Consider the following 144,179-nt stretch of genomic DNA (forward strand, 5'->3'; position numbering starts at 1 on the left):
GAAAGGAAACAACAAAAGCGCATACTTTGTGATATCTCCTCTTGTAGCAAACACAGACAGCTCAAAATTTCACAGAATGTGTTGAAGACCAAGACCCACAAATGTGATGTGAATTGTTTTTTCTCACATGTTGCATTTAAGAGAAAACAGCAAATGCTCGTTTTAGGAAAAAATGCATTCAAACCATTGGAAACAACAAAAGCGCATAATTTGTGATATCTCCTCTTAAGCAAACAAAGACAGCTCAAAATTTCACAGAATGTGTTGAAGACCAAGCCCCACAAATGTGATGTGAAAAAGGTTTTTCTCCCATGTTGCGTTTAAGAGAAAACAGCAAATGCTCGTTTTAGGAAAAAATGCATTCAAACCATTGGAAACAACAAATGTGCATACTTTGTGGTATCTCCTCTTGTAGCAAACACAGACAGCTCAAAATTTCACAGAATGTGTTGAAGGCCAATACCACAAATGTGATGTGAAATGGTTTTTCTCCCATGTTGCATTCAAGAGAAAACAGCAAATGCTCATTTTAGGCCAAAATGCATTCAAACCATTGGAAACAACAAATGTGCATACTTTGTGATATCTCCTCTTGTAGCAAACACAGACAACTCAAAATTTCACAGAATGTGTTGAAGACCAAGACCCACAAATGTGATGTGAAATATGTTTTCTCCCATGTTGCATTTAAGAGAAAACAGCAAATGCTCGTTTTAGGCCAAAATGCATTGAAACGAAAGGAAACAACAAAAGCGCATACTTTGTGATATCTCCTCTTGTAGCAAACACAGACAGGTCAAATTTCACAGAATGTTTTGAAGACCAAGACCCACAAATGTGATGTGAAATGGTTTTTCTCCCATGTTGCATTTAAGAGAAAACAGCAAATGCTCGTTTTAGGCCAAAATGCATTGAAACCAATGGAAACAACAAAAGCACATAATTTGTGATATCTCCTCTTAAGCAAACAAAGACAGCTCAAAATTTCACAGAATGTGTTGAAGACCAAGCCCCACAAATGTGATGTGAAAAAGGTTTTTCTCCCATGTTGCATTTAAGAGAAAACAGCAAATGCTCGTTTTAGGAAAAAATGCATTCAAACCATTGGAAACAACAAATGTGCATACTTTGTGATATCTCCTCTTGTAGCAAACACAGACAGCTCAAAATTTCACAGAATGTGTTGAAGGCCATTACCACAAATGTGATGTGAAATGGTTTTTCTCCCATGTTGCATTCAAGAGAAAACAGCAAATGCTCATTTTAGGCCAAAATGCATTCAAACCATTGGAAACAACAAATGTGCATACTTTGTGATATCTCCTCTTGTAGAAAACACAGACAGCTCAAAATTTCACAGAATGTGTTGAAGGCCATTACCACAAATGTGATGTGAAATGGTTTTTCTCCCATGTTTCATTTAAGAGAAAACAGCAAAAGCTTGTTTTAGGAAAAAGTGCATTCAAACCAATGGAAACAACAAAAGCGCATTATTTGTGATATCTCCTCTTGTAGCCAGCAGAGACAGCTCAAATTTCACAGAATGTGTTGAAGACCAAGACCCACAAATGTGATGTGAAATGGTTTTTCTCCCATGTTTCATTTAAGAGAAAACAGCAAAAGCTCGTTTTAGGAAAAAATGCATTCAAACCAATGGAAACAACAAAAGCGCATACTTTGTGATATCTCCTCTTAAGCAAACAAAGACAGTTCAAAATTTCACAGAATGTGTTGAAGACCAAGACCCACAAATGTGATGTGAAATGGTTTTTCTCCCATGTTGCATTTAAGAGAAAACAGCAAATGCTCGTTTTAGGCCAAAATGCATTGAAATCAATGGAAACAACAAAAATGCATACTTTGTGATATCTCCTCTTAAGCAAAGACAGCTCAAAATTTCACAGAATGTGTTGAAGACCAAGACCCACAAATGTGATGTGAAATGGTTTTTCTCCCATGTTTCATTTAAGAGAAAACAGCAAAAGCTTGTTTTAGGAAAAAGTGCATTCAAACCAATGGAAACAACAAAAGCGCATTATTTGTGATATCTCCTCTTGTAGCAAACACAGCCAGCTCAAAATTTCACAGAATGTGTTGAAGACCAAGACCCACAAATCTGTTGTGAAATGGTTTTTCTCCCATGTTGCATTTAAGAGAAAACAGCAAATGCTCATTTTAGGCCAAAATGCATTGAAACCACTGGAAACAACAAAAGTGCATACTTTGGGATATCTCCTCTTAAGCAAAGACAGCTAAAAATTTCACAGAATGTGTTGAAGACCAAGACCCACAAATGTGATGTGAAATGGTTTTTCTCCCATGTTGCATTTAAGAGAAAACAGCAAATGCTCGTTATAGGCCAATGTGCATTGAAACCAATGGGAAAACAACAAAAGTGCATACTTTGTGATATCTCCTCTTCTAGCAAACACAGAGAGCTAAAAATTTCACACATTTTGTTGAAGGCCAATACCCAGAAATGTGATGTGAAATGGTTTTTCTCCCATGTTGCATTTAAGAGAAAACAGCAAATGCTCGTTTTAGGCCAAAATGCATTGAAACCAATGGAAACAACAAAAGCGCATACTTTGTGATATCTATTCTTGTAGCAAACACAGACAGCTCATAATTTCACAGAATGTGTTGAAGACAAAGACCCACAAATGTGATGTGAAATGGTTTTTCTCCCATGTTGCATTTAAGAGAAAACAGCAAATGCTCGTTTTAGGCCAAAATGCATTGAAACCAATGGAAACAACAAAAGCACATTCTTTGTGATATCTCCTCTTGTAGCAAACACAGACAGCTCAAAATTTCACACAATGTGTTGAAGGCCAAGACCCACAAATGTGATGTGAAATGGTTTGTCTCCCATGTTGCATTTAAGAGAAAACAGCAAATGCCTGTTTTAGGCCAAAATAAATTGAAACCACTGGAAACAAAAAAAGCGCATACTTTGTGATATCTTCTCTTGTAGCAAACACAGACAACTAAAAATTTCACAGAATGTGTTGAAGACCAAGACCCACAAATTTGATGTGAAATGGGTTTTCTCCCATGTTGCATTTAAGAGAAAACAGCAAATGCTTGTTTTAGGCCAAAATGCATTGAAAAGAAAGGAAACAACAAAAGCGCATGCTTTGTGATATCTCCTCTTGTAGCAAACACCGACAGCTCAAAATTTCACAGAATGTTTTGCAGACCAAGACCCACAAATGTGATGTGAAATGGTTTTTCTCCCATGCTGCATTTAAGAGAAAACAGCAAATGCTCGTTTTAGACCAAAATGCATTGAAACCAATGGAAACAGCAAAAGTTCATACTTTGTGATATCTCTTCTTGTAGCAAACACAGACAGCTCAAAATTTCACAGAATGTGTTGAAGACCAAGACCCACAAATGTGATGTGAAATGGTTTTTCTCCCATGTTGCATTTAAGAGAAATCAGCAAATGCTCGTTTTAGGCCAAAATGCATTGAAACGAAAGGAATCAACAAAAGCGCATACTTTGTGATATCTCCTCTTAAGCAAACAAAGACAGCTCAAAATTTCACAGAATGTGTTGAAGACCAAGACCCACAAATGTGATGTGAATTGGTTTTTCTCACATGTTGCGTTTAAGAGAAAACAGCAAATGCTCGTTTTAGGAAAAAATGCATTCAAACCATTGGAAACAACAAATGAACATACTTTGTGATATCTCCTCTTGTAGCAAACACAGCCAGCTCAAAATTTCACAGAATGTGTTGAAGACCAAGACCCACAAATGTGATGTGAAATGGTTTGTCTCCCATGTTGCCTTTAAGAGAAAACAGCAAATGCCTGTTTTAGGCCAAAATGCATTGAAACCAATGGAAACAACAAAAGTGCATTCTTTGTGATATCTCCTCTTGTAGCAAACAGAGACAGCTCAAATTTCACAGAATGTGTTGAAGACCAAGACCCACAAATGTGATGTGAAATGGTTTTTCTCCCATGTTTCGTTTAAGAGAAAACAGCAAAAGCTCGTTTTAGGAAAAAATGCATTCAAACCAATGGAAACAACAAAAGCGCATACTTTGTGATATCTCCTCTTGTAGCAAACACAGACAGCTCAAAATTTCACAGAATGTGTTGAAGACCAAGACCCACAAATGTGATGTGAAATGGTTTTTCTCCCATGTTGCATTTAAGAGAAAACTGCAAATGCTCGTTTTAGGCCAATGTGCATTGAAACCAATGGGAAAACAACAAAAGCGCATACTTTGTGATATCTCCTCTTCTAGCAAACACAGATAGCTAAAAATTTCACACATTGTGCTGAAGGCCAAGACCCAGAAATGTGATGTGAAATGGTTTTTCTCCCATGTTGCATTTAAGAGAAAACAGCAAATGCTCGTTTTAGGCCAAAATGCATTGAAACCAATGGAAACAACAAAAGCGCATACTTTGTGATATCTCCTCTTGTAGCAAACACAGACAGCTCAAAATTTCACAGAATGTGTTGAAGACCAAAACCCACAAATGTGATGTGAAATGGTTTTTCACCCATGTTGCATTTAAGAGAAAACAGCAAATGCTCGTTTTAGGCCAAAATGCATTGAAACCAATGGAAACAACAAAAGCGCATACTTTGTAATATCTCCTCTTGTAGCAAACACAGATAGCTCAATATTTCACAGAATGTGTTGAATACCAAGACCCACTAATGTGATGTGAATTGGTTTTTCTCCCATGTTGCATTTAAGAGAAATCAGCAAATGCTTGTTTTAGGCCTAAATGCATTGAAATCAAAGGAAACAACAAAAGAGCATACTTTGTGATATCTCTTCTTGTAGCAAACACAGACAGCTCAAAATTTCACAGAATGTGTTGAAGACAAAGACCCACAAATGTGATGTGAAATGGTTTTTCTCCCATGTTGCATTCAAGAGAAAACAGCAAATGCTCGTTTTAGGCCAAAATGCATTGAAACCAATGGAAACAACAAAAGCGCATACTTTGTGTTTGATACAAGAAGAGATATCACAGACAGCTCAAAATTTCACAGAATGTGTTGAAGACAAAGACCCTCAAATGTGATGTGAAATGGTTTTTCTCCCATGTTGCATTTATGAGAAAACAGCAAATGCTCGTTTTAGGCCAAAATGCATTGAAACCAATTGAAACAACAAAAGCGCATAATTTGTGATATCTCCTCTTAAGCAAACAAAGACAGCTCAAAATTTCACAGAATGTGTTGAAGACCAAGCCCCACAAATGTGATGTGAAAAAGGTTTTTCTCCCATGTTGCGTTTAAGAGAAAACAGCAAATGCTCGTTTTAGGAAAAAATGCATTCAAACCATTGGAAACAACAAATGTGGATACTTTGTGATATCTCCTCTTGTAGCAAACACAGACAGTTCAAAATTTCACAGAATGTGTTGAAGGCCATTACCACAAATGTGATGTGAAATGGTTTTTCTCCCATGTTGCATTCAAGAGAAAACAGCAAATGCTCATTTTAGGCCAAAATGCATTCAAACCATTGGAAACAACAAATGTGCATACTTTGTGATATCTCCTCTTGTAGCAAACACAGACAACTCAAAATTTCACAGAATGTGTTGAAGACCAAGACCCACAAATGTGAAGTGAAATATGTTTTCTCCCATGTTGCATTTAAGAGAAAACAGCAAATGCTCGTTTTAGGCCAAAATGCATTGAAACGAAAGGAAACAACAAAAGCGCATACTTTGTGATATCTCCTCTTGTAGCAAACACAGACAGGTCAAATTTCACAGAATGTGTTGAAGACCAAGACCCACAAATGTGATGTGAAATAGTTTTTCTCCCATGTTGCATTTAAGAGAAAACAGCAAATGCTCGTTTTAGGCCAAAATGCATTGAAACCAATGGAAACAACAAAAGCGCATAATTTGTGATATCTCCTCTTAAGCAAACAAAGACAGCTCAAAATTTCACAGAATGTGTTGAAGACCAAGACCCACAAATGTGATGTGAAATGGTTTTTCTCCCATGTTGCGTTTAAGAGAAAACAGCAAATGCTCGTTTTAGGAAAAAATGCATTGAAACGAAAGGAAACAAGAAAAGCGCATTCTTTGTGATATCTCCTCTTGTAGCAAACACAGACAGCTCAAAATTTCACAGAATGTGTTGAAGGCCATTACCACAAATGTGATGTGAAATGGTTTTTCTCCCATGTTGCATTCAAGAGAAAACAGCAAATGCTCATTTTAGGCCAAAATGCATTCAAACCATTGGAAACAACATAAGCGCATACTTTGTGATATCTCCTCTTAAGCAAACAAAGACAGCTCAAAATTTCACAGAATGTGTTGAAGACCAAGACCCACAAATGTGATGTGAAATGGTTTTTCTCCCATGTTGCGTTTAAGAGAAAACAGCAAATGCTCGTTTTAGGGCAATATGCATTGAAACGAAAGGAAACAAGAAAAGCGCATTCTTTGCGATATCTCCTCTTGTAGCAAACACAGACAGCTCAAAATTTCACAGAATGGGTTGAAGACCAAGACCCACAAATATGATGTGAAATGGTTTTTCTCCCATGTTGCCTTTAAGAGAAAACAGCAAATGCCCGTTTTAGGCCAATGTGCATTGAAACCAATGGGAAAACAACAAAAGCGCATACTTTGTGATATCTCCTCTTAAGCAAACAAAGACAGCTCAAAATTTCACAGAATGTGTTGAAGACCAAGACCCACAAATGTGATGTGAAATGGTTTTTCTCCCATGTTGCATTTAAGAGAAAACAGCAAATGCTTGTTTTAGGCCAAAATGCATTGAAACCAATGGAAACAACAAAAATGCATACTTTGTGATATCTCCTCTTAAGCAAAGACAGCTCAAAATTTCACAGAATATGTTGAAGACCAAGACCCACAAATATGATGTGAAATGCTATTTCTCCCATGTTGCCTTTAAGAGAAAACAGCAAATGCCCGTTTTAGGCCAATGTGCATTGAAACCAATGGGAAAACAACAAAAGCGCATACTTTGTGATATCTCCTCTTCTAGCAAACACAGATAGCTAAAAATTTCACACATTGTGTTGAAGGCCAAGACCCAGAAATGTGATGTGAAATGGTTTTTCTCCCATGTTGCATTTAAGAGAAAACAGCAAATGCCTGTTTTAGGCCAAAATAAATTGAGACCACTGGAAACAAAAAAAGCACATACTTTGTGATATCTTCTCTTGTAGCAAACACAGACAACTAAAAATTTCACACAATGTGTTGAAGACCAAGACCCACAAATTTGATGTGAAATGGGTTTTCTCCCATGTTGCATTTAAGAGAAAACAGCAAATGCTTGTTTTAGGCCAAAATGCATTGAAAAAAAAGGAAACAACAAAAGCGCATGCTTTGTGATATCTCCTCTTGTAGCAAACACCGACAGCTCAAAATTTCACAGAATGTTTTGCAGACCAAGACCCACAAATGTGAAGTGAAATGGTTTTACTCCCATGCTGCATTTAAGAGAAAACAGCAAATGCTCGTTTTAGGCCAAAATGCATTGAAACCAATGGAAACAACAAAAGTGCATACTTTGTGATATCTCTTCTTGTAGCAAACACAGACAGCTCAAAATTTCACAGAATGTGTTGAAGGCCAATACCACAAATGTGATGTGAAATGGTTTTTCTCCCATGTTGCATTCAAGAGAAAACAGCAAATGCTCTTTTTATGCCAAAATGCATTGAAACCAATGGAAACAACAAAAGCGCATAATTTGTGATATCTCCTCTTAAGCAAACAAAGACAGCTCAAAATTTCACTGGATGTGTTGAAGACCAAGCCCCACAAATGTGATGTGAAAAAGGTTTTTCTCCCATGTTGCATTTAAGAGAAAACAGCAAATGCTCGTTTTAGGAAAAAATGCATTCAAACCATTGGAAACAACAAATGTGCATACTTTGTGATATCTCCTCTTGTAGCAAACACAGACAGCTCAAAATTTCACAGAATGTGTTGAAGGCCATTACCACAAATGTGATGTGAAATGGTTTTTCTCCCATGTTGCATTCAAGAGAAAACAGCAAATGCTCATTTTAGGCCAAAATGCATTCAAACCATTGGAAACAACAAATGTGAATACTTTGTGATATCTCCTCTTGTAGCAAACACACACAGCTCAAAATTTCACAGAATGTGTTGAAGACCAAGACCCACAAATATGATGTGAAATGGTTTTTCTCCCATGTTGCCTTTAAGAGAAAACTGCAAATGCCTGTTTTAGGCCAAAATGCATTGAAACCAATGGAAACAACAAAAGTGCATTCTTTGTGATATCTCCTCTTGTAGCCAACAGAGACAGCTCAAATTTCACAGAATGTGTTGAAGACCAAGACCCACAAATGTGATGTGAAATGGTTTTTCTCCCATGTTTCGTTTAAGAGAAAACAGCAAAAGCTCGTTTTAGGAAAAAATGCATTCAAACCAATGGAAACAACATAAACGCATACTTTGTGATATCTCCTCTTAAGCAAACAAAGACAGCTCAAAATTTCACAGAATGTGTTGAAGACCAAGACCCACAAATGTGATGTGAAATGGTTTTTCTCCCATGTTGCGTTTAGGAGAAAACAGCAAATGCTCGTTTTAGGGCAATATGCATTGAAACGAAAGGAAACAAGAAAAGCGCATTCTTTGCGATATCTCCTCTTGTAGCAAACACAGACAGCTCAAAATTTCACAGAATGTGTTGAAGACCAAGACCCACAAATATGATGTGAAATGGTTTTTCTCCCATGTTGCCTTTAAGAGAAAACAGCAAATGCCCGTTTTAGGCCAATGTGCATTGAAACCAATGGGAAAACAACAAAAGCGCATACTTTGTGATATCTCCTCTTAAGCAAACAAAGACAGCTCAAAATTTCACAGAATGTGTTGAAGACCAAGACCCACAAATGTGATGTGAAATGGTTTTTCTCCCATGTTGCATTTAAGAGAAAACAGCAAATGCTCGTTTTAGGCCAAAATGCATTGAAACCAATGGAAACAACAAAAATGCATACTTTGTGATATCTCCTCTTAAGCAAAGACAGCTCAAAATTTCACAGAATATGTTGAAGACCAAGACCCACAAATATGATGTGAAATGGTATTTCTCCCATGTTGCCTTTAAGAGAAAACAGCAAATGCCCGTTTTAGGCCAATGTGCATTGAAACCAATGGGAAAACAACAAAAGCGCATACTTTGTGATATCTCCTCTTCTAGCAAACACAGATAGCTAAAAATTTCACACATTGTGTTGAAGGCCAAGACCCAGAAATGTGATGTGAAATGGTTTTTCTCCCATGTTGCATTTAAGAGAAAACAGCAAATGCCTGTTTTAGGCCAAAATAAATTGAGACCACTGGAAACAAAAAAAGCACATACTTTGTGATATCTTCTCTTGTAGCAAACACAGACAACTAAAAATTTCACACAATGTGTTGAAGACCAAGACCCACAAATTTGATGTGAAATGGGTTTTCTCCCATGTTGCATTTAAGAGAAAACAGCAAATGCTTGTTTTAGGCCAAAATGCATTGAAAAAAAAGGAAACAACAAAAGCGCATGCTTTGTGATATCTCCTCTTGTAGCAAACACCGACAGCTCAAAATTTCACAGAATGTTTTACAGACCAAGACCCACAAATGTGATGTGAAATGGTTTTTCTCCCATGCTGCATTTAAGAGAAAACAGCAAATGCTCGTTTTAGACCAAAATGCATTGAAACCAATGGAAACAACAAAAGTGCATACTTTGTGATATCTCTTCTTGTAGCAAACACAGACAGCTCAAAATTTCACAGAATGTGTTGAAGACCAAGACCCACAAATGTGATGTGAATTGGTTTTTCTCACATGTTGCGTTTAAGAGAAAACAGCAAATGCTCGTTTTAGGAAAAAATGCATTCAAACCATTGGAAACAACAAATGTGCATACTTTGTGATATCTCCTCTTGTAGCAAACACAGACAGCTCAAAATTTCACAGAATGTGTTGAAGACCAAGACCCACAAATGTGATGTGAAATGGTTTGTCTCCCATGTTGCCTTTAAGAGAAAACAGCAAATGCCTGTTTTAGGCCAAAATGCATTGAAACCAATGGAAACAACAAAAGTGCATTCTTTGTGATATCTCCTCTTGTAGCAAACAGAGACAGCTCAAATTTCACAGAATGTGTTGAAGACCAAGACCCACAAATGTGATGTGAAATGGTTTTTCTCCCATGTTGCATTTAAGAGAAAACTGCAAATGCTCGTTTTAGGCCAATGTGCATTGAAACCAATGGGAAAACAACAAAAGCGCATACTTTGTGATATCTCCTCTTCTAGCAAACACAGATAGCTAAAAATTTCACACATTGTGTTGAAGGCCAAGACCCACAAATGTGACATGAAATGGGTTTTCTCCCATGTTGCATTCAAGAGAAAACAGCAAATGCTTGTTTTAGGCCAAAATGCATTGAAACGAAAGGAAACAACAAAAGAGCATACTTTGTAATATCTCCTCTTGTAGCAAACACAGATAGCTCAAAATTTCACAGAATGTGTTGAATACCAAGACCCACTAATGTGATGTGAATTGGTTTTTCTCCCATGTTGCATTTAAGAGAAATCAGCAAATGCTTGTTTTAGGCCTAAATGCATTGAAATCAAAGGAAACAACAAAAGAGCATACTTTGTGATATCTCTTCTTGTAGCAAACACAGACAGCTCAAAATTTCACAGAATGTGTTGAAGACAAAGACCCACAAATGTGATGTGAAATGGTTTTTCTCCCATGTTGCATTTAAGAGAAAACAGCAAATGCTCGTTTTAGGCCAAAATGCATTGAAACCAATGGAAACAACAAAAGCGCATAATTTGTGATATCTCCTCTTAAGCAAACAAAGACAGCTCAAAATTTCACAGAATGTGTTGAAGACCAAGCCCCACAAATGTGATGTGAAAAAGGTTTTTCTCCCATGTTGCGTTTAAGAGAAAACAGCAAATGCTCGTTTTAGGAAAAAATGCATTCAAACCATTGGAAACAACAATTGTGCATACTTTGTGGTATCTCCTCTTGTAGCAAACACAGACAGCTCAAAATTTCACAGAATGTGTTGAAGACCAAGACCCACAAATGTGATGTGAATTGGTTTTTCTCACATGTTGCGTTTAAGAGAAAACAGCAAATGCTCGTTTTAGGAAAAAATGCATTCAAACCATTGGAAACAACAAATGTGCATACTTTGTGATATCTCCTCTTGTAGCAAACACAGACAGCTCAAAATTTCACAGAATGTGTTGAAGACCAAGACCCACAAATGTGATGTGAAATGGTTTGTCTCCCATGTTGCCTTTAAGAGAAAACAGCAAATGCCTGTTTTAGGCCAAAATGCATTGAAACCAATGGAAACAACAAAAGTGCATTCTTTGTGATATCTCCTCTTGTAGCAAACAGAGACAGCTCAAATTTCACAGAATGTGTTGAAGACCAAGACCCACAAATGTGATGTGAAATGGTTTTTCTCCCATGTTGCATTTAAGAGAAAACTGCAAATGCTCGTTTTAGGCCAATGTGCATTGAAACCAATGGGAAAACAACAAAAGCGCATACTTTGTGATATCTCCTCTTCTAGCAAACACAGATAGCTAAAAATTTCACACATTGTGTTGAAGGCCAAGACCCACAAATGTGACATGAAATGGGTTTTCTCCCATGTTGCATTCAAGAGAAAACAGCAAATGCTTGTTTTAGGCCAAAATGCATTGAAACGAAAGGAAACAACAAAAGAGCATACTTTGTAATATCTCCTCTTGTAGCAAACACAGATAGCTCAAAATTTCACAGAATGTGTTGAATACCAAGACCCACTAATGTGATGTGAATTGGTTTTTCTCCCATGTTGCATTTAAGAGAAATCAGCAAATGCTTGTTTTAGGCCTAAATGCATTGAAATCAAAGGAAACAACAAAAGAGCATACTTTGTGATATCTCTTCTTGTAGCAAACACAGACAGCTCAAAATTTCACAGAATGTGTTGAAGACAAAGACCCACAAATGTGATGTGAAATGGTTTTTCTCCCATGTTGCATTTAAGAGAAAACAGCAAATGCTCGTTTTAGGCCAAAATGCATTGAAACCAATGGAAACAACAAAAGCGCATAATTTGTGATATCTCCTCTTAAGCAAACAAAGACAGCTCAAAATTTCACAGAATGTGTTGAAGACCAAGCCCCACAAATGTGATGTGAAAAAGGTTTTTCTCCCATGTTGCGTTTAAGAGAAAACAGCAAATGCTCGTTTTAGGAAAAAATGCATTCAAACCATTGGAAACAACAATTGTGCATACTTTGTGGTATCTCCTCTTGTAGCAAACACAGACAGCTCAAAATTTCACAGAATGTGTTGAAGACCAAGACCCACAAATGTGATGTGAAATGGTTTGTCTCCCATGTTGCCTTTAAGAGAAAACAGCAAATGCCTGTTTTAGGCCAAAATGCATTGAAACCAATGGAAACAACAAAAGTGCATTCTTTGTGATATCTCCTCTTGTAGCAAACAGAGACAGCTCAAATTTCACAGAATGTGTTGAAGACCAAGACCCACAAATGTGATGTGAAATGGTTTTTCTCCCATGTTGCATTTAAGAGAAAACTGCAAATGCTCGTTTTAGGCCAATGTGCATTGAAACCAATGGGAAAACAACAAAAGCGCATACTTTGTGATATCTCCTCTTCTAGCAAACACAGATAGCTAAAAATTTCACACATTGTGTTGAAGGCCAAGACCCAGAAATGTGATGTGAATTGGTTTTTCTCCCATGTTGCATTTAAGAGAAAACAGCAAATGCTCGTTTTAGGCCAAAATGCATTGAAACCAATGGAAACAACAAAAGCGCATAATTTGTGATATCTCCTCTTAAGCAAACAAAGACAGCTCAAAATTTCACTGGATGTGTTGAAGACAAAGCCCCACAAATGTGATGTGAAAAAGGTTTTTCTCCCATGTTGCGTTTAAGAGAAAACAGCAAATGCTCGTTTTAGGAAAAAATGCATTCAAACCATTTGAAACAACAAATGTGCATACTTTGTGATATCTCCTCTTGTAGCAAACACAGACAACTCAAAATTTCACAGAATGTGTTGAAGACCAAGACCCACAAATGTGATGTGAAATATGTTTTCTCCCATGTTGCATTTAAGAGAAAACAGCAAATGCTTGTTTTAGGCCAAAATGCATTGAAACGAAAGGAAACAACAAAAGCGCATACATTGTGATATCTCCTCTTGTAGCAAACACAGACAGCTCAAATTTCACAGAATGTGTTGAAGACCAAGACCCACAAATGTGATGTGAAATGGTTTTTCTCCCATGTTGCATTTAAGAGAAAACAGCAAATGCTCGTTTTAGGCCAATATGCATTGAAACGAAAGGAAACAAGAAAAGCGCATTCTTTGTGATATCTCCTCTTGTAGCAAACACAGACAGCTCAAAATTTCACAGAATGTGTTGAAGACCAAGACCCACAAATATGATGTGAAATGGTTTTTCTCCCATGTTGCCTTTAAGAGAAAACAGCAAATGCCCATTTTAGGCCAATGTGCATTGAAACCAATGGGAAAACAACAAAAGCGCATACTTTGTGATATCTCCTCTTAAGCAAACAAAGACAGCTCAAAATTTCACAGAATGTGTTGAAGACCAAGACCCACAAATATGATGTGAAATGGTTTTTCTCCCATGTTGCCTTTAAGAGAAAACAGCAAATGCTCGTTTTAGGCCAAAATGCATTGAAACTAATGGAAACAACAAAAGCACATTCTTTGTGATATCTCCTCTTGTAGCAAACACAGACAGCTCAAAATTTCACAGAATGTGTTGAAGACCAAGACCCACAAATGTGATGTGAAATGGTTTTTCTCCCATGTTGCGTTTAAGAGAAAACAGCAAATGCTTGTTTTAGGCCAATATGCATTGAAACGAAAGGAAACAAGAAAAGCGCATTCTTTGCGATATCTCCTCTTGTAGCAAACACAGACAGCTCAAATTTCACAGAATGTCTTGAAGACCAAGACCCACAAATGTGATGTGAAATGGTTTTTCTCCCATGTTGCATTTAAGAGAAAACAGCAAATGCTCGTTTTAGGCCAAAATGCATTGAAACCAATGGAAACAACAAAAGCGCATAATTTGTGATATCTCCTCTTGTAGCAAACACAGACAGCTCAAATTTCACAGAATGTGTTGAAGACCAAGACCCACAAATATGATGTGAAATGGTTTTTCTCCCATGTTGCCTTTAAGAGAAAACACCTAATGCCTGTTTTAGGCCAAAATGCATTGAAACCAATGGAAACAACAAAAGTGCATTCTTTGTGATATCTCCTCTTGTAGCCAACAGAGACAGCTCAAATTTCACAGAATGTGTTGAAGACCAAGACCCACAAATGTGATGTGAAATGGTTTTTCTCCCATGTTGCATTTAAGAGAAAACAGCAAATGCTCGTTTTAGGCCAAAATGCATTGAAACCAATGGAAACAACAAAAGCACATTCTTTGTGATATCTCCTCTTGTAGCAAACACAGACAGCTCAAAATTTCACAGAATGTGTTGAAGACCAAGACCCACAAATGTGATGTGAAATGGTTTTTCTCCCATGTTGCGTTTAAGAGAAAACAGCAAATGCTCGTTTTAGGCCAAAATGCATTGAAACCAATGGAAACAACAAAAGCGCATAATTTGTGATATCTCCTCTTAAGCAAACAAAGACAGCTCAAAATTTCACTGGATGTGTTGAAGACCAAGCCCCACAAATGTGATGTGAAAAAGGTTTTTCTCCCATGTTGCATTTAAGAGAAAACAGCAAATGCTCGTTTTAGGAAAAAATGCATTCAAACCATTGGAAACAACAAATGTGCATACTTTGTGATATCTCCTCTTGTAGCAAACACAGACAGCTCAAAATTTCACAGAATGTGTTGAAGGCCAATACCACAAATGTGATGTGAAATGGTTTTTCTCCCATGTTGCATTCAAGAGAAAACAGCAAATGCTCATATTAGGCCAAAATGCATTCAAACCATTGGAAACAACAAATGTGCATACTTTGTAATATCTCCTCTTGTAGCAAACACAGACAACTCAAAATTTCACAGAATGTGTTGAAGACCAAGACCCACAAATGTGATGTGAAATGTGTTTTCTCCCATGTTGCATTTAAGAGAAAACAGCAAATACTCGTTTTAGGCCAAAATGCATTGAAACGAAAGGAAACAACAAAAGCACATACTTTCTGATATCTCCTCTTGTAGCAAACACAGACAGCTCAAATTTCACAGAATGTGTTGAAGACCAAGACCCACAAATGTGATGTGAAATGGTTTTTCTCCCATGTTTAGTTTATGAGAAAACAGCAAATGCTCGTTTTAGGCCAAAATGCATTGAAACCAAAGGAAACAACAAAAGCACATACTTTGTGATATCTCCTCTTGTAGCAAACACAGACAGCTCAAATTTCACAGAATGTGTTGAAGACCAAGACCCACAAATATGATGTGAAATGGTTTTTCTCCCATGTTGCCTTTAAGAGAAAACACCAAATGCCTGTTTTAGGCCAAAATGCATTGAAACCAATGGAAACAACAAAAGTGCATTCTTTGTGATATCTCCTCTTGTAGCCAACAGAGACAGCTCAAATTTCACAGAATGTGTTGAAGACCAAGACCCACAAATGTGATGTGAAATGGTTTTTCTCCCATGTTTCGTTTAAGAGAAAACAGCAAAAGCTTGTTTTAGGAAAAAATGCATTCAAACCAATGGAAACAACAAAAGCGCATACTTTGTGATATCTCCTCTTAAGCAAACAAAGACAGCTCAAAATTTCACAGAATGTGTTGAAGACCAAGACCCACAAATGTGATGTGAAATGGTTTTTCTCCAATGTTGCATTTAAGAGAAAACAGCAAATGCTCGTTTTAGGCCAATATGCATTGAAACGAAAGGAAACAAGAAAAGCGCATTCTTTGTGATATCTCCTCTTGTAGCAAACACAGACAGCTCAAAATTTCACAGAATGTGTTGAAGACCAAGACCCACAAATATGATGTGAAATGGTTTTTCTCCCATGTTGCCTTTAAGAGAAAACAGCAAATGCCCGTTTTAGGCCAATGTGCATTGAAACCAATGGGAAAACAACAAAAGCGCATACTTTGTGATATCTCCTCTTAAGCAAACAAAGACAGCTCAAAATTTCACAGAATGTGTTGAAGACCAAGACCCACAAATGTGATGTGAAATGGTTTTTCTCCCATGTTGCGTTTAAGAGAAAACAGCAAAAGCTTGTTTTAGGAAAAAGTGCATTCAAACCAATGGAAACAACAAAAGCGGATTATTTGTGATATCTCCTCTTGTAGCAAACACAGACAGCTCAAAATTTCACAGATTGTGTTGAAGACCAAGACCCACAAATCTGTTGTGAAATGGTTTTTCTCCCATGTTGCATTTAAGAGAAAACAGCAAATGCTCGTTTTAGGCCAAAATGCATTGAAACCAATGGAAACAACAAAAGTGCATACATTGGGATATCTCCTCTTAAGCAAAGACAGCTAAAAATTTCACAGAATGTGTTGAAGACCAAAACCCACAAATGTGATGTGAAATGGTTTTTCTCCCATGTTGCATTTAAGAGAAAACAGCAAATGCTCGTTTTAGGCCAAAATGCATTGAAAACAATGGAAACAACAAAAGCGCATACTTTGTGATATCTCTTCTTGTAGCAAACACAGACAGCTCAAAATTTCACAGAATGTGTTGAAGACAAAGACCCACAAATGTGATGTGAAATGGTTTTTCTCCCATGTTGCATTTAAGAGAAAACACCAAATGCCTGTTTTAGGCCAAAATGCATTGAAACCAATGGAAACAACAAAAGTGCATTCTTTGTGATATCTCCTCTTGTAGCCAACAGAGACAGCTCAAATTTCACAGAATGTGTTGAAGACCAAGACCCACAAATGTGATGTGAAATGGTTTTTCTCCCATGTTTCGTTTAAGAGAAAACAGCAAAAGCTTGTTTTAGGAAAAAATGCATTCAAACCAATGGAAACAACAAAAGCGCATACTTTGTGATATCTCCTCTTAAGCAAACAAAGACAGCTCAAAATTTCACAGAATGTGTTGAAGACCAAGACCCACAAATGTGATGTGAAATGGTTTTTCTCCAATGTTGCATTTAAGAGAAAACAGCAAATGCTCGTTTTAGGCCAATATGCATTGAAACGAAAGGAAACAAGAAAAGCGCATTCTTTGTGATATCTCCTCTTGTAGCAAACACAGACAGCTCAAAATTTCACAGAATGTGTTGAAGACCAAGACCCACAAATATGATGTGAAATGGTTTTTCTCCCATGTTGCCTTTAAGAGAAAACAGCAAATGCCCGTTTTAGGCCAATGTGCATTGAAACCAATGGGAAAACAACAAAAGCGCATACTTTGTGATATCTCCTCTTAAGCAAACAAAGACAGCTCAAAATTTCACAGAATGTGTTGAAGACCAAGACCCACAAATGTGATGTGAAATGGTTTTTCTCCCATGTTGCGTTTAAGAGAAAACAGCAAAAGCTTGTTTTAGGAAAAAGTGCATTCAAACCAATGGAAACAACAAAAGCGGATTATTTGTGATATCTCCTCTTGTAGCAAACACAGACAGCTCAAAATTTCACAGATTGTGTTGAAGACCAAGACCCACAAATCTGTTGTGAAATGGTTTTTCTCCCATGTTGCATTTAAGAGAAAACAGCAAATGCTCGTTTTAGGCCAAAATGCATTGAAACCAATGGAAACAACAAAAGTGCATACATTGGGATATCTCCTCTTAAGCAAAGACAGCTAAAAATTTCACAGAATGTGTTGAAGACCAAAACCCACAAATGTGATGTGAAATGGTTTTTCTCCCATGTTGCATTTAAGAGAAAACAGCAAATGCTCGTTTTAGGCCAAAATGCATTGAAAACAATGGAAACAACAAAAGCGCATACTTTGTGATATCTCTTCTTGTAGCAAACACAGACAGCTCAAAATTTCACAGAATGTGTTGAAGACAAAGACCCACAAATGTGATGTGAAATGGTTTTTCTCCCATGTTGCATTTAAGAGAAAACAGCAAATGCTCGTTTTAGGCCAAAATGCATTGAAACCAATGGAAACAACAAAAGCACATTCTTTGTGATATCTCCTCTTGTAGCAAACACAGACAGCTCAAAATTTCACACAATGTGTTGAAGGCCAAGACCCACAAATGTGATGTGAAATGGTTTGTCTCCCATGTTGCATTTAAGAGAAAACAGCAAATGCCTGTTTTAGGCCAAAATAAATTGAAACCACTGGAAACAAAAAAAGCGCATACTTTGTGATATCTTCTCTTGTAGCAAACACAGACAACTAAAAATTTCACAGAACGTGTTGAAGACCAAGACCCACAAATTTGATGTGAAATGGGTTTTCTCCCATGTTGCATTTAAGAGAAAACAGCAAATGCTTGTTTTAGGCCAAAATGCATTGAAAAGAAAGGAAACAACAAAAGCGCATGCTTTGTGATATCTCCTCTTGTAGCAAACACCGACAGCTCAAAATTTCACAAAATGTTTTGCAGACCAAGACCACAAATGTGTTGTGAAATGGTTTTTCTCCCATGCTGCATTTAAGAGAAAACAGCAAATGCTCGTTTTAGACCAAAATGCATTGAAACCAATGGAAACAACAAAAGTGCATACTTTGTGATATCTCTTCTTGTAGCAAACACAGACAGCTCAAAATTTCACAGAATGTGTTGAAGACCAAGACCCACAAATGTGATGTGAAATGGTTTTTCTCCCATGTTGCATTTAAGAGAAATCAGCAAATGCTCGTTTTAGGCCAAAATGCATTGAAACGAAAGGAATCAACAAAAGCGCATACTTTGTGATATCTCCTCTTAAGCAAACAAAGACAGCTCAAAATTTCACAGAATGTGTTGAAGACCAAGACCCACAAATGTGATGTGAATTGGTTTTTCTCACATGTTGCGTTTAAGAGAAAACAGCAAATGCTTGTTTTAGGAAAAAATGCATTCAAACCATTGGAAACAACAAATGTGCATACTTTGTGATATCTCCTCTTGTAGCAAACACAGACAGCTCAAAATTTCACAGAATGTGTTGAAGACCAAGACCCACAAATGTGATGTGAAATGGTTTGTCTCCCATGTTGCCTTTAAGAGAAAACAGCAAATGCCTGTTTTAGGCCAAAATGCATTGAAACCAATGGAAACAACAAAAGTGCATTCTTTGTGATATCTCCTCTTGTAGCAAACAGAGACAGCTCAAATTTCACAGAATGTGTTGAAGACCAAGACCCACAAATGTGATGTGAAATGGTTTTTCTCCCATGTTTCATTTAAGAGAAAACAGCAAAAGCTCGTTTTAGGAAAAAATGCATTCAAACCAATGGAAACAACAAACCGCATACTTTGTGATATCTCCTCTTAAGCAAACAAAGACAGCTCAAAATTTCACAGAATGTGTTGAAGACCAAGACCCACAAATGTGATGTGAAATGGTTTTTATCCCATGTTGCATTTAAGAGAAAACTGCAAATGCTCGTTTTAGGCCAATGTGCATTGAAACCAATGGGAAAACAACAAAAGCGCATACTTTGTGATATCTCCTCTTCTAGCAAACACAGATAGCTAAAAATTTCACACATTGTGTTGAAGGCCAAGACCCAGAAATGTGATGTGAAATGGTTTTTCTCCCATGTTGCATTTAAGAGAAAACAGCAAATGCTCGTTTTAGGCCAAAATGCATTGAAACCAATGGAAACAACAAAAGCGCATACTTTGTGATATCTCCTCTTAAGCAAACACAGACAGCTCAAAATTTCACAGAATGTGTTGAAGACCAAGACCCACAAATGTGATGTGAAATGGCTTTTCTCCCATGTTGCGTTTAATGGTGCATACACACGATCAGATTTTTTCTTCAGATATGGACGATAACGATTTAGAAATCGTTCAGTCGTTCATATCTGATGGAAAATCGTTCATATCTGACATGCCTGAACGATGGACGATCAACGATGCGCGTTCCCGTTTGTCAGATAACGATATCTGACATCTGATGGGTTTGCAGTCAGACTTGGACGATTCCATTCATTTTAATGCAGTCAAAAATCGTTCAATCGTTCAAATCGTTCAAATCGTTCAAAACTTTGGTCAAATCGTCCAAATCGTTCAAATCGTTTAATCGTTCAGTCGTTCATCTGACAAATCTGACAAGTCTGACAAATCTGACCGTGTGTACGCTCCATTAGAGAAAACAGCAAATGCTCGTTTTAGGCCAATATGCATTGAAACCAATGGGAAAACAACAAAAGCGCATACTTTGTGATATCTCCTCTTGTAGCAAACACAGACAACTCAAAATTTCATAGAATGTGTTGAAGCTCAAGACCCACAAATGTGACATGAAATGGGTTTTCTCCCATGTTGCATTTAAGAGAAAACAGCAAATGCTTGTTTTAGGCCAAAATGCATTGAAACGAAAGGAAACAACAAAAGCGCATACTTTGTAATATCTCCTCTTGTAGCAAACACAGATAGCTCAAAATTTCACAGAATGTGTTGAATACCAAGACCCACTAATGTGATGTGAATTGGTTTTTCTCCCATGTTGCATTTAAGAGAAATCAGCAAATGCTTGTTTTAGGCCTAAATGCATTGAAATCAAAGGAAACAACAAAAGAGCATACTTTGTGATATCTCTTCTTGTAGCAAACACAGACAGCTCAAAATTTCACAGAATGTGTTGAAGACAAAGACCCACAAATGTGATGTGAAATGGTTTTTCTCCCATGTTGCATTTAAGAGAAAACAGCAAATGCTTGTTTTAGGCCAAAATGCATTGAAACCAATGGAAACAACAAAAGCGCATACTTTGTGATATCTCTTCTTGTATCAAACACAGACAGCTCAAAATTTCACAGAATGTGTTGAAGACAAAGACCCTCAAATGTGATGTGAAATGGTTTTTCTCCCATGTTGCATTTAAGAGAAAACAGCAAATGCTCGTTTTAGGCCAAAATGCATTGAAACCAATGGAAACAACAAAAGCGCATAATTTGTGATATCTCCTCTTAAGCAAACAAAGACAGCTCAAAATTTCACAGAATGTGTTGAAGACCAAGCCCCACAAATGTGATGTGAAAAAGGTTTTTCTCCCATGTTGCGTTTAAGAGAAAACAGCAAATGCTCGTTTTAGGAAAAAATGCATTCAAACCATTGGAAACAACAAATGTGCATACTTTGTGGTATCTCCTCTTGTAGCAAACACAGACAGCTCAAAATTTCACAGAATGTGTTGAAGGCCAATACCACAAATGTGATGTGAAATGGTTTTTCTCCCATGTTGCATTCAAGAGAAAACAGCAAATGCTCGTTTTAGGCCAAAATGCATTGAAACGAAAGGAAACAACAAAAGCGCATACTTTGTGATATCTCCTCTTGTAGCAAACACAGACAGGTCAAATTTCACAGAATGTGTTGAAGACCAAGACCCACAAATGTGATGTGAAATGGTTTTTCTCCCATGTTGCATTTAAGAGAAAACAGCAAATGCTCGTTTTAGGCCAAAATGCATTGAAACCAATGGAAACAACAAAAGCGCATAATTTGTGATATCTCCTCTTAAGCAAACAAAGACAGCTCAAAATTTCACAGAATGTGTTGAAGACCAAGACCCACAAATGTGATGTGAAATGGTTTTTCTCCCATGTTGCGTTTAAGAGAAAACAGCAAAAGCTTGTTTTAGGAAAAAGTGCATTCAAACCAATGGAAACAACAAAAGCGGATTATTTGTGATATCTCCTCTTGTAGCAAACACAGACAGCTCAAAATTTCACAGATTGTGTTGAAGACCAAGACCCACAAATCTGTTGTGAAATGGTTTTTCTCCCATGTTGCATTTAAGAGAAAACAGCAAATGCTCGTTTTAGGCCAAAATGCATTGAAACCAATGGAAACAACAAAAGTGCATACATTGGGATATCTCCTCTTAAGCAAAGACAGCTAAAAATTTCACAGAATGTGTTGAAGACCAAAACCCACAAATGTGATGTGAAATGGTTTTTCTCCCATGTTGCATTTAAGAGAAAACAGCAAAAGCTTGTTTTAGGAAAAAGTGCATTCAAACCAATGGAAACAACAAAAGCGGATTATTTGTGATATCTCCTCTTGTAGCAAACACAGACAGCTCAAAATTTCACAGATTGTGTTGAAGACCAAGACCCACAAATCTGTTGTGAAATGGTTTTTCTCCCATGTTGCATTTAAGAGAAAACAGCAAATGCTCGTTTTAGGCCAAAATGCATTGAAACCAATGGAAACAACAAAAGTGCATACATTGGGATATCTCCTCTTAAGCAAAGACAGCTAAAAATTTCACAGAATGTGTTGAAGACCAAAACCCACAAATGTGATGTGAAATGGTTTTTCTCCCATGTTGCATTTAAGAGAAAACAGCAAATGCTCGTTTTAGGCCAAAATGCATTGAAACCAATGGAAACAACAAAAGCGCATACTTTGTGATATCTCTTCTTGTAGCAAACACAGACAGCTCAAAATTTCACAGAATGTGTTGAAGACAAAGACCCACAAATGTGATGTGAAATGGTTTTTCTCCCATGTTGCATTTAAGAGAAAACAGCAAATGCTCGTTTTAGGCCAAAATGCATTGAAACCAATGGAAACAACAAAAGCACATTCTTTGTGATATCTCCTCTTGTAGCAAACACAGACAGCTCAAAATTTCACACAATGTGTTGAAGGCCAAGACCCACAAATGTGATGTGAAATGGTTTGTCTCCCATGTTGCATTTAAGAGAAAACAGCAAATGCCTGTTTTAGGCCAAAATAAATTGAAACCACTGGAAACAAAAAAAGCGCATACTTTGTGATATCTTCTCTTGTAGCAAACACAGACAACTAAAAATTTCACAGAACGTGTTGAAGACCAAGACCCACAAATTTGATGTGAAATGGGTTTTCTCCCATGTTGCATTTAAGAGAAAACAGCAAATGCTTGTTTTAGGCCAAAATGCATTGAAAAGAAAGGAAACAACAAAAGCGCATGCTTTGTGATATCTCCTCTTGTAGCAAACACCGACAGCTCAAAATTTCACAAAATGTTTTGCAGACCAAGACCACAAATGTGTTGTGAAATGGTTTTTCTCCCATGCTGCATTTAAGAGAAAACAGCAAATGCTCGTTTTAGACCAAAATGCATTGAAACCAATGGAAACAACAAAAGTGCATACTTTGTGATATCTCTTCTTGTAGCAAACACAGACAGCTCAAAATTTCACAGAATGTGTTGAAGACCAAGACCCACAAATGTGATGTGAAATGGTTTTTCTCCCATGTTGCATTTAAGAGAAATCAGCAAATGCTCGTTTTGGGCCAAAATGCATTGAAACGAAAGGAATCAACAAAAGCGCATACTTTGTGATATCTCCTCTTAAGCAAACAAAGACAGCTCAAAATTTCACAGAATGTGTTGAAGACCAAGACCCACAAATGTGATGTGAATTGGTTTTTCTCACATGTTGCGTTTAAGAGAAAACAGCAAATGCTTGTTTTAGGAAAAAATGCATTCAAACCATTGGAAACAACAAATGTGCATACTTTGTGATATCTCCTCTTGTAGCAAACACAGACAGCTCAAAATTTCACAGAATGTGTTGAAGACCAAGACCCACAAATGTGATGTGAAATGGTTTGTCTCCCATGTTGCCTTTAAGAGAAAACAGCAAATGCCTGTTTTAGGCCAAAATGCATTGAAACCAATGGAAACAACAAAAGTGCATTCTTTGTGATATCTCCTCTTGTAGCAAACAGAGACAGCTCAAATTTCACAGAATGTGTTGAAGACCAAGACCCACAAATGTGATGTGAAATGGTTTTTCTCCCATGTTTCATTTAAGAGAAAACAGCAAAAGCTCGTTTTAGGAAAAAATGCATTCAAACCAATGGAAACAACAAAACCGCATACTTTGTGATATCTCCTCTTAAGCAAACAAAGACAGCTCAAAATTTCACAGAATGTGTTGAAGACCAAGACCCACAAATGTGATGTGAAATGGTTTTTATCCCATGTTGCATTTAAGAGAAAACTGCAAATGCTCGTTTTAGGCCAATGTGCATTGAAACCAATGGGAAAACAACAAAAGCGCATACTTTGTGATATCTCCTCTTCTAGCAAACACAGATAGCTAAAAATTTCACACATTGTGTTGAAGGCCAAGACCCAGAAATGTGATGTGAAATGGTTTTTCTCCCATGTTGCATTTAAGAGAAAACAGCAAATGCTCATTTTAGGCCAAAATGCATTGAAACCAATGGAAACAACAAAAGCGCATACTTTGTGATATCTCCTCTTAAGCAAACACAGACAGCTCAAAATTTCACAGAATGTGTTGAAGACCAAGACCCACAAATGTGATGTGAAATGGCTTTTCTCCCATGTTGCGTTTAAGAGAAAACAGCAAATGCTCGTTTTAGGCCAATATGCATTGAAACCAATGGGAAAACAACAAAAGCGCATACTTTGTGATATCTCCTCTTGTAGCAAACACAGACAACTCAAAATTTCATAGAATGTGTTGAAGCTCAAGACCCACAAATTTGACATGAAATGGGTTTTCTCCCATGTTGCATTTAAGAGAAAACAGCAAATGCTTGTTTTAGGCCAAAATGCATTGAAACGAAAGGAAACAACAAAAGCGCATACTTTGTAATATCTCCTCTTGTAGCAAACACAGATAGCTCAAAATTTCACAGAATGTGTTGAATACCAAGACCCACTAATGTGATGTGAATTGGTTTTTCTCCCATGTTGCATTTAAGAGAAATCAGCAAATGCTTGTTTTAGGCCTAAATGCATTGAAATCAAAGGAAACAACAAAAGAGCATACTTTGTGATATCTCTTCTTGTAGCAAACACAGACAGCTCAAAATTTCACAGAATGTGTTGAAGACAAAGACCCACAAATGTGATGTGAAATGGTTTTTCTCCCATGTTGCATTTAAGAGAAAACAGCAAATGCTTGTTTTAGGCCAAAATGCATTGAAACCAATGGAAACAACAAAAGCGCATACTTTGTGATATCTCTTCTTGTATCAAACACAGACAGCTGAAAATTTCACAGAATGTGTTGAAGACAAAGACCCTCAAATGTGATGTGAAATGGTTTTTCTCCCAAGTTGCATTTAAGAGAAAACAGCAAATGCTCGTTTTAGGCCAAAATGCATTGAAACCAATGGAAACAACAAAAGCGCATTATTTGTGATATCTCCTCTTAAGCAAACAAAGACAGCTCAAAATTTCACAGAATGTGTTGAAGACCAAGCCCCACAAATGTGATGTGAAAAAGGTTTTTCTCCCATGTTGCGTTTAAGAGAAAACAGCAAATGCTCGTTTTAGGAAAAAATGCATTCAAACCATTGGAAACAACAAATGTGCATACTTTGTGGTATCTCCTCTTGTAGCAAACACAGACAGCTCAAAATTTCACAGAATGTGTTGAAGGCCAATACCACAAATGTGATGTGAAATGGTTTTTCTCCCATGTTGCATTCAAGAGAAAACAGCAAATGCTTGTTTTAGGCCAAAATGCATTGAAACGAAAGGAAACAACAAAAGCGCATACTTTGTGATATCTCCTCTTGTAGCAAACACAGACAGGTCAAATTTCACAGAATGTGTTGAAGACCAAGACCCACAAATGTGATGTGAAATGGTTTTTCTCCCATGTTGCATTTAAGAGAAAACAGCAAATGCTCGTTTTAGGCCAAAATGCATTGAAACCAATGGAAACAACAAAAGCGCATAATTTGTGATATCTCCTCTTAAGCAAACAAAGACAGCTCAAAATTTCACAGAATGTGTTGAAGACCAAGACCCACAAATGTGATGTGAAATGGTTTTTCTCCCATGTTGCGTTTAAGAGAAAACAGCAAAAGCTTGTTTTAGGAAAAAGTGCATTCAAACCAATGGAAACAACAAAAGCGGATTATTTGTGATATCTCCTCTTGTAGCAAACACAGACAGCTCAAAATTTCACAGATTGTGTTGAAGACCAAGACCCACAAATCTGTTGTGAAATGGTTTTTCTCCCATGTTGCATTTAAGAGAAAACAGCAAATGCTCGTTTTAGGCCAAAATGCATTGAAACCAATGGAAACAACAAAAGTGCATACATTGGGATATCTCCTCTTAAGCAAAGACAGCTAAAAATTTCACAGAATGTGTTGAAGACCAAAACCCACAAATGTGATGTGAAATGGTTTTTCTCCCATGTTGCGTTTAAGAGAAAACAGCAAAAGCTTGTTTTAGGAAAAAGTGCATTCAAACCAATGGAAACAACAAAAGCGGATTATTTGTGATATCTCCTCTTGTAGCAAACACAGACAGCTCAAAATTTCACAGATTGTGTTGAAGACCAAGACCCACAAATCTGTTGTGAAATGGTTTTTCTCCCATGTTGCATTTAAGAGAAAACAGCAAATGCTCGTTTTAGGCCAAAATGCATTGAAACCAATGGAAACAACAAAAGTGCATACATTGGGATATCTCCTCTTAAGCAAAGACAGCTAAAAATTTCACAGAATGTGTTGAAGACCAAAACCCACAAATGTGATGTGAAATGGTTTTTCTCCCATGTTGCATTTAAGAGAAAACAGCAAATGCTCGTTTTAGGCCAAAATGCATTGAAACCAATGGAAACAACAAAAGCGCATACTTTGTGATATCTCTTCTTGTAGCAAACACAGACAGCTCAAAATTTCACAGAATGTGTTGAAGACAAAGACCCACAAATGTGATGTGAAATGGTTTTTCTCCCATGTTGCATTTAAGAGAAAACAGCAAATGCTCGTTTTAGGCCAAAATGCATTGAAACCAATGGAAACAACAAAAGCACATTCTTTGTGATATCTCCTCTTGTAGCAAACACAGACAGCTCAAAATTTCACACAATGTGTTGAAGGCCAAGACCCACAAATGTGATGTGAAATGGTTTGTCTCCCATGTTGCATTTAAGAGAAAACAGCAAATGCCTGTTTTAGGCCAAAATAAATTGAAACCACTGGAAACAAAAAAAGCGCATACTTTGTGATATCTTCTCTTGTAGCAAACACAGACAACTAAAAATTTCACAGAACGTGTTGAAGACCAAGACCCACAAATTTGATGTGAAATGGGTTTTCTCCCATGTTGCATTTAAGAGAAAACAGCAAATGCTTGTTTTAGGCCAAAATGCATTGAAAAGAAAGGAAACAACAAAAGCGCATGCTTTGTGATATCTCCTCTTGTAGCAAACACCGACAGCTCAAAATTTCACAAAATGTTTTGCAGACCAAGACCACAAATGTGTTGTGAAATGGTTTTTCTCCCATGCTGCATTTAAGAGAAAACAGCAAATGCTCGTTTTAGACCAAAATGCATTGAAACCAATGGAAACAACAAAAGTGCATACTTTGTGATATCTCTTCTTGTAGCAAACACAGACAGCTCAAAATTTCACAGAATGTGTTGAAGACCAAGACCCACAAATGTGATGTGAAATGGTTTTTCTCCCATGTTGCATTTAAGAGAAATCAGCAAATGCTCGTTTTGGGCCAAAATGCATTGAAACGAAAGGAATCAACAAAAGCGCATACTTTGTGATATCTCCTCTTAAGCAAACAAAGACAGCTCAAAATTTCACAGAATGTGTTGAAGACCAAGACCCACAAATGTGATGTGAATTGGTTTTTCTCACATGTTGCGTTTAAGAGAAAACAGCAAATGCTTGTTTTAGGAAAAAATGCATTCAAACCATTGGAAACAACAAATGTGCATACTTTGTGATATCTCCTCTTGTAGCAAACACAGACAGCTCAAAATTTCACAGAATGTGTTGAAGACCAAGACCCACAAATGTGATGTGAAATGGTTTGTCTCCCATGTTGCCTTTAAGAGAAAACAGCAAATGCCTGTTTTAGGCCAAAATGCATTGAAACCAATGGAAACAACAAAAGTGCATTCTTTGTGATATCTCCTCTTGTAGCAAACAGAGACAGCTCAAATTTCACAGAATGTGTTGAAGACCAAGACCCACAAATGTGATGTGAAATGGTTTTTCTCCCATGTTTCATTTAAGAGAAAACAGCAAAAGCTCGTTTTAGGAAAAAATGCATTCAAACCAATGGAAACAACAAAACCGCATACTTTGTGATATCTCCTCTTAAGCAAACAAAGACAGCTCAAAATTTCACAGAATGTGTTGAAGACCAAGACCCACAAATGTGATGTGAAATGGTTTTTATCCCATGTTGCATTTAAGAGAAAACTGCAAATGCTCGTTTTAGGCCAATGTGCATTGAAACCAATGGGAAAACAACAAAAGCGCATACTTTGTGATATCTCCTCTTCTAGCAAACACAGATAGCTAAAAATTTCACACATTGTGTTGAAGGCCAAGACCCAGAAATGTGATGTGAAATGGTTTTTCTCCCATGTTGCATTTAAGAGAAAACAGCAAATGCTCATTTTAGGCCAAAATGCATTGAAACCAATGGAAACAACAAAAGCGCATACTTTGTGATATCTCCTCTTAAGCAAACACAGACAGCTCAAAATTTCACAGAATGTGTTGAAGACCAAGACCCACAAATGTGATGTGAAATGGCTTTTCTCCCATGTTGCGTTTAAGAGAAAACAGCAAATGCTCGTTTTAGGCCAATATGCATTGAAACCAATGGGAAAACAACAAAAGCGCATACTTTGTGATATCTCCTCTTGTAGCAAACACAGACAACTCAAAATTTCATAGAATGTGTTGAAGCTCAAGACCCACAAATTTGACATGAAATGGGTTTTCTCCCATGTTGCATTTAAGAGAAAACAGCAAATGCTTGTTTTAGGCCAAAATGCATTGAAACGAAAGGAAACAACAAAAGCGCATACTTTGTAATATCTCCTCTTGTAGCAAACACAGATAGCTCAAAATTTCACAGAATGTGTTGAATACCAAGACCCACTAATGTGATGTGAATTGGTTTTTCTCCCATGTTGCATTTAAGAGAAATCAGCAAATGCTTGTTTTAGGCCTAAATGCATTGAAATCAAAGGAAACAACAAAAGAGCATACTTTGTGATATCTCTTCTTGTAGCAAACACAGACAGCTCAAAATTTCACAGAATGTGTTGAAGACAAAGACCCACAAATGTGATGTGAAATGGTTTTTCTCCCATGTTGCATTTAAGAGAAAACAGCAAATGCTTGTTTTAGGCCAAAATGCATTGAAACCAATGGAAACAACAAAAGCGCATACTTTGTGATATCTCTTCTTGTATCAAACACAGACAGCTCAAAATTTCACAGAATGTGTTGAAGACAAAGACCCTCAAATGTGATGTGAAATGGTTTTTCTCCCATGTTGCATTTAAGAGAAAACAGCAAATGCTCGTTTTAGGCCAAAATGCATTGAAACCAATGGAAACAACAAAAGCGCATAATTTGTGATATCTCCTCTTAAGCAAACAAAGACAGCTCAAAATTTCACAGAATGTGTTGAAGACCAAGCCCCACAAATGTGATGTGAAAAAGGTTTTTCTCCCATGTTGCGTTTAAGAGAAAACAGCAAATGCTCGTTTTAGGAAAAAATGCATTCAAACCATTGGAAACAACAAATGTGCATACTTTGTGGTATCTCCTCTTGTAGCAAACACAGACAGCTCAAAATTTCACAGAATGTGTTGAAGACCAAGACCCACAAATGTGATGTGAAATGGTTTTTCTCCCATGTTGCATTTAAGAGAAAACAGCAAATGCTCGTTTTAGGCCAAAATGCATTGAAACCAATGGAAACAACAAAAGCGCATAATTTGTGATATCTCCTCTTAAGCAAACAAAGACAGCTCAATATTTCACTGGATGTGTTGAAGATCAAGCCCCACAAATGTGATGTGAAAAAGGTTTTTCTCCCATGTTGCATTTAAGAGAAAACAGCAAATGCTCGTTTTAGGGAAAAATGCATTCAAACCATTGGAAACAACAAATGTGCATACTTTGTGATATCTCCTCTTGTAGCAAACACAGACAGCTCAAAATTTCACAGAATGTGTTGAAGGCCATTACCACAAATGTGATGTGAAATGGTTTTTCTCCCATGTTGCATTCAAGAGAAAACAGCAAATGCTCATTTTAGGCCAAAATGCATTCAAACCATTGGAAACAACAAATGTGCATACTTTGTGATATCTCCTCTTGTAGCAAACACAGACAGCTCAAAATTTCACAGAATGTGTTGAAGACCAAGACCCACAAATGTGATGTGAAATGGTTTTTCTCCCATGTTGCATTTAAGAGAAAACAGCAAATGCTCGTTTTAGGCCAAAATGCATTGAAACCAATGGAAACAACAAAAGCGCATAATTTGTGATATCTCCTCTTAAGCAAACAAAGACAGCTCAATATTTCACTGGATGTGTTGAAGATCAAGCCCCACAAATGTGATGTGAAAAAGGTTTTTCTCCCATGTTGCATTTAAGAGAAAACAGCAAATGCTCGTTTTAGGGAAAAATGCATTCAAACCATTGGAAACAACAAATGTGCATACTTTGTGATATCTCCTCTTGTAGCAAACACAGACAGCTCAAAATTTCACAGAATGTGTTGAAGGCCATTACCACAAATGTGATGTGAAATGGTTTTTCTCCCATGTTGCATTCAAGAGAAAACAGCAAATGCTCATTTTAGGCCAAAATGCATTCAAACCATTGGAAACAACAAATGTGCATACTTTGTGATATCTCCTCTTGTAGCAAACACAGACAGCTCAAAATTTCACAGAATGTGTTGAAGACCAAGTCCCACAAATATGATGTGAAATGGTTTTTCTCCCATGTTGCCTTTAAGAGAAAACAGCAAATGCTCGTTTTAGGCCAAAATGCATTGAAACCACTGGAAACAACAAAAGTGCATACATTGGGATATCTCCTCTTAAGCAAAGACAGCTAAAAATTTCACAGAATGTGTTGAAGACCAAGACCCACAAATGTGATGTGAAATGGTTTTTCTCCCATGTTGCATTTAAGAGAAAACAGCAAATGCTCGTTATAGGCCAATGTGCATTGAAACCAATGGGAAAACAACAAAAGTGCATACTTTGTGATATCTCCTCTTAAGCAAACAAAGACAGCTCAAAATTTCACAGAATGTGTTGAAGACCAAGACCCACAAATGTGATGTGAAATGGTTTTTATCCCATGTTGCATTTAAGAGAAAACTGCAAATGCTCGTTTTAGGCCAATGTGCATTGAAACCAATGGGAAAACAACAAAAGCGCATACTTTGTGATATCTCCTCTTCTAGCAAACACAGATAGCTAAAAATTTCACACATTGTGTTGAAGGCCAAGACCCAGAAATGTGATGTGAAATGGTTTTTCTCCCATGTTGCATTTAAGAGAAAACAGCAAATGCTCATTTTAGGCCAAAATGCATTGAAACCAATGGAAACAACAAAAGCGCATACTTTGTGATATCTCCTCTTAAGCAAACACAGACAGCTCAAAATTTCACAGAATGTGTTGAAGACCAAGACCCACAAATGTGATGTGAAATGGCTTTTCTCCCATGTTGCGTTTAAGAGAAAACAGCAAATGCTCGTTTTAGGCCAATATGCATTGAAACCAATGGGAAAACAACAAAAGCGCATACTTTGTGATATCTCCTCTTGTAGCAAACACAGACAACTCAAAATTTCATAGAATGTGTTGAAGCTCAAGACCCACAAATTTGACATGAAATGGGTTTTCTCCCATGTTGCATTTAAGAGAAAACAGCAAATGCTTGTTTTAGGCCAAAATGCATTGAAACGAAAGGAAACAACAAAAGCGCATACTTTGTAATATCTCCTCTTGTAGCAAACACAGATAGCTCAAAATTTCACAGAATGTGTTGAATACCAAGACCCACTAATGTGATGTGAATTGGTTTTTCTCCCATGTTGCATTTAAGAGAAATCAGCAAATGCTTGTTTTAGGCCTAAATGCATTGAAATCAAAGGAAACAACAAAAGAGCATACTTTGTGATATCTCTTCTTGTAGCAAACACAGACAGCTCAAAATTTCACAGAATGTGTTGAAGACAAAGACCCACAAATGTGATGTGAAATGGTTTTTCTCCCATGTTGCATTTAAGAGAAAACAGCAAATGCTTGTTTTAGGCCAAAATGCATTGAAACCAATGGAAACAACAAAAGCGCATACTTTGTGATATCTCTTCTTGTATCAAACACAGACAGCTCAAAATTTCACAGAATGTGTTGAAGACAAAGACCCTCAAATGTGATGTGAAATGGTTTTTCTCCCATGTTGCATTTAAGAGAAAACAGCAAATGCTCGTTTTAGGCCAAAATGCATTGAAACCAATGGAAACAACAAAAGCGCATAATTTGTGATATCTCCTCTTAAGCAAACAAAGACAGCTCAAAATTTCACAGAATGTGTTGAAGACCAAGCCCCACAAATGTGATGTGAAAAAGGTTTTTCTCCCATGTTGCGTTTAAGAGAAAACAGCAAATGCTCGTTTTAGGAAAAAATGCATTCAAACCATTGGAAACAACAAATGTGCATACTTTGTGGTATCTCCTCTTGTAGCAAACACAGACAGCTCAAAATTTCACAGAATGTGTTGAAGACCAAGACCCACAAATGTGATGTGAAATGGTTTTTCTCCCATGTTGCATTTAAGAGAAAACAGCAAATGCTCGTTTTAGGCCAAAATGCATTGAAACCAATGGAAACAACAAAAGCGCATAATTTGTGATATCTCCTCTTAAGCAAACAAAGACAGCTCAATATTTCACTGGATGTGTTGAAGATCAAGCCCCACAAATGTGATGTGAAAAAGGTTTTTCTCCCATGTTGCATTTAAGAGAAAACAGCAAATGCTCGTTTTAGGGAAAAATGCATTCAAACCATTGGAAACAACAAATGTGCATACTTTGTGATATCTCCTCTTGTAGCAAACACAGACAGCTCAAAATTTCACAGAATGTGTTGAAGGCCATTACCACAAATGTGATGTGAAATGGTTTTTCTCCCATGTTGCATTCAAGAGAAAACAGCAAATGCTCATTTTAGGCCAAAATGCATTCAAACCATTGGAAACAACAAATGTGCATACTTTGTGATATCTCCTCTTGTAGCAAACACAGACAGCTCAAAATTTCACAGAATGTGTTGAAGACCAAGACCCACAAATGTGATGTGAAATGGTTTTTCTCCCATGTTGCATTTAAGAGAAAACAGCAAATGCTCGTTTTAGGCCAAAATGCATTGAAACCAATGGAAACAACAAAAGCGCATAATTTGTGATATCTCCTCTTAAGCAAACAAAGACAGCTCAATATTTCACTGGATGTGTTGAAGATCAAGCCCCACAAATGTGATGTGAAAAAGGTTTTTCTCCCATGTTGCATTTAAGAGAAAACAGCAAATGCTCGTTTTAGGGAAAAATGCATTCAAACCATTGGAAACAACAAATGTGCATACTTTGTGATATCTCCTCTTGTAGCAAACACAGACAGCTCAAAATTTCACAGAATGTGTTGAAGGCCATTACCACAAATGTGATGTGAAATGGTTTTTCTCCCATGTTGCATTCAAGAGAAAACAGCAAATGCTCATTTTAGGCCAAAATGCATTCAAACCATTGGAAACAACAAATGTGCATACTTTGTGATATCTCCTCTTGTAGCAAACACAGACAGCTCAAAATTTCACAGAATGTGTTGAAGACCAAGTCCCACAAATATGATGTGAAATGGTTTTTCTCCCATGTTGCCTTTAAGAGAAAACAGCAAATGCTCGTTTTAGGCCAAAATGCATTGAAACCACTGGAAACAACAAAAGTGCATACATTGGGATATCTCCTCTTAAGCAAAGACAGCTAAAAATTTCACAGAATGTGTTGAAGACCAAGACCCACAAATGTGATGTGAAATGGTTTTTCTCCCATGTTGCATTTAAGAGAAAACAGCAAATGCTCGTTATAGGCCAATGTGCATTGAAACCAATGGGAAAACAACAAAAGTGCATACTTTGTGATATCTCCTCTTCTAGCAAACACAGATAGCTAAAAATTTCACACATTGTGTTGAAGGCCAATACCCAGAAATGTGATGTGAAATGGTTTTTCTCCCATGTTGCATTTAAGAGAAAACAGCAAATGCTCGTTTTAGGCCAAAATGCATTGAAACCAATGGAAACAACAAAAGCACATTCTTTGTGATATCTCCTCTTGTAGCAAACACAGACAACTCAAAATTTCACACAATGTGTTGAAGGCCAAGACCCACAAATGTGATGTGAAATGGTTTGTCTCCCATGTTGCATTTAAGAGAAAACAGCAAATGCCTGTTTTAGGCCAAAATAAATTGAAACCACTGGAAACAAAAAAAGTGCATACTTTGTGATATCTTCTCTTGTAGCAAACACAAACAACTAAAAATTTCACAGAATGTGTTGAAGACCAAGACCCACAAATTTGATGTGAAATGGGTTTTCTCCCATGTTGCATTTAAGAGAAAACAGCAAATGCTTGTTTTAGGCCAAAATGCAATGAAAAAAAAGGAAACAACAAAAGCGCATGCTTTGTGATATCTCCTCTTGTAGCAAACACCGACAGCTCAAAATTTCACAGAATGTTTTGCAGACCAAGACCACAAATGTGATGTGAAATGGTTTTTCTCCCATGCTGCATTTAAGAGAAAACAGCAAATGCTCGTTTTAGACCAAAATGCATTGAAACCAATGGAAAACCAAAAGTGCATACTTTGTGATATCTCTTCTTGTAGCAAACACAGACAGCTCAAAATTTCACAGAATGTGTTGAAGACCAAGACCCACAAATGTGATGTGAAATGGTTTGTCTCCCATGTTGCCTTTAAGAGAAAACAGCAAATGCCTGTTTTAGGCCAAAATGCATTGAAACCAATGGAAACAACAAAAGTGCATTCTTTGTGATATCTCCTCTTGTAGCAAACAGAGACAGCTCAAATTTCACAGAATGTGTTGAAGACCAAGACCCACAAATGTGATGTGAAATGGTTTTTCTCCCATGTTTCGTTTAAGAGAAAACAGCAAAAGCTCGTTTTAGGAAAAAATGCATTCAAACCAATGGAAACAACAAAAGCGCATACTTTGTGATATCTCCTCTTAAGCAAACAAAGACAGCTCAAAATTTCACAGAATGTGTTGAAGACCAAGACCCACAAATGTGATGTGAAATGGTTTTTATCCCATGTTGCATTTAAGAGAAAACTGCAAATGCTCGTTTTAGGCCAATGTGCATTGAAACCAATGGGAAAACAACAAAAGCGCATACTTTGTGATATCTCCTCTTCTAGCAAACACAGATAGCTAAAAATTTCACACATTGTGTTGAAGGCCAAGACCCAGAAATGTGATGTGAAATGGTTTTTCTCCCATGTTGCATTTAAGAGAAAACAGCAAATGCTCGTTTTAGGCCAAAATGCATTGAAACCAATGGAAACAACAAAAGCGCATACTTTGTGATATCTCTTCTTGTAGCAAACACAGACAGCTCAAAATTTCACAGAATGTGTTGAAGACCAAGACCCACAAATGTGATGTGAAATGGTTTTTCTCCCATGTTGCATTTAAGAGAAATCAGCAAATGCTCGTTTTAGGCCAAAATGCATTGAAACGAAAGGAATCAACAAAAGCGCATACTTTGTGATATCTCCTCTTAAGCAAACAAAGACAGCTCAAAATTTCACAGAATGTGTTGAAGACCAAGACCCACAAATGTGATGTGAATTGGTTTTTCTCACATGTTGCGTTTAAGAGAAAACAGCAAATGCTCATTTTAGGAAAAAATGCATTCAAACCATTGGAAACAACAAATGTGCATACTTTGTGATATCTCCTCTTGTAGCAAACACAGACAGCTCAAAATATCACAGAATGTGTTGAAGACCAAGACCCACAAATGTGATGTGAAATGGTTTGTCTCCCATGTTGCCTTTAAGAGAAAACAGCAAATGCCTGTTTTAGGCCAAAATGCATTGAAACCAATGGAAACAACAAAAGTGCATTCTTTGTGATATCTCCTCTTGTAGCAAACAGAGACAGCTCAAATTTCACAGAATGTGTTGAAGGCCAAGACACAGAAATGTGATGTGAAATGGTTTTTCTCCCATGTTGCATTTAAGAGAAAACAGCAAATGCTCGTTTTAGGCCAAAATGCATTGAAACCAATGGAAACAACAAAAGCGCATACTTTGTGATATCTCCTCTTGTAGCAAACACAGACAGCTCAAAATTTCACAGAATGTGTTGAAGACCAAAACCCACAAATGTGATGTGAAATGGTTTTTCTCCCATGTTGCATTTAAGAGAAATCAGCAAATGCTCGTTTTAGGCCAAAATGCATTGAAACGAAAGGAATCAACAAAAGCGCATACTTTGTGATATCTCCTCTTAAGCAAACAAAGACAGCTCAAAATTTCACACAATGTGTTGAAGGCCAAGACCCACAAATGTGATGTGAATTGGTTTTTCTCACATGTTGAGTTTAAGAGAAAACAGCAAATGCTCGTTTTAGGAAAAAATGCATTCAAACCATTGGAAACAACAAATGTGCATACTTTGTGATATCTCCTCTTGTAGCAAACACAGACAGCTCAAAATTTCAAAGAATGTGTTGAAGACCAAGACCCACAAATGTGATGTGAAATGGTTTGTCTCCCATGTTGCCTTTAAGAGAAAACAGCAAATGCCTGTTTTAGGCCAAAATGCATTGAAACCAATGGAAACAACAAAAGTGCATTCTTTGTGATATCTCCTCTTGTAGCAAACAGAGACAGCTCAAATTTCACAGAATGTGTTGAAGACCAAGACCCACAAATGTGATGTGAAATGGTTTTTCTCCCATGTTTCGTTTAAGAGAAAACAGCAAAAGCTCGTTTTAGGAAAAAATGCAATCAAACCAATGGAAACAACAAAAGTGCATTCTTTGTGATATCTCCTCTTGTAGCAAACAGAGACAGCTCAAAATTTCACAGAATGTGTTGAAGACCAAGACCCACAAATGTGATGTGAAATGGTTTTTATCCCATGTTGCATTTAAGAGAAAACTGCAAATGCTCGTTTTAGGCCAATGTGCATTGAAACCAATGGGAAAACAACAAAAGCGCATACTTTGTGATATCTCCTCTTCTAGCAAACACAGATAGCTAAAAATTTCACACATTGTGTTGAAGGCCAAGACCCAGAAATGTGATGTGAAATGGTTTTTCTCCCATGTTGCATTTAAGAGAAAACAGCAAATGCTCGTTTTAGGCCAAAATGCATTGAAACCAATGGAAACAACAAAAGCGCATACTTTGTGATATCTCCTCTTGTAGCAAACACAGACAGCTCAAAATTTCACAGAATGTGTTGAAGACCAAAACCCACAAATGTGATGTTAAATGGTTTTTCTCCCATGTTGCATTTAAGAGAAAACAGCAAATGCTCGTTTTAGGCCAAAATGCATTGAAACCAATGGAAACAACAAAAGCGCATACTTTGTGATATCTCTTCTTGTAGCAAACACAGACAGCTCAAAATTTCACACAATGTGTTGAAGGCCAAGACCCACAAATGTGATGTGAAATGGTTTGTCTCCCATGTTGCATTTAAGAGAAAACAGCAAATGCCTGTTTTAGGCCAAAATAAATTGAAACCACTGGAAACAAAAAAAGTGCATACTTTGTGATATCTTCTCTTGTAGCAAACACAGACAACTAAAAATTTCACAGAATGTGTTGAAGACCAAGACCCACAAATTTGATGGGAAATGGGTTTTCTCCCATGTTGCATTTAAGAGAAAACAGCAAATGCTTGTTTTAGGCCAAAATGCAATGAAAAAAAAGGAAACAACAAAAGCGCATGCTTTGTGATATCTCCTCTTGTAGCAAACACCGACAGCTCAAAATTTCACAGAATGTTTTGCAGACCAAGACTACAAATGTGATGTGAAATGGTTTTTTTCCCATGCTGCATTTAAGAGAAAACAGCAAATGCTCGTTTTAGACCAAAATGCATTGAAACCAATGGAAACAACAGAAGTGCATACTTTGTGATATCTCTTCTTGTAGCAAACACAGACAGCTCAAAATTTCACAGAATGTGTTGAAGACCAAGACCCACAAATGTGATGTGAAATGGTTTTTCTCCCATGTTGCATTTAAGAGAAATCAGCAAATGCTCGTTTTAGGCCAAAATGCATTGAAACGAAAGGAATCAACAAAAGTGCATACTTTGTGATATCTCCTCTTAAGCAAACAAAGACAGCTCAAAATTTCACAGAATGTGTTGAAGACCAAGACCCACAAATGTGATGTGAATTGGTTTTTCTCACATGTTGCGTTTAAGAGAAAACAGCAAATGCTCGTTTTAGGAAAAAATGCATTCAAACCATTGGAAACAACAAATGTGCATACTTTGTGATATCTCCTCTTGTAGCAAACACAGACAGCTCAAAATTTCACAGAATGTGTTGAAGACCAAGACCCACAAATGTGATGTGAAATGGTTTGTCTCCCATGTTGCCTTTAAGAGAAAACAGCAAATGCCTGTTTTAGGCCAAAATGCATTGAAACCAATGGAAACAACAAAAGTGCATTCTTTGTGATATCTCCTCTTGTAGCAAACAGAGACAGCTCAAATTTCACAGAATGTGTTGAAGACCAAGACCCACAAATGTGATGTGAAATGGTTTTTCTCCCATGTTTCGTTTAAGAGAAAACAGCAAAAGCTCGTTTTAGGAAAAAATGCATTCAAACCATTGGAAACAACAAATGTGCATACTTTGTGATATCTCCTCTTGTAGCAAACACAGACAGCTCAAAATTTCACAGAATGTGTTGAAGACCAAGACCCACAAATGTGATGTGAAATGGTTTTTATCCCATGTTGCATTTAAGAGAAATCAGCAAATGCTCGTTTTAGGCCAAAATGCATTGAAACAAAAGGAATCAACAAAAGTGCATACTTTGTGATATCTCCTCTTAAGCAAACAAAGACAGCTCAAAATTTCACAGAATGTGTTGAAGACCAAGACCCACAAATGTGATGTGAATTGGTTTTTCTCACATGTTGCGTTTAAGAGAAAACAGCAAATGCTCGTTTTAGGAAAAAATGCATTCAAACCATTGGAAACAACAAATGTGCATGCTTTGTGATATCTCTTGTAGCAAACACCGACAGCTCAAAATTTCACAGAATGTTTTGCAAACCAAGACCACAAATGTGATGTGAAATGGTTTTTCTCCCATGTTGCATTTAAGAGAAAACAGCAAATGCTCGTTTTAGGCCAAAATGCATTCAAACCAATGGAAACAACAAAAATGCATACTTTGTGATATCTCCTCTTAAGCAAAGACAGCTCAAAATTTCACAGAATATGTTGAAGACCAAGACCCACAAATATGATGTGAAATGGGTTTTCTCCCATGTTGCCTTTAAGAGAAAACAGCAAATGCCCATTTTAGGCCAATGTAAATTGAAACCAATGGGAAAACAACAAAAGCGCATACTTTGTGATATCTCCTCTTCTAGCAAACACAGATAGCTAAAAATTTCACACATTGTGTTGAAGGCCAAGACCCAGAAATGTGATGTGAAATGGTTTTTCTCCCATGTTGCATTTAAGAGAAAACAGCAAATGCCTGTTTTAGGCCAAAATAAATTGAAACCACTGGAAACAAAAAAAGCGCATACTTTGTGATATCTTCTCTTGTAGCAAACACAGACAACTAAAAATTTCACAGAATGTGTTGAAGACCAAGACCCACAAATTTGATGTGAAATGGGTTTTCTCCCATGTTGCATTTAAGAGAAAACAGCAAATGCTCGTTTTAGGCCAAAATGCATTGAAACCAATGGAAACAACAAAAGCGCATACTTTGTGATATCTCCTCTTAAGCAAACACAGACAGCTCAAAATTTCACAGAATGTGTTGAAGACCAAGACCCACAAATGTGATGTGAAATGGTTTTTCTCCCATGTTGAGTTTAAGAGAAAACAGCAAATGCTCGTTTTAGGCCAATATGCATTGAAACCAATGGGAAAACAACAAAAGCGCATGCTTTGTGATATCTCCTCTTGTAGCAAACACCGACAGCTCAAAATTTCACAGAATGTTTTGCAGACCAAGACCACAAATGTGATGTGAAATGGTTTTTCTCCCATGCTGCATTTAAGAGAAAACAGCAAATGCTCGTTTTAGACCAAAATGCATTGAAACCAATGGAAAACCAAAAGTGCATACTTTGTGATATCTCTTCTTGTAGCAAACACAGACAGCTCAAAATTTCACAGAATGTGTTGAAGACCAAGACCCACAAATGTGATGTGAAATGGTTTGTCTCCCATGTTGCCTTTAAGAGAAAACAGCAAATGCCTGTTTTAGGCCAAAATGCATTGAAACCAATGGAAACAACAAAAGTGCATTCTTTGTGATATCTCCTATTGTAGCAAACAGAGACAGCTCAAATTTCACAGAATGTGTTGAAGACCAAGACCCACAAATGTGATGTGAAATGGTTTTTCTCCCATGTTTCGTTTAAGAGAAAACAGCAAAAGCTCGTTTTAGGAAAAAATGCATTCAAACCAATGGAAACAACAAAAGCGCATACTTTGTCATATCTCCTCTTAAGCAAACAAAGACAGCTCAAAATTTCACAGAATGTGTTGAAGACCAAGACCCACAAATGTGATGTGAAATGGTTTTTATCCCATGTTGCATTTAAGAGAAAACTGCAAATGCTCGTTTTAGGCCAATGTGCATTGAAACCAATGGGAAAACAACAAAAGCGCATACTTTGTGATATCTCCTCTTCTAGCAAACACAGATAGCTAAAAATTTCACACATTGTGTTGAAGGCCAAGACCCAGAAATGTGATGTGAAATGGTTTTTCTCCCATGTTGCATTTAAGAGAAAACAGCAAATGCTCGTTTTAGGCCAAAATGCATTGAAACCAATGGAAACAACAAAAGCGCATACTTTGTGATATCTCTTCTTGTAGCAAACACAGACAGCTCAAAATTTCACAGAATGTGTTGAAGACCAAGACCCACAAATGTGATGTGAAATGGTTTTTCTCCCATGTTGCATTTAAGAGAAATCAGCAAATGCTCGTTTTAGGCCAAAATGCATTGAAACGAAAGGAATCAACAAAAGCGCATACTTTGTGATATCTCCTCTTAAGCAAACAAAGACAGCTCAAAATTTCACAGAATGTGTTGAAGACCAAGACCCACAAATGTGATGTGAATTGGTTTTTCTCACATGTTGCGTTTAAGAGAAAACAGCAAATGCTCATTTTAGGAAAAAATGCATTCAAACCATTGGAAACAACAAATGTGCATACTTTGTGATATCTCCTCTTGTAGCAAACACAGACAGCTCAAAATATCACAGAATGTGTTGAAGACCAAGACCCACAAATGTGATGTGAAATGGTTTGTCTCCCATGTTGCCTTTAAGAGAAAACAGCAAATGCCTGTTTTAGGCCAAAATGCATTGAAACCAATGGAAACAACAAAAGTGCATTCTTTGTGATATCTCCTCTTGTAGCAAACAGAGACAGCTCAAATTTCACAGAATGTGTTGAAGGCCAAGACACAGAAATGTGATGTGAAATGGTTTTTCTCCCATGTTGCATTTAAGAGAAAACAGCAAATGCTCGTTTTAGGCCAAAATGCATTGAAACCAATGGAAACAACAAAAGCGCATACTTTGTGATATCTCCTCTTGTAGCAAACACAGACAGCTCAAAATTTCACAGAATGTGTTGAAGACCAAAACCCACAAATGTGATGTGAAATGGTTTTTCTCCCATGTTGCATTTAAGAGAAATCAGCAAATGCTCGTTTTAGGCCAAAATGCATTGAAACGAAAGGAATCAACAAAAGCGCATACTTTGTGATATCTCCTCTTAAGCAAACAAAGACAGCTCAAAATTTCACACAATGTGTTGAAGGCCAAGACCCACAAATGTGATGTGAATTGGTTTTTCTCACATGTTGCGTTTAAGAGAAAACAGCAAATGCTCGTTTTAGGAAAAAATGCATTCAAACCATTGGAAACAACAAATGTGCATACTTTGTGATATCTCCTCTTGTAGCAAACACAGACAGCTCAAAATTTCAAAGAATGTGTTGAAGACCAAGACCCACAAATGTGATGTGAAATGGTTTGTCTCCCATGTTGCCTTTAAGAGAAAACAGCAAATGCCTGTTTTAGGCCAAAATGCATTGAAACCAATGGAAACAACAAAAGTGCATTCTTTGTGATATCTCCTCTTGTAGCAAACAGAGACAGCTCAAAATTTCACAGAATGTGTTGAAGACCAAGACCCACAAATGTGATGTGAAATGGTTTTTATCCCATGTTGCATTTAAGAGAAAACTGCAAATGCTCGTTTTAGGCCAATGTGCATTGAAACCAATGGGAAAACAACAAAAGCGCATACTTTGTGATATCTCCTCTTCTAGCAAACACAGATAGCTAAAAATTTCACACATTGTGTTGAAGGCCAAGACCCAGAAATGTGATGTGAAATGGTTTTTCTCCCATGTTGCATTTAAGAGAAAACAGCAAATGCTCGTTTTAGGCCAAAATGCATTGAAACCAATGGAAACAACAAAAGCGCATACTTTGTGATATCTCCTCTTGTAGCAAACACAGACAGCTCAAAATTTCACAGAATGTGTTGAAGACCAAAACCCACAAATGTGATGTTAAATGGTTTTTCTCCCATGTTGCATTTAAGAGAAAACAGCAAATGCTCGTTTTAGGCCAAAATGCATTGAAACCAATGGAAACAACAAAAGCGCATACTTTGTGATATCTCTTCTTGTAGCAAACACAGACAGCTCAAAATTTCACACAATGTGTTGAAGGCCAAGACCCACAAATGTGATGTGAAATGGTTTGTCTCCCATGTTGCATTTAAGAGAAAACAGCAAATGCCTGTTTTAGGCCAAAATAAATTGAAACCACTGGAAACAAAAAAAGTGCATACTTTGTGATATCTTCTCTTGTAGCAAACACAGACAACTAAAAATTTCACAGAATGTGTTGAAGACCAAGACCCACAAATTTGATGGGAAATGGGTTTTCTCCCATGTTGCATTTAAGAGAAAACAGCAAATGCTTGTTTTAGGCCAAAATGCAATGAAAAAAAAGGAAACAACAAAAGCGCATGCTTTGTGATATCTCCTCTTGTAGCAAACACCGACAGCTCAAAATTTCACAGAATGTTTTGCAGACCAAGACTACAAATGTGATGTGAAATGGTTTTTTTCCCATGCTGCATTTAAGAGAAAACAGCAAATGCTCGTTTTAGACCAAAATGCATTGAAACCAATGGAAACAACAGAAGTGCATACTTTGTGATATCTCTTCTTGTAGCAAACACAGACAGCTCAAAATTTCACAGAATGTGTTGAAGACCAAGACCCACAAATGTGATGTGAAATGGTTTTTCTCCCATGTTGCATTTAAGAGAAATCAGCAAATGCTCGTTTTAGGCCAAAATGCATTGAAACGAAAGGAATCAACAAAAGTGCATACTTTGTGATATCTCCTCTTAAGCAAACAAAGACAGCTCAAAATTTCACAGAATGTGTTGAAGACCAAGACCCACAAATGTGATGTGAATTGGTTTTTCTCACATGTTGCGTTTAAGAGAAAACAGCAAATGCTCGTTTTAGGAAAAAATGCATTCAAACCATTGGAAACAACAAATGTGCATACTTTGTGATATCTCCTCTTGTAGCAAACACAGACAGCTCAAAATTTCACAGAATGTGTTGAAGACCAAGACCCACAAATGTGATGTGAAATGGTTTGTCTCCCATGTTGCCTTTAAGAGAAAACAGCAAATGCCTGTTTTAGGCCAAAATGCATTGAAACCAATGGAAACAACAAAAGTGCATTCTTTGTGATATCTCCTCTTGTAGCAAACAGAGACAGCTCAAATTTCACAGAATGTGTTGAAGACCAAGACCCACAAATGTGATGTGAAATGGTTTTTCTCCCATGTTTCGTTTAAGAGAAAACAGCAAAAGCTCGTTTTAGGAAAAAATGCATTCAAACCAATGGAAACAACAAAAGCGCATACTTTGTGATATCTCCTCTTAAGCAAACAAAGACAGCTCAAAATTTCACAGAATGTGTTGAAGACCAAGACCCACAAATGTGATGTGAAATGGTTTTTATCCCATGTTGCATTTAAGAGAAAACTGCAAATGCTCGTTTTAGGCCAATGTGCATTGAAACCAATGGGAAAACAACAAAAGCGCATACTTTGTGATATCTCCTCTTCAAGCAAACACAGATAGCTAAAAATTTCACACATTGTGTTGAAGGCCAAGACCCAGAAATGTGATGTGAAATGGTTTTTCTCCCATGTTGCATTTAAGAGAAAACAGCAAATGCTTGTTTTAGGCCAAAATGCATTGAAACCAATGGAAACAACAAAAGCGCATACTTTGTGATATCTCCTCTTGTAGCAAACACAGACAGCTCAAAATTTCACAGAATGTGTTGAAGACCAAGACCCACAAATGTGATGTGAAATGCTTTTTCTCCCATGTTGCATTTAAGAGAAATCAGCAAATGCTCGTTTTAGGCCAAAATGCATTGAAACAAAAGGAATCAACAAAAGTGCATACTTTGTGATATCTCCTCTTAAGCAAACAAAGACAGCTCAAAATTTCACAGAATGTGTTGAAGACCAAGACCCACAAATGTGATGTGAATTGGTTTTTCTCACATGTTGCGTTTAAGAGAAAACAGCAAATGCTCGTTTTAGGAAAAAATGCATTCAAACCATTGGAAACAACAAATGTGCATGCTTTGTGATATCTCCTCTTGTAGCAAACACCGACAGCTCAAAATTTCACAGAATGTTTTGCAGACCAAGACCACAAATGTGATGTGAAATGGTTTTTCTCCCATGTTGCATTTAAGAGAAAACAGCAAATGCTCGTTTTAGGCCAAAATGCATTCAAACCAATGGAAACAACAAAAATGCATACTTTGTGATATCTCCTCTTAAGCAAAGACAGCTCAAAATTTCACAGAATATGTTGAAGACCAAGACCCACAAATATGATGTGAAATGGGTTTTCTCCCATGTTGCCTTTAAGAGAAAACAGCAAATGCCCATTTTAGGCCAATGTAAATTGAAACCAATGGGAAAACAACAAAAGCGCATACTTTGTGATATCTCCTCTTCTAGCAAACACAGATAGCTAAAAATTTCACACATTGTGTTGAAGGCCAAGACCCAGAAATGTGATGTGAAATGGTTTTTCTCCCATGTTGCATTTAAGAGAAAACAGCAAATGCCTGTTTTAGGCCAAAATAAATTGAAACCACTGGAAACAAAAAAAGCGCATACTTTGTGATATCTTCTCTTGTAGCAAACACAGACAACTAAAAATTTCACAGAATGTGTTGAAGACCAAGACCCACAAATTTGATGTGAAATGGGTTTTCTCCCATGTTGCATTTAAGAGAAAACAGCAAATGCTCGTTTTAGGCCAAAATGCATTGAAACCAATGGAAACAACAAAAGCGCATACTTTGTGATATCTCCTCTTAAGCAAACACAGACAGCTCAAAATTTCACAGAATGTGTTGAAGACCAAGACCCACAAATGTGATGTGAAATGGTTTTTCTCCCATGTTGAGTTTAAGAGAAAACAGCAAATGCTCGTTTTAGGCCAATATGCATTGAAACCAATGGGAAAACAACAAAAGCGCATGCTTTGTGATATCTCCTCTTGTAGCAAACACCGACAGCTCAAAATTTCACAGAATGTTTTGCAGACCAAGACCACAAATGTGATGTGAAATGGTTTTTCTCCCATGCTGCATTTAAGAGAAAACAGCAAATGCTCGTTTTAGACCAAAATGCATTGAAACCAATGGAAAACCAAAAGTGCATACTTTGTGATATCTCTTCTTGTAGCAAACACAGACAGCTCAAAATTTCACAGAATGTGTTGAAGACCAAGACCCACAAATGTGATGTGAAATGGTTTGTCTCCCATGTTGCCTTTAAGAGAAAACAGCAAATGCCTGTTTTAGGCCAAAATGCATTGAAACCAATGGAAACAACAAAAGTGCATTCTTTGTGATATCTCCTATTGTAGCAAACAGAGACAGCTCAAATTTCACAGAATGTGTTGAAGACCAAGACCCACAAATGTGATGTGAAATGGTTTTTCTCCCATGTTTCGTTTAAGAGAAAACAGCAAAAGCTCGTTTTAGGAAAAAATGCATTCAAACCAATGGAAACAACAAAAGCGCATACTTTGTCATATCTCCTCTTAAGCAAACAAAGACAGCTCAAAATTTCACAGAATGTGTTGAAGACCAAGACCCACAAATGTGATGTGAAATGGTTTTTATCCCATGTTGCATTTAAGAGAAAACTGCAAATGCTCGTTTTAGGCCAATGTGCATTGAAACCAATGGGAAAACAACAAAAGCGCATACTTTGTGATATCTCCTCTTCTAGCAAACACAGATAGCTAAAAATTTCACACATTGTGTTGAAGGCCAAGACCCAGAAATGTGATGTGAAATGGTTTTTCTCCCATGTTGCATTTAAGAGAAAACAGCAAATGCTCGTTTTAGGCCAAAATGCATTGAAACCAATGGAAACAACAAAAGCGCATACTTTGTGATATCTCTTCTTGTAGCAAACACAGACAGCTCAAAATTTCACAGAATGTGTTGAAGACCAAGACCCACAAATGTGATGTGAAATGGTTTTTCTCCCATGTTGCATTTAAGAGAAATCAGCAAATGCTCGTTTTAGGCCAAAATGCATTGAAACGAAAGGAATCAACAAAAGCGCATACTTTGTGATATCTCCTCTTAAGCAAACAAAGACAGCTCAAAATTTCACAGAATGTGTTGAAGACCAAGACCCACAAATGTGATGTGAATTGGTTTTTCTCACATGTTGCGTTTAAGAGAAAACAGCAAATGCTCGTTTTAGGAAAAAATGCATTCAAACCATTGGAAACAACAAATGTGCATGCTTTGTGATATCTCCTCTTGTAGCAAACACCGACAGCTCAAAATTTCACAGAATGTTTTGCAGACCAAGACCACAAATGTGATGTGAAATGGTTTTTCTCCCATGTTGCATTTAAGAGAAAACAGCAAATGCTCGTTTTAGGCCAAAATGCATTCAAACCAATGGAAACAACAAAAATGCATACTTTGTGATATCTCCTCTTAAGCAAAGACAGCTCAAAATTTCACAGAATATGTTGAAGACCAAGACCCACAAATATGATGTGAAATGGGTTTTCTCCCATGTTGCCTTTAAGAGAAAACAGCAAATGCCCATTTTAGGCCAATGTAAATTGAAACCAATGGGAAAACAACAAAAGCGCATACTTTGTGATATCTCCTCTTCTAGCAAACACAGATAGCTAAAAATTTCACACATTGTGTTGAAGGCCAAGACCCAGAAATGTGATGTGAAATGGTTTTTCTCCCATGTTGCATTTAAGAGAAAACAGCAAATGCCTGTTTTAGGCCAAAATAAATTGAAACCACTGGAAACAAAAAAAGCGCATACTTTGTGATATCTTCTCTTGTAGCAAACACAGACAACTAAAAATTTCACAGAATGTGTTGAAGACCAAGACCCACAAATTTGATGTGAAATGGGTTTTCTCCCATGTTGCATTTAAGAGAAAACAGCAAATGCTCGTTTTAGGCCAAAATGCATTGAAACCAATGGAAACAACAAAAGCGCATACTTTGTGATATCTCCTCTTAAGCAAACACAGACAGCTCAAAATTTCACAGAATGTGTTGAAGACCAAGACCCACAAATGTGATGTGAAATGGTTTTTCTCCCATGTTGAGTTTAAGAGAAAACAGCAAATGCTCGTTTTAGGCCAATATGCATTGAAACCAATGGGAAAACAACAAAAGCGCATGCTTTGTGATATCTCCTCTTGTAGCAAACACCGACAGCTCAAAATTTCACAGAATGTTTTGCAGACCAAGACCACAAATGTGATGTGAAATGGTTTTTCTCCCATGCTGCATTTAAGAGAAAACAGCAAATGCTCGTTTTAGACCAAAATGCATTGAAACCAATGGAAAACCAAAAGTGCATACTTTGTGATATCTCTTCTTGTAGCAAACACAGACAGCTCAAAATTTCACAGAATGTGTTGAAGACCAAGACCCACAAATGTGATGTGAAATGGTTTGTCTCCCATGTTGCCTTTAAGAGAAAACAGCAAATGCCTGTTTTAGGCCAAAATGCATTGAAACCAATGGAAACAACAAAAGTGCATTCTTTGTGATATCTCCTATTGTAGCAAACAGAGACAGCTCAAATTTCACAGAATGTGTTGAAGACCAAGACCCACAAATGTGATGTGAAATGGTTTTTCTCCCATGTTTCGTTTAAGAGAAAACAGCAAAAGCTCGTTTTAGGAAAAAATGCATTCAAACCAATGGAAACAACAAAAGCGCATACTTTGTCATATCTCCTCTTAAGCAAACAAAGACAGCTCAAAATTTCACAGAATGTGTTGAAGACCAAGACCCACAAATGTGATGTGAAATGGTTTTTATCCCATGTTGCATTTAAGAGAAAACTGCAAATGCTCGTTTTAGGCCAATGTGCATTGAAACCAATGGGAAAACAACAAAAGCGCATACTTTGTGATATCTCCTCTTCTAGCAAACACAGATAGCTAAAAATTTCACACATTGTGTTGAAGGCCAAGACCCAGAAATGTGATGTGAAATGGTTTTTCTCCCATGTTGCATTTAAGAGAAAACAGCAAATGCTCGTTTTAGGCCAAAATGCATTGAAACCAATGGAAACAACAAAAGCGCATACTTTGTGATATCTCTTCTTGTAGCAAACACAGACAGCTCAAAATTTCACAGAATGTGTTGAAGACCAAGACCCACAAATGTGATGTGAAATGGTTTTTCTCCCATGTTGCATTTAAGAGAAATCAGCAAATGCTCGTTTTAGGCCAAAATGCATTGAAACGAAAGGAATCAACAAAAGCGCATACTTTGTGATATCTCCTCTTAAGCAAACAAAGACAGCTCAAAATTTCACAGAATGTGTTGAAGACCAAGACCCACAAATGTGATGTGAATTGGTTTTTCTCACATGTTGCGTTTAAGAGAAAACAGCAAATGCTCATTTTAGGAAAAAATGCATTCAAACCATTGGAAACAACAAATGTGCATACTTTGTGATATCTCCTCTTGTAGCAAACACAGACAGCTCAAAATATCACAGAATGTGTTGAAGACCAAGACCCACAAATGTGATGTGAAATGGTTTGTCTCCCATGTTGCCTTTAAGAGAAAACAGCAAATGCCTGTTTTAGGCCAAAATGCATTGAAACCAATGGAAACAACAAAAGTGCATTCTTTGTGATATCTCCTCTTGTAGCAAACAGAGACAGCTCAAATTTCACAGAATGTGTTGAAGGCCAAGACACAGAAATGTGATGTGAAATGGTTTTTCTCCCATGTTGCATTTAAGAGAAAACAGCAAATGCTCGTTTTAGGCCAAAATGCATTGAAACCAATGGAAACAACAAAAGCGCATACTTTGTGATATCTCCTCTTGTAGCAAACACAGACAGCTCAAAATTTCACAGAATGTGTTGAAGACCAAAACCCACAAATGTGATGTGAAATGGTTTTTCTCCCATGTTGCATTTAAGAGAAATCAGCAAATGCTCGTTTTAGGCCAAAATGCATTGAAACGAAAGGAATCAACAAAAGCGCATACTTTGTGATATCTCCTCTTAAGCAAACAAAGACAGCTCAAAATTTCACACAATGTGTTGAAGGCCAAGACCCACAAATGTGATGTGAATTGGTTTTTCTCACATGTTGCGTTTAAGAGAAAACAGCAAATGCTCGTTTTAGGAAAAAATGCATTCAAACCATTGGAAACAACAAATGTGCATACTTTGTGATATCTCCTCTTGTAGCAAACACAGACAGCTCAAAATTTCAAAGAATGTGTTGAAGACCAAGACCCACAAATGTGATGTGAAATGGTTTGTCTCCCATGTTGCCTTTAAGAGAAAACAGCAAATGCCTGTTTTAGGCCAAAATGCATTGAAACCAATGGAAACAACAAAAGTGCATTCTTTGTGATATCTCCTCTTGTAGCAAACAGAGACAGCTCAAATTTCACAGAATGTGTTGAAGACCAAGACCCACAAATGTGATGTGAAATGGTTTTTCTCCCATGTTTCGTTTAAGAGAAAACAGCAAAAGCTCGTTTTAGGAAAAAATGCAATCAAACCAATGGAAACAACAAAAGTGCATTCTTTGTGATATCTCCTCTTGTAGCAAACAGAGACAGCTCAAAATTTCACAGAATGTGTTGAAGACCAAGACCCACAAATGTGATGTGAAATGGTTTTTATCCCATGTTGCATTTAAGAGAAAACTGCAAATGCTCGTTTTAGGCCAATGTGCATTGAAACCAATGGGAAAACAACAAAAGCGCATACTTTGTGATATCTCCTCTTCTAGCAAACACAGATAGCTAAAAATTTCACACATTGTGTTGAAGGCCAAGACCCAGAAATGTGATGTGAAATGGTTTTTCTCCCATGTTGCATTTAAGAGAAAACAGCAAATGCTCGTTTTAGGCCAAAATGCATTGAAACCAATGGAAACAACAAAAGCGCATACTTTGTGATATCTCCTCTTGTAGCAAACACAGACAGCTCAAAATTTCACAGAATGTGTTGAAGACCAAAACCCACAAATGTGATGTTAAATGGTTTTTCTCCCATGTTGCATTTAAGAGAAAACAGCAAATGCTCGTTTTAGGCCAAAATGCATTGAAACCAATGGAAACAACAAAAGCGCATACTTTGTGATATCTCTTCTTGTAGCAAACACAGACAGCTCAAAATTTCACACAATGTGTTGAAGGCCAAGACCCACAAATGTGATGTGAAATGGTTTGTCTCCCATGTTGCATTTAAGAGAAAACAGCAAATGCCTGTTTTAGGCCAAAATAAATTGAAACCACTGGAAACAAAAAAAGTGCATACTTTGTGATATCTTCTCTTGTAGCAAACACAGACAACTAAAAATTTCACAGAATGTGTTGAAGACCAAGACCCACAAATTTGATGGGAAATGGGTTTTCTCCCATGTTGCATTTAAGAGAAAACAGCAAATGCTTGTTTTAGGCCAAAATGCAATGAAAAAAAAGGAAACAACAAAAGCGCATGCTTTGTGATATCTCCTCTTGTAGCAAACACCGACAGCTCAAAATTTCACAGAATGTTTTGCAGACCAAGACTACAAATGTGATGTGAAATGGTTTTTTTCCCATGCTGCATTTAAGAGAAAACAGCAAATGCTCGTTTTAGACCAAAATGCATTGAAACCAATGGAAACAACAGAAGTGCATACTTTGTGATATCTCTTCTTGTAGCAAACACAGACAGCTCAAAATTTCACAGAATGTGTTGAAGACCAAGACCCACAAATGTGATGTGAAATGGTTTTTCTCCCATGTTGCATTTAAGAGAAATCAGCAAATGCTCGTTTTAGGCCAAAATGCATTGAAACGAAAGGAATCAACAAAAGTGCATACTTTGTGATATCTCCTCTTAAGCAAACAAAGACAGCTCAAAATTTCACAGAATGTGTTGAAGACCAAGACCCACAAATGTGATGTGAATTGGTTTTTCTCACATGTTGCGTTTAAGAGAAAACAGCAAATGCTCGTTTTAGGAAAAAATGCATTCAAACCATTGGAAACAACAAATGTGCATACTTTGTGATATCTCCTCTTGTAGCAAACACAGACAGCTCAAAATTTCACAGAATGTGTTGAAGACCAAGACCCACAAATGTGATGTGAAATGGTTTGTCTCCCATGTTGCCTTTAAGAGAAAACAGCAAATGCCTGTTTTAGGCCAAAATGCATTGAAACCAATGGAAACAACAAAAGTGCATTCTTTGTGATATCTCCTCTTGTAGCAAACAGAGACAGCTCAAATTTCACAGAATGTGTTGAAGACCAAGACCCACAAATGTGATGTGAAATGGTTTTTCTCCCATGTTTCGTTTAAGAGAAAACAGCAAAAGCTCGTTTTAGGAAAAAATGCATTCAAACCAATGGAAACAACAAAAGCGCATACTTTGTGATATCTCCTCTTAAGCAAACAAAGACAGCTCAAAATTTCACAGAATGTGTTGAAGACCAAGACCCACAAATGTGATGTGAAATGGTTTTTATCCCATGTTGCATTTAAGAGAAAACTGCAAATGCTCGTTTTAGGCCAATGTGCATTGAAACCAATGGGAAAACAACAAAAGCGCATACTTTGTGATATCTCCTCTTCAAGCAAACACAGATAGCTAAAAATTTCACACATTGTGTTGAAGGCCAAGACCCAGAAATGTGATGTGAAATGGTTTTTCTCCCATGTTGCATTTAAGAGAAAACAGCAAATGCTTGTTTTAGGCCAAAATGCATTGAAACCAATGGAAACAACAAAAGCGCATACTTTGTGATATCTCCTCTTGTAGCAAACACAGACAGCTCAAAATTTCACAGAATGTGTTGAAGACCAAGACCCACAAATGTGATGTGAAATGCTTTTTCTCCCATGTTGCATTTAAGAGAAATCAGCAAATGCTCGTTTTAGGCCAAAATGCATTGAAACAAAAGGAATCAACAAAAGTGCATACTTTGTGATATCTCCTCTTAAGCAAACAAAGACAGCTCAAAATTTCACAGAATGTGTTGAAGACCAAGACCCACAAATGTGATGTGAATTGGTTTTTCTCACATGTTGCGTTTAAGAGAAAACAGCAAATGCTCGTTTTAGGAAAAAATGCATTCAAACCATTGGAAACAACAAATGTGCATGCTTTGTGATATCTCCTCTTGTAGCAAACACCGACAGCTCAAAATTTCACAGAATGTTTTGCAGACCAAGACCACAAATGTGATGTGAAATGGTTTTTCTCCCATGTTGCATTTAAGAGAAAACAGCAAATGCTCGTTTTAGGCCAAAATGCATTCAAACCAATGGAAACAACAAAAATGCATACTTTGTGATATCTCCTCTTAAGCAAAGACAGCTCAAAATTTCACAGAATATGTTGAAGACCAAGACCCACAAATATGATGTGAAATGGGTTTTCTCCCATGTTGCCTTTAAGAGAAAACAGCAAATGCCCATTTTAGGCCAATGTAAATTGAAACCAATGGGAAAACAACAAAAGCGCATACTTTGTGATATCTCCTCTTCTAGCAAACACAGATAGCTAAAAATTTCACACATTGTGTTGAAGGCCAAGACCCAGAAATGTGATGTGAAATGGTTTTTCTCCCATGTTGCATTTAAGAGAAAACAGCAAATGCCTGTTTTAGGCCAAAATAAATTGAAACCACTGGAAACAAAAAAAGCGCATACTTTGTGATATCTTCTCTTGTAGCAAACACAGACAACTAAAAATTTCACAGAATGTGTTGAAGACCAAGACCCACAAATTTGATGTGAAATGGGTTTTCTCCCATGTTGCATTTAAGAGAAAACAGCAAATGCTCGTTTTAGGCCAAAATGCATTGAAACCAATGGAAACAACAAAAGCGCATACTTTGTGATATCTCCTCTTAAGCAAACACAGACAGCTCAAAATTTCACAGAATGTGTTGAAGACCAAGACCCACAAATGTGATGTGAAATGGTTTTTCTCCCATGTTGAGTTTAAGAGAAAACAGCAAATGCTCGTTTTAGGCCAATATGCATTGAAACCAATGGGAAAACAACAAAAGCGCATACTTTGTGATATCTCCTCTTGTAGCAAACACAGACAACTCAAAATTTCATAGAATGTGTTGAAGACCAAGACCCACAAATGTGACATGAAATGGGTTTTCTCCCATGTTGCATTTAAGAGAAAACAGCAAATGCTTGTTTTAGGCCAAAATGCATTTAAAACGAAAGGAAACAACAAAAGCGCATACTTTGTAATATCTCCTCTTGTAGCAAACACAGATAGCTCAATATTTCACAGAATGTGTTGAAGACAAAGACCCTCAAATGTGATGTGAAATGGTTTTTCTCCCATGTTGCATTTAAGAGAAAACAGCAAATGCTCGTTTTAGGCCAAAATGCATTGAAACCAATGGAAACAACAAAAGCGCATAATTTGTGATATCTCCTCTTAAGCAAACAAAGACAGCTCAAAATTTCACAGAATGTGTTGAAGACCAAGCCCCACAAATGTGATGTGAAAAAGGTTTTTCTCCGATGTTGCGTTTAAGAGAAAACAGCAAATGCTCGTTTTAGGAAAAAATGCATTCAAACCATTGGAAACAACAAATGTGCATACTTTGTGGTATCTCCTCTTGTAGCAAACACAGACAACTCAAAATTTCACAGAATGTGTTGAAGACCAAGACCCACAAATGTGATGTGAAATATGTTTTCTCCCATGTTGCATTTAAGAGAAAACAGCAAATGCTCGTTTTAGGCCAAAATGCATTGAAACGAAAGGAAACAACAAAAGCGCATACTTTGTGATATCTCCTCTTGTAGCAAACACAGACAGGTCAAATTTCACAGAATGTGTTGAAGACCAAGACCCACAAATGTGATGTGAAACGGTTTTTCTCCCATGTTGCATTTAAGATAAAACAGCAAATGCTTGTTTTTGGCCAAAATGCATTGAAACCAATGGAAACAACAAAAGCGCATAATTTGTGATATCTCCTCTTAAGCAAACAAAGACAGCTCAAAATTTCACTGGATGTGTTGAAGACCAAGCCCCACAAATGTGATGTGAAAAAGGTTTTTCTCCCATGTTGCATTTAAGAGAAAACAGCAAATGCTCGTTTTAGGAAAAAATGCATTCAAACCATTGGAAACAACAAATGTGCATACTTTGTGATATCTCCTCTTGTAGCAAACACAGACAGCTCCAAATTTCACAGAATGTGTTGAAGACCAAGACCCACAAATGTGATGTGAAATGGTTTTTCTCCCATGTTTCGTTTAAGAGAAAACAGCAAAAGCTCGTTTTAGGAAAAAATGCATTCAAACCAATGGAAACAACAAAAGCGCATACTTTGTGATATCTCCTCTTAAGCAAACAAAGACAGTTCAAAATTTCACAGAATGTGTTGAAGACCAAGACCCACAAATGTGATGTGAAATGGTTTTTATCCCATGTTGCATTTAAGAGAAAACTGCAAATGCTCGTTTTAGGCCAATGTGCATTGAAACCAATGGGAAAACAACAAAAGCGCATACTTTGTGATATCTCCTCTTCTAGCAAACACAGATAGCTAAAAATTTCACACATTGTGTTGAAGGCCAAGACCCAGAAATGTGATGTGAAATGGTTTTTCTCCCATGTTGCATTTAAGAGAAAACAGCAAATGCTCGTTTTAGGCCAAAATGCATTGAAACCAATGGAAACAACAAAAGCGCATACTTTGTGATATCTCCTCTTGTAGCAAACACAGACAGCTCAAAATTTCACAGAATGTGTTGAAGACCAAAACCCACAAATGTGATGTTAAATGGTTTTTCTCCCATGTTGCATTTAAGAGAAAACAGCAAATGCTCGTTTTAGGCCAAAATGCATTGAAACCAATGGAAACAACAAAAGCGCATACTTTGTGATATCTCTTCTTGTAGCAAACACAGACAGCTCAAAATTTCACACAATGTGTTGAAGGCCAAGACCCACAAATGTGATGTGAAATGGTTTGTCTCCCATGTTGCATTTAAGAGAAAACAGCAAATGCCTGTTTTAGGCCAAAATAAATTGAAACCACTGGAAACAAAAAAAGTGCATACTTTGTGATATCTTCTCTTGTAGCAAACTCAGACAACTAAAAATTTCACAGAATGTGTTGAAGACCAAGACCCACAAATTTGATGTGAAATGGGTTTTCTCCCATGTTGCATTTAAGAGAAAACAGCAAATGCTTGTTTTAGGCCAAAATGCAATGAAAAAAAAGGAAACAACAAAAGCGCATGCTTTGTGATATCTCCTCTTGTAGCAAACACCGACAGCTCAAAATTTCACAGAATGTTTTGCAGACCAAGACCACAAATGTGATGTGAAATGGTTTTTTTCCCATGCTGCATTTAAGAGAAAACAGCAAATGCTCGTTTTAGACCAAAATGCATTGAAACCAATGGAAACAACAAAAGTGCATACTTTGTGATATCTCTTCTTGTAGCAAACACAGACAGCTCAAAATTTCACAGAATGTGTTGAAGACCAAGACCCACAAATGTGATGTGAAATGGTTTTTCTCCCATGTTGCATTTAAGAGAAATCAGCAAATGCTCGTTTTAGGCCAAAATGCATTGAAACGAAAGGAATCAACAAAAGTGCATACTTTGTGATATCTCCTCTTAAGCAAACAAAGACAGCTCAAAATTTCACAGAATGTGTTGAAGACCAAGACCCACAAATGTGATGTGAATTGGTTTTTCTCACATGTTGCGTTTAAGAGAAAACAGCAAATGCTCGTTTTAGGAAAAAATGCATTCAAACCATTGGAAACAACAAATGTGCATACTTTGTGATATCTCCTCTTGTAGCAAACACAGACAGCTCAAAATTTCACAGAATGTGTTGAAGACCAAGACCCACAAATGTGATGTGAAATGGTTTGTCTCCCATGTTGCCTTTAAGAGAAAACAGCAAATGCCTGTTTTAGGCCAAAATGCATTGAAACCAATGGAAACAACAATAGTGCATTCTTTGTGATATCTCCTCTTGTAGCAAACAGAGACAGCTCAAATTTCACAGAATCTGTTGAAGACCAAGACCCACAAATGTGATGTGAAATGGTTTTTCTCCCATGTTTCGTTTAAGAGAAAACAGCAAAAGCTCGTTTTAGGAAAAAATGCATTCAAACCAATGGAAACAACAAAAGCGCATACTTTGTGATATCTCCTCTTAAGCAAACAAAGACAGCTCAAAATTTCACAGAATGTGTTGAAGACCAAGACCCACAAATGTGATGTGAAATGGTTTTTATCCCATGTTGCATTTAAGAGAAAACTGCAAATGCTCGTTTTAGGCCAATGTGCATTGAAACCAATGGGAAAACAACAAAAGCGCATACTTTGTGATATCTCCTCTTCAAGCAAACACAGATAGCTAAAAATTTCACACATTGTGTTGAAGGCCAAGACCCAGAAATGTGATGTGAAATGGTTTTTCTCCCATGTTGCATTTAAGAGAAAACAGCAAATGCTTGTTTTAGGCCAAAATGCATTGAAACCAATGGAAACAACAAAAGCGCATACTTTGTGATATCTCCTCTTGTAGCAAACACAGACAGCTCAAAATTTCACAGAATGTGTTGAAGACCAAGACCCACAAATGTGATGTGAAATGGTTTTTCTCCCATGTTGCATTTAAGAGAAATCAGCAAATGCTCGTTTTAGGCCAAAATGCATTGAAACGAAAGGAATCAACAAAAGTGCATACTTTGTGATATCTCCTCTTAAGCAAACAAAGACAGCTCAAAATTTCACAGAATGTGTTGAAGACCAAGACCCACAAATGTGATGTGAATTGGTTTTTCTCACATGTTGCGTTTAAGAGAAAACAGCAAATGCTCGTTTTAGGAAAAAATGCATTCAAACCATTGGAAACAACAAATGTGCATGCTTTGTGATATCTCCTCTTGTAGCAAACACCGACAGCTCAAAATTTCACAGAATGTTTTGCAGACCAAGACCACAAATGTGATGTGAAATGGTTTTTCTCCCATGTTGCATTTAAGAGAAAACAGCAAATGCTCGTTTTAGGCCAAAATGCATTCACACCAATGGAAACAACAAAAATGCATACTTTGTGATATCTCCTCTTAAGCAAAGACAGCTCAAAATTTCACAGAATATGTTGAAGACCAAGACCCACAAATATGATGTGAAATGGTTTTTCTCCCATGTTGCCTTTAAGAGAAAACAGCAAATGCCCGTTTTAGGCCAATGTAAATTGAAACCAATGGGAAAACAACAAAAGCGCATACTTTGTGATATCTCCTCTTCTAGCAAACACAGATAGCTAAAAATTTCACACATTGTGTTGAAGGCCAAGACCCAGAAATGTGATGTGAAATGGTTTTTCTCCCATGTTGCATTTAAGAGAAAACAGCAAATGCCTGTTTTAGGCCAAAATAAATTGAAACCACTGGAAACAAAAAAAGCGCATACTTTGTGATTTCTTCTCTTGTAGCAAACACAGACAACTAAAAATTTCACAGAATGTGTTGAAGACCAAGACCCACAAATTTGATGTGAAATGGGTTTTCTCCCATGTTGCATTTAAGAGAAAACAGCAAATGCTCGTTTTAGGCCAAAATGCATTGAAACCAATGGAAACAACAAAAGCGCATACTTTGTGATATCTCCTCTTAAGCAAACACAGACAGCTCAAAATTTCACAGAATGTGTTGAAGACCAAGACCCACAAATGTGATGTGAAATGGTTTTTCTCCCATGTTGCATTTAAGAGAAAACAGCAAATGCTCATTTTAGGCCAAAATGCACTGAAACCAATGGAAACAACAAAAGCGCATACTTTGTGATATCTCCTCTTAAGCAAACACAGACAGCTCAAAATTTCACAGAATGTGTTGAAGACCAAGACCCACAAATGTGATGTGAAATGGTTTTTCTCCCATGTTGCGTTTAAGAGAAAACAGCAAATGCTCGTTTTAGGCCAATATGCATTGAAACCAATGGGAAAACAACAAAAGCGCATACTTTGTGATATCTCCTCTTGTAGCAAACACAGACAACTCAAAATTTCACAGAATGTGTTGAAGACCAAGACCCACAAATGTGATGTGAAATGTGTTTTCTCCCATGTTGCATTTAAGAGAAAACAGCAAATACTCGTTTTAGGCCAAAATGCATTGAAACGAAAGGAAACAACAAAAGCACATACTTTGTGATATCTCCTCTTGTAGCAAACACAGACAGCTCAAATTTCACAGAATGTGTTGAAGACCAAGACCCACAAATGTGATGTGAAATGGTTTTTCTCCCATGTTTCGTTTATGAGAAAACAGCAAATGCTCGTTTTAGGCCAAAATGCATTGAAACCAATGGAAACAACAAAAGCACATACTTTGTGATATCTCCTCTTGTAGCAAACACAGAAAGCTCAAATTTCACAGAATGTGTTGAAGACCAAGACCCACAAATATGATGTGAAATGGTTTTTCTCCCATGTTGCCTTTAAGAGAAAACAGCAAATGCCTGTTTTAGGCCAAAATGGATTGAAACCAATGGAAACAACAAAAGTGCATTCTTTGTGATATCTCCTCTTGTAGCCAACAGAGACAGCTCAAATTTCACAGAATGTGTTGAAGACCAAGACCCACAAATGTGATGTGAAATGGTTTTTCTCCCATGTTGCATTTAAGAGAAAACAGCAAATGCTCGCTTTAGGCCAATATGCATTGAAACGAAAGGAAACAAGAAAAGCGCATTCTTTGTGATATCTCCTCTTGTAGCAAACACAGACAGCTCAAAATTTCACAGAATGTGTTGAAGACCAAGACCCACAAATATGATGTGAAATGGTTTTTCTCCCATGTTGCCTTTAAGAGAAAACAGCAAATGCCCATTTTAGGCCAATGTGCATTGAAACCAATGGGAAAACAACAAAAGCGCATACTTTGTGATATCTCCTCTTAAGCAAACAAAGACAGCTCAAAATTTCACAGAATGTGTTGAAGACCAAGACCCACAAATGTGATGTGAAATGGTTTTTCTCCCATGTTGCATTTAAGAGAAAACAGCAAATGCTCGTTTTAGGCCAAAATGCATTGAAACCAATGGAAACAACAAAAATGCATACTTTGTGATATCTCCTCTTAAGCAAAGACAGCTCAAAATTTCACAGAATATGTAGAAGACCAAGACCCACAAATATGATGTGAAATGGTTTTTCTCCCATGTTGCCTTTAAGAGAAAACAGCAAATGCCCGTTTTAGGCCAATGTGCATTGAAACCAATGGGAAAACAACAAAAGCGCATACTTCGTGATATCTCCTCTTCTAGCAAACACAGATAGCTAAAAATTTCACACATTGTGTTGAAGGCCAAGACCCAGAAATGTGATGTGAAATGGTTTTTCTCCCATGTTGCATTTAAGAGAAAACAGCAAATGCCCGTTTTAGGCCAATGTGCATTGAAACCAATGGGAAAACAACAAAAGCGCATACTTTGTGATATCTCCTCTTCTAGCAAACACAGATAGCTAAAAATTTCACACATTGTGTTGAAGGCCAAGACCCAGAAATGTGATGTGAAATGGTTTTTCTCCCATGTTGCATTTAAGAGAAAACAGCAAATGCTCGTTTTAGGCCAAAATGCATTGAAACCAATGGAAACAACAAAAGCGCATACTTTGTGATATCTCCTCTTGTAGCAAACACAGACAGCTCAAAATTTCACAGAATGTGTTGAAGACCAAGACCCACAAATGTGATGTGAAATGGTTTTTCTCCCATGTTGCATTTAAGAGAAAACAGCAAATGCTCGTTTTAGGCCAAAATGCATTGAAACCAATGGAAACAACAAAAGCGCATACTTTGTGATATCTCCTCTTAAGCAAACACAGGCAGCTCAAAATTTCACACAATGTGTTGAAGACCAAGACCCACAAATGTGATGTGAAATGGTTTTTCTCCCATGTTGCGTTTAAGAGAAAACAGCAAATGCTCGTTTTAGGCCAATATGCATTGAAACCAATGGGAAAACAACAAATGTGCATACTTTGTGGTATCTCCTCTTGTAGCAAACACAGACAACTCAAAATTTCACAGAATGTGTTGAAGACCAAGACCCACAAATGTGATGTGAAATATGTTTTCTCCCATGTTGCATTTAAGAGAAAACAGCAAATGCTCGTTTTAGGCCAAAATGCATTGAAACGAAAGGAAACAACAAAAGCGCATACTTTGTGATATCTCCTCTTGTAGCAAACACAGACAGGTCAAATTTCACAGAATGTGTTGAAGACCAAGACCCACAAATGTGATGTGAAATGGTTTTTCTCCCATGTTGCATTTAAGAGAAAACAGCAAATGCTTGTTTTAGGCCAAAATGCATTGAAACCAATGGAAACAACAAAAGCGCATAATTTGTGATATCTCCTCTTAAGCAAACAAAGACAGCTCAAAATTTCACTGGATGTGTTGAAGACCAAGCCCCACAAATGTGATGTGAAAAAGGTTTTTCTCCCATGTTGCATTTAAGAGAAAACAGCAAATGCTCGTTTTAGGAAAAAATGCATTCAAACCATTGGAAACAACAAATGTGCATACTTTGTGATATCTCCTCTTGTAGCAAACACAGACAGCTCAAAATTTCACAGAATGTGTTGAAGACCAAAACCCACAAATGTGATGTGAAATGGTTTTTCTCCCATGTTGCATTTAAGAGAAAACAGCAAATGCTCGTTTTAGGCCAAAATGCATTGAAACCAATGGAAACAACAAAAGCGCATACTTTGTGATATCTCCTCTTAAGCAAACACAGACAGCTCAAAATTTCACAGAATGTGTTGAAGACCAAGACCCACAAATGTGATGTGAAATGGTTTTTCTCCCATGTTGCGTTTAAGAGAAAACAGCAAATGCTCGTTTTAGGCCAATATGCATTGAAACCAATGGGAAAACAACAAAAGCGCATACTTTGTGATATCTTCTCTTGTAGCAAACACAGACAACTAAAAATTTCACAGAATGTGTTGAAGACCAAGACCCACAAATTTGATGTGAAATGGGTTTTCTCCCATGTTGCATTTAAGAGAAAACAGCAAATGCTTGTTTTAGGCCAAAATGCATTGAAAAGAAAGGAAACAACAAAAGCGCATGCTTTGTGATATCTCCTCTTGTAGCAAACACCGACAGCTCAAAATTTCACAGAATGTTTTGCAGACCAAGACCCACAAATGTGATGTGAAATGGTTTTTCTCCCATGCTGCATTTAAGAGAAAACAGCAAATGCTCGTTTTAGACCAAAATGCATTGAAACCAATGGAAACAACAAAAGTGCATACTTTGTGATATCTCTTCTTGTAGCAAACACAGACAGCTCAAAATTTCACAGAATGTGTTGAAGACCAAGACCCACAAATGTGATGTGAAATGGGTTGTCTCCCATGTTGCCTTTAAGAGAAAACAGCAAATGCCTGTTTTAGGCCAAAATGCATTGAAACCAATGGAAACAACAAAAGTGCATTCTTTGTGATATCTCCTCTTGTAGCAAACAGAGACAGCTCAAATTTCACAGAATGTGTTGAAGACCAAGACCCAGAAATGTGATGTGAAATGGTTTTTCTCCAGTGTTTCGTTTAAGAGAAAACAGCAAAAGCTCGTTTTAGGAAAGAATGCATTCAAACCAATGGAAACAACAAAGCGCATACTTTGTGATATCTCCTCTTAAGCAAACAAAGACAGCTCAAAATTTCACAGAATGTTTTGAAGACCAAGACCCACAAATGTGATGTGAAATGGTTTTTCTCCCATGTTGCATTTAAGAGAAAACTGCAAATGCTCGTTTTAGGCCAATGTGCATTGAAACCAATGGGAAAACAACAAAAGCGCATACTTTGTGATATCTCCTCTTCTAGCAAACACAGATAGCTAAAAATTTCACACATTGTGTTGAAGGCCAAGACCCAGAAATGTGATGTGAAATGGTTTTTCTCCCATGTTGCATTTAAGAGAAAACAGCAAATGCTTGTTTTAGGCCAAAATGCATTGAAACCAATGGAAACAACAAAAGTGCATACTTTGTGATATCTCCTCTTGTAGCAAACACAGACAGCTCAAAATTTCACATAATGTGTGGAAGACCAAAACCCACAAATGTGATGTGAAATGGTTTTTCTCCCATGTTGCATTTAAGAGAAAACAGCAAATGCTCATTTTAGGCCAAAATGCACTGAAACCAATGGAAACAACAAAAGCGCATACTTTGTGATATCTCCTCTTAAGCAAACACAGACAGCTCAAAATTTCACAGAATGTGTTGAAGACCAAGACCCACAAATGTGATGTGAAATGGTTTTTCTCCCATGTTGCGTTTAAGAGAAAACAGCAAATGCTCGTTTTAGGCCAATATGCATTGAAACCAATGGGAAAACAACAAAAGCGCATACTTTGTGATATCTCCTCTTGTAGCAAACACAGACAACTCAAAATTTCACAGAATGTGTTGAAGACCAAGACCCACAAATGTGATGTGAAATGTGTTTTCTCCCATGTTGCATTTAAGAGAAAACAGCAAATACTCGTTTTAGGCCAAAATGCATTGAAACGAAAGGAAACAACAAAAGCACATACTTTGTGATATCTCCTCTTGTAGCAAACACAGACAGCTCAAATTTCACAGAATGTGTTGAAGACCAAGACCCACAAATGTGATGTGAAATGGTTTTTCTCCCATGTTTCGTTTATGAGAAAACAGCAAATGCTCGTTTTAGGCCAAAATGCATTGAAACCAAAGGAAACAACAAAAGCACATACTTTGTGATATCTCCTCTTGTAGCAAACACAGACAGCTCAAATTTCACAGAATGTGTTGAAGACCAAGACCCACAAATATGATGTGAAATGGTTTTTCTCCCATGTTGCCTTTAAGAGAAAACAGCAAATGCCTGTTTTAGGCCAAAATGGATTGAAACCAATGGAAACAACAAAAGTGCATTCTTTGTGATATCTCCTCTTGTAGCCAACAGAGACAGCTCAAATTTCACAGAATGTGTTGAAGACCAAGACCCACAAATGTGATGTGAAATGGTTTTTCTCCCATGTTTCATTTAAAAGAAAACAGCAAAAGCTCGTTTTAGGAAAAAATGCATTCAAACCAATGGAAACAACAAAAGCGCATACTTTGTGATATCTCCTCTTAAGCAAACAAAGACAGCTCAAAATTTCACAGAATGTGTTGAAGACCAAGACCCACAAATGTGATGTGAAATTGTTTTTCTCCCATGTTGCATTTAAGAGAAAACAGCAAATGCTCGCTTTAGGCCAATATGCATTGAAACGAAAGGAAACAAGAAAAGCGCATTCTTTGTGATATCTCCTCTTGTAGCAAACACAGACAGCTCAAAATTTCACAGAATGTGTTGAAGACCAAGACCCACAAATATGATGTGAAATGGTTTTTCTCCCATGTTGCCTTTAAGAGAAAACAGCAAATGCCCGTTTTAGGCCAATGTGCATTGAAACCAATGGGAAAACAACAAAAGCGCATACTTTGTGATATCTCCTCTTAAGCAAACAAAGACAGCTCAAAATTTCACAGAATGTGTTGAAGACCAAGACCCACAAATGTGATGTGAAATGGTTTTTCTCCCATGTTGCATTTAAGAGAAAACAGCAAATGCTCGTTTTAGGCCAAAATGCATTGAAACCAATGGAAACAACAAAAATGCATACTTTGTGATATCTCCTCTTAAGCAAAGACAGCTCAAAATTTCACAGAATATGTAGAAGACCAAGACCCACAAATATGATGTGAAATGGTTTTTCTCCCATGTTGCCTTTAAGAGAAAACAGCAAATGCCCGTTTTAGGCCAATGTGCATTGAAACCAATGGGAAAACAACAAAAGCGCATACTTCGTGATATCTCCTCTTCTAGCAAACACAGATAGCTAAAAATTTCACACATTGTGTTGAAGGCCAAGACCCAGAAATGTGATGTGAAATGGTTTTTCTCCCATGTTGCATTTAAGAGAAAACAGCAAATGCTCGTTTTAGGCCAAAATGCATTGAAACCAATGGAAACAACAAAAGCGCATACTTTGTGATATCTCCTCTTGTAGCAAACACAGACAGCTCAAAATTTCACAGAATGTGTTGAAGACCAAGACCCACAAATGTGATGTGAAATGGTTTTTCTCCCATGTTGCATTTAAGAGAAAACAGCAAATGCTCGTTTTAGGCCAATATGCATTGAAACAAAAGGAAACAAGAAAAGCGCATTCTTTGTGATATCTCCTCTTGTAGCAAACACAGACAGCTCAAAATTTCACAGAATGTGTTGAAGACCAAGACCCACAAATATGATGTGAAATGGTTTTTCTCCCATGTTGCCTTTAAGAGAAAACAGCAAATGCCCGTTTTAGGCCAATGTGCATTGAAACCAATGGGAAAACAACAAAAGCGCATACTTTGTGATATCTCCTCTTAAGCAAACAAAGACAGCTCAAAATTTCACAGAATGTGTTGAAGACCAAGACCCACAAATGTGATGTGAAATGGTTTTTCTCCCATGTTGCATTTAAGAGAAAACAGCAAATGCTCGTTTTAGGCCAAAATGCATTGAAACCAATGGAAACAACAAAAGCGCATACTTTGTGATATCTCCTCTTGTAGCAAACACAGACAGCTCAAAATTTCACAGAATGTGTTGAAGACCAAGACCCACAAATGTGATGTGAAATGGTTTTTCTCCCATGTTGCATTTAAGAGAAAACAGCAAATGCTCGTTTTAGGCCAAAATGCATTGAAACCAATGGAAACAACAAAAGCGCATACTTTGTGATATCTCCTCTTGTAGCAAACACAGACAGCTCAAAATTTCACAGAATGTGTTGAAGACCAAGACCCACAAATATGATGTGAAATGGTTTTTCTCCCATGTTGCCTTTAAGAGAAAACAGCAAATGCCCGTTTTAGGCCAATGTGCATTGAAACCAATGGGAAAACAACAAAAGCGCATACTTTGTGATATCTCCTCTTAAGCAAACAAAGACAGCTCAAAATTTCACAGAATGTGTTGAAGACCAAGACCCACAAATGTGATGTGAAATGGTTTTTCTCCCATGTTGCATTTAAGAGAAAACAGCAAATGCTCGTTTTAGGCCAAAATGCATTGAAACCAATGGAAACAACAAAAATGCATACTTTGTGATATCTCCTCTTAAGCAAAGACAGCTCAAAATTTCACAGAATATGTATTAGACCAAGACCCACAAATATGATGTGAAATGGTTTTTCTCCCATGTTGCCTTTAAGAGAAAACAGCAAATGCCCGTTTTAGGCCAATGTGCATTGAAACCAATGGGAAAACAACAAAAGCGCATACTTTGTGATATCTCCTCTTCTAGCAAACACAGATAGCTAAAAATTTCACACATTGTGTTGAAGGCCAAGACCCAGAAATGTGATGTGAAATGGTTTTTCTCCCATGTTGCATTTAAGAGAAAACAGCAAATGCTCGTTTTAGGCCAAAATGCATTGAAACCAATGGAAACAACAAAAGCACATACTTTGTGATATCTCCTCTTGTAGCAAACACAGACAGCTCAAAATTTCACAGAATGTGTTGAAGACCAAGACCCACAAATGTGATGTGAAATGGTTTTTCTCCCATGTTGCATTTAAGAGAAAACAGCAAATGCTCGTTTTAGGCCAAAATGCATTGAAACCAATGGAAACAACAAAAGCGCATACTTTGTGATATCTCCTCTTAAGCAAACACAGGCAGCTCAAAATTTCACACAATGTGTTGAAGACCAAGACCCACAAATGTGATGTGAAATGGTTTTTCTCCCATGTTGCATTTAAGAGAAAACAGCAAATGCTCGTTTTAGGCCAATATGCATTGAAACCAATGGAAAAACAACAAAAGTGCATACTTTGTGATATCTCCTCTTGTAGCAAACACAGACAACTCAAAATTTCATAGAATGTGTTGAAGACCAAGACCCACAAATGTGATGTGAAATGGTTTTTCTCCCATGTTTCGTTTAAGAGAAAACAGCAAAAGCTCGTTTTAGGAAAAAATGCATTCAAACCAATGGAAACAACAAAAGCGCATACTTTGTGATATCTCCTCTTAAGCAAACAAAGACAGCTCAAAATTTCACAGAATGTGTTGAAGACCAAGACCCACAAATGTGATGTGAAATGGTTTTTCTCCCATGTTGCGTTTAAGAGAAAACAGCAAATGCTTGTTTTAGGCCAATATGCATTGAAACGAAAGAAAACAAGAAAAGCTCATTCTTTGCGATATCTCCTCTTGTAGCAAACACAGACAGCTCAAAATTTCACAGAATGTGTTGAAGACCAAGACCCACAAAAATGATGTGAAATGGGTTTTCTCCCATGTTGCATTTAAGAGAAAACAGCAAATGCTCGTTTTAGGCCAAAATGCATTGAAACGAAAGGAAACAACAAAAGCGCATACTTTGTAATATCTCCTCTTGTAGCAAACACAGATAGCTCAAAATTTCACAGAATGTGTTGAATACCAAGACCCACTAATGTGATATGAATTGGTTTTTCTCCCATGTTGCATTTAAGAGAAATCAGCAAATGCTTGTTTTAGGCCTAAATGCATTGAAATCAAAGGAAACAACAAAAGAGCATACTTTGTGATATCTCTTCTTGTAGCAAACACAGACAGCTCAAAATTTCACAGAATGTGTTGAAGACCAAGACCCACAAATGTGGTGTGAAATAGTTTTTCTCCCATGTTGCATTTCAGAGAAAACAGCAAATGCTCGTTTTAGGCCAAAATGCATTGAAACCAAAGGAAACAACAAAAGCACATACTTTGTTATATCTCCTCTTGTAGCAAACACAGACAGCTCAAATTTCACAGAATGTGTTGAAGACCAAGACCCACAAATATGATGAGAAATGGTTTTTCTCCCATGTTTCGTTTAAGAGAAAACAGCAAAAACTCGTTTTAGGAAAAAATGCATTCAAACCAATGGAAACAACAAAAGCGCATACTTTGTGATATCTCCTCTTAAGCAAACAAAGACAGCTCAAAATTTCACAGAATGTGTTGAAGACCAAGACCCACAAATGTGATGTGAAATGGTTTTTCTCCCATGTTGCATTTAAGAGAAAACAGCAAATGCTCGTTTTAGGCCAATATGCATTGAAACGAAAGGAAACAAGAAAAGCGCATTCTTTGTGATATCTCCTCTTGTAGCAAACACAGACAGCTCAAAATTTCACAGAATGTGTTGAAGACCAAGACCCACAAATATGATGTGAAATGGTTTTTCTCCCATGTTGCCTTTAAGAGAAAACAGCAAATGCCCGTTTTAGGCCAATGTGCATTGAAACCAATGGGAAAACAACAAAAGCGCATACTTTGTGATATCTCCTCTTCTAGCAAACACAGATAGCTAAAAATTTCACACATTGTGTTGAAGGCCAAGACCCAGAAATGTGATGTGAAATGGTTTTTCTCCCATGTTGCATTTAAGAGAAAACAGCAAATGCTCGTTTTAGGCCAAAATGCATTGAAACCAATGGAAACAACAAAAGCGCATACTTTGTGATATCTCCTCCTGTAGCAAACACAGACAGCTCAAAATTTCACAGAATGTGTTGAAGACCAAGACCCACAAATGTGATGTGAAATGGTTTTTCTCCCATGTTGCATTTAAGAGAAAACAGCAAATGCTCGTTTTAGGCCAAAATGCATTGAAACCAATGGAAACAACAAAAGCGCATACTTTGTGATATCTCCTCTTGTAGCAAACACAGACAGCTCAAAATTTCACAGAATGTGTTGAAGACCAAGACCCACAAATATGATGTGAAATGGTTTTTCTCCCATGTTGCCTTTAAGAGAAAACAGCAAATGCCCGTTTTAGGCCAATGTGCATTGAAACCAATGGGAAAACAACAAAAGCGCATACTTTGTGATATCTCCTCTTAAGCAAACAAAGACAGCTCAAAATTTCACAGAATGTGTTGAAGACCAAGACCCACAAATGTGATGTGAAATGGTTTTTCTCCCATGTTGCATTTAAGAGAAAACAGCAAATGCTCGTTTTAGGCCAAAATGCATTGAAACCAATGGAAACAACAAAAATGCATACTTTGTGATATCTCCTCTTAAGCAAAGACAGCTCAAAATTTCACAGAATGTGTTGAAGACCAAGACCCACAAATGTGATGTGAAATGGTTTTTATCCCATGTTGCATTTAAGAGAAAACTGCAAATGCTCGTTTTAGGCCAATGTGCATTGAAACCAATGGGAAAACAACAAAAGCGCATACTTTGTGATATCTCCTCTTGTAGCAAACACAGACAGCTCAAAATTTCACAGAATGTGTTGAAGACCAAGACCCACAAATATGATGTGAAATGGTTTTTCTCCCATGTTGCCTTTAAGAGAAAACAGCAAATGCCCGTTTTAGGCCAATGTGCATTGAAACCAATGGGAAAACAACAAAAGCGCATACTTTGTGATATCTCCTCTTAAGCAAACAAAGACAGCTCAAAATTTCACAGAATGTGTTGAAGACCAAGACCCACAAATATGATGTGAAATGGTTTTTCTCCCATGTTGCCTTTAAGAGAAAACAGCAAATGCCCATTTTAGGCCAATGTGCATTGAAACCAATGGGAAAACAACAAAAGCGCATACTTTGTGATATCTCCTCTTCTAGCAAACACAGATAGCTAAAAATTTCACACATTGTGTTGAAGGCCAAGACCCAGAAATGTGATGTGAAATGGTTTTTCTCCCATGTTGCATTTAAGAGAAAACAGCAAATGCTCGTTTTAGGCCAAAATGCATTGAAACCAATGGAAACAACAAAAGCGCATACTTTGTGATATCTCCTCTTGTAGCAAACACAGACAGCTCAAAATTTCACAGAATGTGTTGAAGACCAAGACCCACAAATGTGATGTGAAATGGTTTTTCTCCCATGTTGCATTTAAGAGAAAACAGCAAATGCTCGTTTTAGGTCAAAATGCATTGAAACCAATGGAAACAACAAAAATTCATACTTTGTGATATCTCCTCTTAAGCAAAGACAGCTCAAAATTTCACAGAATATGTTGAAGACCAAGACCCACAAATATGATGTGAAATGGTTTTTCTCCCATGTTGCCTTTAAGAGAAAACAGCAAATGCCCGTTTTAGGCCAATGTGCATTGAAACCAATGGGAAAACAACAAAAGCGCATACTTTGTGATATCTCCTCTTCTAGCAAACACAGATAGCTAAAAATTTCACAGAATGTGTTGAAGACCAAGACCCACAAATGTGATGTGAAATGGTTTTTCTCCCATGTTGCATTTAAGAGAAAACAGCAAATGCTCGTTTTAGGCCAAAATGCATTGAAACCAATGGAAACAACAAAAGCGCATACTTTGTGATATCTCCTCTTAAGCAAACACAGGCAGCTCAAAATTTCACACAATGTGTTGAAGACCAAGACCCACAAATGTGATGTGAAATGGTTTTTCTCCCATGTTGCGTTTAAGAGAAAACAGCAAATGCTTGTTTTAGGCCAATATGCATTGAAACGAAAGAAAACAAGAAAAGCGCATTCTTTGCGATATCTCCTCTTGTAGCAAACACAGATAGCTCAAAATTTCACAGAATGTGTTGAATACCAAGACCCACTAATGTGATATGAATTGGTTTTTCTCCCAAGTTGCATTTAAGAGAAATCAGCAAATGCTTGTTTTAGGCCTAAATGCATTCAAACCATTTGAAACAACAAATGTGCATACTTTGTGATATCTCCTCTTGTATCAAACACAGACAGCTCAAAATTTCACAGAATGTGTTGAAGACCAAGACCCACAAATGTGATGTGAAATGGTTTTTCTCCCATGTTGCGTTTAAGAGAAAACAGCAAATGCTTGTTTTAGGCCAATATGCATTGAAACGAAAGAAAACAAGAAAAGCGCATTCTTTGCGATATCTCCTCTTGTAGCAAACACAGATAGCTCAAAATTTCACAGAATGTGTTGAATACCAAGACCCACTAATGTGATATGAATTGGTTTTTCTCCCATGTTGCATTTAAGAGAAATCAGCAAATGCTTGTTTTAGGCCTAAATGCATTCAAACCATTTGAAACAACAAATGTGCATACTTTGTGATATCTCCTCTTGTATCAAACACAGACAGCTCAAAATTTCACAGAATGTGTTGAAGGCCAATACCACAAATGTGATGTGAAATTGTTTTTCTCCCATGTTGCATTCAAGAGAAAACAGCAAATGCTCATTTTAGGCCAAAATGCATTCAAACCATTGGAAACAACAAATGTGCATACTTTGTGATATCTCCTCTTGTAGCAAACACAGACAACTCAAAATTTCACAGAATGTGTTGAAGACCAAGACCCACAAATGTGATGTGAAATGGTTTTTCTCCCATGTTTCGTTTATGAGAAAACAGCAAATGCTCGTTTTAGGCCAAAATGCATTGAAACCAAAGGAAACAACAAAAGCACATACTTTGTGATATCTCCTCTTGTAGCAAACACAGACAGCTCAAATTTCACAGAATGTGTTGAAGACCAAGACCCACAAATATGATGTGAAATGGTTTTTCTCCCATGTTGCCTTTAAGAGAAAACAGCAAATGCCTGTTTTAGGCCAAAATGGATTGAAACCAATGGAAACAACAAAAGTGCATTCTTTGTGATATCTCCTCTTGTAGCCAACAGAGACAGCTCAAATTTCACAGAATGTGTTGAAGACCAAGACCCACAAATGTGATGTGAAATGGTTTTTCTCCCATGTTTCGTTTAAGAGAAAACAGCAAAAGCTCGTTTTAGGAAAAAATGCATTCAAACCAATGGAAACAACAAAAGCGCATACTTTGTGATATCTCCTCTTAAGCAAACAAAGACAGCTCAAAATTTCACAGAATGTGTTGAAGACCAAGACCCACAAATGTGATGTGAAATGGTTTTTCTCCCATGTTGCATTTAAGAGAAAACAGCAAATGCTCGTTTTAGGCCAATATGCATTGAAACGAAAGGAAACAAGAAAAGCGCATTCTTTGTGATATCTCCTCTTGTAGCAAACACAGACAGCTCAAAATTTCACAGAATGTGTTGAAGACCAAGACCCACAAATATGATGTGAAATGGTTTTTCTCCCATGTTGCCTTTAAGAGAAAACAGCAAATGCCCGTTTTAGGCCAATGTGCATTGAAACCAATGGGAAAACAACAAAAGCGCATACTTTGTGATATCTCCTCTTCTAGCAAACACAGATAGCTAAAAATTTCACACATTGTGTTGAAGGCCAAGACCCAGAAATGTGATGTGAAATGGTTTTTCTCCCATGTTGCATTTAAGAGAAAACAGCAAATGCTCGTTTTAGGCCAAAATGCATTGAAACCAATGGAAACAACAAAAGCGCATACTTTGTGATATCTCCTCTTGTAGCAAACACAGACAGCTCAAAATTTCACAGAATGTGTTGAAGACCAAGACCCACAAATGTGATGTGAAATGGTTTTTCTCCCATGTTGCATTTAAGAGAAAACAGCAAATGCTCGTTTTAGGTCAAAATGCATTGAAACCAATGGAAACAACAAAAATGCATACTTTGTGATATCTCCTCTTAAGCAAAGACAGCTCAAAATTTCACAGAATATGTTGAAGACCAAGACCCACAAATATGATGTGAAATGGTTTTTCTCCCATGTTGCCTTTAAGAGAAAACAGCAAATGCCCGTTTTAGGCCAATGTGCATTGAAACCAATGGGAAAACAACAAAAGCGCATACTTTGTGATATCTCCTCTTCTAGCAAACACAGATAGCTAAAAATTTCACAGAATGTGTTGAAGACCAAGACCCACAAATGTGATGTGAAATGGTTTTTCTCCCATGTTGCATTTAAGAGAAAACAGCAAATGCTCGTTTTAGGCCAAAATGCATTGAAACCAATGGAAACAACAAAAGCGCATACTTTGTGATATCTCCTCTTAAGCAAACACAGGCAGCTCAAAATTTCACACAATGTGTTGAAGACCAAGACCCACAAATGTGATGTGAAATGGTTTTTCTCCCATGTTGCGTTTAAGAGAAAACAGCAAATGCTTGTTTTAGGCCAATATGCATTGAAACGAAAGAAAACAAGAAAAGCGCATTCTTTGCGATATCTCCTCTTGTAGCAAACACAGATAGCTCAAAATTTCACAGAATGTGTTGAATACCAAGACCCACTAATGTGATATGAATTGGTTTTTCTCCCATGTTGCATTTAAGAGAAATCAGCAAATGCTTGTTTTAGGCCTAAATGCATTCAAACCATTTGAAACAACAAATGTGCATACTTTGTGATATCTCCTCTTGTATCAAACACAGACAGCTCAAAATTTCACAGAATGTGTTGAAGACCAAGACCCACAAATGTGATGTGAAATGGTTTTTCTCCCATGTTGCGTTTAAGAGAAAACAGCAAATGCTTGTTTTAGGCCAATATGCATTGAAACGAAAGAAAACAAGAAAAGCGCATTCTTTGCGATATCTCCTCTAGTAGCAAACACAGATAGCTCAAAATTTCACAGAATGTGTTGAATACCAAGACCCACTAATGTGATATGAATTGGTTTTTCTCCCATGTTGCATTTAAGAGAAATCAGCAAATGCTTGTTTTAGGCCTAAATGCATTCAAACCATTTGAAACAACAAATGTGCATACTTTGTGATATCTCCTCTTGTATCAAACACAGACAGCTCAAAATTTCACAGAATGTGTTGAAGGCCAATACCACAAATGTGATGTGAAATTGTTTTTCTCCCATGTTGCATTCAAGAGAAAACAGCAAATGCTCATTTTAGGCCAAAATGCATTCAAACCATTGGAAACAACAAATGTGCATACTTTGTGATATCTCCTCTTGTAGCAAACACAGACAACTCAAAATTTCACAGAATGTGTTGAAGACCAAGACCCACAAATGTGATGTGAAATGGTTTTTCTCCCATGTTTCGTTTATGAGAAAACAGCAAATGCTCGTTTTAGGCCAAAATGCATTGAAACCAAAGGAAACAACAAAAGCACATACTTTGTGATATCTCCTCTTGTAGCAAACACAGACAGCTCAAATTTCACAGAATGTGTTGAAGACCAAGACCCACAAATATGATGTGAAATGGTTTTTCTCCCATGTTGCCTTTAAGAGAAAACAGAAAATGCCTGTTTTAGGCCAAAATGGATTGAAACCAATGGAAACAACAAAAGTGCATTCTTTGTGATATCTCCTCTTGTAGCCAACAGAGACAGCTCAAATTTCACAGAATGTGTTGAAGACCAAGACCCACAAATGTGATGTGAAATGGTTTTTCTCCCATGTTTCGTTTAAGAGAAAACAGCAAAAGCTCGTTTTAGGAAAAAATGCATTCAAACCAATGGAAACAACAAAAGCGCATACTTTGTGATATCTCCTCTTAAGCAAACAAAGACAGCTCAAAATATCACAGAATGTGTTGAAGACCAAGACCCACAAATGTGATGTGAAATGGTTTTTCTCCCATGTTGCATTTAAGAGAAAACAGCAAATGCTCGTTTTAGGCCAATATGCATTGAAACGAAAGGAAACAAGAAAAGCGCATTCTTTGTGATATCTCCTCTTGTAGCAAACACAGACAGCTCAAAATTTCACAGAATGTGTTGAAGACCAAGACCCACAAATATGATGTGAAATGGTTTTTCTCCCATGTTGCCTTTAAGAGAAAACAGCAAATGCCCGTTTTAGGCCAATGTGCATTGAAACCAATGGGAAAACAACAAAAGCGCATACTTTGTGATATCTCCTCTTCTAGCAAACACAGATAGCTAAAAATTTCACACATTGTGTTGAAGGCCAAGACCCACAAATGTGATGTGAAATGGTTTTTCTCCCATGTTGCATTTAAGAGAAAACAGCAAATGCTCGTTTTAGGTCAAAATGCATTGAAACCAATGGAAACAACAAAAGCGCATACTTTGTGATATCTCCTCTTGTAGCAAACACAGACAGCTCAAAATTTCACAGAATGTGTTGAAGACCAAGACCCACAAATGTGATGTGAAATGGTTTTTCTCCCATGTTGCATTTAAGAGAAAACAGCAAATGCTCGTTTTAGGCCAAAATGCATTGAAACCAATGGAAACAACAAAAGCGCATACTTTGTGATATCTCCTCTTGTAGCAAACACAGACAGCTCAAAATTTCACAGATTGTGTTGAAGACCAAGACCCACAAATATGATGTGAAATGGTTTTTCTCCCATGTTGTTTTTAAGAGAAAACAGCAAATGCCCGTTTTAGGCCAATGTGCATTGAAACCAATGGGAAAACAACAAAAGCGCATACTTTGTGATATCTCCTCTTAAGCAAACAAAGACAGCTCAAAATTTCACAGAATGTGTTGAAGACCAAGACCCACAAATGTGATGTGAAATGGTTTTTCTCCCATGTTGCATTTAAGAGAAAACAGCAAAAGCTCGTTTTAGGCCAAAATGCATTGAAACCAATGGAAACAACAAAAATGCATACTTTGTGATATCTCCTCTTAAGCAAAGACAGCTCAAAATTTCACAGAATATGTTGAAGACCAAGACCCACAATTATGATGTGAAATGGTTTTTCTCCCATGTTGCCTTTAAGAGAAAACAGCAAATGCCCGTTTTAGGCCAATGTGCATTGAAACCAATGGGAAAACAACAAAAGCGCATACTTTGTGATATCTCCTCTTCTAGCAAACACAGATAGCTAAAAATTTCACACATTGTGTTGAAGGCCAAGACCCAGAAATGTGATGTGAAATGGTTTTTCTCCCATGTTGCATTTAAGAGAAAACAGCAAATGCTCGTTTTAGGCCAAAATGCATTGAAACCAATGGAAACAACAAAAGCGCATACTTTGTGATATCTCCTCTTAAGCAAACACAGGCAGCTCAAAATTTCACAGAATGTGTTGAAGACCAAGACCCACAAATGTGATGTGAAATGGTTTTTCTCCCATGTTGCATTTAAGAGAAAACAGCAAATGCTCGTTTTAGGCCAAAATGCATTGAAACCAATGGAAACAACAAAAGCGCATACTTTGTGATATCTCCTCTTGTAGCAAACACAGACAGCTCAAAATTTCACAGAATGTGTTGAAGACCAAGACCCACAAATATGATGTGAAATGGTTTTTCTCCCATGTTGCCTTTAAGAGAAAACAGCAAATGCCCGTTTTAGGCCAATGTGCATTGAAACCAATGGGAAAACAACAAAAGCGCATACTTTGTGATATCTCCTCTTAAGCAAACAAAGACAGCTCAAAATTTCACAGAATGTGTTGAAGACCAAGACCCACAAATGTGATGTGAAATGGTTTTTCTCCCATGTTGCATTTAAGAGAAAACAGCAAATGCTCGTTTTAGGCCAAAATGCATTGAAACCAATGGAAACAACAAAAATGCATACTTTGTGATATCTCCTCTTAAGCAAAGACAGCTCAAAATTTCACAGAATGTGTTGAAGACCAAGACCCACAAATGTGATGTGAAATGGTTTTTATCCCATGTTGCATTTAAGAGAAAACTGCAAATGCTCGTTTTAGGCCAATGTGCATTGAAACCAATGGGAAAACAACAAAAGCGCATACTTTGTGATATCTCCTCTTGTAGCAAACACAGACAGCTCAAAATTTCACAGAATGTGTTGAAGACCAAGACCCACAAATATGATGTGAAATGGTTTTTCTCCCATGTTGCCTTTAAGAGAAAACAGCAAATGCCCGTTTTAGGCCAATGTGCATTGAAACCAATGGGAAAACAACAAAAGCGCATACTTTGTGATATCTCCTCTTAAGCAAACAAAGACAGCTCAAAATTTCACAGAATGTGTTGAAGACCAAGACCCACAAATATGATGTGAAATGGTTTTTCTCCCATGTTGCCTTTAAGAGAAAACAGCAAATGCCCGTTTTAGGCCAATGTGCATTGAAACCAATGGGAAAACAACAAAAGCGCATACTTTGTGATATCTCCTCTTCTAGCAAACACAGATAGCTAAAAATTTCACACATTGTGTTGAAGGCCAAGACCCAGAAATGTGATGTGAAATGGTTTTTCTCCCATGTTGCATTTAAGAGAAAACAGCAAATGCTCGTTTTAGGCCATAATGCATTGAAACCAATGGAAACAACAAAAGCGCATACTTTGTGATATCTCCTCTTGTAGCAAACACAGACAGCTCAAAATTTCACAGAATGTGTTGAAGACCAAGACCCACAAATGTGATGTGAAATGGTTTTTCTCCCATGTTGCATTTAAGAGAAAACAGCAAATGCTTGTTTTAGGCCAATATGCATTGAAACGAAAGAAAACAAGAAAAGCGCATTCTTTGCGATATCTCCTCTTGTAGCAAACACAGATAGCTCAAAATTTCACAGAATGTGTTGAATACCAAGACCCACTAATGTGATATGAATTGGTTTTTCTCCCATGTTGCATTTAAGAGAAATCAGCAAATGCTTGTTTTAGGCCTAAATGCATTCAAACCATTTGAAACAACAAATGTGCATACTTTGTGATATCTCCTCTTGTATCAAACACAGACAGCTCAAAATTTCACAGAATGTGTTGAAGGCCAATACCACAAATGTGATGTGAAATTGTTTTTCTCCCATGTTGCATTCAAGAGAAAACAGCAAATGCTCATTTTAGGCCAAAATGCATTCAAACCATTGGAAACAACAAATGTGCATACTTTGTGATATCTCCTCTTGTAGCAAACACAGACAACTCAAAATTTCACAGAATGTGTTGAAGACCAAGACCCACAAATGTGATGTGAAATGGTTTTTCTCCCATGTTTCGTTTATGAGAAAACAGCAAATGCTCGTTTTAGGCCAAAATGCATTGAAACCAAAGGAAACAACAAAAGCACATACTTTGTGATATCTCCTCTTGTAGCAAACACAGACAGCTCAAATTTCACAGAATGTGTTGAAGACCAAGACCCACAAATATGATGTGAAATGGTTTTTCTCCCATGTTGCCTTTAAGAGAAAACAGCAAATGCCTGTTTTAGGCCAAAATGGATTGAAACCAATGGAAACAACAAAAGTGCATTCTTTGTGATATCTCCTCTTGTAGCCAACAGAGACAGCTCAAATTTCACAGAATGTGTTGAAGACCAAGACCCACAAATGTGATGTGAAATGGTTTTTCTCCCATGTTGCATTTAAGAGAAAACAGCAAATGCTCGTTTTAGGCCAAAATGCATTGAAACCAATGGAAACAACAAAAATGCATACTTTGTGATATCTCCTCTTAAGCAAAGACAGCTCAAAATTTCACAGAATATGTTGAAGACCAAGACCCACAATTATGATGTGAAATGGTTTTTCTCCCATGTTGCCTTTAAGAGAAAACAGCAAATGCCCGTTTTAGGCCAATGTGCATTGAAACCAATGGGAAAACAACAAAAGCGCATACTTTGTGATATCTCCTCTTCTAGCAAACACAGATAGCTAAAAATTTCACACATTGTGTTGAAGGCCAAGACCCAGAAATGTGATGTGAAATGGTTTTTCTCCCATGTTGCATTTAAGAGAAAACAGCAAATGCTCGTTTTAGGCCAAAATGCATTGAAACCAATGGAAACAACAAAAGCGCATACTTTGTGATATCTCCTCTTGTAGCAAACACAGACAGCTCAAAATTTCACAGAATGTGTTGAAGACCAAGACCCACAAATGTGATGTGAAATGGTTTTTCTCCCATGTTGCATTTAAGAGAAAACAGCAAATGCTCGTTTTAGGCCAAAATGCATTGAAACCAATGGAAACAACAAAAGCGCATACTTTGTGATATCTCCTCTTAAGCAAACACAGGCAGCTCAAAATTTCACAGAATGTGTTGAAGACCAAGACCCACAAATGTGATGTGAAATGGTTTTTCTCCCATGTTGCCTTTAAGAGAAAACAGCAAATGCCCGTTTTAGGCCAATGTGCATTGAAACCAATGGGAAAACAACAAAAGCGCATACTTTGTGATATCTCCTCTTAAGCAAACAAAGACAGCTCAAAATTTCACAGAATGTGTTGAAGACCAAGACCCACAAATGTGATGTGAAATGGTTTTTCTCCCATGTTGCATTTAAGAGAAAACAGCAAATGCTCGTTTTAGGCCAAAATGCATTGAAACCAATGGAAACAACAAAAATGCATACTTTGTGATATCTCCTCTTAAGCAAAGACAGCTCAAAATTTCACAGAATATGTTGAAGACCAAGACCCACAAATATGATGTGACATGGTTTTTCTCCCATGTTGCCTTTAAGAGAAAACAGCAAATGCCCGTTTTAGGCCAATGTGCATTGAAACAAATGGGAAAACAACAAAAGCGCATACTTTGTGATATCTCCTCTTCTAGCAAACACAGATAGCTAAAAATTTCACACATTGTGTTGAAGGCCAAGACCCAGAAATATGATGTGAAATGGTTTTTCTCCCATGTTGCATTTAAGAGAAAACAGCAAATGCTCGTTTTAGGCCAAAATGCATTGAAACCAATGGAAACAACAAAAGCGCATACTTTGTGATATCTCCTCTTGTAGCAAACACAGACAGCTCAAAATTTCACAGAATGTGTTGAAGACCAAGACCCACAAATGTGATGTGAAATGGTTTTTCTCCCATGTTGCATTTAAGAGAAAACAGCAAATGCTCGTTTTAGGCCAAAATGCATTGAAACCAATGGAAACAACAAAAGCGCATACTTTGTGATATCTCCTCTTAAGCAAACACAGGCAGCTCAAAATTTCACACAATGTGTTGAAGACCAAGACCCACAAATGTGATGTGAAATGGTTTTTCTCCCATGTTGCGTTTAAGAGAAAACAGCAAATGCTCGTTTTAGGCCAATATGCATTGAAACCAATGGGAAAACAACAAAAGTGCATACTTTGTGATATCTCCTCTTGTAGCAAACACAGACAACTCAAAATTTCATAGAATGTGTTGAAGACCAAGACCCACAAATGTGATGTGAAATGGTTTTTCTCCCATGTTTCGTTTAAGAGAAAACAGCAAAAGCTCGTTTTAGGAAAAAATGCATTCAAACCAATGGAAACAACAAAAGCGCATACTTTGTGATATCTCCTCTTAAGCAAACAAAGACAGCTCAAAATTTCACAGAATGTGTTGAAGACCAAGACCCACTAATGTGATGTGAAATAGTTTTTCTCCCATGTTGCATTTCAGAGAAAACAGCAAATGCTCGTTTTAGGCCAAAATGCATTGAAACCAATGGAAACAACAAAAGCGCATACTTTGTGATATCTCTTCTTGTATCAAACACAGACAGCTCAAAATTTCACAGAAAGTGTTGAAGACAAAGACCCACAAATGTGATGTGAAATGGTTTTTCTCCCATGTTGCATTTAAGAGAAAAGAGCAAATGCTCCTTTTAGGCTAAAATGCATTGAAACCAATGGAAACAACAAAAGCGCTTAATTTGTGATATCTCCTCTTAAGCAAACAAAGACAGCTCAAAATTTCACAGAATGTGTTGAAGACCAAGCCCCACAAATGTGATGTGAAAAAGGTTTTTCTCACATGTTGCGTTTAAGAGAAAACAGCAAATGCTCGTTTTAGGAAAAAATGCATTCAAACCATTGGAAACAACAAATGTGCATGCTTTGTGATATCTCCTCTTGTATCAAACACAGACAGCTCAAAATTTCACAGAATGTGTTGAAGGCCAATACCACAAATGTGATGTGAAATTGTTTTTCTCCCATGTTGCATTCAAGAGAAAACAGCAAATGCTCATTTTAGGCCAAAATGCATTCAAACCATTGGAAACAACAAATGTGCATACTTTGTGATATCTCCTCTTGTAGCAAACACAGACAACTCAAAATTTCACAGAATGTGTTGAAGACCAACACCCACAAATGTGATGTAATATGTTTTCTCCCATGTTGCATTTAAGAGAAAACAGCAAATGCTTGTTTTAGGCCAAAATGCATTGAAACGAAAGGAAACAACAAAAGCGCATACTTTGTGATATCTCCTCTTGTAGCAAACACAGACAGCTCAAATTTCACAGAATGTCTTGAAGACCAAGACCCACAAATGTGATGTGAAATGGTTTTTCTCCCATGTTGCATTTAAGAGAAAACAGCAAATGCTCGTTTTAGGCCAAAATGCATTGAAACCAATGGAAACAACAAAAGCGCATAATTTGTGATATCTCCTCTTAAGCAAACAAAGACAGCTCAAAATTTCACTGGATGTGTTGAAGACCAAGCCCCACAAATGTGATGTGAAAAAGGTTTTTCTCCCATGTTGCATTTAAGAGAAAACAGCAAATGCTCGTTTTAGGCCAATGTGCATTGAAACCAATGGGAACAACAAAAATGCATACTTTGTGATGTCTCCTCTTAAGCAAAGACAGCTCAAAATTTCACAGAATATGTTGAAGACCAAGACCCACAAATATGATGTGAAATGGTTTTTCTCCCATGTTGCCTTTAAGAGAAAACAGCAAATGCCCGTTTTAGGCCAATGTGCATTGAAACCAATGGGAAAACAACAAAAGCGCATACTTTGTGATATCTCCTCTTCTAGCAAACACAGATAGCTAAAAATTTCACACATTGTGTTGAAGGCCAAGACCCAGAAATGTGATGTGAAATGGTTTTTCTCCCATGTTGCATTTAAGAGAAAACAGCAAATGCTCGTTTTAGGCCAAAATGCATTGAAACCAATGGAAACAACAAAAGCGCATACTTTGTGATATCTCCTCTTGTAGCAAACACAGACAGCTCAAAATTTCACAGAATGTGTTGAAGACCAAGACCCACAAATGTGATGTGAAATGGTTTTTCTCCCATGTTGCATTTCAGAGAAAACAGCAAATACTCGTTTTAGGCCAAAATGCATTGAAACCAATGGAAACAACAAAAGCGCATACTTTGTGATATCTCCTCTTGTAGCAAACACAGACAGCTCAAAATTTCACAGAATGTGTTGAAGACCAAGACCCACAAATATGATGTGAAATGGTTTTTCTCCCATGTTGCCTTTAAGAGAAAACAGCAAATGCCCATTTTAGGCCAATGTGCATTGAAACCAAAGGGAAAACAACAAAAGCGCATACTTTGTGATATCTCCTCTTAAGCAAACAAAGACAGCTCAAAATTTCACAGAATGTGTTGAAGACCAAGACCCACAAATGTGATGTGAAATGGTTTTTCTCCCATGTTGCATTTAAGAGAAAACAGCAAATGCTCGTTTTAGGCCAAAATGCATTGAAACCAATGGAAACAACAAAAATGCATACTTTGTGATATCTCCTCTTAAGCAAAGACAGCTCAAAATTTCACAGAATATGTTGAAGACCAAGACCCACAAATATGATGTGAAATGGTTTTTCTCCCATGTTGCCTTTAAGAGAAAACAGCAAATGCCCGTTTTAGGCCAATGTGCATTGAAACCAATGGGAAAACAACAAAAGCGCATACTTTGTGATATCTCCTCTTCTAGCAAACACAGATAGCTAAAAATTTCACACATTGTGTTGAAGGCCAAGACCCAGAAATGTGATGTGAAATGGTTTTTCTCCCATGTTGCATTTAAGAGAAAACAGCAAATGCTCATTTTAGGCCAAAATGCATTGAAACCAATGGAAACAACAAAAGCGCATACTTTGTGATATCTCCTCTTGTAGCAAACAAAGACAGCTCAAAATTTCACAGAATGTGTTGAAGACCAAGACCCACAAATGTGATGTGAAATGGTTTTTCTCCCATGTTGCATTTAAGAGAAAACAGCAAATGCTTGTTTTAGGCCAAAATGCATTGAAACCAATGGAAACAACAAAAGCGCATACTTTGTGATATCTCCTCTTAAGCAAACACAGGCAGCTCAAAATTTCACACAATGTGTTGAAGACCAAGACCCACAAATGTGATGTGAAATGGTTTTTCTCCCATGTTGCGTTTAAGAGAAAACAGCAAATGCTCGTTTTAGGCCAATATGCATTGAAACGAAAGGAAACAAGAAAAGCGCATTCTTTGCGATATCTCCTCTTGTAGCAAACACAGACAGCTCAAAATTTCACAGAATGTGTTGAAGACCAAGACCCAGAAATATGATGTGAAATGGTTTTTCTCCCATGTTGCCTTTAAGAGAAAACAGCAAATGCCCGTTTTAGGCCAATGTGCATTGAAACCAATGGGAAAACAACAAAAGCGCATACTTTGTGATATCTCCTCTTAAGCAAACAAAGATAGCTCAAAATTTCACAGAATGTGTTGAAGACCAAGACCCACAAATGTGATGTGAAATGGTTTTTCTCCCATGTTGCATTTAAGAGAAAACAGCAAATGCTCGTTGTAGGCCAAAATGCATTGAAACCAATGGGAAAACAACAAAAGCACATACTTTGTGATATCTCCTCTTCTAGCAAACACAGATAGCTAAAAATTTCACACATTGTGTTGAAGGCCAAGACCCAGAAATGTGATGTGAAATGGTTTTTCTCCCATGTTGCATTTAAGAGAAAACAGCAAATGCTCGTTTTAGGCCAAAATGCATTGAAACCAATGGAAACAACAAAAGCGCATACTTTGTGATATCTCCTCTTAAGCAAACACAGACAGCTCAAAATTTCACAGAATGTGTTGAAGACCAAGACCCACAAATGTGATGTGAAATGGTTTTTCTCCCATGTTGCGTTTAAGAGAAAACAGCAAATGCTCGTTTTAGGCCAAAATGCATTCAAACCATTGGAAACAACAAATGTGCATACTTTGTGATATCTCCTCTTGTAGCAAACACAGACAACTCAAAATTTCACAGAATGTGTTGAAGACCAACACCCACAAATGTGATGTAATATGTTTTCTCCCATGTTGCATTTAAGAGAAAACAGCAAATGCTTGTTTTAGGCCAAAATGCATTGAAACGAAAGGAAACAACAAAAGCGCATACTTTGTGATATCTCCTCTTGTAGCAAACACAGACAGCTCAAATTTCACAGAATGTCTTGAAGACCAAGACCCACAAATGTGATGTGAAATGGTTTTTCTCCCATGTTGCATTTAAGAGAAAACAGCAAATGCTCGTTTTAGGCCAAAATGCATTGAAACCAATGGAAACAACAAAAGCGCATAATTTGTGATATCTCCTCTTAAGCAAACAAAGACAGCTCAAAATTTCACTGGATGTGTTGAAGACCAAGCCCCACAAATGTGATGTGAAAAAGGTTTTTCTCCCATGTTGCATTTAAGAGAAAACAGCAAATGCTCGTTTCAGGCCAATGTGCAATGAAACCAATGGGAACAACAAAAATGCATACTTTGTGATGTCTCCTCTTAAGCAAAGACAGCTCAAAATTTCACAGAATATGTTGAAGACCAAGACCCACAAATATGATGTGAAATGGTTTTTCTCCCATGTTGCCTTTAAGAGAAAACAGCAAATGCCCGTTTTAGGCCAATGTGCATTGAAACCAATGGGAAAACAACAAAAGCGCATACTTTGTGATATCTCCTCTTCTAGCAAACACAGATAGCTAAAAATTTCACACATTGTGTTGAAGGCCAAGACCCAGAAATGTGATGTGAAATGGTTTTTCTCCCATGTTGCATTTAAGAGAAAACAGCAAATGCTCGTTTTAGGCCAAAATGCATTGAAACCAATGGAAACAACAAAAGCGCATACTTTGTGATATCTCCTCTTGTAGCAAACACAGACAGCTCAAAATTTCACAGAATGTGTTGAAGACCAAGACCCACAAATGTGATGTGAAATGGTTTTTCTCCCATGTTGCATTTCAGAGAAAACAGCAAATGCTCGTTTTAGGCCAAAATGCATTGAAACCAATGGAAACAACAAAAGCGCATACTTTGTGATATCTCCTCTTGTAGCAAACACAGACAGCTCAAAATTTCACAGAATGTGTTGAAGACCAAGACCCACAAATATGATGTGAAATGGTTTTTCTCCCATGTTGCCTTTAAGAGAAAACAGCAAATGCCCATTTTAGGCCAATGTGCATTGAAACCAAAGGGAAAACAACAAAAGCGCATACTTTGTGATATCTCCTCTTAAGCAAACAAAGACAGCTCAAAATTTCACAGAATGTGTTGAAGACCAAGACCCACAAATGTGATGTGAAATGGTTTTTCTCCCATGTTGCATTTAAGAGAAAACAGCAAATGCTCGTTTTAGGCCAAAATGCATTGAAACCAATGGAAACAACAAAAATGCATACTTTGTGATATCTCCTCTTAAGCAAAGACAGCTCAAAATTTCACAGAATATGTTGAAGACCAAGACCCACAAATATGATGTGAAATGGTTTTTCTCCCATGTTGCCTTTAAGAGAAAACAGCAAATGCCCGTTTTAGGCCAATGTGCATTGAAACCAATGGGAAAACAACAAAAGCGCATACTTTGTGATATCTCCTCTTCTAGCAAACACAGATAGCTAAAAATTTCACACATTGTGTTGAAGGCCAAGACCCAGAAATGTGATGTGAAATGGTTTTTCTCCCATGTTGCATTTAAGAGAAAACAGCAAATGCTCATTTTAGGCCAAAATGCATTGAAACCAATGGAAACAACAAAAGCGCATACTTTGTGATATCTCCTCTTGTAGCAAACAAAGACAGCTCAAAATTTCACAGAATGTGTTGAAGACCAAGACCCACAAATGTGATGTGAAATGGTTTTTCTCCCATGTTGCCTTTAAGAGAAAACAGCAAATGCCCGTTTAAGGCCAATGTGCATTGAAACCAATGGAAAAACAACAAAAGCGCATACTTTGTGATATCTCCTCTTAAGCAAACAAAGATAGCTCAAAATTTCACAGAATGTGTTGAAGACCAAGACCCACAAATGTGATGTGAAATGGTTTTTCTCCCATGTTGCATTTAAGAGAAAACAGCAAATGCTCGTTTTAGGCCAAAATGCATTGAAACCAATGGAAACAACAAAAATGCATACTTTGTGATATCTCCTCTTAAGCAAAGACAGCTCAAAATTTCACAGAATATGTTGAAGACCAAGACCCACAAATATGATGTGAAATGGTTTTTCTCCCATGTTGCCTTTAAGAGAAAACAGCAAATGCCCGTTTTAGGCCAATGTGCATTGAAACCAATGGGAAAACAACAAAAGCACATACTTTGTGATATCTCCTCTTCTAGCAAACACAGATAGCTAAAAATTTCACACATTGTGTTGAAGGCCAAGACCCAGAAATGTGATGTGAAATGGTTTTTCTCCCATGTTGCATTTAAGAGAAAACAGCAAATGCTCGTTTTAGGCCAAAATGCATTGAAACCAATGGGAACAACAAAGCGCATACTTTGTGATATCTCCTCTTGTAGCAAACACAGACAGCTCAAAATTTCACAGAATGTGTTGAAGACCAAGACCCACAAATGTGATGTGAAATGGTTTTTCTCCCATGTTGCATTTAAGAGAAAACAGCAAATGCTCGTTTTAGGCCAAAATGCATTGAAACCAATGGAAACAACAAAAGCGCATACTTTGTGATATCTCCTCTTAAGCAAACACAGACAGCTCAAAATTTCACAGAATGTGTTGAAGACCAAGACCCACAAATGTGATGTGAAATGGTTTTTCTCCCATGTTGCGTTTAAGAGAAAACAGCAAATGCTCGTTTTAGGCCAATATGCATTGAAACCAATGGGAAAACAACAAAAGCACATACTTTGTGATATCTCCTTTTGTAGCAAACACAGACAACTCAAAATTTCATAGAATGTGTTGAAGACCAAGACCCACAAATGTGACATGAAATGGGTTTTCTCCCATGTTGCATTTAAGAGAAAACAGCAAATGCTCGTTTTAGGCCAAAATGCATTGAAACGAAAGGAAACAACAAAAGCGCATACTTTGTAATATCTCCTCTTGTAGCAAACACAGATAGCTCAAAATTTCACAGAATGTGTTGAATACCAAGACCCACTAATGTGATGTGAATTGGTTTTTCTCCCATGTTGCATTTAAGAGAAATCAGCAAATGCTCGTTTTAGGAAAAAATGCATTCAAACCATTGGAAACAACAAATGTGCATACTTTGTGATATCTCCTCTTGTATCAAACACAGACAGCTCAAAATTTCACAGAATGTGTTGAAGGCCAATACCACAAATGTGATGTGAAATTGTTTTTCTACCATGTTGCATTCAAGAGAAAACAGCAAATGCTCATTTTAGGCCAAAATGCATTCAAACCATTGGAAACAACAAATGTGCATACTTTGTGATATCTCCTCTTGTAGCAAACACAGACAACTCAAAATTTCACAGAATGTGTTGAAGACCAAGACCCACAAATGTGATGTAATATGTTTTCTCCCATGTTGCATTTAAGAGAAAACAGCAAATGCTTGTTTTAGGCCAAAATGCATTGAAACGAAAGGAAACAACAAAAGCGCATACTTTGTGATATCTCCTCTTGTAGCAAACACAGACAGCTCAAATTTCACAGAATGTCTTGAAGACCAAGACCCACAAATGTGATGTGAAATGTGTTTTCTCCCATGTTGCATTTAAGAGAAAACAGCAAATACTCGTTTTAGGCCAAAATGCATTGAAACGAAAGGAAACAACAAAAGCACATACTTTGTGATATCTCCTCTTGTAGCAAACACAGACAGCTCAAATTTCACAGAATGTGTTGAAGACCAAGACCCAGAAATGTGATGTGAAATGGTTTTTCTCCCATGTTGCATTTAAGAGAAAACAGCAAATGCTCGTTTTAGGCCAAAATGCATTGAAACCAATGGAAACAACAAAAGCGCATACTTTGTGATATCTCCTCTTGTAGCAAACACAGACAGCTCAAAATTTCACAGAATGTGTTGAAGACCAAGACCCACAAATATGATGTGAAATGGTTTTTCTCCCATGTTGCCTTTAAGAGAAAACAGCAAATGCCTGTTTTAGGCCAAAATGGATTGAAACCAATGGAAACAACAAAAGTGCATTCTTTGTGATATCTCCTCTTGTAGCCAACAGAGACAGCTCAAATTTCACAGAATGTGTTGAAGACCAAGACCCACAAATGTGATGTGAAATGGTTTTTCTCCCATGTTTCGTTTAAGAGAAAACAGCAAAAGCTCGTTTTAGGAAAAAATGCATTCAAACCAATGGAAACAACAAAAGCGCATACTTTGTGATATCTCCTCTTAAGCAAACAAAGACAGCTCAAAATTTCACAGAATGTGTTGAAGACCAAGACCCACAAATGTGATGTGAAATGGTTTTTCTCCCATGTTGCATTTAAGAGAAAACAGCAAATGCTCGTTTTAGGCCAATATGCATTGAAACGAAAGGAAACAAGAAAAGCGCATTCTTTGTGATATCTCCTCTTGTAGCAAACACAGACAGCTCAAAATTTCACAGAATGTGTTGAAGACCAAGACCCACAAATATGATGTGAAATGGTTTTTCTCCCATGTTGCATTTAAGAGAAAAGAGCAAATGCTCCTTTTAGGCTAAAATGCATTGAAACCAATGGAAACAACAAAAGCGCATAATTTGTGATATCTCCTCTTAAGCAAACAAAGACAGCTCAAAATTTCACAGAATGTGTTGAAGACCAAGCCCCACAAATGTGATGTGAAAAAGGTTTTTCTCCCATGTTGCGTTTAAGAGAAAACAGCAAATGCTCGTTTTAGGAAAAAATGCATTCAAACCATTGGAAACAACAAATGTGCATACTTTGTGATATCTCCTCTTGTATCAAACACAGACAGCTCAAAATTTCACAGAATGTGTTGAAGGCCAATACCACAAATGTGATGTGAAATTGTTTTTCTCCCATGTTGCATTCAAGAGAAAACAGCAAATGCTCATTTTAGGCCAAAATGCATTCAAACCATTGGAAACAACAAATGTGCATACTTTGTGATATCTCCTCTTGTAGCAAACACAGACAACTCGAAATTTCACAGAATGTGTTGAAGACCAAGACCCACAAATGTGATGTAATATGTTTTCTCCCATGTTGCATTTAAGAGAAAACAGCAAATGCTTGTTTTAGGCCAAAATGCATTGAAACGAAAGGAAACAACAAAAGCGCATACTTTGTGATATCTCCTCTTGTAGCAAACACAGACAGCTCAAATTTCACAGAATGTCTTGAAGACCAAGACCCACAAATGTGATGTGAAATGGTTTTTCTCCCATGTTGCATTTAAGAGAAAACAGCAAATGCTCGTTTTAGGCCAAAATGCATTGAAACCAATGGAAACAACAAAAGCGCATAATTTGTGATATCTCCTCTTAAGCAAACAAAGACAGCTCAAAATTTCACTGGATGTGTTGAAGACCAAGCCCCACAAATGTGATGTGAAAAAGGTTTTTCTCCCATGTTGCATTTAAGAGAAAACAGCAAATGCTCATTTTAGGAAAAAATGCATTCAAACCATTGGAAACAACAAATGTGCATACTTTGTGATATCTCCTCTTGTAGCAAACACAGACAGCTCAAAATTTCACAGAATGTGTTGAAGGCCAATACCACAAATGTGATGTGAAATGGTTTTTCTCCCATGTTGCATTCAAGAGAAAACAGCAAATGCTCATTTTAGGCCAAAATGCATTCAAACCATTGGAAACAACAAATGTGCATACTTTGTGATATCTCCTCTTGTAGCAAACACAGACAACTCAAAATTTCACAGAATGTGTTGAAGACCAAGACCCACAAATGTGATGTGAAATGTGTTTTCTCCCATGTTGCATTTAAGAGAAAACAGCAAATACTCGTTTCAGGCCAAAATGCATTGAAATGAAAGGAAACAACAAAAGCGCATACTTTGTGATATCTCCTCTTGTAGCAAACACAGACAGCTCAAATTTCACAGAATGTGTTGAAGACCAAGACCCACAAATGTGATGTGAAATGGTTTCTCTCCCATGTTGCCTTTAAGAGAAAACAGCAAATGCCCGTTTTAGGCCAATGTGCATTGAAACCAATGGGAAAACAACAAAAGCGCATACTTTGTGATATCTCCTCTTAAGCAAACAAAGACAGCTCAAAATTTCACAGAATGTGTTGAAGACCAAGACCCACAAATGTGATGTGAAATGGTTTTTCTCCTCTGTTGCATTTAAGAGAAAACAGCAAATGCTCATTTTAGGCCAAAATGCATTGAAACCAATGGAAACAACAAAAATGCATACTTTGTGATATCTCCTCTTAAGCAAAGACAGCTCAAAATTTCACAGAATATGTTGAAGACCAAGACCCACAAATATGATGTGAAATGGTTTTTCTCCCATGTTGCCTTTAAGAGAAAACAGCAAATGCCCATTTTAGGCCAATGTGCATTGAAACCAATGGGAAAACAACAAAAGCGCATACTTTGTGATATCTCCTCTTCTAGCAAACACAGATAGCTAAACATTTCACACATTGTGTTGAAGACCAAGACCCAGAAATGTGATGTGAAATGGTTTTTCTCCCATGTTGCATTTAAGAGAACACAGCAAATGCTCGTTTTAGGCCAAAATGCATTGAAACCAATGGAAACAACAAAAGCGCATACTTTGTGATATCTCCTCTTGTAGCAAACACAGACAGCTCAAAATTTCACAGAATGTGTTGAAGACCAAGACCCACAAATGTGATGTGAAATGGTTTTTCTCCCATGTTGCATTTAAGAGAAAACAGCAAATGCTCGTTTTAGGCCAAAATGCATTGAAACCAATGGAAACAACAAAAGCGCATACTTTGTGATATCTCCTCTTGTAGCAAACACAGACAGCTCAAAATTTCACAGAATGTGTTGAAGACCAAGACCCACAAATATGATGTGAAATGGTTTTTCTCCCATGTTGCCTTTAAGAGAAAACAGCAAATGCTCGTTTTAGGCCAAAATGCATTGAAACCAATGGAAACAACAAAAGCGCATACTTTGTGATATCTCCTCTTGTAGCAAACACAGACAGCTCAAAATTTCACAGAATGTGTTGAAGACCAAGACCCACAAATATGATGTGAAATGGTTTTTCTCCCATGTTGCCTTTAAGAGAAAACAGCAAATGCCCGTTTTAGGCCAATGTGCATTGAAACCAATGGGAAAACAACAAAAGCGCATACTTTGTGATATCTCCTCTTCTAGCAAACACAGATAGCTAAAAATTTCACACATTGTGTTGAAGGCCAAGACCCAGAAATGTGATGTGAAATGGTTTTTCTCCCATGTTGCATTTAAGAGAACACAGCAAATGCTCGTTTTAGGCCAAAATGCATTGAAACCAATGGAAACAACAAAAGCGCATAGTTTGTGATATCTCCTCTTGTAGCAAACACAGACAGCTCAAAATTTCACAGAATGTGTTGAAGACCAAGACCCACAAATGTGATGTGAAATGGTTTTTCTCCCATGTTGCATTTAAGAGAAAACAGCAAATGCTCGTTTTAGGCCAAAATGCATTGAAACCAATGGAAACAACAAAAGCGCATACTTTGTGATATCTCCTCTTGTAGCAAACACAGACAGCTCAAAATTTCACAGAATGTGTTGAAGACCAAGACCCACAAATATGATATGAAATGGTTTTTCTCCCATGTTGCCTTTAAGAGAAAACAGCAAATGCCCGTTTTAGGCCAATGTGCATTGAAACCAATGGGAAAACAACAAAAGCGCATACTTTGTGATATCTCCTCTTAAGCAAACAAAGACAGCTCAAAATTTCACAGAATGTGTTGAAGACCAAGACCCACAAATGTGATGTGAAATGGTTTTTCTCCCATGTTGCATTTAAGAGAAAACAGCAAATGCTCGTTTTAGGCCAAAATGCATTGAAACCAATGGAAACAACAAAAATGCATACTTTGTGATATCTCCTCTTAAGCAAAGACAGCTCAAAATTTCACAGAATATGTTGAAGACCAAGACCCACAAATATGATGTGAAATGGTTTTTCTCCCATGTTGCCTTTAAGAGAAAACAGCAAATGCCCGTTTTAGGCCAATGTGCATTGAAACCAATGGGAAAACAACAAAAGCGCATACTTTGTGATATCTCCTCTTCTAGCAAACACAGATAGCTAAAAATTTCACACATTGTGTTGAAGGCCAAGACCCAGAAATGTGATGTGAAATGGTTTTTCTCCCATGTTGCATTTAAGAGAAAACAGCAAATGCTCGTTTTAGGCCAAAATGCATTGAAACCAATGGAAACAACAAAAGCGCATACTTTGTGATATCTCCTCTTGTAGCAAACACAGACAGCTCAAAATTTCACAGAATGTGTTGAAGACCAAGACCCACAAATGTGATGTGAAATGGTTTTTCTCCCATGTTGCATTTAAGAGAAAACAGCAAATGCTCGTTTTAGGCCAAAATGCATTGAAACCAATGGAAACAACAAAAGCGCATACTTTGTGATATCTCCTCTTGTAGCAAACACAGACAGCTCAAAATTTCACAGAATGTGTTGAAGACCAAGACCCACAAATATGATGTGAAATGGTTTTTCTCCCATGTTGCCTTTAAGAGAAAACAGCAAATGCCCGTTTTAGGCCAATGTGCATTGAAACCAATGGGAAAACAACAAAAGCGCATACTTTGTGATATCTCCTCTTAAGCAAACAAAGACAGCTCAAAATTTCACAGAATGTGTTGAAGACCAAGACCCACAAATGTGATGTGAAATGGTTTTTCTCCCATGTTGCATTTAAGAGAAAACAGCAAATGCTCGTTTTAGGCCAAAATGCATTGAAACCAATGGAAACAACAAAAATGCATACTTTGTGATATCTCCTCTTAAGCAAAGACAGCTCAAAATTTCACAGAATATGTTGAAGACCAAGACCCACAAATATGATGTGAAATGGTTTTTCTCCCATGTTGCCTTTAAGAGAAAACAGCAAATGCCCGTTTTAGGCCAATGTGCATTGAAACCAATGGGAAAACAACAAAAGCGCATACTTTGTGATATCTCCTCTTCTAGCAAACACAGATAGCTAAAAATTTCACACATTGTGTTGAAGGCCAAGACCCAGAAATGTGATGTGAAATAGTTTTTCTCCCATGTTGCATTTAAGAGAAAACAGCAAATGCTCGTTTTAGGCCAAAATGCATTGAAACCAATGGAAACAACAAAAGCGCATACTTTGTGATATCTCCTCTTAAGCAAACACAGGCAGCTCAAAATTTCACAGAATGTGTTGAAGACCAAGACCCACAAATGTGATGTGAAATGGTTTTTCTCCCATGTTGCGTTTAAGAGAAAACAGCAAATGCTCGTTTTAGGCCAATATGCATTGAAACCAATGGGAAAACAACAAAAGCGCATACTTTGTGATATCTCCTTTTGTAGCAAACACAGACAACTCAAAATTTCATAGAATGTGTTGAAGACCAAGACCCACAAATGTGACATGAAATGGGTTTTCTCACATGTTGCATTTAAGAGAAAACAGCAAATGCTCGTTTTAGGCCAAAATGCATTGAAACGAAAGGAAACAACAAAAGCGCATACTTTGTAATATCTCCTCTTGTAGCAAACACAGATAGCTCAAAATTTCACAGAATGTGTTGAATACCAAGACCCACTAATGTGATGTGAATTGGTTTTTCTCCCATGTTGCATTTAAGAGAAATCAGCAAATGCTTGTTTTAGGCCTAAATGCATTGAAATCAAAGGAAACAACAAAAGAGCATACTTTGTGATATCTCTTCTTGTAGCAAACACAGACAGCTCAAAATTTCACAGAATGTGTTGAAGACCAAGACCCACAAATGTGATGTGAAATGGTTTTTCTCCCCTGTTGCATTTCAGAGAAAACAGCAAATGCTCGTTTTAGGCCAAAATGCATTGAAACCAATGGAAACAACAAAAGCGCATACTTTGTGATATCTCTTCTTGTATCAAACACAGACAGCTCAAAATTTCACAGAAAGTGTTGAAGACAAAGACCCACAAATGTGATGTGAAATGGTTTTTCTCCCATGTTGCATTTAAGAGAAAAGAGCAAATGCTCCTTTTAGGCTAGAATGCATTGAAACCAATGGAAACAACAAAAGCGCATAATTTGTGATATCTCCTCTTAAGCAAACAAAGACAGCTCAAAATTTCACAGAATGTGTTGAAGACCAAGCCCCACAAATGTGATGTGAAAAAGGTTTTTCTCCCATGTTGCGTTTAAGAGAAAACAGCAAATGCTCGTTTTAGGAAAAAATGCATTCAAACCATTGGAAACAACAAATGTGCATACTTTGTGATATCTCCTCTTGTATCAAACACAGGCAGCTCAAAATTTCACAGAATGTGTTGAAGGCCAATACCACAAATGTGATGTGAAATGGTTTTTCTCCCATGTTGCATTCAAGAGAAAACAGCAAATGCTCATTTTAGGCCAAAATGCATTCAAACCATTGGAAACAACAAATGTGCATACTTTGTGATATCTCCTCTTGTAGCAAACACAGACAGCTCAAATTTCACAGAATGTCTTGAAGACCAAGACCCACAAATGTGATGTGAAATGGTTTTTCTCCCATGTTGCATTTAAGAGAAAACAGCAAATGCTCATTTTAGGCCATTGTGCATTGAAGCCAATGGGAAAACAACAAAAGCGCATACTTTGTGATATCTCCTCTTCTAGCAAACACAGATAGCTAAAAATTTCACACAATGTGTTGAAGGCCAAGACCCAGAAATGTGATGTGAAATGGTTTTTCTCCCATGTTGCATTTAAGAGAAAACAGCAAATGCTCGTTTTAGGCCAAAATGCATTGAAACCAATGGAAACAACAAAAGCGCATACTTTGTGATATCTCCTTTTCTAGCAAACACAGATAGCTAAAAATTTCACACAATGTGTTGAAGGCCAAGACCCAGAAATGTGATTGAAATGGTTTTTCTCCCATGTTGCATTTAAGAGAAAACAGCAAATGCTTGTTTTAGGCCAAAATGCATTGAAACCAATGGAAACAACAAAAGCGCATACTTTGTGATATGTCCTCTTAAGCAAACAAAGACAGCTCAAAATTTCACAGAATGTGTTGAAGACCAAGACCCACAAATCTGATGTGAAATGGTTTTTCTCCCATGTTGCATTTAAGAGAAAACAGCAAATGCTCGTTTTAGACCAAAATGCATTTAAACGAAAGGAAACAACAAAAGTGCATACTTTGTGATATCTCCTCTTGTAGCAAACACAGACAGCTCAAAATTTCACAGAATGTGTTGAAGACCAAGACCCACAAATGTGATGTGAAATGGTTTTTCTCCCATGTTGCATTTAAGAGAAAACAGCAAATGCTCGTTTTAGGCCAAAATGCATTGAAACCAATGGAAACAACAAAAGTGCATATTTTGTGATATCTCCTCTTAAGCAAAGACAGCTCAAAATTTCACAGAATGTGTTGAAGACCAAGACCCACAAATGTGATGTGAAATGGTTTTTCTCCCATGTTGTGTTTAAGAGAAAACAGCAAATGCCCGTTTTAGGCCAATGTGCATTGAAACCAATGGGAAAACAACAAAAGCGCATACTTTGTGATATCTCCTCTTCTAGCAAACACAGATAGCTAAAAATTTCACACATTGTGTTGAAGGCCAAGACCCAGAAATGTGATGTGAAATGGTTTTTCTCCCATGTTGCATTTAAGAGAAAACAGCAAATGCTCGTTTTAGGCCAAAATGCATTGAAACCAATGGAAACAACAAAAGCGCATACTTTGTGATATCTCCTCTTAAGCAAACACAGACAGCTCAAAATTTCACAGAATGTGTTGAAGACCAAGACCCACAAATGTGATGTGAAATGGTTTTTCTCCCATGTTGCGTTTAAGAGAAAACAGCAAATGCTCGTTTTAGGCCAATATGCATTGAAACCAATGGGAACAACAAAAGTGCATTCTTTGTGATATCTCCTCTTGTAGCCAACAGAGACAGCTCAAATTTCACATAATGTGTTGAAGACCAAGACCCACAAATGTGATCTGAAATGGTTTTTCTCCCATGTTTCGTTTAAGAGAAAACAGCAAAAGCTCGTTTTAGGAAAAAATGCATTCAAACCAATGGAAACAACAAAAACGCATACTTTGTGATATCTCCTCTTAAGCAAACAAAGACAGCTCAAAATTTCACAGAATGTGTTGAAGACCAAGACCCACAAATGTGATGTGAAATGGTTTTTCTCCCATGTTGCATTTAAGAGAAAACAGCAAATGCTCGTTATAGGCCAAAATGCATTGAAACCAATGGAAACAACAAAACTGCATACTGTGTGATATCTCCTCTTAAGCAAAGACAGCTCAAAATTTCACAGAATATGTTGAAGACCAAGACCCACAAATATGATGTGAAATGGTTTTTCTCCCATGTTGCCTTTAAGAGAAAACAGCAAATGCCCGTTTTAGGCCAATGTGCATTGAAACCAATGGAAAAACTACAAAAGCGCATACTTTGTGATATCTCCTCTTCTAGCAAACACAGATAGCTAAAAATTTCACACATTGTGTTGAAGGCCAAGACCCAGAAATGTGATGTGAATTGGTTTTTCTCCCATTTTGCATTTAAGAGAAAACAGCAAATGCTCGTTTTAGGCCAAAATGCATTTTAACCAATGGAAACAACAAAAGCGCATACTTTGTGATATCTCCTCTTGTAGCAAACACAGACAGCTCAAAATTTCACAGAATGTGTTGAAGACCAAGACCCACAAATGTGATGTGAAATGGTTTTTCTCCCATGTTGCATTTAAGAGAAAACAGCAAATGCTCGTTTTAGGCCAAAATGCATTGAAACCAATGGAAACAACAAAAGCGCATACTTTGTGATATCTCCTCTTAAGCAAACACAGGCAGCTCAAAATTTCACAGAATGTGTTGAAGACTAAGACCCACAAATGTGATGTGAAATGGTTTTTCTCCCATGTTGCGTTTAAGAGAAAACAGCAAATGCTCGTTTTAGGCCAATATGCATTGAAACCAATGGGAAAACAACAAAAGCGCATACTTTGTGATATCTCCTTTTGTAGCAAACAAAGACAACTCAAAATTTCATAGAATGTGTTGAAGACCAAGACCCACAAATGTGACATGAAATGGGTTTTCTCCCATGTTGCATTTAAGAGAAAACAGCAAATGCTCGTTTTAGGCCAAAATGCATTGAAACGAAAGGAAACAACAAAAGCGCATACTTTGTAATATCTCCTCTTGTAGCAAACATAGATAGCTCAAAATTTCACAGAATGTGTTGAATACCAAGACCCAGAAATGTGATGTGAAATGGTTTTTCTCCCATGTTGCATTTAAGAGAAAACAGCAAATGCTCGTTTTAGGCCAAAATGCATTGAAACCAATGGAAACAACAAAAGCGCATACTTTGTGATATCTCCTCTTAAGCACACACAGACAGCTCAAATTTCACAGAATGTGTTGAAGACCAAGACCCACAAATGTGATGTGAAATGGTTTTTCTCCCATGTTGCGTTTAAGAGAAAACAGCAAATGCTCGTTTTAGGCCAATATGCATTGAAACCAATGGGAAAACAACAAAAGCGCATACTTTGTGATATCTCCTCTTGTAGCAAACACAGACAGCTCAAAATTTCACAGAATGTGTTGAAGACCAAGACCCACAAATGTGATGTGAAATGGTTTTTCTCCCATGTTGCATTTAAGAGAAAACAGCAAATGCTCGTTTTAGGCCAATATGCATTGAAACCAATGGGAAAACAACAAAAGCGCATACTTTGTGATATCTCCTTTTGTAGCAAACACAGACAACTCAAAATTTCATAGAATGTGTTGAAGACCAAGACCCACAAATGTGACATGAAATGGGTTTTCTCCCATGTTGCATTTAAGAGAAAACAGCAAATGCTCGTTTTAGGCCAAAATGCATTGAAACGAAAGGAAACAACAAAAGCGCATACTTTGTGATATCTCTTCTTGTAGCAAACACAGACAGCTCAAAATTTCACAGAATGTGTTGAAGACCAAGACCCACAAATCTGATGTGAAATGGTTTTTCTCCCATGTTGCATTTAAGAGAAAACAGCAAATGCTCGTTTTAGACCAAAATGCATTTAAACGAAAGGAAACAACAAAAGTGCATACTTTGTTATATCTCCTCTTGTAGCAAACACAGACAGCTCAAAATTTCACAGAATGTGTTGAAGAGCAAGACCCACAAATGTGATGTGAAATGGTTTTTCTCCCATGTTGCATTTAAGAGAAAACAGCAAATGCTCGTTTTAGGCCAAAATGCATTGAAACCAATGGAAACAACAAAAGTGCATATTTTGTGATATCTCCTCTTAAGCAAAGACAGCTCAAAATTTCACAGAATGTGTTGAAGACCAAGACCCACAAATGTGATGTGAAATGGTTTTTCTCCCATGTTGTGTTTAAGAGAAAACAGCAAATGCTCGTTTTAGGCAAATGTGCATTGAAACCAAAGGGAAAACAACAAAAGCGCATTCTTTGTGATATCTCCTCTTCTAGCAAACACAGATAGCTCAAAATTTCACAGAATATGTTGAAGACCAAGACCCACAAATGTGATGTGAAATGGTTTTGCTCCCATGTTGCATTTAAGAGAAAACAGCAAATGCTCGTTTTACACCAAAATGCATTGAAACCAATGGAAACAACAAAAGTGCATACTTTGTGATATCTCCTCTTAAGCAAACAAAGACAGCTCAAAATTTCACAGAATGTGTTGAAGACCAAGACCCACAAATGTGATGTGGAATGGTTTTTCTCCCATGTTGCGTTTAAGAGAAAACAGCAAATGCTCGATTTAGGCCATTGTGCATTGAAGCCAATGGGAAAACAACAAAAGCGCATACTTTGTGATATCTCCTCTTCTAGCAAACACAGATAGCTAAAAATTTCACACAATGTGTTGAAGGCCAAGACCCAGAATTGTGATGTGAAATGGTTTTTCTCCCATGTTGCATTTAAGAGAAAACAGCAAATGCTCGTTTTAGGCCAAAATGCATTCAAACCAATGGAAACAACAAAAGCGCATACTTTGTGATATCTCCTCTTCTAGCAAACACAGATAGCTAAAAATTTCACACAATGTGTTGAAGGCCAAGACCCAGAAATGTGATGTGAAATGGTTTTTCTCCCATGTTGCATTTAAGAGAAAACAGCAAATGCTCGTTTTAGGCCAAAATGCATTGAAACCAATGGAAACAACAAAAGCGCATACTTTGTGATATGTCCTCTTAAGCAAACAAAGACAGCTCAAAATTTCACAGAATGTGTTGAAGACCAAGACCCACAAATCTGATGTGAAATGGTTTTTCTCCCATGTTGCATTTAAGAGAAAACAGCAAATGCTCGTTTTAAACCAAAATGCATTTAAACGAAAGGAAACAACAAAAGTGCGTACTTTGTGATATCTCCTCTTGTAGCAAACACAGACAGCTCTAAATTTCACAGAATGTGTTGAAGACCAAGACCCACAAATGTGATGTGAAATGGTTTTTCTCCCATGTTGCATTTAAGAGAAAACAGCAAATGCTCGTTTTAGGCCAAAATGCATTGAAACCAATGGAAACAACAAAAGTGCAAACTTTGTGATATCTACTTTTAAGCAAAGACAGCTCAAAATTTCACAGAATGTGTTGAAGACCAAGACCCACAAATGTGATGTGAAATGTTTTTTCTCCCATGTTGCGTTTAAGAGAAAACAGCAAATGCTCGTTTTAGGCCATTGTGCATTGAAGCCAATGGGAAAACAACAAAAGCGCATACTTTGTCATATCTCCTCTTCTAGCAAACACAGATAGCTAAAAATTTCACACAATGTGTTGAAGGCCAAGACCCAGAAATGTGATGTGAAATGGTTTTTCTCCCATGTTGCATTTAAGAGAAAACAGCAAATGCTCGTTTTAGGCCAAAATGCATTGAAACCAATGGAAACAACAAAAGCGCATACTTTGAGATATCTCCTCTTCTAGCAAACACAGATAGCTGAAAATTTCACACAATGTGTTGAAGGCCAAGACCCAGAAATGTGATGTGAAATGGTTTTTCTCCCATGTTGCATTTAAGAGAAAACAGCAAATGCTCGTTTTAGGCCAAAATGCATTGAAACCAATGGAAACAACAAAAGCGCATACTTTGTGATATGTCCTCTTAAGCAAACAAAGACAGCTCAAAATTTCACAGAATGTGTTGAAGACCAAGTCCCACAAATCTGATGTGAAATGGTTTTTCTCCCATGTTGCATTTAAGAGAAAACAGCAAATGCTCGTTTTAGACCAAAATGCATTTAAACGAAAGGAAACAACAAAAGTGCATACTTTGTGATATCTCCTCTTGTAGCAAACACAGACAGCTCAAAATTTCACAGAATGTGTTGAAGACCAAGACCCACAAATGTGATGTGAAATGGTTTTTCTCCCATGTTGCATTTAAGAGAAAACAGCAAATGCTCGTTTTAGGCCAAAATGCATTGAAACCAATGGAAACAACAAAAGTGCATATTTTGTGATATCTCCTCTTAAGCAAAGACAGCTCAAAATTTCACAGAATGTGTTGAAGACCAAGACCCACAAATGTGATGTGAAATGGTTTTTCTCCCATGTTGCGTTTAAGAGAAAACAGCAAATGCTCGTTTTAGGCCAATGTGCATTGAAACCAAAGGGAAAACAACAAAAGCGCATTCTTTGTGATATCTCCTTTTCTAGCAAACACAGATAGCTAAAAATTTCACACAATGTGTTGAAGGCCAAGACCCAGAAATGTGATGTGAAATGGTTTTTCTCCCATGTTGCATTTAAGAGAAAACAGCAAATGCTCGTTTTAGGCCAAAATGCATTCAAACCATTGGAAACAACAAATGTGCATACTTTGTGATATCTCCTATTGTAGCAAACACAGACAGCTCAAAATTTCACAGAATGTGTTGAAGACCAAGACCCACAAATGTGATGTGAAATGGTTTGTCTCCCATGTTGCCTTTAAGAGAAAACAGCAAATGCCTGTTTTAGGCCAAAATGCATTCAAACCAATGGAAACAACAAAAGCGCATACTTTGTGATATCTCCTCTTAAGCAAACAAAGACAGCTCAAAATTTCACAGAATGTGTTGAAGACCAAGACCCACAAATGTGATGTGAAATGGTTTTTCTCCCATGTTGCGTTTAAGAGAAAACAGCAAATGCTCGATTTAGGCCATTGTGCATTGAAGCCAATGGGAAAACAACAAAAGCGCATACTTTGTGATATCTCCTCTTCTAGCAAACACAGATAGCTAAAAATTTCACAGAATGTGTTGAAGGCCAAGACCCAGAATTGTGATGTGAAATGGTTTTTCTCCCATGTTGCATTTAAGAGAAAACAGCAAATGCTCGTTTTAGGCCAAAATGCATTGAAACCAATGAAAACAACAAAAGCGCATACTTTGTGATATCTCCTCTTCTAGCAAACACAGATAGCTAAAAATTTCACACAATGTGTTGAAGGCCAAGACCCAGAAATGTGATGTGAAATGGTTTTTCTCCCATGTTGCATTTAAGAGAAAACAGCAAATGCTCGTTTTAGGCCAAAATGCATTGAAACCAATGGAAACAACAAAAGCGCATACTTTGTGATATGTCCTCTTAAGCAAACAAAGACAGCTCAAAATTTCACAGAATGTGTTGAAGACCAAGACCCACAAATCTGATGTGAAATGGTTTTTCTCCCATGTTGCATTTAAGAGAAAACAGCAAATGCTCGTTTTAGACCAAAATGCATTTAAACGAAAGGAAACAACAAAAGTGCGTACTTTGTGATATCTCCTCTTGTAGCAAACACAGACAGCTCTAAATTTCACAGAATGTGTTGAAGACCAAGACCCACAAATGTGATGTGAAATGGTTTTTCTCCCATGTTGCATTTAAGAGAAAACAGCAAATGCTCATTTTAGGCCAAAATGCATTGAAACCAATGGAAACAACAAAAGTGCAAACTTTGTGATATCTACTCTTAAGCAAAGACAGCTCAAAATTTCACAGAATGTGTTGAAGACCAAGACCCACAAATGTGATGTGAAATGTTTTTTCTCCCATGTTGCGTTTAAGAGAAAACAGCAAATGCTCGTTTTAGGTCATTGTGCATTGAAGCCAATGGGAAAACAACAAAAGCGCATACTTTGTCATATCTCCTCTTCTAGCAAACACAGATAGCTAAAAATTTCACACAATGTGTTGAAGGCCAAGACCCAGAAATGTGATGTGAAATGGTTTTTCTCCCATGTTGCATTTAAGAGAAAACAGCAAATGCTCGTTTTAGGCCAAAATGCATTGAAACCAATGGAAACAACAAAAGCACATACTTTGAGATATCTCCTCTTCTAGCAAACACAGATAGCTGAAAATTTCACACAATGTGTTGAAGGCCAAGACCCAGAAATGTGATGTAAAATGGTTTTTCTCCCATGTTGCATTTAAGAGAAAACAGCAAATGCTCGTTTTAGGCCAAAATGCATTGAAACCAATGGAAACAACAAAAGCGCATACTTTGTGATATGTCCTCTTAAGCAAACAAAGACAGCTCAAAATTTCACAGAATGTGTTGAAGACCAAGTCCCACAAATCTGATGTGAAATGGTTTTTCTCCCATGTTGCATTTAAGAGAAAACAGCAAATGCTCGTTTTAGACCAAAATGCATTTAAACGAAAGGAAACAACAAAAGTGCATACTTTGTGATATCTCCTCTTGTAGCAAACACAGACAGCTCAAAATTTCACAGAATGTGTTGAAGACCAAGACCCACAAATGTGATGTGAAATGGTTTTTCTCCCATGTTGCATTTAAGAGAAAACAGCAAATGCTCGTTTTAGGCCAAAATGCATTGAAACCAATGGAAACAACAAAAGTGCATATTTTGTGATATCTCCTCTTAAGCAAAGACAGCTCAAAATTTCACAGAATGTGTTGAAGACCAAGACCCACAAATGTGATGTGAAATGGTTTTTCTCCCATGTTGTGTTTAAGAGAAAACAGCAAATGCTCGTTTTAGGCAAATGTGCATTGAAACCAAAGGGAAAACAACAAAAGCGCATTCTTTGTGATATCTCCTCTTCTAGCAAACACAGATAGCTCAAAATTTCACAGAATATGTTGAAGACCAAGACCCACAAATGTGATGTGAAATGGTTTTACTCCCATGTTGCGATTAAGAGAAAACAGCAAATGCTCGTTTTAGGCCAAAATGCATTCAAACCATTGGAAACAACAAATGTGCATACTTTGTGATATCTCCTCTTGTAGCAAACACAGACAGCTCAAAATTTCACAGAATGTGTTGAAGACCAAGACCCACAAATGTGATGTGAAATGGTTTTGCTCCCATGTTGCATTTAAGAGAAAACAGCAAATGCTCGTTTTACGCCAAAATGCATTGAAACCAATGGAAACAACAAAAGTGCATACTTTGTGATATCTCCTCTTAAGCAAAGACAGCTCAAAATTTCACAGAATGTGTTGAAGACCAAGACCCACAAATGTGATGTGAAATGGTTTTTCTCCCATGTTGCGTTTAAGAGAAAACAGCAAATGCTCGTTTTAGGCCAATGTGCATTGAAACCAAAGGGAAAACAACAAAAGCGCATTCTTTGTGATATCTCCTTTTCTAGCAAACACAGATAGCTAAAAATTTCACACAATGTGTTGAAGGCCAAGACCCAGAAATGTGATGTGAAATGGTTTTTCTCCCATGTTGCATTTAAGAGAAAACAGCAAATGCTCGTTTTAGGCCAAAATGCATTCAAACCATTGGAAACAACAAATGTGCATACTTTGTGATATCTCCTCTTGTAGCAAACACAGACAGCTCAAAATTTCACAGAATGTGTTGAAGACCAAGACCCACAAATGTGATGTGAAATGGTTTGTCTCCCATGTTGCCTTTAAGAGAAAACAGCAAATGCCTGTTTTAGGCCAAAATGCATTCAAACCAATGGAAACAACAAAAGCGCATACTTTGTGATATCTCCTCTTAAGCAAACAAAGACAGCTCAAAATTTCACAGAATGTGTTGAAGACCAAGACCCACAAATGTGATGTGAAATGGTTTTTCTCCCATGTTGCATTTAAGAGAAATCTGCAAATGCTCGTTTTAGGCCAATGTGCATTGAAACCAATGGGAAAACAACAAAAGCGCATACTTTGTGATATCTCCTCTTCTAGCAAACACAGATAGCTAAAAATTTCACAGATTGTGTTGAAGGCCAAGACCCAGAAAGGTGATGTGAAATGGTTTTTCTCCCATGTTGCATTTAAGAGAAAACAGCAAATGCTCGTTTTAGGCCAAAATGCATTGAAACCAATGGAAACAACAAAAGCGCATACTTTGTGATATCTCCTCTTGTAGCAAACACAGACAGCTCAAAATTTCACAGAATGTGTTGAAGACAAAGACCCACTAATGTGATGTGAAATGGTTTTTCTCCCATGTTGCATTTAAGAGAAAACAGCAAATGCTCGTTTTAGGCCAAAATGCATTGAAACCAATGGAAACAACAAAAGCGCATACTTTGTGATATCTCCTCTTAAGCAAACACAGACAGCTCAAAATTTCACAGAATGTGTTGAAGACCAAGACCCACAAATGTGATGTGAAATGGTTTTTCTCCCATTTTGCGTTTAAGAGAAAACAGCAAATGCTCGTTTTAGGCCAAAATGCATTCAAACCATTGGAAACAACAAATGTGCATACTTTGTGATATCTCCTCTTGTAGCAAACACAGACAGCTCAAAATTTCACAGAATGTGTTGAAGACCAAGACCCACAAATGTGATGTGAAATGGTTTTGCTCCCATGTTGCATTTAAGAGAAAACAGCAAATGCTCGTTTTAGGCCAAAATGCATTGAAACCAATGGAAACAACAAAAGTGCATACTTTGTGATATCTCCTCTTAAGCAAAGACAGCTCAAAATTTCACAGAATGTGTTGAAGACCAAGACCCACAAATGTGATGTGAAATGGTTTTTCTCCCATGTTGCGTTTAAGAGAAAACAGCAAATGCTCGTTTTAGGCCAATGTGCATTGAAACCAAAGGGAAAACAACAAAAGCGCATTCTTTGTGATGTCTCCTCTTCTAGCAAACACAGATAGCTAAAAATTTCACACAATGTGTTGAAGGCCAAGACCCAGAAATGGGAGAAAAACCATTTCACATCACATGTTGCATTTAAGAGAAAACAGCAAATGCTCGTTTTAGGCCAAAATGCATTCAAACCATTGGAAACAACAAATGTGCATACTTTGTGATATCTCCTCTTGTAGCAAACACAGACAGCTCAAAATTTCACAGAATGTGTTGAAGACCAAGACCCACAAATGTGATGTGAACTGGTTTGTCTCCCATGTTTCCTTTAAGAGAAAACAGCAAATGCCTGTTTTAGGCCAAAATGCATTCAAACCAATGGAAACAACAAAAGTGCATACTTTGTGATATCTCCTCTTAAGCAAACAAAGACAGCTCAAAATTTCACAGAATGTGTTGAAGACCAAGACCCACTAATGTGATGTGAAATGGTTTTTCTCCCATGTTGCATTTAAGAGAAAACTGCAAATGCTCGTTTTAGGCCAAAATGCATTGAAACCAATGGAAACAACAAAAGCGCATACTTTGTGATATCTCCTCTTGTAGCAAACACAGACAGCTCAAAATTTCACAGAATGTGTTGAAGACCAAGACCCACAAATGTTATGTGAAATGGTTTTTCTCCCATGTTGCATTTAAGAGAAAACAGCAAATGCTCGTTTTAGGCCAAAATGCATTGAAACCAATGGAAACAACAAAAGCGCATACTTTGTGATATCTCCTCTTAAGCAAACACAGACAGCTCAAAATTTCACAGAATGTGTTGAAGACCAAGACCCACAAATGTGATGTGATATGGTTTTTCTCCCATGTTGCGTTTAAGAGAAAACAGCAAATGCTTGTTTTAGGCCAATATGCATTGAAACCAATGGGAAAACAACAAAAGTGCATACTTTGTGATATCTCCTCTAGTAGCAAACACAGACAGCTCAAAATTTCACAGAATGTGTTGAAGACAAAGACCCACAAATGTGATGTGAAATGGTTTTTCTCCCATGTTGCATTTAAGAGAAAACAGCAAATGCTCGATTTAGGCCAAAATGCATTGAAACCAATGGAAACAACAAAAGTGCATACTTTGTGATATCTCCTCTTAAGCAAAGACAGCTCAAAATTTCACAGAATGTGTTGAAGACCAAGACCCACAAATGTGACATGAAATGGGTTTTCTCCCATGTTGCATTTAAGAGAAAACAGCAAATGCTCGTTTTAGCCCAAAATGCATTGAAACGAATGGAAACAACAAAAGCGCATACTTTGTGATATCTCCTCTTGTAGCAAACACAGACAACTCAAAATTTCATAGAATGTGTTGAAGACCAAGACCCACAAATGTGACATGAAATGGGTTTTCTCCCATGTTGCATTTAAGAGAAAACAGCAAATGCTCGTTTTAGGCCAAAATGCATTCAAACCATTGGAAACAACAAATGTGCATACTTTGTGATATCTCCTCTTGTAGCAAACACAGACAGCTCAAAATTTCACAGAATGTGTTGAAGACCAAGACCCACAAATGTGATGTAAAATGGTTTTGTTCCCATGTTGCATTTAAGAGAAAACAGCAAATGCTTGTTTTAGGCCAATATGCATTGAAACCAATGGAATCAACAAAAGTGCATACTTTGTGATATCTCATCTTAAGCAAAGACAGCTCAAAATTTCACAGAATGTGTTGAAGACCAAGACCCACAAATGTGATGTGAAATGGTTTTTCTCCCATGTTGCGTTTAAGAGAAAACAGCAAATGCTCGTTTTTGGCCAATGTGCATTGAAACCAAAGGGAAAACAACAAAAGCGCATAGTTTGTGATATGTCCTCTTCTAGCAAACACAGATAGCTAAAAATTTCACACAATGTGTTGAAGGCCAAGACCCAGAAATGTGATGTGAAATGGTTTTTCTCCCATGTTGCATTTAAGAGAAAACAGCAAATGCTCGTTTTAGGCCAAAATGCATTCAAACCATTGGAAACAACAAATGTGCATACTTTGTGATATCTCCTCTTGTAGCAAACACAGACAGCTCAAAATTTCACAGAATGTGTTGAAGACCAAGACCCACAAATGTGATGTGAAATGGTTTGTCTCCCATGTTGCCTTTAAGAGAAAACAGCAAATGCCTGTTTTAGGCCAAAATGCATTCAAACCAATGGAAACAACAAAAGCGCATACTTTGTGATATCTCCTCTTAAGCAAACAAAGACAGCTCAAAATTTCACAGAATGTGTTGAAGACCAAGACCCACAAATGTGATGTGAAATGGTTTTTCTCCCATGTTGCATTTAAGAGAAATCTGCAAATGCTCGTTTTAGGCCAATGTGCATTGAAACCAATGGGAAAACAACAAAAGCGCATACTTTGTGATATCTCCTCTTCTAGCAAACACAGATAGCTAAAAATTTCACAGATTGTGTTGAAGGCCAAGACCCAGAAATGTGATGTGAAATGGTTTTTCTCCCATGTTGCATTTAAGAGAAAACAGCAAATGCTCGTTTTAGGCCAAAATGCATTGAAACCAATGGAAACAACAAAAGCGCATACTTTGTGATATCTCCTCTTGTAGCAAACACAGACAGCTCAAAATTTCACAGAATGTGTTGAAGACCAAGACCCACTAATGTGATGTGAAATGGTTTTTCTCCCATGTTGCATTTAAGAGAAAACAGCAAATGCTCATTTTAGGCCAAAATGCATTGAAACCAATGGAAACAACAAAAGCGCATACTTTGTGATATCTCCTCTTAAGCAAACACAGACAGCTCAAAATTTCACAGAATGTGTTGAAGACCAAGACCCACAAATGTGATGTGAAATGGTTTTTCTCCCATTTTGCGTTTAAGAGAAAACAGCAAATGCTCGTTTTAGGCCAAAATGCATTCAAACCATTGGAAACAACAAATGTGCATACTTTGTGATATCTCCTCTTGTAGCAAACACAGACAGCTCAAAATTTCACAGAATGTGTTGAAGACCAAGACCCACAAATGTGATGTGAAATGGTTTTGCTCCCATGTTGCATTTAAGAGAAAACAGCAAATGCTTGTTTTAGGCCAAAATGCATTGAAACCAATGGAAACAACAAAAGTGCATTCTTTGTGATATCTCCTCTTAAGCAAAGACAGCTCAAAATTTCACAGAATGTGTTGAAGACCAAGACCCACAAATGTGATGAGAAATTGTTTTTCTCCCATGTTGCGTTTAAGAGAAAACAGCAAATGCTCGTTTTAGGCCAATGTGCATTGAAACCAAAGTGAAAACAACAAAAGTGCATTATTTGTGATGTCTCCTCTTCTAGCAAACACAGATAGCTAAAAATTTCACACAATGTGTTGAAGGCCAAGACCCAGAAATGTGATGTGAAATGGTTTTTCTCCCATGTTGCATTTAAGAGAAAACAGCAAATGCTCGTTTTAGGCCAAAATGCATTCAAACCATTGGAAACAACAAATGTGCATACTTTGTCATATCTCCTCTTGTAGCAAACACAGACAGCTCAAAATTTCACAGAATGTGTTGAAGACCAAGACCCACTAATGTGATGTGAAATGGTTTTTCTCCCATGTTGCATTTAAGAGAAAACAGCAAATGCTCATTTTAGGCCAAAATGCATTGAAACCAATGGAAACAACAAAAGCGCATACTTTGTGATATCTCCTCTTAAGCAAACACAGACAGCTCAAAATTTCACAGAATGTGTTGAAGACCAAGACCCACAAATGTGATGTGAAATGGTTTTTCTCCCATTTTGCGTTTAAGAGAAAACAGCAAATGCTCGTTTTAGGCCAAAATGCATTCAAACCATTGGAAACAACAAATGTGCATACTTTGTGATATCTCCTCTTGTAGCAAACACAGACAGCTCAAAATTTCACAGAATGTGTTGAAGACCAAGACCCACAAATGTGATGTGAAATGGTTTTGCTCCCATGTTGCATTTAAGAGAAAACAGCAAATGCTTGTTTTAGGCCAAAATGCATTGAAACCAATGGAAACAACAAAAGTGCATTCTTTGTGATATCTCCTCTTAAGCAAAGACAGCTCAAAATTTCACAGAATGTGTTGAAGACCAAGACCCACAAATGTGATGAGAAATTGTTTTTCTCCCATGTTGCGTTTAAGAGAAAACAGCAAATGCTCGTTTTAGGCCAATGTGCATTGAAACCAAAGTGAAAACAACAAAAGTGCATTATTTGTGATGTCTCCTCTTCTAGCAAACACAGATAGCTAAAAATTTCACACAATGTGTTGAAGGCCAAGACCCAGAAATGTGATGTGAAATGGTTTTTCTCCCATGTTGCATTTAAGAGAAAACAGCAAATGCTCGTTTTAGGCCAAAATGCATTCAAACCATTGGAAACAACAAATGTGCATACTTTGTCATATCTCCTCTTGTAGCAAACACAGACAGCTCAAAATTTCAGAGAATGTGTTGAAGACCAAGACCCACAAATGTGATGTGAAATGGTTTGTCTCCCATGTTGCCTTTAAGAGAAAACAGCAAATGCCTGTTTTAGGCCAAAATGCATTCAAACCATTGGAAACAACAAATGTGCATACTTTGTGATATCTCCTCTTGTAGCAAACACAGACAGCTCAAAATTTCACAGAATGTGTTGAAGACCAAGACCCACAAATGTGATGTGAAATGGTTTTGCTCCCATGTTGCATTTAAGAGAAAACAGCAAATGCTCGTTTTAGGTCAAAATGCATTGAAACCAATGGAAACAACAAAAGTGCATACTTTGTGATATCTCCTCTTAAGGAAAGACAGCTCAAAATTTCACAGAATGTGTTGAAGACCAAGACCCACAAATGTGATGTGAAATGGTTTTTCTCCCATGTTGCGTTTAAGAGAAAACAGCAAATGCTCGTTTTAGGCCAATGTGCATTGAAACCAAAGGGAAAACAACAAAAGCGCATTCTTTGTGATGTCTCCTCTTCTAGCAAACACAGATAGCTAAAAATTTCACACAATGTGTTGAAGGCCAAGACCCAGAAATGTGATGTGAAATGGTTTTTCTCCCATGTTGCATTTAAGAGAAAACAGCAAATGCTCGTTTTAGGCCAAAATGCATTCAAACCATTGGAAACAACAAATGTGCATACTTTGTGATATCTCCTCTTATAGCAAACACAGACAGCTCAAAATTTCACAGAATGTGTTGAAGACCAAGACCCACAAATGTGATGTGAACTGGTTTGTCTCCCATGTTGCCTTTAAGAGAAAACAGCAAATGCCTGTTTTAGGCCAAAATGCATTCAAACCAATGGAAACAACAAAAGCGCATACTTTGTGATATCTCCTCTTAAGCAAACAAAGACAGCTCAAAATTTCACAGAATGTGTTGAAGACCAAGACCCACTAATGTGATATGAAATGGTTTTTCTCCCATGTTGCATTTAAGAGAAAACTGCAAATGCTCGTTTTAGGCCAAAATGCATTGAAACCAATGGAAACAACAAAAGCGCATACTTTGTGATATCTCCTCTTGTAGCAAACACAGACAGCTCAAAATTTCACAGAATGTGTTGAAGACCAAGACCCACAAATGTGACGTGAAATGGTTTTTCTCCCATGTTGCATTTAAGAGAAAACAGCAAATGCTTGTTTTAGGCCAAAATGCATTGAAACCAATGGAAACAACAAAAGCACATACTTTGTGATATCTCCTCTTAAGCAAACACAGACAGCTCAAAATTTCACAGAATGTGTTGAAGACCAAGACCCACAAATGTGAAGTGAAATGGTTTTTCTCAAATGTTGCGTTTAAGAGAAAACAGCAAATGCTCGTTTTAGGCCAAAATGCATTGAAACGAAAGGAAACAAGAAAAGCGCATACTTTGTAATATCTCCTCTTGTAGCAAACACAGATAGCTCAAAATTTCACAGAATGTGTTGAATACCAAGACCCACTAATGTGACCCACTAATGTGATGTGAATTGGTTTTTCTCCCATGTTGCATTTAAGAGAAATCAGCAAATGCTTGTTTTAGGCCTAAATGCATTGCAATCAAAGGAAACAACAAAAGCGCATACTTTGTGATATCTCTTCTTGTAGCAAACACAGACAGCTCAAAATTTCACAGAATGTGTTGAAGACAAAGACCCACAAATGTGATGTGAAATGGTTTTTCTCCCATGTTGCATTTAAGAGAAAACAGCAAATGCTCGTTTTAGGCCAAAATGCATTCAAACCATTGGAAACAACAAATGTGCATACTTTGTGATATCTCCTCTTGTAGCAAACACAGACAGCTCAAAATTTCACAGAATGTGTTGAAGACCAAGACCCACAAATGTGATGTGAAATGGTTTGTCTCCCATGTTTCCTTTAAGAGAAAACAGCAAATGCCTGTTTTAGGCCAAAATGCATTCAAACCAATGGAAACAACAAAAGCGCATACTTTGTGATATCTCCTCTTAAGCAAACAAAGACAGCTCAAAATTTCACAGAATGTGTTGAAGACCAAGACCCACAAATGTGATGTGAAATGGTTTTTCTCCCATGTTGCATTTAAGAGAAATCTGCAAATGCTCGTTTTAGGCCAATGTGCATTGAAACCAATGGGAAAACAACAAAAGCGCATACTTTGTGATATCTCCTCTTCTAGCAATCACAGATAGCTAAAAATTTCACACATTGTGCTGAAGGCCAAGACCCAGATATGTGATGTGAAATGGTTTTTCTCCCATGTTGCATTTAAGAGAAAACAGCAAATGCTCATTTTAGGCCAAAATGCATTGAAACCAATGGAAACAACAAAAGCGCATTCTTTGTGATATCTCCTCTTGTAGCAAACACAGACAGCTCAAAATTTCACGGAATGTGTTGAAGACCAAGACCCACAAATGTGATGTGAAATGGTTTTTTTCCCATGTTGCATTTAAGAGAAAACAGCAAATGCTCGTTTTAGGCCAAAATGCATTGAAACCAATGGAAACAACAAAAGCGCATACTTTGTGATATCTCCTCTTAAGCAAACACAGACAGCTCAAAATTTCACAGAATGTGTTGAAGCCCAAGACCCACAAATGTGATGTGAAATGGTTTTTCTCCCATGTTTCGTTTAAGAGAAAACAGCAAATGCTCGTTTTAGGCCAAAATGCATTCAAACCATTGGAAACAACAAATGTGCATACTTTGTGATATCTCCTCTTGTAGCAAACACAGACAGCTCAAAATTTCACAGAATGTGTTGAAGACCAAGACCCACAAATCTGATGTGAAATGGTTTTTCTCCCATGTTGCATTTAAGAGAAAACAGCAAATGCTCGTTTTAAACCAAAATGCATTTAAACGAAAGGAAACAACAAAAGTGCATACTTTGTGATATCTCCTCTTGTAGCAAACACAGACAGCTCAAAATTTCACAGAATGTGTTGAAGACCAAGACCCACAAATGTGATGTGAAATGGTTTTGCTCCCATGTTGCATTTAAGAGAAACAGCAAATGCTCGTTTTAGGCCAAAATGCATTGAAACCAATGGAAGCAACAAAAGTGCATACTTTGTGATATCTCCTCTTAAGCAAAGACAGCTCAAAATTTCACAGAATGTGTTGAAGACCAAGACCCACAAATGTGATGTGAAATGGTTTTTCTCCCATGTTGCGTTTAAGAGAAAACAGCAAATGCTCGTTTTAGGCCAATGTGCATTGAAACCAAAGGGAAAACAACAAAAGCGCATTCTTTGTGATGTCTCCTCTTCTAGCAAACACAGATAGCTAAAAATTTCACACAATGTGTTGAAGGCCAAGACCCAGAAATGTGATGTGAAATGGTTTTTCTCCCATGTTGCATTTAAGAGAAAACAGCAAATACTCGTTTTAGGCCAAAATGCATTCAAACCATTGGAAACAACAAATGTGCATACTTTGTGATATCTCCTCTTGTAGCAAACACAGACAGCTCAAAATTTCACAGAATGTGTTGAAGACCAAGACCCACAAATGTGATGTGAAATGGTTTGTCTCCCATGTTGCCTTTAAGAGAAAACAGCAAATGCCTGTTTTAGGCCAAAATGCATTCAAACCAATGGAAACAACAAAAGCGCATACTTTGTGATATCTCCTCTTAAGCAAACAAAGACAGCTCAAAATTTCACAGAATGTGTTGAAGACCAAAACCCACAAATGTGATGTGAAATGGTTTTTCTCCCATGTTGCATTTAAGAGAAAACTGCAAATGCTCGTTTTAGGCCAATGTGCATTGAAACCAATGGGAAAACAACAAAAGCGCATACTTTGTGATATCTCCTCTTCTAGCAAACACAGATAGCTAAACATTTCACACATTGTGTTGAAGGCCAAGACCCAGAAATGTGATGTGAAATGGTTTTTCTCCCTTGTTGCATTTAAGAGAAAACAGCAAATGCTCGTTTTAGGCCAAAATGCATTGAAACCAATGGAAACAACAAAAGCGCATACTTTGTGATATCTCCTATTAAGCAAACACAGACAGCTCAAAATTTCACAGAATGTGTTGAAGACCAAGACCCACAAATGTGATGTGAAATGGTTTTTCTCCCATGTTGCGTTTAAGAGAAAACAGCAAATGCTCGTTTTAGGCCAATATGCATTGAAACCAATGGGACAACAACAAAAGCGCATACTTTGTGATATCTCCTCTTGTAGCAAACACAGACAACTCAAAATTTCATAGAATGTGTTGAAGACCAAGACCCACAAATGTGACATGAAATGGGTTTTCTCCCATGTTGCATTTAAGAGAAAACAGCAAATGCTCGTTTTAGGCCAAAATGCATTGAAACGAAAGGAAACAACAAAAGCGCATACTTTGTAATATCTCCTCTTGTAGCAAACACAGATAGCTCAAAATTTCACAGAATGTGTTGAAGACCAAGACCCACTAATGTGATGTGAATTGGTTTTTCTCCCATGTTGCATTTAAGAGAAATCAGCAAATGCTTGTTTTAGGCCTAAATGCATTGCAATCAAAGGAAACAACAAAAGCACATACTTTGTGATATCTCTTCTTGTAGCAAACACAGACAGCTCAAAATTTCACAGAATGTGTTGAAGACAAAGACCCACAAATGTGATGTGAAATGGTTTTTCTCCCATGTTGCATTTAAGAGAAAACAGCAAATGCTCGTTTTAGGCCAAAATGCATTGAAACCAATGGAAACAACAAAAGTGCATACTTTGTGATATCTCCTCTTAAGCAAAGACAGCTCAAAATTTCACAGAATGTGTTGAAGACCAAGACCCACAAATGTGACATGAAATGGGTTTTCTCCCATGTTGCATTTCAGAGAAAACAGCAAATGCTCGTTTTAGGCCAAAATGCATTGAAACGAAAGGAAACAACAAAAGCGCATACTTTGTGATATCTCCTCTTGTAGCAAACACAGACAACTCAAAATTTCATAGAATGTGTTGAAGACCAAGACCCACAAATGTTACATGAAATGGGTTTTCTCCCATGTTGCATTTAAGAGAAAACAGCAAATGCTCATTTTAGGCCAAAATGCATTCAAACCATTGGAAACAACAAATGTGCATACTTTGTGATATCTCCTCTTGTAGCAAACACAGACAGCTCAAAATTTCACAGAATGTGTTGAAGACCAAGACCCACAAATCTGATGTGAAATGGTTTTTCTCCCATGTTGCATTTAAGAGAAAACAGCAAATGCTCGTTTTAGGCCAATGTGCATTGAAACCAAAGGGAAAACAACAAAAGCGCATTCTTTGTGATATCTCCTCTTCTAGCAAACACAGATAGCTCAAAATTTCACAGAATATGTTGAAGACCAAGACCCACAAATGTGATGTGAAATGGTTTTTCTCCCATGTTGCATTTAAGAGAAAACAGCAAATGCTCGTTTTAGGCCAATGTGCATTGAAACCAAAGGGAAAACAACAAAAGCGCATTCTTTGTGATATCTCCTTTTCTAGCAAACACAGATAGCGAAAAATTTCACACAATGTGTTGAAGGCCAAGACCCAGAAATGTGATGTGAAATGGTTTTTCTCCCATGTTGCATTTAAGAGAAAACAGCAAATGCTCGTTTTAGGCCAAAATGCATTCAAACCATTGGAAACAACAAATGTGCATACTTTGTTATATCTCCTCTTGTAGCAACCACAGACAGCTCAAAATTTCACAGAATGTGTTGAAGACCAAGACCCACAAATGTGATGTGAAATGGTTTGTCTCCCATGTTGCCTTTAAGAGAAAACAGCAAATGCCTGTTTTAGGCCAAAATGCATTCAAACCAATGGAAACAACAAAAGCGCATACTTTGTGATATCTCCTCTTAAGCAAACAAAGACAGCTCAAAATTTCACAGAATGTGTTGAAGACCAAGACCCACAAATGTGATGTGAAATGGTTTTTCTCCCATGTTGCATTTAAGAGAAAACTGCAAATGCTCGTTTTAGGCCAATGTGCATTGAAACCAATGGGAAAACAACAAAAGCGCATACTTTGTGATATCTCCTCTTCTAGCAAACACAGATAGCTAAAAATTTCACACATTGTGTTGAAGGCCAAGACCCAGAAATGTGATGTGAAATGGTTTTTCTCCCATGTTGCATTTAAGAGAAAACAGCAAATGCTCGTTTTAGGCCAAAATGCATTGAAACCAATGGAAACAACAAAAGCGCATACTTTGTCATATCTCCTCTTGTAGCAAACACAGACAGCTAAAAATTTCACACAATGTGTTGAAGGCCAAGACCCAGAAATGTGATGTGAAATGGTTTTTCTCCCATGTTGCATTTAAGAGAAAACAGCAAATGCTCGTTTTAGGCCAAATTGCATTCAAACCATTGGAAACAACAAATGTGCATACTTTGTGATATCTCCTCTTGTAGCAAACACAGACAGCTCAAAATTTCACAGAATGTGTTGAAGACCAAGACCCACAAATGTGATGTGAAATGGTTTGTCTCCCATGTTGCCTTTAAGAGAAAACAGCAAATGCCTGTTTTAGGCCAAAATGCATTCAAACCAATGGAAACAACAAAAGCGCATACTTTGTGATATCTCCTCTTAAGCAAACAAAGACAGCTCAAAATTTCACAGAATGTGTTGAAGACCAAGACCCACAAATGTGATGTGAAATGGTTTTTCTCCCATGTTGCATTTAAGAGAAAACTGCAAATGCTTGTTTTAGGCCAATGTGCATTGAAACCAATGGGAAAACAACAAAAGCGCATACTTTGTGATATCTCCTCTTCTAGCAAACACAGATAGCTAAACATTTCACACATTGTGTTGAAGGCCAAGACCCAGAAATGTGATGTGAAATGGTTTTTCTCCCATGTTGCATTTAAGAGAAAACAGCAAATGCTCGTTTTAGGCCAAAATGCATTGAAACCAATGGAAACAACAAAAGCGCATACTTTGTGATATCTCCTCTTGTAGCAAACACAGACAGCTCAAAATTTCACAGAATGTGTTGAAGACCAAGCCCCAAAAATGTGACATGAAATGGTTTTTCTCCCATGTTGCATTTAAGAGAAAACAGCAAATGCTCGTTTTAGGCCAAAATGCATTGAAACCAATGGAAACAACAAAAGCGCATACTTTGTGATATCTCCTCTTAAGCAAACACAGACAGCTCAAAATTTCACAGAATGTGTTGAAGACCAAGACCCACAAATGTGATGTGAAATGGCTTTTCTCCCATGTTGCGTTTAAGAGAAAACAGCAAATGCTCGTTTTAGGCCAATATGCATTGAAACCAATGGGAAAACAACAAAAGCGCATACTTTGTGATATCTCCTCTTGTAGCAAACACAGACAACTCAAAATTTCATAGAATGTGTTGAAGACCAAGACCCACAAATGTGACATGAAATGGGTTTTCTCCCATGTTGCATTTAAGAGAAAACAGCAAATGCTCGTTTTAGGCCAAAATGCATTGAAACGAAAGGAAACAACAAAAGCGCATACTTTGTAATATCTCCTCTTGTAGGAAACACAGATAGCTCAAAATTTCACAGAATGTGTTGAAGACCAAGACCCACTAATGTGATGTGAATTGGTTTTTCTCCCATGTTGCATTTAAGAGAAATCAGCAAATGCTTGTTTTAGGCCTAAATGCATTGCAATCAAAGGAAACAACAAAAGCACATACTTTGTGATATCTCTTCTTGTAGCAAACACAGACAGCTCAAAATTTCACTGAATGTGTTGAAGACAAAGACCCACAAATGTGATGTGAAATGGTTTTTCTCCCATGTTGCATTTAAGAGAAAACAGCAAATGCTCGTTTTAGGCCAAAATGCATTGAAACCAATGGAAACAACAAAAGTGCATACTTTGTGATATCTCCTCTTAAGCAAAGACAGCTCAAAATTTCACAGAATGTGTTGAAGACCAAGACCCACAAATGTGACATGAAATGGGTTTTCTCCCATGTTGCATTTAAGAGAAAACAGCAAATGCTCGTTTTAGGCCAAAATGCATTGAAACGAAAGGAAACAACAAAAGCGCATACTTTGTGATATCTCCTCTTGTAGCAAACACAGACAACTCAAAATTTCATAGAATGTGTTGAAGACCAAGACCCACAAATGTGACATGAAATGGGTTTTCTCCCATGTTGCATTTAAGAGAAAACAGCAAAAGCTCGTTTTAGGCCAAAATGCATTGAAACGAAAGGAAACAAGAAAAGCGCATACTTTGTAATATCTCCTCTTGTAGCAAACACAGATAGCTCAAAATTTCACAGAATGTGTTGAATACCAAGACCCACTAATGTGACCCACTAATGTGATGTGAATTGGTTTTTCTCCCATGTTGCATTTAAGAGAAATCAGCAAATGCTTGTTTTAGGCCTAAATGCATTGCAATCAAAGGAAACAACAAAAGTGCATACTTTGTGATATCTCTTCTTGTAGCAAACACAGACAGCTCAAAATTTCACAGAATGTGTTGAAGACAAAGACCCACAAATGTGATGTGAAATGGTTTTTCTCCCATGTTGCATTTAAGAGAAAACAGCAAATGCTCGTTTTAGGCCAAAATGCATTCAAACCATTGGAAACAACAAATGTGCATACTTTGTGATATCTCCTCTTGTAGCAAACACAGACAGCTCAAAATTTCACAGAATGTGTTGAAGACCAAGACCCACAAATGTGATGTGAAATGGTTTGTCTCCCATGTTGCCTTTAAGAGAAAACAGCAAATGCCTGTTTTAGGCCAAAATGCATTCAAACCAATGGAAACAACAAAAGCGCATACTTTGTGATATCTCCTCTTAAGCAAACACAGATAGCTCAAAATTTCACAGAATGTGTTGAATACCAAGACCCACTAATGTGACCCACTAATGTGATGTGAATTGGTTTTTCTCCCATGTTGCATTTAAGAGAAATCAGCAAATGCTTGTTTTAGGCCTAAATGCATTGCAATCAAAGGAAACAACAAAAGTGCATACTTTGTGATATCTCCTCTTAAGCAAACAAAGACAGCTCAAAATTTCACAGAATGTGTTGAAGACCAAGACCCACAAATGTGATGTGAAATGGTTTTTCTCCCATGTTGCATTTAAGAGAAAACTGCAAATGCTCGTTTTAGGCCAATGTGCATTGAAACCAATGGGAAAACAACAAAAGCGCATACTTTGTGATATCTCCTCTTCTAGCAAACACAGATAGCTAAAAATTTCACACATTGTGTTGAAGGCCAAGACCCAGAAATGTGATGTGAAATGGTTTTTCTCCCATGTTGCATTTAAGAGAAAACAGCAAATGCTCGTTTTAGGCCAAAATGCATTGAAACCAATGGAAACAACAAAAGCGCATACTTTGTCATATCTCCTCTTGTAGCAAACACAGACAGCTAAAAATTTCACACAATGTGTTGAAGGCCAAGACCCAGAAATGTGATGTGAAATGGTTTTTCTCCCATGTTGCATTTAAGAGAAAACAGCAAATGCTCGTTTTAGGCCAAATTGCATTCAAACCATTGGAAACAACAAATGTGCATACTTTGTGATATCTCCTCTTGTAGCAAACACAGACAGCTCAAAATTTCACAGAATGTGTTGAAGACCAAGACCCACAAATGTGATGTGAAATGGTTTGTCTCCCATGTTGCCTTTAAGAGAAAACAGCAAATGCCTGTTTTAGGCCAAAATGCATTCAAACCAATGGAAACAACAAAAGCGCATACTTTGTGATATCTCCTCTTAAGCAAACAAAGACAGCTCAAAATTTCACAGAATGTGTTGAAGACCAAGACCCACAAATGTGATGTGAAATGGTTTTTCTCCCATGTTGCATTTAAGAGAAAACTGCAAATGCTTGTTTTAGGCCAATGTGCATTGAAACCAATGGGAAAACAACAAAAGCGCATACTTTGTGATATCTCCTCTTCTAGCAAACACAGATAGCTAAACATTTCACACATTGTGTTGAAGGCCAAGACCCAGAAATGTGATGTGAAATGGTTTTTCTCCCATGTTGCATTTAAGAGAAAACAGCAAATGCTCGTTTTAGGCCAAAATGCATTGAAACCAATGGAAACAACAAAAGCGCATACTTTGTGATATCTCCTCTTGTAGCAAACACAGACAGCTCAAAATTTCACAGAATGTGTTGAAGACCAAGCCCCAAAAATGTGACATGAAATGGTTTTTCTCCCATGTTGCATTTAAGAGAAAACAGCAAATGCTCGTTTTAGGCCAAAATGCATTGAAACCAATGGAAACAACAAAAGCGCATACTTTGTGATATCTCCTCTTAAGCAAACACAGACAGCTCAAAATTTCACAGAATGTGTTGAAGACCAAGACCCACAAATGTGATGTGAAATGGCTTTTCTCCCATGTTGCGTTTAAGAGAAAACAGCAAATGCTCGTTTTAGGCCAATATGCATTGAAACCAATGGGAAAACAACAAAAGCGCATACTTTGTGATATCTCCTCTTGTAGCAAACACAGACAACTCAAAATTTCATAGAATGTGTTGAAGACCAAGACCCACAAATGTGACATGAAATGGGTTTTCTCCCATGTTGCATTTAAGAGAAAACAGCAAATGCTCGTTTTAGGCCAAAATGCATTGAAACGAAAGGAAACAACAAAAGCGCATACTTTGTAATATCTCCTCTTGTAGGAAACACAGATAGCTCAAAATTTCACAGAATGTGTTGAAGACCAAGACCCACTAATGTGATGTGAATTGGTTTTTCTCCCATGTTGCATTTAAGAGAAATCAGCAAATGCTTGTTTTAGGCCTAAATGCATTGCAATCAAAGGAAACAACAAAAGCACATACTTTGTGATATCTCTTCTTGTAGCAAACACAGACAGCTCAAAATTTCACTGAATGTGTTGAAGACAAAGACCCACAAATGTGATGTGAAATGGTTTTTCTCCCATGTTGCATTTAAGAGAAAACAGCAAATGCTCGTTTTAGGCCAAAATGCATTGAAACCAATGGAAACAACAAAAGTGCATACTTTGTGATATCTCCTCTTAAGCAAAGACAGCTCAAAATTTCACAGAATGTGTTGAAGACCAAGACCCACAAATGTGACATGAAATGGGTTTTCTCCCATGTTGCATTTAAGAGAAAACAGCAAATGCTCGTTTTAGGCCAAAATGCATTGAAACGAAAGGAAACAACAAAAGCGCATACTTTGTGATATCTCCTCTTGTAGCAAACACAGACAACTCAAAATTTCATAGAATGTGTTGAAGACCAAGACCCACAAATGTGACATGAAATGGGTTTTCTCCCATGTTGCATTTAAGAGAAAACAGCAAAAGCTCGTTTTAGGCCAAAATGCATTGAAACGAAAGGAAACAAGAAAAGCGCATACTTTGTAATATCTCCTCTTGTAGCAAACACAGATAGCTCAAAATTTCACAGAATGTGTTGAATACCAAGACCCACTAATGTGACCCACTAATGTGATGTGAATTGGTTTTTCTCCCATGTTGCATTTAAGAGAAATCAGCAAATGCTTGTTTTAGGCCTAAATGCATTGCAATCAAAGGAAACAACAAAAGTGCATACTTTGTGATATCTCTTCTTGTAGCAAACACAGACAGCTCAAAATTTCACAGAATGTGTTGAAGACAAAGACCCACAAATGTGATGTGAAATGGTTTTTCTCCCATGTTGCATTTAAGAGAAAACAGCAAATGCTCGTTTTAGGCCAAAATGCATTCAAACCATTGGAAACAACAAATGTGCATACTTTGTGATATCTCCTCTTGTAGCAAACACAGACAGCTCAAAATTTCACAGAATGTGTTGAAGACCAAGACCCACAAATGTGATGTGAAATGGTTTGTCTCCCATGTTGCCTTTAAGAGAAAACAGCAAATGCCTGTTTTAGGCCAAAATGCATTCAAACCAATGGAAACAACAAAAGCGCATACTTTGTGATATCTCCTCTTAAGCAAACACAGATAGCTCAAAATTTCACAGAATGTGTTGAATACCAAGACCCACTAATGTGACCCACTAATGTGATGTGAATTGGTTTTTCTCCCATGTTGCATTTAAGAGAAATCAGCAAATGCTTGTTTTAGGCCTAAATGCATTGCAATCAAAGGAAACAACAAAAGTGCATACTTTGTGATATCTCTTCTTGTAGCAAACACAGACAGCTCAAAATTTCACAGAATGTGTTGAAGACAAAGACCCACAAATGTGATGTGAAATGGTTTTTCTCCCATGTTGCATTTAAGAGAAAACAGCAAATGCTCGTTTTAGGCCAAAATGCATTCAAACCATTGGAAACAACAAATGTGCATACTTTGTGATATCTCCTCTTGTAGCAAACACAGACAGCTCAAAATTTAACAGAATGTGTTGAAGACCAAGACCCACAAATGTGATGTGAAATGGTTTGTCTCCCATGTTGCCTTTAAGAGAAAACAGCAAATGCCTGTTTTAGGCCAAAATGCATTCAAACCAATGGAAACAACAAAAGCGCATACTTTGTGATATCTCCTCTTAAGCAAACAAAGACAGCTCAAAATTTCACAGAATGTGTTGAAGACCAAGACCCACAAATGTGATGTGAAATGGTTTTTCTCCCATGTTGCATTTAAGAGAAAACAGCAAATGCTCGTTTTAGGCCAAAATGCATTCAAACCATTGGAAACAACAAATGTGCATACTTTGTGATATCTCCTCTTGTAGCAAACACAGACAGCTCAAAATTTCACAGAATGTGTTGAAGACCAAGACCCACAAATCTGATGTGAAATGGTTTTTCTCCCATGTTGCATTTAAGAGAAAACAGCAAATGCTCGTTTTAGGCCAAAATGCATTGAAACCAATGGAAACAACAAAAGCGCATACTTTGTAATATCTCCTCTTGTAGCAAACACAGATAGCTCAAAATTTCACAGAATGTGTTGAATACCAAGACCCACTAATGTGATGTGAATTGGTTTTTCTCCCATGTTGCATTTAAGAGAAAACAGCAAATGCTCGTTTTAGGCCAAAATGCATTCAAACCATTGGAAACAACAAATGTGCATACTTTGTGATATCTCCTCTTGTAGCAAACACAGACAGCTCAAAATTTCACTGGATGTGTTGAAGACCTAGGAGTAAGACGTCTATTTCTGCTCCTGGGCCTTTTGGAGGATCTTTGAAGCCAGGGACTCAATTTCATTCCCCTCCCCTGGAGGGATGGAGTCCTCTCCGGAGGATGATGGAGATGCCTCCCAGGCTTCTGGGCCTGGTGGTGGGCCTGGTGATCCGGGCCGAAGGAGAGCTGTGGTGGTGCTCCCCCGGCTCACCCCCAGTGAGGTTTGCGGTGACCAGGGGCTGAGCCTGGCAAGTCCGGTGGATGAAGGCCTGACTGGGCGTCAGGAGGTGACCGTGGATACCCCTGAACCTATGGATGCTGGTCCTCTGTGTGAGGGAACACAGGGGAGCGCGGACGTGCTTACCAGCCCGGATGGTTGTGAGGGGGATCTCTGCCCTGATGCCCAGGACCTGGACATGGATTTAGGCGGTGTGATGCTGTCCTCGGCGTCCGGAGAGGGTGAGGAGGAATTCCTTGGCCTGAGCCTGGATGAGCTGCGGCAGGAGGTGAGGCGAGCCCAGGCCTGGGTAGCTGTGAAGAGGAGGAAAAGAAATACTGCTCGTAGCTATGAAAAACCTGCTCTGAATGAAGAGATAGAGGGGCTACTGAGCAAAGTAGAGAGGATGAGAGACCGAATTTCACTATTAAAACGGGAGAAGAAAGTACCTGACTCTGGTGTGGCTGTAGGAGCTCCTGTCCTGATCCCTGGTGATGTGGTGGCCCCGGGGCCTGGCAGTGTGGAGATCGCGGGTGACGGAGGTCCGGTATCGGTGATCGGGGATGAAGGAGCGGAGGCCGCGGGAGTTCGTTCTGCTTCCAAGATGGCGGTGCCTGGGCCTGATCCTGTAGATGCCGGCGAGGACGCTAAGAAGGAGGAGGCGGCTGTGGATTCGCTGCGGGAAGCTCCGGTGATGGCGCCCGGCGGTGAGGCTGCTGGAGGAGGTGGGATATCGGTGGCTGCGTCGAATGGGCAAGGGGGGGCGTCCCTCCTGGAGGCGGGGCTGGGCTCTGGTGGTGCGGGGGGCGTGGCGGTTGCTGTGGTGACGGCGGACGCCGTTGCCGGGGGAACTGCCGCAGCGTCCTGTGGTCCATCGGCTCGTGCCCCGGCTCCAAAGGCTGCGTCCTTAGGGCCGGTGCGGACCGGCGGTGCGGGCACGGAGGCCAGATCTCTCAGCGTGCCTGCAACAGTGGGCTCCAGTCTGGGCACTGTGGGCGTAACGAGAGATCTGGCTGAAGACGTGCAGGGGCTGGATGCGCTGTCATCGGGCGGCAGCCATCTTGCTGTGGACTTGGACTGCATAGAGAAGAAGGCTGTGGAACTGTCTGCGATTGTTGGCGGCGGCCATTTAAAAGGAGCCAGCGGCAATGCTAATGCTGTGTCTGCAGGGTTGTCCTCAGCAGCAGGGGGGAGCCATCTTGGGGGTGGTTTTGGTACAGCCCAGGGATTGCCAGCCTTAGATCGTGGTGCGCTGGGGCAGAGAGAGTCTGCAGTGGTTGAATCGATATTTGGAAACATCAATGTGCCTGCCAGAGTGAAAGCAGCCATTGATGTAATCAGCGCTAACCAATTGAGGCTGGAATCAAGGCAGGCAGCGCTTGACTCAGTGGTGGCAGTTAATGGTCAGCCTGTAGGGGTTTCCCCCCCCAATTCTCTTTCTGCTCCCCCTGTTCCCCCCCTCCCTCCCCCCCCTCTTCCTCCTGTTGGTAGCCTCCCAACCCCATTGCCGCCTGTTGTAGTGGCGCCGGGAACGGCCACCTATGCCAATATCCTGTCTGGTGGCCCCCAGAGGGTTACGCAGCCTGTGTGGTCTAGCAGTAGGTTACCCATTAAGAGGAGGAATGTGGTTCAGTTTCGGTGGGTGGGTACAGGCGATGTTCCTTCCAAGGCAGATTTTCTGGATATGATTTTCTCCTTGGGATTCGTGGCGAAGGACTTATTTGCCTGTATCCACCCGGTTAGGACTCCGGACTTTGACCTAAGCTTCCTCTCTCTTAATGGGTTGCAGGCCTTTGGGTCTATGTGGGAATTAAATAGGCTTAAGGCTCCATATAGTTCCTACAAAACTAACACCTTGACGAGGCAGGATCGTGTGAAAATCACTGTGTTAGTGCGCAATGAATCTCTTCCAACAGCAGATATCGAATTTTGGCTGTCTCGTCACTGCACAGTCTTGTCAGTGTTGGAGAGGTTTGACTTCACCAAGGGGGTGTGGGGTGGGGCTTATTCCGTGCTGGTAAAGCTGACGCAGGTTGGTGCAGAGACGAGGCACATTCCATCAGCCGCTTACATCGGTAGGGATAGAATCCAGTGCTTCTACCCCGGCCAGCCTCGCACTTGTCACAAGTGTGGCAGCTTCAGACATATGAGTAACAACTGCCCAGTTATTAAATGCACCCTCTGTAATGGTGATGGGCACTCATCTAGAGAGTGTCTGAAGGTGACCTGCAACTTGTGCGGAGCTGAGGGTCATCCCTATAGCAGGTGTCCCGAGGCCTCTCATAATCAGGGTGAGCCTATGATGTGCGTAGTCTTTCCCCCTAGTGATCCTGTGTCTATGAGAACTCCCACAGGAGAGCAGCAGGCTGTACAGTCAGAGGTGCAGCCTCTCGAATTGCCAGTGGCGGGGCCTAGTGGTACCTCACCTGCCCCTGCAGTGGTAGCAGCATCTCAGGAGTGGAAGGTGGTGAAGAAGGGTAGTGGGGCGAGTGGTCAGCATAATGGTCCCTCAGAGGTAGTTTGTGCAAACAAATTTGATGTCTTTTCTTCCTCCTCGGATGAGGATGGGACGGAGGAGGGTGAGATTGTCCTAGTGGGGGGTAAGGAGCTGAGGTTTGTTCCTAATAGGCCGAGAAAAAAGAAGCAAAAGAAAAAGGTTACTCTGGGGGATGTTGCTGTGGTTGTAGGTAGTAAATCCGGAGGGGCTAGTGGGAAAAAAGCCAGAGAGGTACATAGAGAGGGGGTGGATCTTGAGTGGGATGAGTCCTGCATGGAGTTGGGTTCAGAGTTGGTAACCTTGCTGGACGGAGGTGGTCGTAGGGTGCAGGGCTCTGGACAAAAGGTGTCTCAGGTGGAGGTGGGTTCTAGTGGGGTGGAAACCCCGGATGGCCTGGTGGGAGGGGATGGTATCCCTGAGAAATCAGGTGACATGCCTGAGGTGCAGGTGGAGAAAGTTGCTCTTCCAAAACCTCCTGACCCGGATCCCCCTCCGGCTGGGGGTTTGGGTACGGTGGGGGGTGGAGGGTTGTTGGGGGAAGGGGGTGGGGTTGGTTCTGGCGTCCCTGAGGTTAGGGCTGGGGGCTCAGATCCTGTTGGTGTGAATGAGGTGGAGGGTGAGTTGATTGAGGTGTCTTTGTCGGGTGAAGCGGGTATCCCCTTTGGGCTTACGTGTAAGCGAACAGGTTCCTCGGATGAGGGATCTGGTCGCTTGGTAAAGAGAAAGTAGGTTGGAGTCCCACCTTTATAATTCGGAACTATGGATCCTCAGCCCATACGATGTGCCACCATTAATGTGGCTTCCGTTCTTTCCGAACGCGCTCGTTATTTGGCCTTCGATTTTTTCAACACGGTTGATGTTGACTTTTTGTTTTTGCAGGAGACCCATGTGGGAGATTTGTCCACCCTCCATAGGGCTAAGGCCCAGTGGAGGCGTGGTCCATCTTTCTGGTCTCTTGCGGCCGAGCCGTACGGTGGGGTGGCGGTGCTTTTTACCGGCATGGTAACCATACGCAGAATTATAGAGTTGCAGGTGGGTAGATGCATGGTTTTGGATGTCAACCTGAGAGGGCAGGACTTGAGGCTGATCAACATCTATGGACCGCAGTCAGCCTGGGATAGGAAATGCCTTTTCGGGTTGATAAAACCATTTCTTTTTACGGCTCAGCAGATTGTCTTTGGTGGCGACTTTAACACCGTCGTTAGGCCTATGGACAGGGGGGGTACAAGGACAACTCTGAGTTATGATGCCAATTTTTTAGTAAGCATGATTAGAGAGGCTGGTCTGGTCGATGTGCACATTCGCCATCACCTGGACCTCACGGGGTACACTTATTTTAGCGGAAGTCGTAGGTCTAGGATAGATAGGATTTTTGTTAAAGAGTCTTCGAAAACTTTGCCTCCTGAGGTGAAGCCGGTAGAATTCTCTGACCACGTTTTTCTGAGTGTAACTTTGAATGTTTCAGAAACTCCTCAGAAAGGACGGGGCCTTTGGAGATTGAATTCTGATCTCCTGAAGGAGGAAAGGGTCAGTCAGTCCTTCAGGGACTTCCTTCAACTGCAGGAGACACTTCTGGAGGCTGGTTGGAGTAGATCCGAGTGGTGGGAGGTATGTAAAAAGAGGACTCGGGAGTTCTTTCGGAGGCTGATAGCCCAGAGGAATTTGAAAAAGAGATGCGTCATTCATAGATTGAGAAAGAAATTAGATTTCTTGATCTCTGAGGGTGGAGATGGTGGGGAAATCTCCCGGGTGAAGGCTCAGCTAAAGGAGATTCAGTACGATCGTCTGGCTTCTTTGGTTCTGGAGAGGGATTATGGTAAATACCACTCACCTGATCCTTACCAGAATTGTAGAAGATCGGTCGATTTGAGGGAGGTCAGGGGCCTGCTTGATGACCAGGGTACTCTTTGCAAGGATAAGAAGGGTATCTTGGGAGTCATCAGGTCTTACTACTCCGACCTTTTGTCTGAGCAGCCACTCATCAGAGAAAGGATGGAGGCGTTTCTGAGGGAGACACCGGGGCTTGAAGGACTTGATGCCTCTTTTGACACCTTGGGTGATGATGTAACGGTGGAGGAGGTCAAGAGAGCCATAGGTGGGTTATCCATCAAAAAATCCCCGGGACCGGATGGGTTAACGTCCGAATTTTATAAAGCTTTTGTTGACGTCTTGGCTCCTCACCTCATGGAGGTTTATAATGAGTGCCTGGGAGAGGGGTTGCTCCCTCCCTCCATGAGGTCCTCTGCTCTTATATTGTTATCCAAGGGAAAGGATCCGTCGCGTATTGAGAACTGGCGCCCCATCGCTCTTCTCAATACGGACAGGAAGATTCTGGCAAAAATACTCTTTAATAGGTTGATGGAAGTTTCCGGGCTAGTGCTGTCTCCATCTCAGCACTGTACCGTGAAGGGCCGTAGCACATTTAGTGCTGTCCTTGGCGTCCGGGAGGCCGTGGGGCGATGCCGTGCTGAAAAGTGGGGCAAGTACTTACTGGCATTGGATCAGTCTAAGGCCTTTGATCGAGTGAACCATAAGTACCTGTGGGCTGTACTAGAGAGGTATGGTCTCCCAGCAAGGGTTATCAATTGGCTTCAAGTTTTGTATAATCAGGCCGAGAGCTTTCCGCTTGTTAATGGTTGGGTAGGCCCTGCTTTTAGGGTTGACTCCGGTGTCCGTCAGGGATGCCCCCTGAGCCCCCTCCTGTATGTGTTCGCAATTGATCCTTTCATAAGGAGGATTGATTGTGGCACTGTGGAAGGGGTGCAGCTGGGCCCGGAGACTCCTCTGAGAGTGGTGGCCTATGCAGATGATGTCACAGTTGTCCTGTCATCCATGGCAGAGGCATGTGATGTGGAACACCTCATCTCAGAATACTCTGAGGCATCGAGCTCCAGAGTAAACCAAGATAAGTGTGAAGCTTTCTGGATGGGGGAGGAAGGTGACGAGTTCGACCTTCCGGACGGCCTCCCCCGGGCCAGTCCAGAAGTGAAGATCTTAGGTATTACATTTGGCCATGGTGATTATGCCACTCAAAACTGGGAGAAGAGGTTGGGAGATGCTACCAGGAAGGTGCAGGCTTGGAGGAGGTGGAAACTTTCTTTCAGGGAAAGGGTTCATTTGATCAAGACTTATCTGATCCCAGTATTTTTGTATGTCAGTTATGTGTGTTTCTTGCCTCAATCATTATGGACCCGGATGAACTCCTTGTTCTTCCTGCTTTTGTGGGGAAACAATATGAACATCGTTAAGAGAGGTATAACCTACAGGTTGAGGGAAGAAGGCGGGCTCGACATGGTCAGCCCCGTGGTTTTCTTTGCCACGACTTTCTTAAAGCTCAATCTTGGTAGTCTTTTTTTGGAGACTCCCCCTCAATGGGTAGAGAGTTTTAGAACCTGGGTGCTTCCCTTCCTTGATCTATGGAAAGATGGTGGCCGTGTAAGAACTCTTAGAGTCAGGTGTGGATACCTCCCGATCTACGTCATCCTGTGCTTGAAGGTGACGAGACGGTGGGAGCTGTTTGTGGAGAATGTCAAAACCTTCTCCAGGAAGCAGTTGGGGAGAAGCATTTTGCGCTCCCACTTCTATGCTCCGTTGTCACTGAGGGACTGCCCGGGCATAGTCTGCTCAAACGGGGTCTCTTTGCTGATGTCGGAGAGAATCCCTTTGAAGTTCAGGGACATTGCCTGGCTTTCCTTTCAAGGGAGGCTCTACGTGAGGGGAAACATCAAAAGTCGAAGTGCCGATGACCGTGATTGTCCACGCGAGGGTTGTCAAGGGGAGGAGGAGACCATGGACCACTTCCTTTTGAGGTGTCCCTTCACAGTGGAGGTGTGTAAGGCAGTTTCAAGATCTTTACGCATCCCGTGCCTTTCGGGGCTGAGTTACCCTGAGTGGGTTTATGGGGCCTTCAAAGGGTATGGGCGGTTTGATTTAGTCACTATTTTTTTAGTCAGTCTAGCGGTTAGGTATCACCTATGGAATGCACGGTGTTTATTGCCATTGAGAAATAAAATCCTCCCCTGCTTAGAGGTGGTGGGTGGTATTCTTCATGAGGTGAAAAGGATGATGGACATGGATAGAGAGAGGCTGGATGCCGTCGGGTGGTCTAGGAGGTGGAGGCACCTGAAACCCCCTTAGTGGGTGGCAGGCAGTCTCTCCCTGCTTGTTTCTTTGGCTTTCTGTCAGCTCAAAATTTCACAGAATGTGTTGAAGACCAAGACTCACAAATGTGATGTGAAATGGTTTTTCTCCCATGTTGCGTTTAAGAGAAAACAGCAAATGCTCGTTTTAGGCCAATGTGCTTTGAAACCAAAGGGAAAACAACAAAAGCGCATTCTTTGTGATGTCTCCTCTTCTAGCAAACACAGATAGCTAAAAATTTCACACAATGTGTTGAAGGCCAAGACCCAGAAATGTGATGTGAAATGGTTTTTCTCCCATGTTGCATTTAAGAGAAAACAGCAAATACTCGTTTTAGGCCAAAATGCATTCAAACCATTGGAAACAACAAATGTGCATACTTTGTGATATCTCCTCTTGTAGCAAACACAGACAGCTCAAAATTTCACAGAATGTGTTGAAGACCAAGACCCACAAATGTGATGTGAAATGGTTTGTCTCCCATGTTGCCTTTAAGAGAAAACAGCAAATGCCTGTTTTAGGCCAAAATGCATTCAAACCAATGGAAACAACAAAAGCACATACTTTGTGATATCTCCTCTTAAGCAAACAAAGACAGCTCAAAATTTCACAGAATGTGTTGAAGACGACGACCCACAAATGTGATGTGAAATGGTTTTTCTCCCATGTTGCATTTAAGAGAAAACTGCAAATGCTCGTTTTAGGCCAATGTGCATTGAAACCAATGGGAAAACAACAAAAGCGCATACTTTGTGATATCTCCTCTTCTAGCAAACACAGATAGCTAAACATTTCACACATTGTGTTGAAGGCCAAGACCCAGAAATGTGATGTGAAATGGTTTTCCTCCCTTGTTGCATTTAAGAGAAAACAGCAAATGCTCGTTTTAGGCCAAAATGCATTCAAACCATTGGAAACAACAAATGTGCATACTTTGTTATATCTCCTCTTGTAGCAACCACAGACAGCTCAAAATTTCACAGAATGTGTTGAAGACCAAGACCCACAAATGTGATGTGAAATGGTTTGTCTCCCATGTTGCCTTTAAGAGAAAACAGCAAATGCCTGTTTTAGGCCAAAATGCATTCAAACCAATGGAAACAACAAAAGCGCATACTTTGTGATATCTCCTCTTAAGCAAACAAAGACAGCTCAAAATTTCACAGAATGTGTTGAAGACCAAGACCCACAAATGTGATGTGAAATGGTTTTTCTCCCATGTTGCATTTAAGAGAAAACAGCAAATGCTCGTTTTAGGCCAATGTGCATTGAAACCAAAGGGAAAACAACAAAAGCGCATTCTTTGTGATATCTCCTCTTCTAGCAAACACAGATAGCTCAAAATTTCACAGAATATGTTGAAGACCAAGACCCACAAATGTGATGTGAAATTGTTTTTCTCCCATGTTGCGTTTAAGAGAAAACAGCAAATGCTCGTTTTAGGCCAATGTGCATTGAAACCAATGGGAAAACAACAAAAGCACATACTTTGTGATATCTACTCTTCTAGCAAACACAGATAGCTAAAAATTTCACACATTGTGTTGAAAGCCAAGACCCAGAAATGTGATGTGAAATGGTTTTTCTCCCATGTTGCATTTAAGAGAAAACAGCAAATGCTCGTTTTAGGCCAAAATGCATTGAAACCAATGGAAACAACAAAAGCGCATACTTTGTGATATCTCCTCTTGTAGCAAACACAGACAGCTCAAAATTTCACACAATGTGTTGAAGGCCAAGACCCAGAAATGTGATGTGAAATGGTTTTTCTCCCATGTTGCATTTAAGAGAAAACAGCAAATGCTCGTTTTAGGCCAAAATGCATTGAAACCAATGGAAACAACAAAAGCGCATACTTTGTGATATCTCCTCTTGTAGCAAACACAGACAGCTCAAAATTTCACACAATGTGTTGAAGGCCAAGACCCAGAAATGTGATGTGAAATGGTTTTTCTCCCATGTTGCATTTAAGAGAAAACAGCAAATGCTCGTTTTAGGCCAAAATGCATTCAAACCATTGGAAACAACAAATGTGCATACTTTGTGATATCTCCTCTTGTAGCAAACACAGACAGCTCAAAATTTCACAGAATGTGTTGAAGACCAAGACCCACAAATGTGATGTGAAATGGTTTGTCTCCCATGTTGCCTTTAAGAGAAAACAGCAAATGCCTGTTTTAGGCCAAAATGCATTCAAACCAATGGAAACAACAAAAGCGCATACTTTGTGATATCTCCTCTTAAGCAAACAAAGACAGCTCAAAATTTCACAGAATGTGTTGAAGACCAAGACCCACAAATGTGATGTGAAATGGTTTTTCTCCCATGTTGCATTTAAGAGAAAACAGCAAATGCTCGTTTTAGGCCAATATGCATTGAAACCAATGGGACAACAACAAAAGCGCATACTTTGTGATATCTCCTCTTGTAGCAAACACAGACAACTCAAAATTTCATAGAATGTGTTGAAGGCCAAGACCCAGAAATGTGATGTGAAATGGTTTTTCTCCCATGTTGCATTTAAGAGAAAACAGCAAATGCTCGTTTTAGGCCAAAATGCATTGAAACCAATGGAAACAACAAAAGCGCATTCTTTGTGATATCTCCTCTTGTAGCAAACACAGACAGCTCAAAATTTCACACAATGTGTTGAAGACCAAGACCCACAAATGTGATGTGAAATGGTTTTTCTCCCATGTTGCATTTAAGAGAAAACAGCAAATGCTCGTTTTAGGCCAAAATGCATTGAAACCAATGGAAACAACAAAAGCGCATACTTTGTGATATCTCCTCTTAAGCAAACACAGACAGCTCAAAATTTCACAGAATGTGTTGAAGACCAAGACCCACAAATGTGATGTGAAATGGTTTTTCTCCCATGTTGCATTTAAGAGAAAACAGCAAATGCTCGTTTTAGGCCAAAATGCATTCAAACCATTGGAAACAACAAATGTGCATACTTTGTGATATCTCCTCTTGTAGCAAACACAGACAGCTCAAAATTTCACAGAATGTGTTGAAGACCAAGACCCACAAATCTGATGTGAAATGGTTTTTCTCCCATGTTGCATTTAAGAGAAAACAGCAAATGCTCGTTTTAAACCAAAATGCATTTAAACGAAAGGAAACAACAAAAGTGCATACTTTGTGATATCTCCTCTTGTAGCAAACACAGACAGCTCAAAATTTCACAGAATGTGTTGAAGACCAAGACCCACAAATGTGATGTGAAATGGTTTTGCTCCCATGTTGCATTTAAGAGAAACAGCAAATGCTCGTTTTAGGCCAAAATGCATTGAAACCAATGGAAACAACAAAAGTGCATACTTTGTGATATCTCCTCTTAAGCAAAGACAGCTCAAAATTTCACAGAATGTGTTGAAGACCAAGACTCACAAATGTGATGTGAAATGGTTTTTCTCCCATGTTGCGTTTAAGAGAAAACAGCAAATGCTCGTTTTAGGCCAATGTGCTTTGAAACCAAAGGGAAAACAACAAAAGCGCATTCTTTGTGATGTCTCCTCTTCTAGCAAACACAGATAGCTAAAAATTTCACACAATGTGTTGAAGGCCAAGACCCAGAAATGTGATGTGAAATGGTTTTTCTCCCATGTTGCATTTAAGAGAAAACAGCAAATACTCGTTTTAGGCCAAAATGCATTCAAACCATTGGAAACAACAAATGTGCATACTTTGTGATATCTCCTCTTGTAGCAAACACAGACAGCTCAAAATTTCACAGAATGTGTTGAAGACCAAGACCCACAAATGTGATGTGAAATGGTTTGTCTCCCATGTTGCCTTTAAGAGAAAACAGCAAATGCCTGTTTTAGGCCAAAATGCATTCAAACCAATGGAAACAACAAAAGCACATACTTTGTGATATCTCCTCTTAAGCAAACAAAGACAGCTCAAAATTTCACAGAATGTGTTGAAGACGACGACCCACAAATGTGATGTGAAATGGTTTTTCTCCCATGTTGCATTTAAGAGAAAACTGCAAATGCTCGTTTTAGGCCAATGTGCATTGAAACCAATGGGAAAACAACAAAAGCGCATACTTTGTGATATCTCCTCTTCTAGCAAACACAGATAGCTAAACATTTCACACATTGTGTTGAAGGCCAAGACCCAGAAATGTGATGTGAAATGGTTTTCCTCCCTTGTTGCATTTAAGAGAAAACAGCAAATGCTCGTTTTAGGCCAAAATGCATTCAAACCATTGGAAACAACAAATGTGCATACTTTGTTATATCTCCTCTTGTAGCAACCACAGACAGCTCAAAATTTCACAGAATGTGTTGAAGACCAAGACCCACAAATGTGATGTGAAATGGTTTGTCTCCCATGTTGCCTTTAAGAGAAAACAGCAAATGCCTGTTTTAGGCCAAAATGCATTCAAACCAATGGAAACAACAAAAGCGCATACTTTGTGATATCTCCTCTTAAGCAAACAAAGACAGCTCAAAATTTCACAGAATGTGTTGAAGACCAAGACCCACAAATGTGATGTGAAATGGTTTTTCTCCCATGTTGCATTTAAGAGAAAACAGCAAATGCTCGTTTTAGGCCAATGTGCATTGAAACCAAAGGGAAAACAACAAAAGCGCATTCTTTGTGATATCTCCTCTTCTAGCAAACACAGATAGCTCAAAATTTCACAGAATATGTTGAAGACCAAGACCCACAAATGTGATGTGAAATTGTTTTTCTCCCATGTTGCGTTTAAGAGAAAACAGCAAATGCTCGTTTTAGGCCAATGTGCATTGAAACCAATGGGAAAACAACAAAAGCACATACTTTGTGATATCTACTCTTCTAGCAAACACAGATAGCTAAAAATTTCACACATTGTGTTGAAAGCCAAGACCCAGAAATGTGATGTGAAATGGTTTTTCTCCCATGTTGCATTTAAGAGAAAACAGCAAATGCTCGTTTTAGGCCAAAATGCATTGAAACCAATGGAAACAACAAAAGCGCATACTTTGTGATATCTCCTCTTGTAGCAAACACAGACAGCTCAAAATTTCACACAATGTGTTGAAGGCCAAGACCCAGAAATGTGATGTGAAATGGTTTTTCTCCCATGTTGCATTTAAGAGAAAACAGCAAATGCTCGTTTTAGGCCAAAATGCATTGAAACCAATGGAAACAACAAAAGCGCATACTTTGTGATATCTCCTCTTGTAGCAAACACAGACAGCTCAAAATTTCACACAATGTGTTGAAGGCCAAGACCCAGAAATGTGATGTGAAATGGTTTTTCTCCCATGTTGCATTTAAGAGAAAACAGCAAATGCTCGTTTTAGGCCAAAATGCATTCAAACCATTGGAAACAACAAATGTGCATACTTTGTGATATCTCCTCTTGTAGCAAACACAGACAGCTCAAAATTTCACAGAATGTGTTGAAGACCAAGACCCACAAATGTGATGTGAAATGGTTTGTCTCCCATGTTGCCTTTAAGAGAAAACAGCAAATGCCTGTTTTAGGCCAAAATGCATTCAAACCAATGGAAACAACAAAAGCGCATACTTTGTGATATCTCCTCTTAAGCAAACAAAGACAGCTCAAAATTTCACAGAATGTGTTGAAGACCAAGACCCACAAATGTGATGTGAAATGGTTTTTCTCCCATGTTGCATTTAAGAGAAAACAGCAAATGCTCGTTTTAGGCCAATATGCATTGAAACCAATGGGACAACAACAAAAGCGCATACTTTGTGATATCTCCTCTTGTAGCAAACACAGACAACTCAAAATTTCATAGAATGTGTTGAAGACCAAGACCCACAAATGTGACATGAAATGGGTTTTCTCCCATGTTGCATTTAAGAGAAAACAGCAAATGCTCGTTTTAGGCCAAAATGCATTGAAACGAAAGGAAACAACAAAAGCGCATACTTTGTAATATCTCCTCTTGTAGCAAACACAGATAGCTCAAAATTTCACAGAATGTGTTGAAGACCAAGACCCACTAATGTGATGTGAATTGGTTTTTCTCCCATGTTGCATTTAAGAGAAATCAGCAAATGCTTGTTTTAGGCCTAAATGCATTGCAATCAAAGGAAACAACAAAAGCACATACTTTGTGATATCTCTTCTTGTAGCAAACACAGACAGCTCAAAATTTCACAGAATGTGTTGAAGACAAAGACCCACAAATGTGATGTGAAATGGTTTTTCTCCCATGTTGCATTTAAGAGAAAACAGCAAATGCTCGTTTTAGGCCAAAATGCATTGAAACCAATGGAAACAACAAAAGTGCATACTTTGTGATATCTCCTCTTAAGCAAAGACAGCTCAAAATTTCACAGAATGTGTTGAAGACCAAGACCCACAAATGTGACATGAAATGGGTTTTCTCCCATGTTGCATTTAAGAGAAAACAGCAAATGCTCGTTTTAGGCCAAAATGCATTGAAACGAAAGGAAACAACAAAAGCGCATACTTTGTGATATCTCCTCTTGTAGCAAACACAGACAACTCAAAATTTCATAGAATGTGTTGAAGACCAACACCCACAAATGTTACATGAAATGGGTTTTCTCCCATGTTGCATTTAAGAGAAAACAGCAAATGCTCGTTTTAGGCCAAAATGCATTCAAACCATTGGAAACAACAAATGTGCATACTTTGTGATATCTCCTCTTGTAGCAAACACAGACAGCTCAAAATTTCACAGAATGTGTTGAAGACCAAGACCCACAAATCTGATGTGAAATGGTTTTTCTCCCATGTTGCATTTAAGAGAAAACAGCAAATGCTCGTTTTAGGCCAATGTGCATTGAAACCAAAGGGAAAACAACAAAAGCGCATTCTTTGTGATATCTCCTCTTCTAGCAAACACAGATAGCTCAAAATTTCACAGAATATGTTGAAGACCAAGACCCACAAATGTGATGTGAAATGGTTTTTCTCCCATGTTGCGTTTAAGAGAAAACAGCAAATGCTCGTTTTAGGCCAATGTGCATTGAAACCAAAGGGAAAACAACAAAAGCGCATTCTTTGTGATATCTCCTTTTCTAGCAAACACAGATAGCGAAAAATTTCACACAATGTGTTGAAGGCCAAGACCCAGAAATGTGATGTGAAATGGTTTTTCTCCCATGTTGCATTTAAGAGAAAACAGCAAATGCTCGTTTTAGGCCAAAATGCATTCAAACCATTGGAAACAACAAATGTGCATACTTTGTTATATCTCCTCTTGTAGCAACCACAGACAGCTCAAAATTTCACAGAATGTGTTGAAGACCAAGACCCACAAATGTGATGTGAAATGGTTTGTCTCCCATGTTGCCTTTAAGAGAAAACAGCAAATGCCTGTTTTAGGCCAAAATGCATTCAAACCAATGGAAACAACAAAAGCGCATACTTTGTGATATCTCCTCTTAAGCAAACAAAGACAGCTCAAAATTTCACAGAATGTGTTGAAGACCAAGACCCACAAATGTGATGTGAAATGGTTTTTCTCCCATGTTGCATTTAAGAGAAAACTGCAAATGCTCGTTTTAGGCCAATGTGCATTGAAACCAATGGGAAAACAACAAAAGCGCATACTTTGTGATATCTCCTCTTCTAGCAAACACAGATAGCTAAACATTTCACACATTGTGTTGAAGGCCAAGACCCAGAAATGTGATGTGAAATGGTTTTTCTCCCATGTTGCATTTAAGAGAAAACAGCAAATGCTCGTTTTAGGCCAAAATGCATTGAAACCAATGGAAACAACAAAAGCGCATACTTTGTCATATCTCCTCTTGTAGCAAACACAGACAGCTAAAAATTTCACACAATGTGTTGAAGGCCAAGACCCAGAAATGTGATGTGAAATGGTTTTTCTCCCATGTTGCATTTAAGAGAAAACAGCAAATGCTCGTTTTAGGCCAAATTGCATTCAAACCATTGGAAACAACAAATGTGCATACTTTGTGATATCTCCTCTTGTAGCAAACACAGACAGCTCAAAATTTCACAGAATGTGTTGAAGACCAAGACCCACAAATGTGATGTGAAATGGTTTGTCTCCCATGTTGCCTTTAAGAGAAAACAGCAAATGCCTGTTTTAGGCCAAAATGCATTCAAACCAATGGAAACAACAAAAGCGCATACTTTGTGATATCTCCTCTTAAGCAAACAAAGACAGCTCAAAATTTCACAGAATGTGTTGAAGACCAAGACCCACAAATGTGATGTGAAATGGTTTTTCTCCCATGTTGCATTTAAGAGAAAACTGCAAATGCTCGTTTTAGGCCAATGTGCATTGAAACCAATGGGAAAACAACAAAAGCGCATACTTTGTGATATCTCCTCTTCTAGCAAACACAGATAGCTAAACATTTCACACATTGTGTTGAAGGCGAAGACCCAGAAATGTGATGTGAAATGGTTTTTCTCCCATGTTGCATTTAAGAGAAAACAGCAAATGCTCGTTTTAGGCCAAAATGCATTGAAACCAATGGAAACAACAAAAGCGCATACTTTGTGATATCTCCTCTTGTAGCAAACACAGACAGCTCAAAATTTCACAGAATGTGTTGAAGACCAAGCCCCAAAAATGTGACATGAAATGGTTTTTCTCCCATGTTGCATTTAAGAGAAAACAGCAAATGCTCGTTTTAGGCCAAAATGCATTGAAACCAATGGAAACAACAAAAGCGCATACTTTGTGATATCTCCTCTTAAGCAAACACAGACAGCTCAAAATTTCACAGAATGTGTTGAAGACCAAGACCCACAAATGTGATGTGAAATGGTTTTTCTCCCATGTTGCGTTTAAGAGAAAACAGCAAATGCTCGTTTTAGGCCAATATGCATTGAAACCAATGGGAGAACAACAAAAGCGCATACTTTGTGATATCTCCTCTTGTAGCAAACACAGACAACTCAAAATTTCATAGAATGTGTTGAAGACCAAGACCCACAAATGTGACATGAAATGGGTTTTCTCCCATGTTGCATTTAAGAGAAAACAGCAAATGCTCGTTTTAGGCCAAAATGCATTGAAACGAAAGGAAACAACAAAAGCGCATACTTTGTAATATCTCCTCTTGTAGCAAACACAGATAGCTCAAAATTTCACAGAATGTGTTGAAGACCAAGACCCACTAATGTGATGTGAATTGGTTTTTCTCCCATGTTGCATTTAAGAGAAATCAGCAAATGCTTGTTTTAGGCCTAAATGCATTGCAATCAAAGGAAACAACAAAAGCACATACTTTGTGATATCTCTTCTTGTAGCAAACACAGACAGCTCAAAATTTCACTGAATGTGTTGAAGACAAAGACCCACAAATGTGATGTGAAATGGTTTTTCTCCCATGTTGCATTTAAGAGAAAACAGCAAATGCTCGTTTTAGGCCAAAATGCATTGAAACCAATGGAAACAACAAAAGTGCATACTTTGTGATATCTCCTCTTAAGCAAAGACAGCTCAAAATTTCACAGAATGTGTTGAAGACCAAGACCCACAAATGTGACATGAAATGGGTTTTCTCCCATGTTGCATTTAAGAGAAAACAGCAAATGCTCGTTTTAGGCCAAAATGCATTGAAACGAAAGGAAACAACAAAAGCGCATACTTTGTGATATCTCCTCTTGTAGCAAACACAGACAACTCAAAATTTCATAGAATGTGTTGAAGACCAAGACCCACAAATGTGACATGAAATGGGTTTTCTCCCATGTTGCATTTAAGAGAAAACAGCAAATGCTCGTTTTAGGCCAAATGCATTGAAACGAAAGGAAACAAGAAAAGCGCATACTTTGTAATATCTCCTCTTGTAGCAAACACAGATAGCTCAAAATTTCACAGAATGTGTTGAATACCAAGACCCACTAATGTGACCCACTAATGTGATGTGAATTGGTTTTTCTCCCATGTTGCATTTAAGAGAAATCAGCAAATGCTTGTTTTAGGCCTAAATGCATTGCAATCAAAGGAAACAACAAAAGCACATACTTTGTGATATCTCTTCTTGTAGCAAACACAGACAGCTCAAAATTTCACAGAATGTGTTGAAGACCAAGACCCACAAATGTGATGTGAAATGGTTTTTCTCCCATGTTGCATTTAAGAGAAAACAGCAAATGCTCGTTTTAGGCCAATGTGCATTGAAACCAATGGGAAAACAACAAAAGCGCATACTTTGTGATATCTCCTCTTCTAGCAAACACAGATAGCTAAACATTTCACACATTGTGTTGAAGGCCAAGACCCAGAAAAGTGATGTGAAATGGTTTTTCTCCCATGTTGCATTTAAGAGAAATCAGCAAATGCTTGTTTTAGGCCTAAATGCATTGCAATCAAAGGAAACAACAAAAGCACATACTTTGTGATATCTCTTCTTGTAGCAAACACAGACAGCTCAAAATTTCACTGAATGTGTTGAAGACAAAGAATCCACAAATGTGATGTGAAATGGTTTTTCTCCCATGTTGCATTTAAGAGAAAACAGCAAATGCTCGTTTTAGGCCAAAATGCATTGAAACCAATGGAAACAACAAAAGCGCATACTTTGTGATATCTCCTCTTAAGCAAAGACAGCTCAAAATTTCACAGAATGTGTTGAAGACCAAGACCCACAAATGTGACATGAAATGGGTTTTCTCCCATGTTGCATTTAAGAGAAAACAGCAAATGCTCGTTTTAGGCCAAAATGCATTGAAACGAAAGGAAACAACAAAAGCGCATACTTTGTGATATCTCCTCTTGTAGCAAACACAGACAACTCAAAATTTCATAGAATGTGTTGAAGACGAAGACCCACAAATGTGACATGAAATGGGTTTTCTCCCATGTTGCATTTAAGAGAAAACAGCAAATGCTCGTTTTAGGCCAAAATGCATTGAAACGAAAGGAAACAACAAAAGCGCATACTTTGTAATATCTCCTCTTGTAGCAAACACAGATAGCTCAAAATTTCACAGAATGTGTTGAAGACCAAGACCCACTAATGTGATGTGAATTGGTTTTTCTCCCATGTTGCATTTAAGAGAAATCAGCAAATGCTTGTTTTAGGCCTAAATGCATTGCAATCAAAGGAAACAACAAAAGCACATACTTTGTGATATCTCTTCTTGTAGCAAACACAGACAGCTCAAAATTTCACTGAATGTGTTGAAGACAAAGACCCACAAATGTGATGTGAAATGGTTTTTCTCCCATGTTGCATTTAAGAGAAAACAGCAAATGCTCGTTTTAGGCCAAAATGCATTGAAACCAATGGAAACAACAAAAGTGCATACTTTGTGATATCTCCTCTTAAGCAAAGACAGCTCAAAATTTCACAGAATGTGTTGAAGACCAAGACCCACAAATGTGACATGAAATGGGTTTTCTCCCATGTTGCATTTAAGAGAAAACAGCAAATGCTCGTTTTAGGCCAAAATGCATTGAAACGAAAGGAAACAACAAAAGCGCATACTTTGTGATATCTCCTCTTGTAGCAAACACAGACAACTCAAAATTTCATAGAATGTGTTGAAGACCAAGACCCACAAATGTGACATGAAATGGGTTTTCTCCCATGTTGCATTTAAGAGAAAACAGCAAATGCTCGTTTTAGGCCAAATGCATTGAAACGAAAGGAAACAAGAAAAGCGCATACTTTGTAATATCTCCTCTTGTAGCAAACACAGATAGCTCAAAATTTCACAGAATGTGTTGAATACCAAGACCCACTAATGTGACCCACTAATGTGATGTGAATTGGTTTTTCTCCCATGTTGCATTTAAGAGAAATCAGCAAATGCTTGTTTTAGGCCTAAATGCATTGCAATCAAAGGAAACAACAAAAGCACATACTTTGTGATATCTCTTCTTGTAGCAAACACAGACAGCTCAAAATTTCACAGAATGTGTTGAAGACCAAGACCCACAAATGTGATGTGAAATGGTTTTTCTCCCATGTTGCATTTAAGAGAAAACAGCAAATGCTCGTTTTAGGCCAATGTGCATTGAAACCAATGGGAAAACAACAAAAGCGCATACTTTGTGATATCTCCTCTTCTAGCAAACACAGATAGCTAAACATTTCACACATTGTGTTGAAGGCCAAGACCCAGAAAAGTGATGTGAAATGGTTTTTCTCCCATGTTGCATTTAAGAGAAATCAGCAAATGCTTGTTTTAGGCCTAAATGCATTGCAATCAAAGGAAACAACAAAAGCACATACTTTGTGATATCTCTTCTTGTAGCAAACACAGACAGCTCAAAATTTCACTGAATGTGTTGAAGACAAAGAATCCACAAATGTGATGTGAAATGGTTTTTCTCCCATGTTGCATTTAAGAGAAAACAGCAAATGCTCGTTTTAGGCCAAAATGCATTGAAACCAATGGAAACAACAAAAGCGCATACTTTGTGATATCTCCTCTTAAGCAAAGACAGCTCAAAATTTCACAGAATGTGTTGAAGACCAAGACCCACAAATGTGACATGAAATGGGTTTTCTCCCATGTTGCATTTAAGAGAAAACAGCAAATGCTCGTTTTAGGCCAAAATGCATTGAAACGAAAGGAAACAACAAAAGCGCATACTTTGTGATATCTCCTCTTGTAGCAAACACAGACAACTCAAAATTTCATAGAATGTGTTGAAGACCAAGACCCACAAATGTGACATGAAATGGGTTTTCTCCCATGTTGCATTTAAGAGAAAACAGCAAATGCTCGTTTTAGGCCAAAATGCATTGAAACGAAAGGAAACAACAAAAGCGCATACTTTGTAATATCTCCTCTTGTAGCAAACACAGATAGCTCAAAATTTCACAGAATGTGTTGAAGACCAAGACCCACTAATGTGATGTGAATTGGTTTTTCTCCCATGTTGCATTTAAGAGAAATCAGCAAATGCTTGTTTTAGGCCTAAATGCATTGCAATCAAAGGAAACAACAAAAGCACATACTTTGTGATATCTCTTCTTGTAGCAAACACAGACAGCTCAAAATTTCACAGAATGTGTTGAAGACCAAGACCCACAAATCTGATGTGAAATGGTTTTTCTCCCATGTTGCATTTAAGAGAAAACAGCAAATGCTCGTTTTAGGCCAATGTGCATTGAAACCAAAGGGAAAACAACAAAAGCGCATTCTTTGTGATATCTCCTCTTCTAGCAAACACAGATAGCTCAAAATTTCACAGAATATGTTGAAGACCAAGACCCACAAATGTGATGTGAAATGGTTTTTCTCCCATGTTGCGTTTAAGAGAAAACAGCAAATGCTCGTTTTAGGCCAATGTGCATTGAAACCAAAGGGAAAACAACAAAAGCGCATTCTTTGTGATATCTCCTTTTCTAGCAAACACAGATAGCTCAAAATTTCACACAATGTGTTGAAGGCCAAGACCCAGAAATGTGATGTGAAATGGTTTTTCTCCCATGTTGCATTTAAGAGAAAACAGCAAATGCTCGTTTTAGGCCAAAATGCATTCAAACCATTGGAAACAACAAATGTGCATACTTTGTTATATCTCCTCTTGTAGCAACCACAGACAGCTCAAAATTTCACAGAATGTGTTGAAGACCAAGACCCACAAATGTGATGTGAAATGGTTTGTCTCCCATGTTGCCTTTAAGAGAAAACAGCAAATGCCTGTTTTAGGCCAAAATGCATTCAAACCAATGGAAACAACAAAAGTGCATACTTTGTGATATCTCCTCTTAAGCAAACAAAGACAGCTCAAAATTTCACAGAATGTTTTGAAGACCAAGACCCACAAATGTGATGTGAAATGGTTTTTCTCCCATGTTGCATTTAAGAGAAAACTGCAAATGCTCGTTTTAGGACAATGTGCATTGAAACCAATGGGAAAACAACAAAAGCGCATACTTTGTGATATCTCCTCTTCTAGCAAACACAGATAGCTAAAAATTTCACACATTGTGTTGAAGGCCAAGACCCAGAAATGTGATGTGAAATGGTTTTTCTCCCATGTTGCATTTAAGAGAAAACAGCAAATGCTCGTTTTAGGCCAAAATGCATTGAAACCAATGGAAACAACAAAAGCGCATACTTTGTGATATCTACTCTTGTAGCAAACACAGACAGCTCAAAATTTCACAGAATGTGTTGAAGACCAAGACCCACAAATGTGATGTGAAATGGTTTTTCTCCCATGTTGCATTTAAGAGAAAACAGCAAATGCTCGTTTTAGGCCAAAATGCATTGAAACCAATGGAAACAACAAAAGCGCATACTTTGTGATATCTCCTCTTAAGCAAACACAGACAGCTCAAAATTTCACAGAATGTGTTGAAGACCAACACCCACAAATGTGATGTGAAATGGTTTTTCTCCCATGTTGCGTTTAAGAGAAAACAGCAAATGCTCGTTTTAGGCCAATATGCATTGAAACCAATGGGAAAACAACAAAAGCGCATACTTTGTGATATCTCCTCTTGTAGCAAACACAGACAACTCAAAATTTCATAGAATGTGTTGAAGACCAAGACCCACAAATGTGACATGAAATGGGTTTTCTCCCATGTTGCATTTAAGAGAAAACAGCAAATGCTCATTTTAGGCCAAAATGCATTGAAACGAAAGGAAACAACAAAAGCGCATACTTTGTAATATCTCCTCTTGTAGCAAACACAGATAGCTCAAAATTTCACAGAATGTGTTGAATACCAAGACCCACTAATGTGATGTGAATTGGTTTTTCTCCCATGTTGCATTTAAGAGAAATCAGCAAATGCTTGTTTTAGGCCT

Source organism: Taudactylus pleione, unplaced genomic scaffold (genome assembly GCF_031769625.1).
Source record: "Taudactylus pleione unplaced genomic scaffold, aTauple2 ptg000275l, whole genome shotgun sequence".
NCBI classification, from domain to species: Eukaryota; Metazoa; Chordata; class Amphibia; order Anura; family Myobatrachidae; genus Taudactylus; species Taudactylus pleione.